This window comes from Mauremys mutica, chromosome 9 (genome assembly GCF_020497125.1).
Source record: "Mauremys mutica isolate MM-2020 ecotype Southern chromosome 9, ASM2049712v1, whole genome shotgun sequence".
Taxonomy (NCBI): domain Eukaryota; kingdom Metazoa; phylum Chordata; order Testudines; family Geoemydidae; genus Mauremys; species Mauremys mutica.
Genome location: NC_059080.1, coordinates 68066839 through 68211017, shown reverse-complemented (window position 1 = coordinate 68211017; position 144179 = coordinate 68066839). Strand labels below are relative to the sequence as shown.

The following is a 144179-nucleotide window of genomic DNA, read 5'->3' as shown; positions in this document are numbered from 1 at the left end:
GCGGCTTCAGCGGACCTCCCGCAGACGTGCCTGCGGAAGGTCCTCCAAAGCCGCGGGACCAGCGGACCCTCCGCAGGCAAGCCACCAGAGGCAGCCTGCCTGCCGCCCTCGCGGTGCCGGCAGAGCGCCCCCCACGCCTTGCCGCCCCAAGCACGCGCTTGGTGTGCTGGGGCCTGGAGCCGCCCTTGCCTGCAGTGTATGCAGCACTGGAACCTGCAAAAGCAGGCAAGGAGGCGATGGCAGTGTGGTGATGAGAGTGATGAAGACATGGACACAGACTTCTCTCAAAGCATGGGCCCTGGCAATTTGGACATCATGGTGGTAATGGGGGAGGTTCATACCGTGGAATACCGATTCTGGGCCCAGGACACAAGCACAGACTGGTGGGACTGTTGCAGGTCTGGGATGATTCCCAGTGATTCGCATGCATAAGGGCACTTTCATGGAACTTTGTGACTTGCTTTCCCCTGCCCTGAAGCGCAAGAATACCAAGATGAGAGCAGCCCTCACAGTTCACAAGCGAGTGGCAATATCCCTCTGGAAGCTTGCAACGCCAGACAGCTACCGGTCAGTCGGGCATCAATTTGGAGTGGGCAAATCTACTGTGGGGCTGCTGTGATCCAAGTAGCCAACATGATCACTGAGCTGCTGCTATCAAGGGTAGTGACTCTGGGAAATGTGCATAGTGGATGGCTTTGATGCAATGGGATTCTCTAACTGTGGTGGGGTGATAGAGGGAACGCATATCCCTATCTTTGGACCGGAGCACCAAGGCAGCCAGTACATAAACTGAAGGGGTACTTTTCAATGGTGCTGCAAGCACTGGTGGATCACAAGGGACATTTCACCAACATCACCGTGGGATGGCCGGGAAAGGTACATGATGCTCACATCTTAAGGAACTCTGCTCTGTGTGAACGGCTGCAGCAAGGGACTTACTTTCCAGACCAGAAAATAACCATTGGGGATGTTGAAATGCCTATAGTTATCCTTGGGGACCCAGCCTACCCCTAATGCCATGGCTCATGAAGCAGTACACAGACACCCTGGACAGTAGTCAGGAACTGTTCAACTATAGGCTGAGCAAGTGCAGAATGGTGGTAGAATGTGCCTTTGGACGTTTAAAAACACGCTGGTGCAGTTTACTGACTCAGTTAGACCTCAGCGAAACCAATGTTCCCATTGTTATTACTGCTTGCTGTGTGCTCCACAATATCTGTGAGAGTAAGTGGGAGATGTTTATGATGGATTGGGAGGTCGAGGCAAATTGCCTGGCTGCTGATTACGCGCAGCCAGACACCAGGATGGTTAGAAGAGCACAGCAGGGCATGCTGCGTATCAGAGAAGCTTTGAAAACCAGTTTCATGACTGGTCAGGCTACAGTGTGAAAGTTCTGTTTGTTTCTCCTTGATGAAAACCCACCCCCTTGGTTCACTCTACTTCCCTGTAAGCCAACCGCCCTCCCCTCCCCTCTTTGATCATCGCTTGCAGAGGCAATAAAGTCATTGTTGCTTCACATTCATGCATTCTTTATTACTTACACAAATGGGGGGATAACTGCCCAGGTAGCCCAGGAGGGGTGGGGGAGGAAAGAAACACCAGGTGAGGTGGTGGAGGAAGGGAGGATAAGGCCACACTGCACTTTAAAACTTATTGAATGCCAGCCTTTTGTTGCTTGGGCAGTCCTTTGGGGTGGAGTGGTTGGGTTTCTGGAGGCCCCCCCACCACGTTCTTGGGCGTCTGGGTGAGGAGGCTATGGAACTTGGGGAAGAGGGTGGTTCGTTACACAGGGGCTGCAGCGGCGGTCTGTGCTCATGCTGCCTTTCCTGCACCTCAACAATATGCCGGAGCATATCAGCTTGATCTTCTAGTAGCCTCAGCATTGCATCCTGCCTCTTCTCATCATGCTGACGCCACCTATCATCTTGATCCCGCCACATGTCCTCACGTTCATTTAGTGATTTCCTGCACTCTGACAGTGTCTGCCTCCAAGCATTCTGCTGGGCTCTTTCAGTGCGGGAGGATGGCATGAGCTCAGAGAACATTTCATCGCGAGTGCGTTTTTTTCACCTTCTAATCTTCACTAGCCTCTGGGATGGAGATGATATGGGGAGTGTTGAAACATATGCAGCTGCGGGAGGGAAAAAAGGGAGAGTAGTATTTAAAAAGACACATTTTAGAGAACAATGGGTAGACTCTTTCCCGGTGAACCAAGCTATTAACATTACATGGTTTCAAACAGCAGTGCCCTCATTTCCCATACCAAGCACCTGTTGGGTTGGCTATTTAAAATGGGTTAGCCATTTAAAAGGAGGGGCTGCAGTTTTTGGGTTAACGTGCAGCACAAACCCAACTAACCCCCCCCCCCCCCACCAGACACACACACTTATTCTCTGGGATGATCACTTCACCCCTCCCCCCACCGCGTGGCGCACAGTGGGGATGATCTCTGTTCAGCCACAGGCAAACAGCCCAGCAGGAACGGCCACCTCTGAATGTCCCCTTAATAAAATTCCCCTATTTCAACAAGGTGACTATGAATTATATCACTCTCCTGAGGATAACACAGAGAGATAAAGAACGGATGTTGCTTGAATGCCAGCAAAAATCAGGACCATACACTGCCAAGCTTTGTTATGCAATGATTCCAGACTACATGCTGGCATGGTAAAGTGTCCTACCATGGAGGATGGAATAAGGCTGCCCTGCCCAGAAACTTTTTGCAAAGGCTTTGGGAGTACATCCAGGAGATCATTGAGATGTCCATGGAGGATTTACGCTCCATCCCCATACGCATTAATAGACTTTTCCAGTAGCTGTACTGGCTGCGAATGCATCCCAAGTCTTCAGGGCAAATTAATAATTAAACACGCTTTCTTTTAAACCATGTACAATATTTACAAAGGTTCACTCACCAGAGATCCCTTCTTTGCCTTCCAGGTCTGGGAGCCCGCCTTGGGTGGGTTGGGAGGGTACTGAGTCCAGGGTGATAAACAGTTCCTGTCTGTGGGGAAAAACATTTTCTCTGCTTGCTTGCTCTGTGCCATCTTCAACGTCTTCCTCATCATCTTCTTCATCCCCAAAATCCGCATCCCTGTTGCATGAGAATCCATTGACGGAGTCCATACACGGAGGTGGGATAGTTGTAAGGGCACCCCCTAGAATGGCATGCAGCTCATCATAGAAGTGGCATGCCTGGGGCTCTGACCAAGAGTGGCCGTTTGCCTCTCTGGTTCTTTGGTAGGCGTCATGTGGCACTGCTGCAGGTCCCTGTTATAGCCTCTGTCCTTCATGACTTTGGAGATTTTTTCAAATATTGGGGCATTTCATCTATTGGAACGGAGCTCTGATAGTACGGATCCATCTCCCCAAACAGCAATAAGATCCAGTACCACCCGTTCGGTCAATGCTGGAGTTTTTTTTGCGGATTAAGGAATGGGAGGGGCCAGCAGATGTAAAGAGGGACTTGAAGAGAATTCAGCTGGAAAGCAGATATGTAAGGGATGGCTGTGTAGTACTGGGACTGTATGGTCACCTGTGCTGATGAGCTCTGCATGGTCACCTGTGCTGATCAGCTCACCACGTTGGCCAAACAAGAAATGAAATTCAAAAGTTCGCGGGGCTTTTCCTGTCTACCTGGCCAGTGCATCTGAGTTGAGAGTGCTGTCCAGAGTGGTCACAATGGAGCACTCTCGGATAGCTCCTGGAGGCCAATACCGTCGAATTGCATCCACAATACTGCAAATTCGACCCAGCAAGGTTGATTTCAGCGCTAATCCCCTTGTCGGGAAGGAGTACCAAAATTGATTTTAAGAGCCCTTTAAGTCGACAAAAATGGCTTTGTCGTGTGGACGGGTGCAGGGTTAAATCAATCTAACGCTGCTAAATTCGACCTAAACTTGTAGTGTAGACCAGGGCAATGAGTACAGATTAAGGAATGGGAGGGGCCAGCAGATGTAAAGAGGGACTTGAAGAGAATTCAGCTGGAAAGCAGATATGTAAGGGATGGCTGTGTAGTACTGGACCTTACTATTCCTTGATTTACTGTCTTCAATACTATTTTCCCCTATGTTTCCTGAAGATACATTTACTCTCCTCCCTCCCTCAACCCATTTCTAGGATCACTGGGGACAAAACTATGTCCATATTTTTCATTTGTGTGTAAAGTCATTTTGGAGTGTTGTGTTTTTATTTAGCAAATAATGATGTAAGTAAACATTAATTTTTATTTTACTAGTAGGTCTAGATATCTATTTAAAAGAAAAGAGGTAACTGCTAGACATTGAAGCCAAATTCACCATTGGCTCCAAATGGTGCAAACCCATTGACTACAATAAAAGTTGCACCCACTTTCATCAGCAATAAGCTTGCCTGATTGGCTTTAAAATAAATTGACACAGACGAGAACAGAGAGAAGTAAATAGGTTGTGGCTGGCTTAGATAACCTGTCACTAGCTACAAGGTGCACAAACAAATGGCCAAATTACACACTAGGTGAGGTGTGCACAACTAATGTTGACTTGTATGTGTGTGACTAGGGACAGAGTGTAAAGCTAACTTGGGATGAGGCCAGCTGGGATGAGAGAGAGAGAGAGAACAGATTATAATGCTGCAGAGTGAGAAGAGGAGGAAGGAATCCCATCGATAATGGAAAAGCAAGGGAACAGCTTGAGTAATGCAAAGGAGGCTTTAAAACAGAGTTTGATAAATTCATGAAAAGAATTATGTGAGGGGGTTACCTGTGATAGTGGGAGACTGGACTCCATGACCCAGGAGCTCCCTTCCACTCCTATATTCTTATGATCGTGCCCATGCAGCCAATGGTAGATATCATGGACTTCATGCACTGCTTCCATCCCATGGATTTGCCTGCACAGTGAATGAGATCCACATGACAAGAGGGAAAATTATACTAATTTGATATCTTATGGACATTAAAGTCAATTGCCTTTTATAAATTTTAAGGAACATTGTTAATGGACATCCCCTTGAAGATTTTGAAATATTAATTACGCTTCTGAGAATGACACATACTTGGTATCCACCAGTATTAGACTGATTTAATATGGATTTTGTTTTGTTTTTTTTGATAAATTGAAATCATAAGCATGAGTAATTAATTTTGTATTAACTATTGTTAGTTTTTAATCTTTATGTAGCACATAGAGTGTCAGATAGAACAGTGGATGAAATTCACCCCAGTGCAGAAAACCTTTACAAAATCTGTGCCCCACTTAAGTTTCCCTTAATGCATAAAAAAATAGGTTGAGTAGGACCTTCCTATGCAGATAGTGTTACTGAAGTCAATTGGACTATTCATATAGTAGCTCACTAATTGGCATATGTATGTGTGGCAGAATCTGATACTAAATAAACATAGTAGTAATTGTAATGGAAAATTATTAAAAAGATTACAAAGTATTTATAGATAGAACGTACTGTACTATGTGCCTCTGAGTGCTATTCTTCCAAAGTTAGAGAGATTAACTAAACACAGTTTATAAATCATTCAGATGCTGAGAAATATCAGATGGTCTGAAGGCATTTGGTCAGATTATTAATGATTAAGCCTGGTTGTTTGTCACTGCAAACAATGGCCAAAAAAATGCAAAAAAATCAAAATTTTAGTTGAAGAATAAAAAGGATAATGGCATGGTAACCTATACAGTTATGAACATTAAGTTGTTTTTGTGAGGAATTATGACAAAAATCAAGGCATAGATTTTCAAAGTGGGTTAGGCTGAATGGCAGCCGGGGGCCTAGTCTCCTTTGAAAGAGCCCCAACCCAAATAAATATCCTTCATTTTACAAAGAATATTGTTTAAACCATAGACTAACATGTAAATAATAATGTCAAGCCTTTTAAAAGCCCATACTCAGCTACACTGGACCACTATAGAGGCAAATTTGTGATGACAAAGAACATGTCACTTCTTATGGGGAAAACATTCTAAAAGTTATGGTTTTTGTCAAGGAAATTATGTCATGATAAACGTATATTCTCATTAATGTTGGATCAGCCTGAACAAGTTTGGATGCTCAGTTCAGTTAAGCACTCCAAAGTTTAGATGCTTCTCCAAATCTCTTGAACTGGTGATATTGATCTGAAAAATCTCACACCAACAGACAATCTTGTGAGATTTTCAACCTGCTTCAGGTTTGACTAGAAATACTTTAAGACTAAAAATACTTTCTTATGGTATTTTATTGCTTAGGCATTCACAATTCCAATCTCTAGTAAAATTTGGAACTGCAGTAGGTGCAAAAATGAAAAAAATAATGGAGGAAGGGGAAATGGTCAAACTTTTTTGAACCTTAAAAAGATTTTCTTCAAATCTGGTGAGTTGAGGAGATTGAGGCTATTGCCTATTCTTATGATTATGTAGCCATTCAAAAAGGATATAAGTTCTCAGTTTTCCTATTTAAAACTGTAACGGGAAACTTTAGAATCTCTCACTTTGTGGTCTACAACATATTTTTCATGTTCTGGATGTATTTAATCACCAGAGGAACCTGAAAGCCACAGTTGGCTGGAATATTACAAGTACAGGAAAATTCCTGCATAATAAGGCTATGCAAAGAAGTCCTGGAGCTTTTTTGGAAAAGTGCATAGAGGTTAAACAAGATGAAAATAATTAAAATCAGAATTACGAAAACATAGGAGCGGGAGCTCTCAGTATCCCAAATTGGTTTGGGACTTTAAACGTGATCCAAGCTCCATATAAAAGAGAAAAAAATACACTGCTGGCGTAAGAAGGTGCAGCTGCCTTGGTCACATTTACGTCAGCTGCAAATTCAGTCCAAGGCATATGATTGGCTCCAACATCCGTCATGACTTGTGGTGTGGCTTTTGTGAGAGCTTTGAGACTGGAGCACACTCACACACACAGCTGGAGAGAAACGTATAATTACAGAGATTTGCATGACAGGTATATGATTCTAGAGCACCCACAACATCCCCAAAGTCTTTGAGCCTGAGTGAGCATGGCAGATCAGGTCATCCCTCTCAGGAATTACACAGCACAGACATAAGCCAGTCTTCTGCAGCTGTGCCAGATACTGTGCTATAAACTCAGGCAAACATAGAAACTAGCAGTAGTATCCAAGAAAGTTGTTCTCTCTCTATGCAGCTGTTGACCTGCAGCATAGGACCAAAGAACTGTGTGATAGTTTCTATCCAACATTTCTTCAAATTATATCAAAAAGGCATTCCTCTGGAAATGAGTATAGGGCTTTCCATATTTCATTTCATTCTCCTTGGCATTGCAAAGGGTATTTCCTTTCTTCATCCTCTGCAAAGTAAGCTGACAAGAAGAACTTCTGTGTTAAAAAAATCTCGAAGCAATTATTTCCATGGTGTATGTCTCCCTCATTTGTCATATGGATGATAGGGCCTGATCCAAAGGCCACCGGAGACACTAAAAAGATTTCTGTTACCTTCCATGGGCTTTGGATCAGACCCACAGTCATTTGTTTTGCATTGAACAGCTTCTCTTTGTAAATTAATACATGTGAAACATGCTTTGATGCATACATGATGCAAGGCTGGAAGAAACCTCTAAGGTCCTGAACACCACCAACTAAGAGTTGCAGGTTCTCAACATGTTTCTGATTAAGTCCCACACAGTTCCTAGGCACGGTGGTGGAAAATGGGGGGGAGTGGTATGTATCATCCTTTCAGACTGACTACGAATGAAAACTGCTACAAGATATGGGCCTGATCCTGTAACGTGCTGACCATGCACTTCTCTTTTTTACTTGAAAGGAAGGGGGAGATGCTCAGTATCCCATGGGCACAGGCCCAAAGTATATCTTAGAAGAGCAAGAAACAGGAATATCAGAGCAATCTACTATCCTGATAAAATTCATTCTATTTAACATCAGAGAGAGCTGTGTTTCTCATTTCTTAAAGCATGATCCACCAGGGGCTCAAGGGGCCACCCTCCACAAGTTGTCCCACCTGTGATGCCCTGGCACCTCAATATTCACCACTGTCACGTAATTAGGATATGTTTTGTACAAAGTACGCCTTGTGAAGTATCATTCTAAAAGTCAAGATCTGCTAGACTTTAATATCTCATTGGATTGTGTGTGCTATCATCACCTGTGAAGTTATGAAGTTTGGCTATGTATGTGTTACTGAAACATATTTGTGAGGTTGAAAACACTCATAAGCAGCCTTTCAGGTACAACAGTAAAAAGGCCAAACAACATTAATGGCTTATTGAGGAATTGCACACAAGGACAAGGATTACTCCCGGAACTGTGTACAATAGAAACCTCTCAGAGATAGCATTGCACAATGGGAACTGTTTGACCTAGGTCACAGCAAAAGAGCTTTCCAACAGGTGGGAAGAAGACATAAAAAAGGGGGACAATGACATCATGATGGTACCTCACTCTCCCTACAACAATACACCTGGAAACACCTGAGGAATAAAGACTGAACAGGTGGGAAGTGATGGTCCCAGGCTAAGGGATTGCCTGTGTATGAAAACTGGGAAACCCAAGCTGCAAAACCAAGGCAGCTTGTGCCTTAAGAATCTGCCAGCCTGTTTATCACTCAGGGTGAGAATTTGCTAATTTATATCCTACCTATCTGGTGTTAAGCTCAGTTTGAAGTTTTGTTTATTTACTAAGGTAATCTGCTTTGATCTGTTTGCAGTCACTTATAATGACTTAACATTGATCCTTTTGTAGTTAATAAATTTATTTTGTACTTTAATCCAAACCAGTGTGCATTTGACTAAGATGTCTGGGGAAAATCTCAGCTGGTTACCACAAGTGTGTATGGTCCTCTTCACATTGAAGGCGAGGCGGACTGGATGTTAACCGCATATACTGGCCAGATTTACCAGGACAGGATGGTACTGCTCTGGGGTCCTAGGCTGGGAAGCTGAGGGAGCTCATGCTGGTGGGTCAGAGGGCTCAGTGGCACCCCAGTTCCAGGTGGCACCCTGGGGGGAACCTGTCACACCACCCCTTCCACAATATGGCAGCAAAATCACATGGGCACTAAGACCCAGAGGAGAATGAGTGAAGCCGCTCCTCTCTCACCTTTTCTTCTCCTGCTGCCAATGCACTACCCCTGCTCAATCTGCAATCTGGCCCTACACAGCTCTTCATCCTTCCCTTTTTCTCCCCACCCCCACTTACACAGCACATGCTCCATAGCATCTTCAAGCACCACTTACCCCACAGATGAACACTGTGCAGGTGGGGCAGGAGGGAGGAAGCCCTATTTCCACCACCTTCTTCATCAGCCCCCCATTTGGCACCTCTCTCTTCTCCTTCTTCCTGCCTCCTATTCAGCACATAGTAACTCCCACTTAGCACCCAAAGCCAGCTGTCGTTTCTTTCTATTACACAGAATCTGAGGTTAAAAATAAGAAACCATGAGTGGGTTTGGGGTGCTGGATGGGAAAAAGTTGAGAACTCCTGGAAGAGAGGGCTGGACCTCCTGAATACGAGTCCTTGTGACATCTACAGCTGATTAGTTAGTGCAGTGTAGTCCATACAATATCTGTTGACTGGATTCCTCAGTAGAAGCCTGTCTAGCTATAAAACTCCACACTAATTGGGAGTTTACATCTACGGAATACACTCAACTCCATCAGAACGGCATAATCAGAGCAGAAGAGTTTGCAGCCTGTTCCATTTTTGGGAAAAAGCACTACAAAGAGGCCATACTGCTAAATCATCTGGTATATGTCAGGGTCTGTTTCTGCAAGCTTCTCAAGACACGTGATTCATGTAAGAGTCTGTGCGGTTGTTTGACTCACACTTGCTCTTACATCAGATAACTGCATTTTCTCTGACCTACTTACGCTACTTACTGAAAGTGCTACTGATGGATAAAGGAACAAAAATTATATAAGAGAAAGAGGGAGGTTTGTGTGGGAATTTAACTGGAAGTAAAATGATCCTACGTACACATTGTACATCATAGAAAGATGAACCTCCGTATGTATGTAGATAAAGAATACACAGAGGACAGACAAAGATAGACTGGGCACTGGGGTATTAGCTTACTGTAGATCTAACTTACATTAGAGTTCTCCTGTAGTATATTTGAAGGTTAGTCTGCAAATAGATTCTTGACTAGTATTGTTCTTGCTTTCTGAGGTTTTTTACATTGTAATCAATGCTATCTTCATTAGGGCAGCAATGCATAATGAGAAGCCAGCTAATGAAGATCATTAAACTGATATTGCAAATTATAAAACTGGTTTATGAAGGAGATTCACTGCACAGATCTTTAATATATTCAAAACGATGCTTTTCTTTCTTAGACTCAGTACAACGAATACTATTAGAATAACTGCTGAATGCCAGAGTTCAATAGATCAAGTTAGAGTGATACAGGTAGACTGCCCTCTAGCTGCTGGACATTTAGCTGTCTGACTTATTGCAAAATACCATATCAAATGTAAAAGATGATCTGTAGCTTACGACTAAGATTCTTGAAGCTGTCTATGGGATTTGGCTGCTCCAGTCCATAATGGGAATTGAGCTGCCAAATCTCTGAAGCAGCTCAGCGCTGAAATTCTCAGTTCAGGGACATGGCCCAGTCAGCAAAAAAGATGGTGGGGACGAAGGGACTGGGTATAAGTGAAGAACATGCAGTAAGCTAAGAAAATGGAGGCACATAGAGAGCTGGCACATCCCAGGGCCCACAGAGCAGCCTCGGGGTCAGAAAATCCAGCAACAAACTCCAACAGGTCTGCGCTACAAGCCAAGAGTGGCTCTTCAAGCCTGCAAACAATTAACTGAATCCTCACTATAGTCTAGAAGGACAGTGGGTGAGTGCCACGAGATACAAAACCCATTCAGAATGCACGATTGTGGCGGAGGAAGTGGGGTGGCAACCATCTTGAGAGAGGCCAGACAAGCAGGGAGGAAGTGCAATGGTGGCCATGTGGAGAGGGGAGCGATAAGCAAGGAGGAAGCGACCCCACAGCATTCCAGGTTTAAAAAAACAAACAAACACAAACTAGATGCCTGGAAAAGGAAGAAAATCTTCCAATATAAAGATCTTTTCCCTCAAAAACAAAGACAGCACCCGGAAAAAGGGCAGCACCTTCTGCAGCAGACAACCTAGAGAGGCAGAAAGAGAATCACCAGTAACGAAGCATAGGGCTACACTACAAGCTAGGAGTGTGATTCCCAGCTTGTGTACACATACTCATGCTAGCTCTCTTCTGCCCTAGCATGCTAAAAGTAGTAGTGCAGCTACAGTAGCACAGGCAGTGGCAGCACAGGCTAGTCACCCCAGGTACGTATCCACTGGGTTTGTATTTGAGGCAGCTAGCCTGTGCTACCATGGCATCACTGCTACTTTAGCATAGTAGCTCAGATGAAAGCTAATACTAGTATGTTTACACAGGCTGGGAATCGCACTCCCAGCTTATAGTGCAGGTATAGCCTACGGCTGACCAAGAAGGCTTTTGATAAAGTAGAGAGACCTTCGCTAAAAACAGGGGTATCAGAGCTGGCTTTCGGAGGCAGCATGAAGACTTGGATAAATATATTATATAACTCTCCCTTCGTTAGGATAGAGGTTAAAGAATTTCAACTACAAAGAGTAAACAGACAAGGCTGTCTTTATCCCTCTTAGAATCATAGAAATCATAGAAAGGTTGGACTGGAAGGGATTGTGATAGATCATCTAGTCCAGTCCCCTGAAGTATTATCTAAACCATCCCTGACAGGTGATTGTCTAATGGTTCCTGCTCTTAAAAACCTCCAGTGATGGAGATTCCACAACCTCCCTAGGTAGTTTTTTCCTGTGCTTAAATACCCTTACAGTTAGGAAGTTTTTCTTAATGTCTAACCTAAATCACCCTTGCTGTAATTTAAGTCCATTACTTCTTGTTCTGTTCTCAGTGAGTAAGGAGAACAATTTATCACCCTTCTCTTTATAACAACCTTTTACGTGTTTGAAAACTGTTATGTCATCCCCGTCTTTTTTTCTCCAGACTAAACAAACCCAATTTTTTCAATCTTTCCTTGTAGGTCATGTTTCCTAGAACTTCAGTGATTTTTCTTGCTATCCTCTGGGCTATATCCAATCTGTCCACATCTTTCCAGAAGTGTGGTACCCAGAACTGGCTGCAGTACTCCAGTTGAGGTCTTATCAGCACTGAGTAGAGTGGAAGAACTACTTCTCTAGTGTCTAGCTTACAACATTCCTGCTAATATATCTCAGAATGATTTTTTTTTGCTACAGTATTATATTGTTAACTCATATTTCATTTGTGGTCCACTATTACCCCCAGATCCTTTTCTGAAATACTCCTTCCTAAGCAGCCATTTCCCATTTTGTATTTGTGCAATTGATTATACCGTCTTAAGTGTAGTATATGGGATTTGGCTGCTCCAGTCCCATAGCCAAAGTTCAAAGCATTTGTCCCTACTAAGTTTCATCCTATTTATTTCAGACCATTTCTCCAGATCATTTTAAATTCTAATCCTGTTCCCCACAGCACTTGCAGCCCTTCCCAGCTTGGTATTATCCACAAACTTTATAAGTATATTCTCTATGCCATTATCCAAATGATTTATGAATATATTGGACCCAAGACAGATCTCTGTGGGACTTCACTCGATATGCCTTGCAGCTTGATTGTAAACCATGGACAAGTACTCTCTGAATATGCTTTTCCAACCAGTTGTGCACTCACCTTATAGTAAATTCATCTAGACTATATTTCCCTAGTTTGTTTATTAGGTCATTTGAGACTATCAAAAGCCTTACTAAAGTTGAGATATATCACATCTACTGCCTCCCCCATCCACAAGACTTGTTACCCTGTCAAAGAAGGATATTAGGTTGGTTTGTCATGATTTGTTCTTCAAAAATCCATGTTGACTGTTGCTTATCACCTTATTTTCTTCTAGGTGCTTACAAACCAATTGATTGATTATTTGCTCCATTATCTCTCTGAGTACCAAAGTTAAACTGAGTGGTCTATAATTCTCTAGGTTGTCTTTATTCCCCTTTTATAGATAGTTACTACATTTACCCTTTTCCAGTCCTCTGGGATTTCTCCCGTCCTCCACGAGTTCTCAAAGATAATCACTAATGGATCCGAGATACTTCAGTCAGTTCAATTCCTGAAAGAACTTAGGATGTATTTCATCAGGCCCTGCTGACCTGAAGACATCCAGCTTGTCTAAGTAATTCTTAACTTGTTCCTTTCCTATTTTAGCCTCAGACCCTACTGAAGTTACACTGATGTTCACTATGTTAGTTGTCCAATTGCTAACTTTTCTGGTGAAAACTGAAACAAAAAAAGCATTTAATCCTTCTGCCATCTTCACATTTTCTGTTATTGTTTTTCTCCCCCCCATTGAGTAAGGGGCCTACCCTGTCATTGGTCTTCCTCTTGCTTCTAATGTATTTGTAAATAGTTTTCTTGTTACCTTTATGCCCCTAGATAGTTTAATTTAACCTTGTGCCTTGGCCTTTCTAATTTTGTCTCTATATGCTTGTGTTGGTTGTTTAGATTCATCCTTCGTAATTTGACCTAGTTTCCATTTTATGTAGGACTCTTCCTTGAGTTTCAGGTAATTGAAAATCTCCTAGGTAAGCCAAGGTGCTGTTTTACTAAACTTCCTATCTCCCCTATGCATTGGGATAGTTTGCTCTTGTGCCCTTAATAACATCTCTTTAAAAAAAATGCCAACTCTCCTGAATTCTTTTTTCACTTAGACTTACTTCCCACAGGATCTTAAAGTCTGTCTTCTTGAAGCACGTTTTTATTCTGCTGTTTTCCCTCCTATCATACCTTAGAATCGTGAGCCTTATCATTTTATGATAATTATCACCCAACCTGCTTTCCACCTTCAAATACTCAACCAGTTCTGCTTGTTTGTCAGTATTAAGTCTAGAATAGTCTTTCCCCTAGTTGCTTTCTCCTCCTCTGCATTAAAAAAATTGTCTCCAATGCATTCAAAGAACTTGTTGGGTAATCTGTGCCCTGCAATATTATTTTCCCCCAGCAGATATCTGGGTAACTGAAGTCCCCAATCACCACCAAGTCCTGTGCGTTGGATGATTTTGTTAGTTATTTTAAAAAACCTCATTCACCTTTTCTTCCTGATTAGGTGGTCTACAGTAAACCCCTACTGTGACATCACACTTGTTTTTTTTTAACCCCTTTTATCCTTACTCAGAGACTTTCACCAGGTCTGCCTCCTCCTTCTAGCTCCATCTCAATTCAACTATCTATCTATATCTTTGATATACAAAGCAACACCTCCTCCCCATTTCCTTGCCCGTATTCCCTGAACAAGCTGTACCCTTCTATACCAATATTCATAATATGATAATAGGAGATATACCAATCTCCTAGAACTGGAAGGGACTTTGAAAGGTTATTGAGTCCAGCCCCCTGCCTTCACTAGCAGGACCAAGTACTGATTTTTGCCCCAGATGCCTAAGTGGTCCCCTCAAGGATTGAACTCACAACCCTGGGTTTAGCAGGCCAATGCTCAAACCACTGAGCTATCCCTCCCCCCTGAATTCACATATTCCAGACATGTGAATTATCCCACCAAGTTTTGGCAATGCCAATTATGTCAGAATTGTGATTATTCACTAGTATATATAATATATCTTCCTCTTCATGTTGATTCCCCATACTTCTTGCATTAGTTTACAGACATACAACATGTTCATTAGATTTCCCCTGTATATTCCCTCTTATGTTTCCTTTGTCCCTGCTTTCATTGCCCATGTTGCACCCAGATTCCAGCCCTTCACCCTTCTCCATGTTACAAGGCCACCTTGTAACACCAACCATGCAGCCATGCACTCACCTCTAGATGAGTCTGTCTCCTTGCACCTACATCTCTCTGAAATCAGTGCCGCCAACATTCAGACTAGCTATAGCCACATGCCTGTCCCACACACAAATTATATCTGCCATGGGCAGGAATAATCTGAATGAGACATTGGGCAGAAGACCAGAAAATACATTTGTTAAAATGTGCTGACCACAGGCCAGATCCTCAGCGGGTGTAAATTGGTATCTTTACATCAAAGTGAATAGACCCACGTTGGTTTACAGCAGCTGAGGACTTTACCCAAACCTCTTGAAATAATGTGCTGTCCCAATCCTCACTTCCTAAATCTGGCTGTGCAGAACCTGGCGAAGGTGGGTGGGAAGAGAGGCATGTGCACATGAGCAAGAGAGAGTGTATGTGTGCACATGCTCAGCTGGTTTAATTATTAGTTGCAAATAATTTGTTGGCCTGTTTTGGCCCTTTTTTTTTTCAGTTCATGAATGATTCAAGAACAGGTTGGGATTTGTAATAATTTGTTCAGTAACTTTACTTGCTAGATGAAGCTTGTATGAAAATTGAGGAGGTGGCTTTCCCAATTGGCCAAAAGAGCTCTGTGGATGTGAATACACTCACATCTATTTAGGCACACTGACCTTCCTGATGCTTTTGTTGTGCATGAACTCTCACTCATCTGACCAGTACAGAACTGAAAAGGGAAGTGAATGGCAACAGCATGAAGCACCAAGTTTAATTCACTCTAACAGTGGTGAAAATGGGTGGGATTTCAAAGGGGCCCAAAGGAGTTAGGCATCCAATTCCCATTGACTTTCAATAGGTGCTGGGCACCTAATTTCCTTAGGCCCCTTTGAAAATCCCAGAATATACAGCATGCATTCAGCCTACATCAGCTAATAAAAACTATGCTCCCTCCATAACTTTCTACTAGTTGTACTGAAGTCTTATAGTTTATACACTTAAGTAGCTAGATAGAGCTGAACATTTGCGAATAGAGTACATCTCCATTGACCCGAATGACTAGGGGTTGATCCAAAAAGCTTTGGATAACCAGGTGTTTGCATAAAAAGAAGCATTTAACTAACCGGGCTACACATAGATTCAGATAACTAGAATTTTTGAATAAAGGGAATTTGGATAACTGGAATTATACTGTACATAGTATCTGTCAAAAATAAGATGAGCCTGAACCAATGCTGTTGATCTCAACTCCCCTGACCTTTGGGAAAGTTTTCCTCCTGAGGGAATTCTGTGCCAAAATATTAAAAATTATGTGCACAATATTGCAAAATTCTGCATCTTTTATTTGTCAAAATAACACAATATAATCACCCACTTTAAATTATTTTTGGTCATTTATTTCAAAATACCTAGCAGCAAGTATGTCTGTAACAACACAGACAACAACAAAAATTCAGGAAATATTTTTTGAGAAATAGATTCCTTACTAGGCATATAAATACAAAACTCTGAGTAATAATTTATTTAAACTACAAAATAGAACCATATTTTCCCCACACCTCAGAAGCAGGGCAAAGGCTTAGGGGAGTCAGGGGTAAGGGAGGAGCTGAGGAAAAGGGAAGTCATAGCTCAGAAGGATCCTGGGTGTGAATTTGGAGGGTTGTTGGGTATGGGTGAGAAAAGTATGGAGCAAGTTGTTTTTTTTTTGGCAGAGAGTGGGGGAAGGATTGTTAGGGAGCTTCCCCCATGCAGACCCTGGCTGATCCCTAACCTGACCTATTCAGTCAGGTACATCTGCCCCGTCCACATGTGTCCCTCCACCCCCACTCAGACACCCACTCCCCCATGGCCCTGCACCCCCTCCCCCCATCTCCATATATCTCTGTGGCCCCACTCAGCAACCCCCCATCTCTGTGACCCTGCACCTCCCTCCCCCAGTGGTCCTGTGCCTCCACTCCCATTCAACCCCTGCCCCCGTCTGTCCTCCCACACTAGCCTTTGTGTGTCCCTGTCTGACCCCCAAGCAGCCCCACGTTGTCTGTCGGCCCTGTCTCCTGACCTGGCCCGACAGGCACTGTAAAGAAGGCAGGTTCTTTCTAGTGAATGCTAATGGGAAGGGGGTAGGTTTGGAAGATAAAATTAAAAAAGAGCAAGTTAAAAATCACTTAGAAAAGTTAGATGCTGGTAATTCACCAGGGCCTGATGAAATGCATCCTAGAATACTCAAGGAGCTAATAGAGGAGGTATCTGAGCCTCTAGCTATTATCTTTGGAAAATCATGGGAGACAGGAGAGATTCCAGGAGACTGGAAAAGGGCAAATATAGTGCCCATCTATAAAAGGGGAAATAGAAACAACCCAGGAAACTACAGACCAGTTAGTTTAAATTCTGTGCCAGGGAAGATAATGGAGCAAGTAATTAAGGAAATCATCTGCAAACACTTGAAAGGTGGTAAGGTGATAGGGAATAGCCAGCATGGATTTGTAAACAACAAATCATGTCAGACCAATCTGATAGCTTTCTTTGATAGGATAACGAGCAGGAGAGGCACCAGGGTTTTTGCCGCCCTAGGGGGCAGCGCTCCTCCTCTGAGCATTCAGCGGCAGGGGTCCTTCCACTCCGCCTCTTCGGGGCACTTCGGTGGTGGGTCCCGGAGTGAGTGAAGGACCCACCATTGAATTTCCATGGAAGACATGGAGCAGAAGGACCCTCCGCCACCAAATTTCCATCGAGGGTGCCCCCCAAATCCGGCCGCCCTAGTCGAATGCCTAGAGTTGCCTAGTGGAAGCTCCGGCCCTGATAACGAGTCTTGTGGATAAGGGAGAAGCGGTGGATGTGATATACCTAGACTTTAGTAAGGCATTTGATATGGGCTCACATGATATTCTTATCAATAAACTAGGCAAATACAACTTAGATGGGGCTACTATAAGGTGGGTGCATAACTGGCTGGATAACCGTACTCAGAGAGTAGTTATTAATGGTTCCCAATCCTGCTGGAAAGGTATAACAAGTGGGGTTCCGTAGGGGTCTGTTTTGGGACCAGCTCTGTTAAATATCTTCATCAACAACTTAGATATTGGCATAGAAAGTATGCTTATTAAGTTTGCAGATGATACCAAACTGGGAGGGATTGCAACTGCTTTGGAGGATAGGGTCATAATTCAAAATGATCTGGACAAATTGGAGAAATGGTCTGAGGTATACAGGATGAAGTTTAATAAAGACAAATGCAAAGTGCTCCACTTAGGAAGGAACAATCAATTTCACACATACAGAATGGGAAGAGACAGTCTAGGAAGGAGTACAGCAGAAAGGGATCTAGGGGTTATAGTGGACCACAAGCTAAATAGAAGTAAACAGTGTGATGCTGTTGCAAAAAAAGCAAACATGATTCTGGGATGCATTAACAGGTGTATTGTGAGCAAGACACAAGAAGTCATTCTTCCACTCTACTCTGCACTGGTTAGGCCTTAACTGGAATATTGTGTCCAGTTCTGGGCACCGCATTTCAAGAAAGATGTGGAGAAATTGGAAAGAGTCCAGAGAAGAGCAACAAGAATGATTAAAGGTCTAGAGAGAACATGACCTACGAAGGAAGGCTGAAAGAATTGGGTTTGTTTAGTATGGAAAAGAGAAGATTGAGAGGGGACATGATAGCAGTTTTCAGGTATCTAAAAGGGTGTCGTAAGGAGGAGGGAGAAAACTTGTTCATCTTAGCCGCTAAGGATAGAACAAGAAGTAATGGGCTTAAACTGCAGCAAGGGAGGTTTAGGTTGGACTTTAGGAAAAAGTTCCTAACTGTCAGGGTGGTTAAACACTGGAATAAATTGCCTAGGGAGGTTGCGGAATCTCCATCTCTGGAGATATTTAACAGTAGGTTAGATAAATGTCTATCAGGGATGGTCTAGAGAGTATTTGGTCCTGCCATGAGGGCAGGGGACTGTACTCGATGACGTCTCGAGGTCCCTTCCAGCCCTACAATCAATGAACCTTCCCTAGCTGGCCCGGAGCTGCTGCTCGGTTTTATCACCACAGCCCCAACTGGTGGGCAAAAGGTGGAACTGCAGCAACTTTCTGGCAGAAGTTTTTTCTGCCCAAAAAATAAAAATGTGTGGCTCTTTAATTATATGTGCACGTCCAGTGGTGCAGAATTCATAGGGAGTAAAAGTTTGGATCTGAACTTTGTAGTTCAGGTCCAGTTTTGCAACAAAACCCATATTAATTAACATACAGTATATTCTTTGAAGTGCTTTCATCCAAAATTTTTCCATGGGAAAAAAAATAATGTTTGGTCAGTTTAATAATTTCTATTCACTGCTGCTGTCCTCACTCTCCCCCTAACTGCTATCCACTCTTTTTGATATCTGCTTTTTACCTTCTGCATTTCTCATAGCAGCATACATTATTAATCATTTTATCTTGATTCATTCACTTGGCTTGAACAACTTATATTTGAGGATTATTTTTAGGGCCTAGAGATTAAAGTGGAGGCATATGGCTTTTTTGCTGCTGTTCTTGGCAGCACTTCATGGCCTAGCAGGCTGGAATAGACTTTTTTCCCCCCTCCATGCAATGTGCATGGAGTTCTTCCACTGGCTGTAGTTGTGTTGCTGGCAGTGGGTGTATGTTCATGGTGAAAAAACTTTATCAGTCTTTCTGAGGAAACTGTGATGCTTTCTTTTCAGCTATACATCATCATACCCACCTTCTGAACTTGACTGTAATAGGCTGATAAGTGCAAGGGTATGCACAAATAACCTCAGCGTTATGAACACCAGAGTTATGAACTGACCAGTCAACCACACACCTCCTCTGGAGCCAGAAGTACACAATTGGGCAGCAGAGACCAAAAAAAAAAAATACCAACCCACAATGCAAATACAGTACAGTACTGTGTTAAATGTCAACTACTAAAAAATAAAGGGAATGTTTTAAAAAAGATGTGACAAGGTAAGGAAACTGTGTCCGTGCTCATTTCATTTAAATTAAGATGGTTAAAAGTAGCATGTTTCTTCTGCGCAGTAAAGTTTCAAAGCTGTATTAAGTCAATGTTCAGTTGTAAACTTTTGAAAGAACAACCAAAATGTTTTGTTCAGAGTTACGAACATTGCAGTTATGGACCATTTCCATTCCCGAGGTGTTCGTAACTCGGAGGTTCTACTGTACCATTATTACTTTGTATCACAGTAGTGCTTTGACACCCCAAATGAGATCAGAACCCTGTTGTGCTAGGTGGGCCCTGCCCCAAAGAGCTGACCATCTAAATAGACTAGACAGACAAAGGAAGTATTATCTGCATTTTACAGTGCGATCAAGTGACTTGTCCAATGTCCCACAGGGAGCCCGAGCAGAGCTGGAACCGGGGTGAAAGTAGAAATAGGGACTTACTGGTATGGGGCTGGGTTGGGGCCAGTTCTGACTCCCGGAAGGGGTGGGGATGGGGGGGGGGTCAGAGCCAGCCCCAGCCCGCCCTGTACCAGTAAGTGCCCTCCCCTTCCCTGCTGGGGTAGCAGCGGCAGTTGGGGGCTCTGGCAGCGGCAGCTGGGGGCTCTGGCAGCAGTTTAAAGGGCCCAGGGCTCAGCAGCTGCTATGGCCCCTGCCCTTTAAATAGCCGCCAAAGCCCGCTGGAGTCCTGGGGTAGCAGCAGCAGCTGGAGACTCTGGCAGCAATTTAAAGGGCCCGGGCTGTAGAGGCAGCAGGAGCCATGGGCTCTTTAAATAGCCCCTGGAGCCCCGCTGCTAGTCCAGGGCTCTGGGGGCTATTTAAAGGGCTCAGGACTCCCGTGCTTCTACTGCCCCGGCCTTTTAAATAGCCCCCGGAGCCCCGTGCTATTCCAGGGCTCCGGCAGCAGGGCTCTGGCGGCAATTTAAAGGGCCCAGGGCTCCAGCCACTGCTGGGAACCCCAAGCCCTTTAAATTGCTATCTGGCAAAGCTGGGCCGCCCCGGTACGGCGCACTGGCTCTTGCTGGTACGCTGTACCGGGGTGTACCAGCTTACTTTCACCTCTGGCTGGAACTGAACTCAGATCTCCTGAATCCCAGTGCAATGTCTTAAGTATAAAATCATCTTGCCTAATATTTAGTTTTTATAGCACATTTTGCATCTTCAAAGTGCTGAAGAAACTGACAAACCCTCCTGATGCCCTGTGAAATATGTAGGCAGCAGCCTCATTTTATAGCAGAGGAAACCAAGGCATTGAAGTGAAGTGACTTGCCCAAGGTCATAGATCAAATCCCTGAAAGAACAGGGATGATCACTCAGGACCTTCCTGACTCACAACCCTAAGCTCATTTCCTTTGATCATGTTGCTTCCCAGTAAAGACTGATCCCATGTTATTTCCATAACATGTGGTCATTTAAAAACTAACTATATATTATGGAGACATACTAGATCTTCTATAGTTAAAGCTGAGCTGAGCGTCCCACTTAAAGCAGGAATAAAAGCCCTTTTAAAAATCAACAGATGAGTGAATTTAAGCTGCAGATTTTACACAGAAGCTGCTCCCATCCTTGTTGAATTTTTATATATTCTCTGTTTGTAGATAGATAAAATTTTGCAGTTTTGCTAAAGGAAGCATTTGAAAATGCTTTTTTGGACGTTTGGGTCATGGCATCTCACCATTTTTTCAGATCCTTCTAGTTAAAGAACCGTAGTACGTAGAAACCACTGGCTGCATGCTCACACAGTACACTTATGCAGTGAAATGCTGGTGTGACTTATCTAAATGAAACATCGTCAACGCTATTCCCCTCATTCATCACAACATTAAGTAGCTCCCTGCCAAGAGCTACCAATGGAGTTCTACTCAGTCACCCACTTCTTGTTTCTGACCTGCTCTCCCCCACTCACCAGCAAGATTCAGTGCAGAACCCCAGTGAGCCCAGGTGGAGGACTTAGCAGAAAGGAGCAATGGCTGTCTTGAGGGCAGAGGGTAAATCAGCAGTAACAGGATCATAGAGTTGGAATGCCAAAATTCTGGGAACAGATAAGAACAGATATAAGGTAGGTCTGGTTGTCGGGAGGGCGATGTACAATCCTGCTCCTTAGCTCTGGGGAACATGCTTCCCACTCTTGTTCTGCCAAATAGCCTTTGGTTTGTCAGACAGGATTATCCCAGCTGATGAACTATATATCGCTCCCCAGAGAGGGATCTGAGATTCCTTTCAGTATCCAGCACTGAGATTGCTTATCATATTTGTTTCAAGAGCAAGTCTCTTTCTTTTGTCATAGTTGGAAGAAGCACATATGGGTGGACTTGTACATGAAGCTGTTTTATAAACCAAGCTATCAGCCCTACTGCTCCAAAAGTTTCTCCCTTCTGGTAACTTATTTTTAGCTCTTCAGCTGGCAAGTCCCAGTCTGAAAAGCCAAAGGAGATCAGGGAGATTGTGTCTGCTGGATGTGAGGGGAAGCACTTCCCCCAGACCCAGCAAAAAGAAACCAGCAGCTTAACATCAGCTCTGCTCATCTTTTCCCCTCCCTTTCCCTATCCAAAATCCCATCGTCTCCTGGGCAGTTCCTTCTTCCCCTTTGCGATGTAGTGCTCTCACCTCTCATAAGCGCCTCCTGCCGGCTGGGTGTGAGCCTGCACTCTTTCCTTTCTCAGCTTCTGGTGCCCCCTGTTGACCGTTGCCCTCATCAGGTGGATCTTTGGTGGCCCAGCCCTCCGGCCAAGTCACATGCAGTCAAATGTATGAAGGAACCCTGGGTAACAAAGTCCAACAATTGGTGCTCTCCAGGGTCTTCAGCGCCATCTCTGGGCCTGTTTAAATTCTAGTCCCTCTCTTGGGTTTTTCATACTAAGCCTTATCCCCTTCTTTGGCTTCGGCCACTTCCCCATTGGCCAGTGGGGAGATCCAGGCCCACCCACTACTCCAGGTCCCAATCCAGGGACCCTATAAAAAGCAGATGTGTATTGCTTCACTTTATAATTGCTGCTGCTGCATTCCCTGGACTCCTTCCCACTTGGTCCCATCACCTTCTTGGGTTCACTGTCTGTGCAGGGTCAATCCCAGGCCTCCTTGCCTGGAGAGTTTCTCAGTCTCTGTCCTGATTTCTCAGTGTCTTCTCTCAGGCCTCTGTCTGTAGAGCTTTACAGTCCTATCCCTGCTTGAGCAGGGTCTCTCCCGAGCCTCTTTACCTGTGGAGTTTCACAGCCTTACAGTCCTCCTTCACCCTTCTGGTCCCAGCCAGCAATTGACCTGCTCAGATCCTGTTGCTCCTTTTAACTTGGCCTGCTGATCTCTGATTGGCTGCTTTCCTGTAGCCTTTGTAGGCAGGTCTGGAGGACCTACCTTCACTGCTCCTTTTCCTGGGGCAAGGCTGGCAGGACTGCAAAGCCTCCAGCAGACAGGGGCGGTTCTAGGTATTCTGCCGCCCCAACCACTGCAGGCAGGCTGCCTTCGGCGGCTTGCCTGCTAGAGGTCCCCATCCCGCGGATTCGGAGGCACGCCGGCGGGAGGTCCACCGAAGCCGCAGGACCAGCGGACCCTCCGCAGGCATGCCGCCAAAGGCAACCTGCCTGCCGCCCTCCCGGCGACCGGCAGAGCGCCCCCCGTGGCTTGCAGCCCCAGGCATGCGTTTGGCGTGCTGGTGCCTGGAGCCACCCCTGCCAGCAGGGGGCCTCAAAGGGCCTGGTACACCTCCTCATGCCCTTTCAGACTTCTCTGTGCCTGGAAGAGGAAAGCTGAAGATCCAGAGCTGCCGCAGGATAGTCTTTTCCTGCCCTCTCCCCTACCTCCTGCTCCTGGAGCACTGTCTCAGTGTAGCACAGCAGGACACCAAAACTTGAATGCACTTCAGTGAGGTACACTTGAGTGTTCTGCCTCTAAGGAAGCCCAGGACCTTCGTCAGAAAGAGAAGATGCTTGAACAGCTAAGCTGGAGCCATCTACAATGTAGCTGTTCTCACCCAGCCCCATGCAACATTCAGATCTAGAGCAATTGGCATGAAAGTTTCCTCCCATGAGGGAGGCCACATTGAGAGAGAGACAAAGGATTCTAGCAAAGATGTAGAGTTTGCAGGAGAATCCCAAGAATATCAGTCTGTACAGGAAATTCTTGAAGAAGCCTCTTATTTTACTTCCTTTAGCTACTCCAGGAGCTGATCTAAGCTACTGAAGACAATGGGAGTGTCTTTCCACTGAACTCAGTAGGCTTTGGGATGGGAAGGACAGAGGAGACATTTGTGCCTTAGTCCAGTGAATCCCTCTGCTCTGTCTCTGAATACATTGAAACCTGAAGTCTATTGACTATGAAAAGTTTAGCTGGGCAAATAAAATTTGTTAAACTAAAATTGAAAGGTTTTAGGCCTTTTTTTTATTCCAACAATTTTCAAACTGACACTGACCTCAGGGAGTGGAATCATTATTTGAGAGTATTTTCTAAATCATTTGGACCAATCATTTTCCAGACTTTAGATGATCCCTGAACTATTCCCAATACATGATAGAATAAATTCTCTTTTCAATCTTCTCCTTTTCCAATTTTTTCTTATGAGAAATTATTGACCAAGGTGATGTACCGTCTACTGGTCATGTATTGTACATTGTGGTTACAAAGTTTCCTTCTCATCCATGCTTTCAATGCAGCATTCAAGTCACTACGAAAAATCACAGATGATGTTTCACACGTCAAAGCAGTAGAGCAAAGGAAAGAATGGCGACGGAAGACAGTGAGGCTACAAAAGAAGAGGAATATTTGCTTTGTCAGCACAGGTGTAATAACTCGTTGAATTTGTGTGCGCCAGTAAGTTTCCATATTTATTTTATTGCTCTGTGGCCTAAATAGGTCCTTCATATAGGCTATGTGATTACTGATATTGCAAGTACAGTATCAGTTTATTTTTAAAATGCTTGTTTGATGCCCCTATCATTCCACAGGAGGTATGACATCATTCCACATGCACAGCTGGCCTTGGGTAATTGTTAGATGTCTGCAATTCAAAGCAGGCTCATAAAAGCTCAGTGGCATTGATGTGGGCCTCTTGTTCCTATGGCTGACTCGAGAATACCCAAAGCCATATTTGATTGTCAGCTAAAGCGAGGCACCCATTTTCACGGTGGCCAGTGTAAACGATATAAAGACACACTGAACTCAAACTTGAAAGTGTGTGAGGTTGACTCCAGCATCTGGGACACAACATCAGAGCGAGATGGTTGCAGATTTGTCATGTTGCCATTAACTGCTTTGCAGCAAGGCACATTAACACCTTATGTGAAAACCATGAACCGTGCAAATCAAAGATACAACAGCCTGCAATGGTCTTGTCTATTCCACGTGTAACCGTATTTGCAGTTCTCGTATTGGTCTGACCTTGTATATATGTGTTTGTTTGATGAACCCTAGTACATCAACATTGACGTGAGACACCGTCATTATCACAGTATCAGTTCAGTGTTGATAATCTTTGACTATTAGAAAGCTGTTCTTACCACTCTGATCTCTTTTTTTTACATTTGTTTGTTTCAGTACACAACAGTGCTAGAGTTTATATTTCATTTTAACTATTTTGTCGATTTAAAGAAAAATGCACTTATTAATTGTAGGATAGTCCAGAAAATAAATCTATTTTCTGTTGTGCATATGCACAGGATCCCTTAGATTCACCAATTAGGCTTAAGAGTAGTTTTTCTGGACTCAGATAGAACGTATAGGAGGAGTCCCAAGTGTTGATTATAAAGCAGAAAAATCTGCAAAACAATTACATAGAATCAATATGCTGTGATATAATTGTATGTGTGACATAACCAGACTGATTTTCATCTGAGGGGTTTATAGCACATTAACGAGCATAGCAGGCTGTGGCCCTGAGCCAGCCTCTCCTAACTGATCCTTTAAAACACCCTCATAGGCTCTACTCAAACAGGCAACAAAGGCTGTCAAATAAACAAACCTCAAATTAAAACCTTCACACCAAAGTTCTTTCCACCATGGAGTCTCTGCTGGGATGCAGTTTCCAGTCTTCCTGCACAACTTGGGAGATAGCTCCAGAGGAAAGGTCCAAACTCAGTACTAGAAGAGGTCAGCAGGCAGGCAAACAGTCCTTCTCCTGCTAGGGACTTGCCAAGTACAAAGGAAATAGCACATGATATGCTGCCCTCCCCTTCCCAGAACTCGGTGGTGGCTGAGACCACTTCCTTTTCCAACCATGCAGGGTCCTAGAGCCCTGGCTCCAGCCCAAGCATCTGCACTGCAATTAAACAGTCCCTTAGCCCAAGCCAGCTGACACAGGCCAGCCGCGGGTTTTTAATTGCAATGCAGACATACCCTAAGATTCCACCCTCTGGCCTGCATTTCAACCAGTTATACACTGAATGTGTCTAATGCTTTCAAAACAGCTAATGAACTGTGTTAAGTCTGGATTCACATAAGCATAGGAAAGCTATGTTCACACTGCATCTGGGAAGGTGCTTGCCAGCTCTGGTAGACAGACACTAAAACAGCGGTGAAGCCGGGGCAACACAGGTGGGGGCTTGGCCTTAGCCACCTGAGTATGTACTTAAGGGGTTTTGGTGGGTTTGTACTCACATAGCTAGCCCAAGCTGCCACCAGTACTACCTCCAGCGACACAGTGATTTTTACCAGGTAATCGAGCAGAGCCAGCACAGCTCCCTGCCCGTGCTGGAAAGCACGACTCCAGCTGCTAAGTAGATGTACCCTAAGGATATGTCTACCGAGTTTTAAAGCTTGCAGCAGCAAGTCTCTAAACCCAGGTCTACAGATTTGGGCTTGTGCTACAGTGCTAAAAACAGCTGTGTCGACATTGCAGTTTGGGCTGGAGCTCAGGCTCTGAAGCCCATCCCCCAACCTGGGCTTCAGAGTCCCAGAGCCAGCTTGAGACCAAACAGCTACACAGCTATTTTTAGCACTGTCGCACAAGCCCGACTGTAGAGCTGGTTTCCGAGACTCACTGCTGCAGGTTTTTAATACAATGTAGACATAGCCTGAGATGCTTCACAGTTGCATAGCTGAACCCTGGTTTTGTTCGCAGTCTATTACTATGTAGTTCTAGTAATTGCATTTCCTCTCTCTATACACACACACATATATCTGCCTACCACAGGTTGTCAGAATTCCTTTATTTATCCTAATAAATCTGCAACTTTTTCCCATTTTGGGTTCATTATTTTAAGCCATTTGGGTTTTGCCCCTTACCTTTTGTTAGTGTAGATCACTGGAATGTGGACTTCCAGTTTTATGTGCTCAACTCATCCATTATTCTCGTATCCATTTTTCTAAACACGTTTGTCACTGCCTCCTGGCGGTTTCCTTAATATAACACCCATATGAAAATTAAGTTCCATAAGGTTACTTAATATTTTATTCTTTCTTAGTACCCTGAGTTAGATTAGCTTCTATAATATTTTACAGTCCTTCACTTCATTTATTGAATTTATCATACAAATAACATCCTGCAGAGAGTTTAGCTGCTGCAGTGCCTTAGGAAAAAATAATTAAAGTCAAATTATCGAGAATTAGTTTAAACCAGGGATAGGCAACCTATGGCACGTGTGCCAAAGGCGGCACGTGATCTGATTTTCAGTGGCACTCACACTGCCTGGGTCCTGGCCACTGGTCCAGTGGGGCTCTGCATTTTAATTTAATTTTAAATGAAGCTTCTTAAATATTTTAAAAACCTTATTTACTTTACATACAACAATAGTTTAGTTATATATTATAGACTTATAGAAAGAGACCTTCTAAAAACGTTAAAATGTATTACTGGCATGCAAAACCTTAAATCAGAGTGAATAAATGAAGACTCGGCACACCACTTCAGAAAGGTTGCCGACCCCTGGTTTAAACTAAAAAAGTTTCCAGCTTTAGAAATAACATCTTTGAAGGTTTTGAATACAAGTGTGTACCAGGAGGAGTCTGGTGTCCTCTCACACATGGATGGATGCAAAATAAATGGGCTGTCTGTTCAGCAGGAAGGGCTTAGCATCCAGCCAGCGATAATTCTGTCCCACCAGGTCCATGGAGACTAAAAACCTACTGTGAGAGTGGGTGCATTTCAATATGAAGAGTAATAGAACTACAGCTTTACAGCAAGATACTACTGTGATTAATGCAGAAATATAGGGCTAGTGGACTCACTCCCAAGTTTAAAAGTAGACAGATCACATGGTTGACACTCTGGCCCTCAGCCTGAACCTTTGCCATGTAATCAATATAAATGGGACAGTATCTGAGATTGACTCAAATCTTTGAAACTGATTTCAAGATTACTAGCATTCATTTACGACACTCCAGCCCTCCAACACAATGGGTACCATAACATGGTCTAAAAGAGGTAAAACTAATCATTGCAACCAAGGTTGGAATACAGGAAATAAAAAATATTTACATATCACATAAAAATTGCCAAGCACAGTGTTATAATACTAAATATTAGCATCACACAACACTACAAGCATTGTTATAGAAATAAGCTTGCGTGGTCTGAATGTAATAGACAATAAAAATGTAAGCGGGAAAGGAAAGAATTATTAGAGGGAGACAGGAATGATATACTCTGTCACACACTTGTGCAAAAAGGTTTCCAACAAAGGATAAAAATTCAGAGCATGTCCCCTTTGAAAATAGCAACAGTCTCAATGGTCTTAATTCATTAACATTTTTAAAAGTGGCAAGAACATAGTTTAAATGTGAACGGTTAGATAGGTCCTCAGCTGATGGACATGTATACTGTTCCATCAAGTCAATGGAGTGACCCTAATTTACACCCGCTATGGTTGTGGTCCAGAGTGATTTTCTGTTGGGGGGAAAAAACCAACACCCTGAAAAGGTGAAGAAAAGGAAGTGCAAGGCTTAATTTGTGAAACTCAATTTTACCTTTCTTTATTTTTGAAACTTAATGTCCAATTACAAATAAATAATTCATACAATATAAATCAGTTATGATATACACTTTTTCAGGCAGTTCATATTAACAACCAAACCAAGATGCCATTGAAAATGAGTTTGCATTAAATAACCAATTATAGTAATATACAACTGGTGATTCAATTACATTTTCAGACTGGTCTAAAGTGTACAAACTTAAAGAGAGACTTCTCCTCTTACTAGTATGGAAGACACAGATGTATACAATTTTCTTACAAGCTCAAACGAATGAATACACCACATTTATAAAAAAATGCTGCAACACAAAGTCTAAGTGGAGTTCTAATACAGAATAAAAGCTTGCGAATTTCAGCAGCATAAATATAAAAGTTTACTGCCATGGACGCTTATCCCCTGTGGCAGTTTCTGCCTAAATTTACAAACTTTGTAGGATGTTTTTAGTAGGGTTTCAATTCCATACATTTATCTTCATCCTATTTATAAAATTGACAGCATGTATCTATGTACTATATTTTTAGTTTCAATTGCACACAGCTTTTAACTTCAGCAAAATGTTTTACTGCTGAGAAGACACTGCTTCCCCTTGAGGTACAGTCAATTTTTCTGTAAACTGCAATAGTAACAGCATCAGTAAACTTGCCAGGTCTTTTCTGACCTCTAATTTTTAATTTCCTAACCACATCCAGAAAAGTTTAGTTTATTCCCTGTAAAGAACACTTGTGACATCTGGATTGAAGTGTCAGTCTAAAGTCTTGAAGCATTTCAAAAAATAACACCAGAAGATGTGTGCCAACTATTCATCTTCCAGTCCTGGTTCTTACTAGGTCATTTAGTCCTCTTTTATAATGCAACTCAAAATTCATTGCTATGTACACTTTCACATGAGGATAAGTAGCTAATGATCACTACTATCCCACTGATTCAGAATTTTAGGAATTTTAAATTGCCTCGTCAAGATGCTTCTTTTCCAGAGCCAAATTTTAGGGCCAGAATAGACTCTCAGCTCCAGTTCCCACCCCATATTCTTATTATGAGAATCTTGAAATGTGGAGACTAAATCCATTCCATCAAGTTGCTAGATATTTTTCACATAATTGGTGTCTGGTGTCACGTAGGCTGCTACCATTAGGGTTCCTGTGAACTGCCTCCCAATTGAATTGTTCCTCTGCTAAGCAGCTAGCATGGCCCATGATCACAAAATGAAAGGATGGTGGCAGCTCAAGCACCCAAGAGGTATCATTACTCGATGTACTACAATCACAAGGGACACGTGAATTTTAATTTCAGTTATGACATGGGCTCCTTTTGTGGCCCTGGTCATTTAACGTAACTTTTCTGCCTTAGAGCCTGCTCTTGAGAAGATCTGAGAACCCACAACAAGTGACTTCAACAGGAGTTGCAAATATTCAGAACCTCATAGGATCAGGCCATTTGTTCCCCCCATCTTCGAGACAGGATGATAATAATACTTACCAAAAAATGTTTTTTAGGCCCACCCAAAAATTCAAAGCCTTTTTGCTCTTTAAAATTGTTCTAGTGGTTTATTTTCACTTAGAGGAAACAAAAGCTTTATCTTTTACAAAACCAATCTGATCTCAACAAAAACTGGAACTATTTGTCTACATCAACTTAAAAGTACATCAGAAAAGAAAATTGGATTGAAAAACAGATGCAGAGTTAGATTACAGCCCAACCTTCTGGTGGAGCTGGAAGAAAAGTGAAGACTTATTTCCAAACTAATGTTAAAACATCTGTTCATTACGGTGATTTATCCAAAGTGCATTTAAGAACTTAACAGTATACTTTAAAATACTATTTCTTTCAGAATTCTTCTTCTGGATTAATCACATTTAGAATTTTATTAATATACTACAAAGTACAACCAGTGGTCTTGAGATGCTGGACATATTTTGTTAGACATATTTTGGATTACTTTTGTTTTTCTAGGATCACAAAAAAAAACATTTGCAATCTTGAGCAAAGTATATCATTTGCTTCAAATGCAGGCTCTATTTATGAACCTTATTGCTTCTTGCTGCCATTTGACAGAGTGCAAATCCATATTTTATTAAACATTTTTCTATACCTAACAGGATTATACTTTTCCTTTGAACTTGGCAGCTCATGTGCTCCCATTCTTCAATCAATCACTTTCCTACGTTTAGTCTTATCTGTATATATCTATCATGTGTTTATAACTTCCTTAACATTCAGATGATGTATAGCCTGGATTACAACAGCCTCATTACCTCATTTCTGATACAAATGCGATTTTGAACCCCTTTTAAATCTGACAATTCCATTTGACTAAATACACCAAACCTCATCAAAAGGTGCAGAGAGTTCTCCAGCACCAACAATAGTGCAAATCTATTGCAATCCAGTAAGAGCTATTAAAAATACAGCTCACTCTTCCGTTATTTAAGTGACTGAAACTAGGTATGATACATTCAGCTTTCACCAGCAAAGGGAACCTACTTGACTTTGGTCTCCTATACAACTGCACAGAGTGTCAATTTTCATATACTTCAGAATTAATTTTTTTCATCAGAGTTTGTGTGAAACCTTCTCCAAAAACTCCCAAGTTAAAGCTCTACCAATGCTAACTGCAGAAAAGGGTGGTTTTAAGTACTGCATGTCTTTTGTACAGCCAATGCTCTGTTATCAAACTATTGCATCAAGCAAGCATAAAGACCTGACTTTTTACATTGTAATTACATATACCATATGAGGAAAGACATTTCAGCAAATTAAAGCCCTTTTAATATCTGGTCCATCACAAAATTTACTGATGTATGCCTTTCCATGTTCTCATGGGACCCTGATCAGAATATTTTCTCTAAATTAATATATTAAAAAACTAATAATAAAATACATATCTGAAACCAATCTAGAGGCTCCCACTTTAGACCTAGCTAGTACCCAGAACTCTCAAAATGAAAGCTTCACAGGACTATTTATAATCAACTAACTCAAGAATTTGGTTGCAACAATTAAACAACCAAGCAGGCAAAATAAATATGACTCTTAACTGACAATACTTCAGACATTTGCCTTCAAAGAAAAAAAATATATAAACAAAAGAACGTGAAATTATTAATTTAGGGGGAGATTTTCAAAGGCACAAATGGGAGTTAGGTGCCCAATTCCAACTGGTACCTAACTGGACATTTAGGCCTTTAAGAAATTTCCCTCCAAAAGATTTGGGCTGCAGCTAGGTTTGAACATGACTATTATCAATGATTTACAAGCAACAAAACAGAAAACCTGAATTGTGCATGTAAGGCTGATGAGAAAAGAGATGATTTTTGTTGAAGTCCCAGCAAACTTTCTAAATTCATTTTACTTAACACTTAGAAGTTCTCACAAGTTTTAAACAATATAACTTCTGTACTGAATATAATGGCCTGAAGATATTTTAAACGTGAATTTCAATATTAGACAGATTATTCACAGGTGTAGTTTTTGGTGTGTTAAATAGCATCTTTTGCATTAATAAAGCCTCAAACAACATATTCTCCAGGGCTGTCTACTTATATACAGTGCTATGCCATGCTCACCTTTCTTTTTTAGATAAAAAATAAAATATTTAAGATCAACCATCAGGCACATATTTCAGGTGTATTTCACAAGTCAGAATGTCAGACTTTTTCTTTCTTAAATTTACAAAGAACAATTGCACAGCAACAAATAATCTGGTCTTCCGTCCAACAGTGATTTGAGTTATAAGCATTTTCAGATTACATAATTTCACGTCAATCACTTTTTATATTTAAATATTTATATAAAAAAGGCCCCCAGAATATCCATTTCTTACATAGCCAAGTTATCTGCCTATACATCCAAACTTTAAAAAGTTGCAAACAGAACATTATATAGGCTTTATAAATCATATTTAAAAACTTGAGGCTTCAAAATCACAGTTTCCCAAAAGAACTCAGGAAAATCCACATATTGACAGGGTAGCAGAGAATACTGGAAAGAAGGAGACAGACACAAGTTTGCTGCCTTAACATTTTACTAATCCTGACAGGTAAAGGTGTTGATGTTATCAGAAGTAACAGTTTAAACTGAAAATGAGGAATGGTGTTTTGTGTGTTGGTCTCAAGTACTGAGACATGAGATTCAAGTATTTCCTATTTGATCTGAGCTCACTGTAGCAAAGAAGCGCAGGAAAAGAATTATTTTGTTTTTCCATACATTCGATCAATGTCCACCTGGTAGTGTGATGTGAGCTCTCTGCGTTTTAATTTGAAGGCATCTGTCACCAGACCAGTCTCAGGAGTCCAAGGATCAGGGCTCAAATGAATTTTCAATGGTATTTCAAATTTCTCCAGATGAGCTGCAATAATAAAAAAATACAAGTATGAGAAAGATTTCAAACATAGATTGAGGGACTAAATCATGCTCTCACACAGAAAAGACAAGGCTAAGAGGATAAAAGTACTCCTCAAACTTTAGTTTGCAGCCACACAGAGAGATCTTTAAAGCATGTGGAGTCACAGGATCTCTGGACAATTATATTCCATCACCATGGAATATGCCCAATGTGCTTGGGCTTTTGTGCTGCTCACTGGCTTTGCAAATGCACGTACATACACATAGCAGAATGGCTCACTCAAGATCTATGCTGTCAGGCCTATTTTGTGACCCCGACACTTTGAATGTAGGAGGAGGCATGGAATTGAATTTATTTAGGCTCAAAAAAGTGCTACTTTCTGCTGTTTATTTCTGATGATATTTCTAGAAAGTTGCTGGGAGAACATGTTGAGTACAGTAGCTGATTCCCTTGCTACAATATACTCCCAAACCTGCACAGCCCCAATTATATGCTGTTTGTACAGTTGAACTTCAGTGAACTCACCGACAAGGGAAACTGAAGAAGAGGGAGAGAGGAAGAATGTAATTTACATTTTACTTTCCTTCTTTCATTGTTTTCCCACCCTTTTTGTTCTCTATGGAACACAATGGAGAGGAGTGTTTAACTATTACTCTTTAGCATGGAGGCTAAGGTTATGAAGTAATGTAAAAGTAAAGTCAATGGAACACTGCGCAAATGAAAACAAATATCAGTGTATTGCATACTGTATGCTCATTAGCTTACACAATATTTAACATGCTATATTATCTATTAAAGTTTTTGAGACAGGCAAGGAGAAAAATGGGGGTTACTTACCTGTAACTGGAAGTTCTTCAAGATTTGTAGTCCCATCTATATTCCATACATGGGTACACACACTCCCTGTGTCTGAGACCAGAGACTTCTAGCAAGTAGAGTCTGTTGGTCCACACGTGGGCAGTTTCTTGTCTTATGCTTCATATCAAGGGCATACATAGTAGTGCAGACGGACGCCTCTCCAATTAATCCTCTTACTGCGAATCCGAGAGTATCAAAAGCAGAGAAGGAGGGCAGGAAGTGGAATACAAATAGGGACCACACATCTTGAAGAACTTCCAGTTACGGGTAGAGTAACCGAGTGCTGGTCCGTATGTGTACCCCACATGTGGGTGACTGGTAAGCTGTATTAGAAGAGGAGGGTGGTGTAAGGATGCAGTCAATATAGATGTCTGTAACACTGCTGTCCCATCTGCTGCATCTGCAGAAGATGCCTGGACTAAGATGTAATCTTTGAGAAATATGGATGGAACGCCAGATTGCTGCCTTACAAATGTCCAATACAGGTACTTCTTGAAGACATGCTATGGATGTTGCCTGTGCTCTAGTAGAGCGGGTCCTCACCCTGTCTGCAGAAGGGAGATGTGCCAACTGATTACAAAGAGCAATACAGATATCAATTTAGAGAGTCCCTGAGCAGAAATGCTGGTCCCTGTGAATGCTTTGCTATAGTGACAAATAGTCTAGGAATTTTCCTCATTGGTTTCATTCTTTGCACACAGAACGCTAAAGCCCATCTGACATCAAGGGAATGAAATCTCCTTTCCTCATTAGAAGCACGAGTTTTAGTGAAGAATACAGCAAGTGAAGAGACTGCTTCACATGAAAAACTCAGAAATTATCTTAGGGGTGATTTTTGGGTGAAGGTGAAGGGAAACCTCCTTATGAAACGTAGTGCTCCCAGTTCACTCACCCTGCTGGCTGCTGTGATGGTGACAAGAAACATGACCTTCATGGAAAAAGGAGACATCAGGCATATGGCAATGGTTCAAAGGGTGGCCCAGTAAGTATCGACAGTACAAAAATAGGCACACACTTCTAGTTTTCTCCAGGGATGCTTCACCCCCGCCGCTCCACTCTGAGGCCCCACCCACACTCTGCTCTTTTCCCCAATGCCCTGCCCTCGCTCCACCTCTTCCTGCCCCCACTCCACCCCTCTCCAAGGCCCCTGACTGCCTGTCGCTCACTGCCCTCCCCCAAGCCCCTCCGTGAGCTGCCAAACAGCTGTTTGGCAGGGTCACTGAACAGCTGTTTGGCAGCATTCCCAACTAGCTCATCAGGAGCGTTGCCAAACAGCTGATTGGTGCTGAGCACCAGCTATTGTTTTTTCCGTGGGTCCTCCAGCCTCGCAGCACCCATAAAATCGGTGCCTATGGGATCAAATCTGAGGTCCTACTGCAATGTTGGCATTGCTACTGGAGGGAAGGTCCTAGTGAGACCCTTCAGAAATCTGACTATTGTCAGATGACTAAAAATGGATTAGCTCTCTATTGGAGAATAGAAGACATTGATTGCAGTGAGCTAATGAAAAGTCCTGACATCTTGAGGGTTAAGAAGGTAGTCTAAAATAGCAGGAATACCTGCTTTTTCTGAGGATAACTGGCCCTGTTGCATCCACATAGAGAAACACTTCCATTCTGCTAAATACCATTTTCTGGTGGAGTCTTTTCTGCTGTGATTGAGAATTGTCTGAATGGTCTTTGATCACAGCTATTAGAGGGGTGCTACTCACAGACTGAGGCCAAGGTACATAGGGTTCCCTCTGACCTGGATCAGACTTGTGTCTCATGGCCTTCTCTGTGAGGTCCTTCCTCAGTTGGAGCTCTCGTCTCTCACAGGTCCGAGAGGGAAGGAGCAGCAGATGCTGCACTTAGTGTAGATATCAGACTCCACAAGACAGTAAAGACAGTACTGGTGGCCATTGCTAACCAAGATGCAGGAAGGGGGCAGGAGATATAGTTCTTAAATCCTGGGAACTCTGGGAATAGTCATGGTTCCTAAGGTGGGGACAAACTAAACTACACTAACTAAACTATAAAATACTAAAAATGTTACAACTATATACAGTTATATATATATAGGTTATAAAAGATAGCTTCAGACACAGAAGATTCTGACTGAGGCCACATGTCCGTAAGAAGGAACTGGAAAAGCATCTGTCCTTACCACTCTTTATACAGTCATTATGGGGTGTAAGGGGAGCAACTGTGCAGGTGCAGACCAAGAGACATTACTTACTAGAAATATCCAGTCTCAGACACATGAAGCACATATGTACCCATGTGTGGAAATCACACAGAGACTAGCACTCTAAGAAGATTTATGTAGACTATGTCACCCACCCCTCTCACACACAAAAAGCATCCTCCAGTTAAAGTCAGGTTTTGCAGAAAACACACACACTTCATTATAGGCAGATTCTACTTTGGACGCAAATTACACATAATAAAACATCTTTTATAAATTGATATGCATATTTTGTTTCTACTGTTTTATATTTTAACAATACATTAAGCTCCACAAAGCAAATACAAATGACCTGACTGCTCACCTGAGCTAGCAGCTTCAGCTACTACCTTCAGTACCTCTTTTTCCATTTCAGCACTGGTACAGATCTCTTCCCAGGTTCCTTTAAATCCTTTCTTCCGAGCTAGCTCTGTAAGCTCCTTTTGATTTGGCACAACAAATGCAATGACATACGACTGGAAACTGAGAAGTATAAAATGTACTTTAGTATGAATTTTGTAGAGTTAACAATTACGTCATTTAAAAATAATATTAAAGTTTAAATTTTTTCTATTTAATATATATTGATTTTTAACTTTTGTTCATCTAGAATCTCACAGAATAAGTACATGGAATTGTACCTCTGCCCTTTTCTAAATAAGCAGAAGTTTGTATTACTGAATATGGTTACTTATGCCATAACAGACCCATGTAAGTAAGTATGATACTGGCAGAAAATACACAACTTAGGTATTAAATACATAGTAAACTAACTATAATGTCAAATCAGCCATTTGTAACTGTAATTTCCTTATTATGAGATCATTATGTAAATAGGCAATCCAAATTAATAAAAATAAGGCATATCGGGTTCAAATAATTCACTGAGGGGCAAATCTTAACCTGTCCTTTACAGATATGGAAAGTCCTCCTGCAAAGGAATCAGTGCAGTTCTGCTATACTAAGGTGAGGAGAAGCAGGGCTCAGCATTTGCAGGATGTGCACACCTCATGCCTAAGGAGGATACCAATTCTGGTAGGTCTCACCTGCACCTGTCACACTGGAGTACGTGGGAGTGAATCCCTCCCCGGATAGATGCACTACCCACTGTTCCCTGGGGAGGTAGAGTATAACAGCAAAGAGGTAACTGACAGGGGTATTTCTCGTTGATGCTCCAAGGACTGGTGGACCATTATAGCAGGTTTACAGACATAAATGCAGGCTGGTCTACAAGTGTCCTTGACACCAAGATCTTTTGGAACTCGGTATTATTTGAAATTAATGGGGAAATGACTGTTTGCCCCCAGGAGCACTATGGACATTAATGGTGTGGAGTTTTGTCTAGTTATTCTGGGAGACCAAACTTATCTCTTGGTGCCCTGGCTAATGACAGGCCGCTTGGACAGAAGGAAGGAACATTTTAATTATTGCCCAAGTAGTTGTACTATGGTAGTTGATTGTGCATTTGGTCATTTGACAGGCAGATGGCACGGTTTATGTAACAGATTGGAAGCAGCGGGGGAATAAAGGTCCATTATAATTGCTTGTTGTGTTTTACACAATATTTGTACGAGCAAGGGGGAAAGCCTTATAGGTGGATGGGAGACTAGAGGTGAGGAGATTTGCTCAGAGGTTCGAGCAACCAGCAAGGCATCCTACACAGAACACAAACACCAGGGGATTGCTGTTAGGGATGCCTACTGTTTGTATTATGAGTCACATACCTGAACACATTAGCCAGTGGCGTGTGTTCGGATGCAAACATTATGAGCGCTCGTGGGTGGTTGAAGTTGAATGGTCCCTATATGCTTTTGTAAAAGCTGATGAATTATTTCAGGTTTATTTAAAGGATTTTCTGTGTTTAATGCATTGATGACTCATAATGGATGTATTATGTATAAATAGTTTTATTATGAAAAAACAATAAAAACACCAAATACAAACCTTTTAATGGAACAAATGGGAAAAAATTGTATTTGGAACCCCATTTAACTAACCAATCTTCTTAAATAACCAACTGCATAAAACCCTTTAACAAGTGCAACAGTAAGAAATTTCAAATGCAACAATTTGGAGGAGGTATGCAGAAAGTTAAAGGCAAGTATACACCTTGCCCCTGGCTCTTCTCATCCACATAGGTTCTCAGGTTGAGTGCCTGGGCTCAAAATTCTCAGAGGCTTTGTAGGGCTCAAAAGAACTGGACTCCCAAGTGCAAGTGTCTCAGTCCCTCGAGGTTGGATTTGAGAGGTGAATGGGAACTGCTGGAAGCATTGCTGTGGGGATGCAGAGGTTAGGAGTTAGTGCTGTCCAGGGTCTGAAGAACATGACTGGGTCCCAAACTATGGGACTGCAGGGCCTGCTGGCCTAGCAGAAGCATGGTTTTTCCAAGATGATGTTCTGTCTCAGGATAGCATCCATGAGTTGCCTCTGAATCTCTCTGCCTTTTTCCATGCTCTCCTTCACCATGGTGATGCGGTCCTTGGCCACAGCCATCCTTTCACTGGTCACTGCGATGCTGTCCTTGCCCACTGCCACAATCTCTGGGGCAGCTGCACTTCTTTCTCCCTCCCTCATATACAGTCTCCAGCTCTCAGCCAGCCTGGTTTTCCTCTGTGTCTCTGCCATGAGTTCTGTAAACACCTTGTCTTGAGTCTTCTTTTTTCTCCCCTTCAGGTTGACCAGTCTGTCAGCAGTACACAGCTGGTCCTTGATGATCTGGCTATTGCAGGGGCTGTGGGAGGAAAGGGGGGGGGAACACTTGCTTATTGTTCATATCTCAGACAAATCATGATAGTTTTTTTTGCTATGTATATGTGACTTTACCTCCCTCAGACTCTTGCCATTCAGGGGGAACCTCAGAGATGGTAAGTGGTCTGCATGTACAGAGGAATCTGGTGCATTTGGATTTCAATCTACTGTATCTGCTTTCATGCTGCTAGGGGGGATGCGGTTGGAGCTATGATCCAGGTTTGGTTTTGCAGTTTTGTTTGTGCCCTGGAGGTGCTTCTATGGTATTGGAGGTGTAAAGGAGGGACTATGGAGGGCAAACTGGACAGTAATTCCCTCCACATCCCCTTTAAGATGTCCTCACTCTCTATTACATTATGCTGATGTGGCTGACTAGGAGGCAGAGAATGATCTTACTCAAAAAGGCAAAGGACAGTATCTTGCTGGTCAGTTATTCACCAGGATGGTCCCCGCAAAAGCACTGCAGGAGTGGAAGGTGCTGACAAGCTATACTGGGAGGCATGGGCATGTGGCTATTCCCTGTAATATGCAAAACAAAAAAATCAAGCTATTTCGCAATCTTAAGGTTTGCTATATCTCCCCTGCAGACATGGAGAAGGTGCAGAGAAGGACAGGGTCCTTCAATGATCATCAGTTACAATGTGTTTGACAGGACATTTGTACCTTAGAAGGGTGCAGTATTGTTTATGCCTTGACTGGGCAGGCAATGTGCACTTATACTTCACATAAACTACGAAAACTAACCAAATTTTTTTTATCAATCAGCTGTTAATTTTGCACAAATGAATGCTTTTGTTATTGAAATCTGCTATGGAAGGGGCTGCACCAGAGGAGAAAGAGGGACTGATTGCAATTGCACTATGCTGGCTGGATTTTGAAGCTGTAACAAACAGGATGGGGGAAGGGGGATGGGGTTTCTAGCTCATATCTGCCAACAATAATAATAAATAATAAATTATAAACATAGATACTTACGTGCTGAAGTTCCCTGTACGGGATATGACTCTTCAGGCCTGGCCTGGGTTTGTGTCTGGGATTCTGGCTCAGTCGATGCAGGGCACGAACAAGGGTCTGTTGTAGCAGGGCATGACTGGGGCTGGCTTTCCAGCAGGACATAGTCAGGCTCCGGAGTCACAGGCTCTCAGGGGGCAGCTCCCCTTTGGCATCCTCCTGCTCATCCGCTGATGGGTCTAGTCAGTCATCCTCAGTGCGGGGGGGGGAGTGCAGGCAACATTCTCAGAATAATGCCTGGAATGGGTTGTACTATAAATTGGGTAGAATCCTGTCTAGTTCATCAAAAATGGAGAGGTCATATGCCCCCTGCCAGACTGTCTCCTTTTATCTCTCATTTCAATGTTTCTCCTGAGCTTTTGGCTTCTTATCTGGCACTTAGCAGCGTCCTAGTCACAACCCCTCTCAGACATCTGCTTTGCAATGTCCACAGAAAGGTCCTTATGCCTGTGGCTAGCCACAAGAGTTTTCTGAACTGACACTTCTCCCCCAGTGGTGAGGAGATCCAGGGTCTCAACATGGCTCCAAACAGTTGTATGAAGCATGTTGTGGGGCTTCTCGTGTGCTAGCATGTTTGTATCACCAGAATAATGATACTCTGGAATATAGGAGCAACTGGCCAAAATCTGGCTCTGCTCCACCCTTTAAAGAGGGGAAGGATCATCCTGGAAACTCAACACCAGGGCAGGGAGGACACACGAGTAAATGAACAGGTCAGTAACGGTTGACCTGAAAAGCACTGTGGGATAGCCATTGGAAGCACACAATAAGGTGGACAGAAACTGCAAGCACACAAACAAAAGACCAAACTAATTCAATTAGGAGCAAACCTAATCTACTTGCAGGAAGATTCCAGAGTTCCCAGGAAATGTGGAGTTAAGAATGCAGTGACGAGTTGCATTCTGCATACACAGGAATTTTCAAACCAGATTAACTAGATTTGATCCAGTTTAAAAACCCAATGTAGTCAAGCCCTCAGTGAGTTGCAACAACTTTAGTAGTTGAAGAGAGGTTTTCCACTGCTGCCCCAATGTCTAATGGTGGATGGGTCAGGTGGGCTCTCCCTTCACTCTTGCAGAGATCCTCAATATATTCAGTTACTTGCAGCAGATATATGAAACCAGATTTGGCTACAAATGTATTAATTTGGTCATGCACAAATACTTGTATATCAATAAGAGATAGCTAACGCTTAATCTTTTCAAGTTTTAGATATGGTTATACCTGGAGGTGAGTGCAAAACTTCAAACACAAAAAAACCAAAACAAACCAACAAAAAAATAAGGTGCCCTTGAAAAACTTCTACCGTTAAAAAATTTGTGCTGGTTTATATTTCATATCAAATCTCTTTCAAATGGGCAAAAAACTTGCAAGTTGGCAAAAATGTTTTATGTGCAACTACTGTAGTTTAAATATTAGAAAACATTGACCCCAAAGTCTTGGAAACATCAGCTCTCTTACCTGCTTGCATATGCACAAATATTATCTACCAGTGGCAGATTCTTCAAAGCTGCTTCAACTTTGCCAAGAGAGACGTATTCTCCAGCCTGGAGTTTTACAAGATCTTTCTTACGATCTATGGATAAAGGGAAAAATTAAATAAATGTTATTTGCAAAATGAAAACACCAAGGGCTTGCTTATACCTATCGCTGAGATCTAAGCGTATAAGTGCAACAGACATGTTTCTGTGTATTTTAAATTGGATAAATTTATGGCCAAGTTCCAGTTTTTGGTACTGCACAGATTTACAAAAAGCAATCTGCCCAGATTATCAGATGTGTCCTTCTACCAACTGTGATCCATCTTTTAAACTGCACAAAAACCTTTCCCCAATGAAATATGTTTATGTTTACTATATGTTTTATTCCAACTGGAGCTTCTAGTTATATGGTATCCTTATCAGATATAACAATATCTATCAGCAGTGTAAGCAAATATAACTAGACCATAATTAGAATTAAGTGAAAAACACTGTTTGGCTGAAAGAGAAGGTTACTCATTCTGTGCAGTAACTGAGGTCTTTGAGATGGTTGTCCCTGGGGGTGCTCCACTTTAGGTGAATCTGTGCCCCTGCGCTTGTAATTGGAGATTTTTAGTAGCAGTGCCTGGTTGGGTCACACATGCACTGTCCCCGTCCCACACCACCTCTGGCAGTTACATAGTGCTGTGCGACCAGCCCCCTCCTTGGTTCCCTCTCTACCACAGATTCTCTAGCAGGAAAACTTCAAAGTAGAGGGAAGAGAGAAAGGGTAGTGGAGTCCTGGTACCTCAGAGGTGTATGGTCTCAGTGTGGTCGTTACCGATGGGGTCTGATAGGTTGGAGAGCATCTCTTTTTGACAAATTCCCGAGGAGAGGAGGTCGGAGCCTGTTTCTTTGTCACCTTTTTGGCAAAGTGGTCCTTCCTCTGACAGGGTAGCAGGGTTGGGGACTGGTGTCCGGGGGGAGGGGGGCGGGGAGGGGTCCATGATCCCTGAATGGATGCCAAGTGCAGAGACTTCTCCTCATGACACCGAGATTGAGGACCGGCAAGTGAGGAAACATTTAAAACCTGGGGAGCCGGGCATGTCCCTTAGAATAGGGTTTCTCCCGTGAGGAAGGGTAATTATACTATACTAAGGGGTATCCTAATAACTTAGGAATTTAAGTTTTAGTTAAGAGAATTTTTTTTAAGAATAAAAGGGGAAGAGATAGTAGTTAGTTTAGTTTACTACCCTAATTAACTAGTATTCTAAAGTAAAGCTAGGCTAAAGATAAATCTCAGAAGTGCTGCGAAATGCTCCGTCTCAAGCCGAGGGAGGTAAAGAAGGAACTGGGGCGGGGGGTCACATAGCACTATGTAACCGCCAGGAGCAGAACAGGACAGGGACAATGCATGTGCGATCCAACCAGGCACTGCTACTAAAAATTTCTGATTACAAGCACAGGGGTGTAGATTCACCTAAAGTGGAGCACCCACAGGGACACTCTTCAAAGAACTATATGTTTCAAGCTGCTTGGCTTCTATACATATGACCAGAAACATATGCAGGGAATGCACATTTTGTGGTATTTTATTATTTATTCTTGTAATTTATATTTTAACAGTTCATCTGTTGCTCAAGGCACAATAATTAGAGAGACATTTCTCGGGTCTGCCTGAGGTCTCATTAATACAGGACCCAAGTGGGGAGGACAGTAAAGTGCCCCCACAATCCTGTGTGTGGTAAGGGGTTGATTCAGTACAAGTGATTGGTACAAGTGAGAACAACTTGAAGGCTGTTCTATCTTGCACCAGCTGTAATGGCTTCCAACGGGCTGCTGGAGCAGATAGGAATTGCCAAGTACAATGGCACTTTGGCCAAACCCCCTTTCCCTGGTCATACCATAACATGCTCTCTGGGGCAGCCAAGTAAGCTAGTTTTTCAGCTATACTGTCCTGAAAGACCACTGCAAAGGGACCTAGGACTTGGCCCATACCGCAAAACAAATGAAGTCAACAGCAACAGTCCTCATTTTACTCTTAAACAAGTGCTCTGATTTTCAAGATTACTGAGCACCCAGATGCTCCCACTAACTTCGCTGGGTGTGCTTCACATTCATGAAAGTCATGCCACTATTTGGGTGCCTAAATATGCCCTTAGGAGCCTAACTTTAGGCACTTGTTTAAAAAACGTGTTGCCTGCATGTATTCCTCTTACATTGTCTGTAGAGGACTCCAATTAATACCAAGACAAAGAAACACACCATAGAATTACTGACAGCATAATACCAATACAACCTCCCCCACCCACACCCCTCATCAAAAAACAACAAAACACAAACAAAAATCTCTAAAACTTAATACAATAGTTTAAATAGCTCATATATCTTGATTTAGGAAAGTAGAGTCCTCTGTTGATGCACTCAATATCACTAAATGTAGCTAAATCTACATTAATATTCTAAAAGAGGGAGAACAGTTGTAGTTTAAAATATGAACTGGAGCTTAAGGTTGAGGGATAAACATATTCCTTGGATACATGGAACAGCATGAGCCCAAATGCCAAGTAGTCCAGCACTTGAGAATTGTAGGTAACAACAAAACTGTAAAGCAGTTCAAGTATGTTGTTTACCTGAACTGTGTCAATTGATATAAGTAAATTAATCAAATTCCTTCAGTAACTCACCAATTATTTTTAGACATCCATCTGCATGGAACTCCCCAATGTCTCCAGTATGGAGCCACCTCTGTCCATTCTCATCCACAGTGAAATCTTTTTTGGTTCGTTCTTCGTTTTTGTAGTAGCCCATGGTCACATTTTGGCCTCCAATAAGAATCTCACCTCTAGGATATGGTTTATCAGTATTATAATATCCACCTGAAAACAGAGACAATTATTTTCTAAACATGATGTTGATTTAAAAAACTGAAGTTAAACAAAAAAACCTACAAAACAGAAACCATTCCAAGCAAATCTATACAGTTTTCAATGGATTAATGTGTTTGGTTTTTTATTCAAATTAGGTTTTATAGAGCAGGTCATTAGTTTAGATTAGAATCATTACTTTTGGAGGTATCTTTTTTTACAATACATTTCTGAATAATTTAACGAGAGTATAAGTGTATCCAAACCACTTTTAGCATCTAGTTAGAGAGGTAGGTAGGCACTGTTCATTAATAGTGAAATTCCTGTGTGTGCAGAGGGCCAACTCAAGGCATATGTATCATCTCAGCCCCATTCAGGGGACTTAAGTTAGACATAAGCCTTACACTGGCCCAAAACAAAGAGTGAATTTCATTCAATGTTGTGAGAAAAAAGCTCAAGCAGCTCCACTATCCAAATCAGAAGAGACTGTGAAGGGAGGCAAAGGACTGAAAGAGGTACTTTAAACATCTAATTAGACCCATTAGATTGGGCATCTAACTTAATAGGCTTCCATTTCACTGGCCATTGCTTGCTTGCTTTCTCTTATTACATTAATGCTAGTAAACTGCACTATGCCTTTTGTGAAATTTTCTAACATCTAACGAGAAGAGAAAATATGCACTTGTAGTTTAGCTTGAACTGTAGTGAATCCAATACCCCTGGTTTGGCACATACAGAGTGTTGTCTCTCATTCCAGTGTGTTAACATTAAATAATTCTCGAGATACAAGGGTACATGCATGCACACACACAAACACACAAGATGTATGTTCATATATCATGTGACTAACAAAAAGAAAAATAGTATAGTAGATTATTATTATTTATATCATCCTATTGCCTAGGAGTTCCAGTCATGGACCAGCATCCCATTGTGCTAGGCACTGTACAAACACAAGCTGTAAATCAGAACTTTTTAAAAATATTGTGTGTGTGCTAATAACCAAATCTATAAATATTCATAAAACTTTACATCAGCTTAGGAGCTGATTTTTTTTAAATCAAACTTGTGTGCAACAAGGTAGAAAACAAACAAACATTCATCTACCAAACTATTATTGAAACACAGTAGGTTTCCTTTCATCCTGAAACAACAAAAATAGACTAATTCCATGGTTTTATTATACTAACCATCACCTATTTAAGCAAATATCAATAATTGTCTATTGTCTACATTGTCTATTGTCTATTTAAACACTCCATTTCCTCTTCAGTAAATAACACATGCACTGTACTTCTTGACGCAGATTTTTTCTCAATCCTGCTTGAGCAAACTCTGTAAGGGAGCTTGGTTGCAGCTCATTGATCCTGTGCCACCCAGGGAACAGCTTTAACTTACACAGTGGAGGATTGGACATAGTGCAGCCAAATAAATAAATACTGACATAAGGTTCTTACATGCATTTGAGTCTCATTACATAAGAATTTTCTTACCTTCTTTCCAGTTCATTAATTTGATTTCACAGCAAACCAAAGGTGCCCCTACTCTCCCTGTAGTGTAGTCCCAAACTAAAATTAAAAATAAATTAATTTTCAATTAAAAATGGGCAAGTAGTCATTAGAAATAAATTTTATTTATCAAAACTGAACAACACAGCTTTCAAAATGTGCAATTAACATACAAGCATACTGATTAGGACCTTGGTCCTGCAATGGGGGAGCAAGGTGAAAAGCTCAAATTAAGTCAATATGGCTCTGGGTAGTCACAGCAGTCCACCCTCATGAATCACATTACAGGACCAGGGCCTACACCTGTAAATGGATGCTTGTGTGCCTGCTGATTAAGTCAACAATAAATAATAAAATTTCACAATAATTTATCAATATTGAATTTATTTTCTGAACTACCTTTGAACAGACACGAGATCCCAAGATGGGAATCCCCACTGCCAAATGATGCTCTGTACCATGTAGTTCCCACTTGTGAACTTTGCTCCCCCTTGTTTGTTGATATACACCTCTAACCCGATAGAACGCTGTCCTCGGGAGCCAAAATATCTTACTGTGTTATAGGGGAAACCACGTTATATTGAACTTGCTTTGATCCGCTGGAGTGCTGCTTTACCACGTTAAATCCGAATTCATGTTATATCGGGTCGTGTTATATTGGGGTAGAGGTGTAGTAAAGTCTTGTCATATTATCCAACAGGACTTGAACATGCAAGGTCTGAATAAAACCTTTGTACAAGCTTGTGCACTGCACACAGCTCCAGAAGGTTTATGTGCAGCTGGGATTTTTGTTGGGTCCAGGTACCCTGTCCAACATATTTGCACGGATGGGAGGGGTCTGTAGTCAATCTTTCTGAGGGAAAGGAAAGCCCCATGTACAGTTTTCCTTTTTTCACACCAAGAGAGAGAACACAGAACTCTCGGGGTGTGAGGGGGGGAGAGCAAGATCAGTTTGTCTGGACTGTGTTTGTTTGGCACTGTCCATAATCAAGCCTGTAGACATCGAAGTCCAAGTCTCACGAAGAGTGTTATATACATACACAAGGCAGTTGGGACAGGTTCAAACTGTTGTCTGAGGGCTCAGTCAAAGCTGAGTGATGATGTCCTTTGTAGCTTGGAATCTGTCCTAGGGTAGGTATGCTTTGGCTCTGATTGAATCTAGGGTTGCTCCAATAAAGTCTATAGTTTGTGTGGAAGCTAAAATGTACTTTTTTATGTTTACCTGGAGTCCTGAGGAGTGTAGGAATCTGAGTAGGATCAAAGTTGTCATCCAGAATTTACATGGTGTTCCCATGAACAACCTGTTGACACTGCTCTGTGCTGGCCACCATTTTAAGGAGTTGATCACCTGCACTGGAACCCTCAGCTAATCTTTCATGAGTTCCAGGGAGTGGACGCATATTTTTTAAACGAAGCCTAGAATGCACGTGATATGTGATTGCATCCATGGAGTGATCCCTATGCACAATACTAGGAGGCCTAGCAGTTGAAGGTTCAGTGCAATAGCATGCCTTTTGAAGTTCCAAAACAACACAAGGAGGTTTTGAATTTTCTGGAACCTTTTAAAGATAGACACCTCGACAGCAAAAATATATCTATGTCCCTTCCCAAGTGAGTTATTTGGGGGAACAGAATCAAGCTTTTCTTGATATTGATAATAAAGCCATGCACCTGAAGGAGATTCAAGGTCAGGGATGTCTATGGGCTATTGTTGGGGATAAGAGCTCTGATTAATGTCATCCAAGAAGGAATATAGGTGGATTCCTTGTGACCTGAGTCTGAATATGATTACCACCACCATCACTGTAAAGACAAAGGGGGCTGCAGACAAAAAGAGTTCCAACACCTGGCTAAAAAACTGGCCCGGGGGTTTGAGGGACTTGGGGGGGGGGGAAGAAACAGGGGCTGGGCGGGAGATAACTGCTCTCCACTACCCCAAATCTGACCCAAAAACCCCTTAGGTATATGTGAAAGCAGAGCTGTAAAAATTGCTGTCCGCACACTGCAACATAGGCAGAGAACCTGGAAGCAAGCAGGGGCTGAAAGGGCATGACCAGATCATGTGGCTCCAACTCTGATCTGCCTGCGTAGCTTGCAGAGAGGGAAGAGTAGCCCTGATGTCAAGAATTGTGGGAGATGCTGGGTAGCAGAAAAGGCGGCTTTTATACTGATGTGTAGTACTGTCAATATTAGAAGTCTTTTTACATCTCGCCTGTTTGATGGTACCAGTGAGTTTTGAACTGATGCTCAGGGCAAGATACAACAGTACTGGCACAGAATCTCACCCAACTTAAAGGGTGCTGCAGAGGAAGTCATCTATTTGGAAGGTAAGCTTGAGTGAGATTTCTCACATTTCTTGTGAGAAAGTTCTCTCTCTTACCCTCCTCGGGTCTCTGCTTGGTAGGATAGTTCACTCTGCTCAGATTATCCTTGAATTCAGAGACCACCATGCTCAGAGGGACACTTCTTGGTGCTGCTGCCTGATGTACTGGGGGGAGAGGGGGGGAAGGGCAGCAGTGGTGGTGTGCGTGACAGGCCAGAATCAGACCGGGGCCTCATCACGTGAACCCTTTGTAACTTTTTAAGCCTGTACGCACGGACTTGACAAGTTTGTCTGGGAACGGTCCAGCAGATGTTGCACACAGAGGGAAAAGACCGTTACTCACCGTAGTAACTGTTGTTCTTCGAGATGTGTTGCTCCTATCCATTCCATGTAGGTGTGCGCGCCGTGCGTGCACGGCTCTTCGGAACATTTTTACCCTAGCAACTCCGGCGGGCCGGCTGGGCGCCCCCTGGAGTAGCGCCGCCATGGCGCTGGATATATACCCCAGCCGGCCCGTCCGCTCCTCAGTTCCTTTTTGCCGGCTACTCCGACAGTGGGGAAGGAGGGCGGGTCTGGAATGGATAGGAGCAACACATCTTGAAGAACAACAGTTACTACGGTGAGTAACCGTCTTTTCTTCTTCTTCGAGTGATTGCTCCTATGCATTCCATGTAGGTGATTCCCAAGCCTTACCTAGGCAGTGGGGTCGGAGCGAGACGTGGCAGAGTGTAAGACTGCGGAGCCGAAGGCTGCATCGTCTCTGGATTGCTGCACCAACGCGTAGTGGGAAGCGAAGGTGTGTACAGAAGACCAGGTGGCTGCTCTACAGATGTCCTGGATGGGAACATGGGTCAGGTGAGGCGGCATGGTGGCACGCGAGCAAGCTCGTAGCATGTCCGGATACATGCCGTCACCCAGGAGGAAATCCGCTGCGAGGAGACCGGCTCGCCTTTCATGCGATCAGCAACCGCGACAAATAGCTGTGGCGAACGCCGGAAGGGCTTCGTCCGCTCGATATAAAAAGCGAGGGCTCTGCGGACGTCGAGGGTGTGAAGCTGTTGCTCACGAGGTGAGGCGTGCGGCTTCGGAAAGAAGACCGGAAGGAAGATCTCTTGATTGAGGTGAAAGGCCGACACCACCTTAGGGAGGAAGGCCGGGTGTGGTCGAAGCTGCACCTTGTCTCCGTGGAAGACGGTGTATGGTGGACTAACCGTTAGGGCACGGAGCTCAGAAACTCGTCTTGCTGATGTAATCGCGACGAGGAAGGCCGTCTTCCAGGAGAGAAAGATTAGAGAGCACGTGGCCAGGGGCTCAAAGGGCGGTCCCATAAGCTTGGCCAGAACGAGGTTTAAATCCCAGGTCGGGGTAGGACGCCGTATCGGCGGGTACAAGCGGTCCAGGCCTTTAAGGAAGCGGGAAACCATCTGGTTGGAGAAGATGGACCGACCTCCCATGGATGGACGAAAGGCGGACACGGCTGCCAGGTGCACCTTCAAGGAGGAGACCGCGAATCCTTGTTCTTTAAGGTACCAGAGGTAGTCCAGGATTGTAGGGATAGGGACTAGGAAGGGATTAAGGCCGCGCTGATCGCACCAGAGCGCAAAACGCTTCCATTTCGCGAGGTAGGTGGAGCGAGTGGAAGGCTTCCTGCTTTCAAGTAGGACTTGCTGTACTGCCGCCGAACAGTCCCTCTCCATGCAGGTCAACCATGCAGGTACCAAGATGTAAGATGGAGGGACTGTAGGTTCGGGTGGCGGAGTCTGCTGAAGTCCTGCGTGATGAGGTCCGGCCATAACGGAAGGGGAATGGGATCCCAAACGGAGAGCTCGAGCAGTGCTGCCTCGGCCAGGCCGGAGCGACGAGTATTAGGTGGGCCCTGTCCCTCCGAAGCTTGAGTAGCACCCGGTGTATGAGCGGGAACGGAGGGAAGGCGTAGAGGAGGTGACCCGTCCAGGAGCAGAGGAATGCGTCTGACAGGGAGCCTGGAGAGCGACCCTGGTACGAACAAAACAGGTGGCACTTCCTGTTCTCCTTGGAGGCAAACAGGTCTATCCGGGGAAAAACCCCCACCTCCGGAAAATTGTGTGCACCACATTTGGGCGAAGAGACCACTCGTGGGAGAGGAACGACCTGCTGAGATGGTCGGCCAGCGTGTTCTGCACTCCTGGAAGAAAGGACGCTTCCAGGCAAATCGAGTGGGTCACGCAGAAGTCCCACAGGGGCATCGCTTCCTTGCAGAGCAGGGAGGAGCGGGCTCCACCCTGCCTGTTCACATAGAACATCGCCGTCGTGTTGTCCGTGAACACCGCCACGCAGCGGCCTTGCAGACAGGCGCGGAAGGTGAGACACGCCAAGCGGATCGCTCGCAGCTCCCGGACGTTGATGTGGAGGGAGAGCTCTTGGGGCGACCAGAGACCCTGGGTGTGAAGGTTGCCCAGGTGAGCCCCCCATCCCAACGCCGAGGCATCCATGGTCAGGGTGACGGATGGGCGAGGAGGGCGGAACGGGACTCCTGCACACACGACCTCTGGGTCCAGCCACCAGCTGAGCGAATCAAGGGTTGATTTCGAGACTGTGACCACCATGTCTATGGGGTCGCGATGCGGGCAGTACACCAACGCTAGCCAAGATTGAAATGGGCGAAGGCGCAGCCTGGCGTGCGTGGTCACGAATGTGCAGGATGCCATGTGGCCCAGGAGGCGTAGGCAGGACCAAACCGTTGTCGTGGGAAAGGTGTGTAGGTCCCGGATGATGGAGACCATTGTCTGGTGCCGAGGTCGAGGGAGGCAGGCCCTGGCCAAACTGGAGTCGAGGACCGCTCCGATGAACTCCACTCGTTGTGATGGAGTTAAAGTGGACTTCTCGGCATTGATGAGAAGGCCCGGGAACCGAAACAGGGATAGTATTTTGGTCATTTGATCCACTACCAGTTGTTGGGATGTCCTGCGAACTAGCCAGTCGTCGAGATACGGGTATACGTGTATGCGACGACGGCAAAGGGCTGCGGCAACCACTGCCATGCACTTGGTAAAGACCCTCGGCGAGGTGGACAGGCCGAAGGGTAGCACCGCAAACTGGTAGTGTGCGCTGTTGACCACGAAGCGCAGGTAGCGTCGAGGGGGAGGGTAAATCGCGATATGGAAGTACGCGTCCTTCATATCGAGGGCGGCAAACCAGTCTCCCGGATCCAGGGAGGGAATGATGGTCCCCAGGGTGACCATGTGAAACTTGAGCTTGAGCAGGTACCTGTTGAGCTCCCGGAGGTCTAGTATAGGTCGGAGACCTCCTTTCGCCTTGGGGATGAGAAAATATCGGGAATAAAATCCCCTGCCCCGCATGTCGTGCGGCACCTCCTCTATGGCACCCAAGCTCAACAGAGTCTCGAACTCTTGTAGGAGGAATTACTCGTGAGAGGGGTCCCTAAAGAGGGATGGGGAAGGTGGGTGGGAAGGAGGGGGCGAAACAAACTGAAGGCGGTAACCATACTGGATAGTACGAAGTACCCAGTTGTCCGATGTTATTTGGGACCACGCCGGGAGGAAGTGGGAAAGGCGGTTGCAAAATAAAAGGGGTTGGATCCTGGAAAGAGTCTGATGGGCCGTCCTCGGGCGTCCCATCAAAAGGCCTGCTTGGGCCCTTGAGGGGCCTTGGAAGGCGCCTGGGCCTGGTTGCGCCTGTTGCCCGGTCTACGGCGGTTCAGGCTACCTCGCCGACTGTTATACGGCCACGACCTGGCCTGAGTAAAGGGCCGATAGGGCTGGTGCTGGAATGACCTCCGCTGGGTAGCCGGCGTGTGCATACCCAAGGTGCGAATGGCGATTCGACCATCTTTGAGGGTCTGAATCCTGGAGTCCGTTTTCTCCGAGAAGAGACCCTGCGTGTCGAATGGGAGGTCTTGTAGGGTGTACTGCATCTCAGGCGGCAAGGTGGAGGACTGCAGCCAGGAGATGCGCCTCATGGTCACACCTGAGGCCAGGGTCCTGGCTCCTGAGTCCGCCGAGTCCAGAGTGGCCTGGATGGAGGACCGCGAGGCTTTCCTGCCTTCTTCCAGGAAGGCCGAGAACTCCTGACGTGAGGCTGTTGGGATCAGCTCCGAAAATTTCGCCAGGGACACCAAGATGTCAAAGGTGTAACGAGCGAGAAGAGCCATCTGGTTGGCAATCCGGAGCTGGAGGCCACCTGCCGAATAGACCTTCCGGCCCAACAGGTCCATGCGCCGTGCGTCTTTGGATTTTGGCGCCGGAGCGGGCTGCCCATGTCTCTCCCGGTCATTTACGGACTGTACCACAAGGGAGTCCGCAGTCGGGTGCGTGTAGAGGTACTCGTATCCGGTGGGCGGGACCGAGTACTTGCGCTCCACGCCGCGCGCGGTGGGAGGGACGGACGCCGGTGACTGCCAGATGGTAGTGGCATTCCGCTGAATGGTGCGGATGAAGGGCAGGGCCTCCCGCAGCGGGGCCTCAGCTCCAATGACATTGGTCACCGGGTCGTCATCCTCTGGGACCTCCGCCACAGGGAGGTTGATAGCCTTCGCCACCCGGCGAAGAAGGTCTTGGTGGGCCCGCAAGTCAATAGGAGGGGGGTCTGCCGTAGAAGCCCCCGCCACTGCCTCATCCGGCGAGGACGATGAGGACAGACCCTGGCCACCGCTTCTGGAGGTGGTTCTTCGAGGGGGTGTGAAGCCGCCTCGGACCCCGGATGTTCTGCGGGACCAGGTGGCGACGGGGCCTCACCCGGTGGTGATGGGGGAGGCCTGCTCACCGTGGCTTCTGGCACCCTATGTTCGGCGCCTGCGTGCCGCGGGGGGAAGGGAAGCCCTTGAGGCTCATGGTAGGCCCAGGGGACCCAAAAACCCCACTGCTGCGGTCCGTGGTCCTGGCCATGGGAGTCGGTCCGGAGATCTCTCTCGCTGCCCGCCTGAGAGGCGACTGAGGGCTGACGAGAAGGCCAAGGCGGGGCAGAGGCGCTAATAGACTGCGCCGTGGATGCCGGCAGTATGTCCCTGGACTTTGCCAAAGATCGGTGCTGGTCGTCGCGGTGCTGGGATGGAGAGCGGGACCATCGACTGTCTCGGTGCCGGGAGCTCGACCGCGATCTCGACTGACGGTGTCGGGAGCGACTTCGGGAGTCGCGGTGCCGGGAACGGTACTGGGATCTGGACCTCCTCCGGTACCGACGGTCGGGTGACCGGGACCGGGAGCGTCTCCGGGAGTGCGACCGGTACCGCGATGTTGAGCGGTACCGGGACTGCGACCGGTGCTGAGACGGGGAGCGGTACTGCGATGGTGAACGGTGCCGGGACCTGGATCGGCGTGGTGGTGACCGTCTGCGGGACCGGGACCGGGACCGTCGTCTATCGCGTCCGTCAGGGGGAGGCGGCCGCATCATCGCCGGCTTGCCCGCTGACTGAACGGCCCGCACCGGCGGTGCCGGGGGCCGGAGGCTCGGTGCCTCTGTGAGCTCGATGAGCTCTCTCGCCGTCGAGAAGGTCTCGGGCGTCGACGGGAGATGTAGCTCGACCGCGGTTGGCACCGGGGAGCAGGGCGATACCGGACTCAACGGCTCTTGCGGCGCCGGAGTCGACGGTACCGTGCACGGTTTGTGCACCGCCGCAGCCGGTACCGGAGGTGCCGGTGGTGGCTGGGCAAGCGGTCCCGGAGCATGCGGCTTAGAGGCCGTCTGCGCCGTCTTCCGTTTCCTCACGGGAGAGAGGGAACAGTGCCGGGACGCCGGTGCCGGCTGCGGAGCTCGAGCAGTCTCGGTACCGGAGCGGCTCGGGGCCGCTGGTGCGCTGCGCGCCGAGGACGACTTCGGTGCCGCTGGGGTTGGCGCGGGAGGTTGAAGTGTCGCTTCCATAAGGAGCCGCTTCAGGCGAGAGTCCTGCTCCTTTCTAATTCGCGGCTTAAACGCTGTGCAGATGGGACACTTATCTAGCCGATGGGTCTCCCCGAGGCAGCGCAGGCAGGAGTTGTGCGGGTCCCCGACCGGCATGTGCCGCTGGCAAGCCGCACAGGGCTTAAACCCCGGTGCCTTGGGCATGAGCCCGCACCGGTTGTGGAAGAAGAGGGGTAAACCCCCCTAATTCCCTTACTATTACTATATCTAACTAAACTAGTCAACTAATCTAACAACTTAACTAACTTAACCAACTATGTACTCGTAGAAAACAGAAACGCTAGGGCTGTGGAGGTAAAGGAGCACTCCACTGTTCCAACTGGCCGTCACGGGCGGTAAGAAGGAACTGAGGAGCGGACGGGCCAGCTGGGGTATATATCCAGCGCCATGGCGGCGCCACTCCAGGGGGCACCCAGCCAGCCCGCCGGAGTTGCTAGGGTAAAAATGTTCCGAAGAGCCGTGCACGCGCGGCACGCACACCTACATGGAATGCATAGGAGCAATCACTCGAAGAAGAATATGAGCTTCTCCGAGGCAACAACACAAGTCATGGGTGTCACTAGCTGGGAAAGCCCACAGACAAGACATACAGATCTTGGATTTTGAATCCTGGCATCCTGGACATACTAGGCAACCGTAGAGGGGGTTTCCAGTGGGGTAGAGAGGCAAAGCCCTAAAGACTACTAAACTACTGCCACTAACTCAAAACCATCTAAAAACATGTTTTAAAGCTATGTACAACTAACTAAAAATTCTGAAGAATGCTAACTAACACTTCAGATACTGAAGAGGTTCAGTCTCAGAACACAGGCAGTAGAAAGGAACTGGCAAGATGGTCGATCTATGCCACCTCTTCTCCCTCCAGTTTGGAGTATAAGGAGGATAGAGGCACATGAGTGGACAAATGGATACTGCTAGCAAGAATCTTCCAGTCTCAGGCACGCGTCGCACATGTGCACATCAAGTAGAGTACACATAGGGACCATCACTCAAAGAACAATTTACTGCAGGGGCCTCAGTATATGGGTAACTGGGTAAAATGTAATGGTCTATGATATACAGGTCAGACTAGAGGATATGCTGGTCCCTTCTGGCCTTAAATTTTATGAAACGCTTTATTGGAATGACCAGCACAACTCAAAAACAACTTTGCCACTCATGAGTAATGTAGACATTCCAATAGTATGCCAATGAAGTCTTTACACCACATCATTGTGTGTTCCCTGTTTATTAAGTACACGCATACTATACATAAAGCAGCATAACCTATTAAATAAGCCTTTCACACAACTGTAGCATGAATGTCAGTTCATTCATAGTAACAAATTTTAAAAGTTTTAGCTTTTTTGAAAAAACTAGACTTCGTAGTGCACACTTTCTATATTCTTCATGAATATATGTTAAGGCTTTTTTAACCAGCACTCACTGTAACTCAAGGTATTTCAAGAATCCCGTTGTCAAGTACAGTATATACTGATGGTTCAACTGAGTTATCTACTGTATGTAATATATATTTTTAAGTTTTAGCTAGATCTGTTTCTTTCCTATCCAAGTCAATACTATTGGCTTGATTCAAATCTCAGAAACACTGGATGATTTACTGCAGATCTTGAAAAAAATGTGACTGCATATTCACAGCAATGTGCATTCACATATTTGACTTATATATTTAACTTAATTACTATATGTTCTCGATCCAAAAGTAGAAAATCAAATTCTGGAGCCTGTGCACACCCAAGAAAGACTCCAGGCCATTGGTGAGTGCATTATTCCCATCATAACGCTGGCCTCCCTATTCTGCAGGCTTCTTGGAACAAATTCAGTTCAGCTAGTATACACAAACAATTCCAAAATTCAGTTCAGACCATTTCACCTTTATCTGCTACAATAAGAACATCAATTTATATATTCCTATGTTTTAGCACAAAATCCCCAGATTATGCCTTCTAAAATTAAATTACTCTCAGTATTTACTCACTTGCCAGTTTGTGGACATAAACCCAAATGAATACTCTGCTGAAGATTATACAAACACAGATCACTGCATCCATTTGGACATGCCAACACTAACCTTCAGTGATTGTTCCAGCCCCAGCTGACTCAGTTAGTCCATATCCCTGTCCCACAGGGCAACAGAAACAGATGTTCATAAATCTCTGAGTTGCAGCAGAAAGTGGAGCTCCTCCACATAGTAGGGTGCGAATTTTACCACCTAGCAGCATTCGTACTTTCCGGAAAATAAGGCTAAAAATGCAAAGTTAAGAAAAGAGGATGTTTTTGTTGCTAAAAAATAGAAGATCAAGGGAATTATCTTGTTTTGCATGGGCATCAAAAACTTCCACTAACTTCAGAGATTTTTAGATGTGTAGGAAATGCAGGATTAGATCCACAAACAGTACACTTAAAATTTAAAGTTTTTCAAAACAATGTTTACGGAGAAAATTTTCAGGTTTTACTTTGATTTATCCTGCAGAGTAAAATGCAAAAGTCTTTTGAATATTCTTTACTGAGACAGCAAAGTTCTAATGTCTATTTTCCCACATTATTGAAAAGGAAAACAAACTGCAGAAATCTGTTTAACTATACTGTATCTTTTAGTCTCATCAAGGTCTGAAATCATTTAAATCCTACAAGTGACTTGAGCTTGGAGATAAGTTGTATGATTTAAGCACTCTTGCAGAGTTAAATCTGAATTATCCATGTGTCTTGTGTATGTAAAAGGCTCAGAAAACATTAGCAGTAGTCTGTAAATACTCGTATGTTCATTTTAATTGAGGTTTACAAGAGATTTGAATTAGCTTGGATGTGACTCTACCTTTTTGTCTGCATTTGTGAGTGACTACCTTTCCCCCCCGCATCTTTATGGCCCTGATTCTATCAGAACTTATCACAGAAATGTAGGGCTGGAAGGGACCTCAACAAGTCATTAAGTCCAGCCCCCTGCACTGTGGCAGGACCAAGTAAACTCAGACCATGCCTGACAGGTGTTTTTCAGTATGTTTTTTAAAACATCCAATCATGGGGATTCCACAACCTCCCTTGGAAGCCTATTTCAGAGCTTAACTACCCTTAGAGTTGGAAAGTTTTTCCTAATTTCTAACCCAGTGTTTCCCAGACTTGGAACGCCACTCGTGTAGGGAAAGCCCCTTGTCGGCCGGGCCAGTTTGTTTACCTGCCGCGTCCGCAGGTCCGGCCAATCGCGGCTCCCACTGGCCACGGTTCGCTGCTCCAGGCCAATGGGAGCTGCTGGAAGTGGTGGCCAGTATGCCCCTCGGTCTGCGCTGCTTCCAGCAGCTCCCATTGGCCTGGAGCAGCGAACCGCGGCCAGTGGGAGCCACGATCAGCCGAACCTACGGACAGGGCAGGTAAACAAACTGGCCTGGCCCGCCAGGGGCTTTCCCTTCACAAGCGGTGTCCCAAATTTGGGAAACACTGATCTAACCTATGTCTCCCTTGTTGCAGGCTAAACTCATTGTCCTACCTTCAGTGGACAGAGAGAACAATTGATCACAGTCCTCTTTACAACAGCTCTTAACATAACTGAAAACTGTTATCAGGTCGCCTCTCAGTCTTCTTTTCTCAAGACTAAACATGCCCAATTTTTTAAACCTTTTCCCGTATGTGAAGTTTTCTAAACCTTTTACTGTTTTTGTTGATTTCCGCTGGACTCTCCAATTTAACCACCTCTTTCCTAAAGAGTAGTGCCCAGAACTGGACATAGTACTTCAGCTAAGGCCTTTCTTACATCATTCCTATTACTACATCCCAGAATGATAACAGCCTTTTTTGCATCTGCATCACATTGTTGACTCATATTCAATTTGTGAACCACTATAACCCCCTGATCCTTTTCAGAAGTACTATGACCTAGCCAATTATTCCCCGTTTTGTAGTTGCACATTTGATTTTTCTTTCCTAAGTGAAATACTTTGCATTAAGGCCATTTTGAATTCTAATGATGTCCTCCAAGTGCTAGCAACCCCTTCCAGCTTGGTGTCATCTGAACATTTTATAAACATACTCTCCACTCCATTATCTAAGTCATTAATGAAATTATTGAACAGTACTGAATCCAGGACTGACTTCTGCAAGACCCCATTAAATATGTCCCCCCCAGGTTGACGATGAACCATTTATTACTACTCTTTGAGTGTGGTCTTTCAACCAGTTCTGTACCTACTTTATAGTCATTTAGACCACATTTCCCTACTGTGCTTTTGAGAATGTCATGTGGGATTGTGTCAGAAGCCTTATTAAAACAAATCACAATATATCACATCTACTGCTTCCTCAATATTCACTAGGACAGAAGCCTGTCAAAGTAGGAAATTGGGTAGGTCTGGTATGATTTGTTCTTGACAAATCCATAATGGCTATTAGGTGCTTACAAGCTGATTGTTTAATAATTGGTTCCAGTATCTTTCTAGGTATCGAAATTAGTCTGCCTGCTCTATAATTCCTCGAATCCTTTCTGTTCCTCTTTTTAAAGACAGGTACTATATTTGCTCTTCTCCACCCTTCTGAGACCTCCCCCATTCTTCAGGAGTTCTCAAAAATAATTGCTAACAGTTCAAAGATTGCTTCAGCTAGTTCCTTAGGTACCCTAGAATGAATTTCATCAAGTCCTACCAACTTGAACACATCTAACTTACCTAAATGTTCTTTAACCTGTTCTTTCCTTTTTCTGACTTGCATTCCTTCCCCCTTGTTGTTAACAATAATGTTGGGTATCTGGTCACCATTAACGTTTTTAGTGGAAAACTGAAGCAAAATAGGCATTGTACACCTTCGCTTTCTTGATGTCATCAGTTATTGGCTCTCTTTCCCCACTAAATAGAGGACCTATACTTTCCTTCATCTTTCTCTTGTTCCTAATGTTTTTAAAGAACTTCTTCTTACTGCCTTTTATGTTCCTTGCAAGGTGTAACTCATTTTATGCCTTAGCCTTTCTGATTTTGTTCCTATATGCTTTTGCTATTCTTTTGTGTTTCCTTGGGAGTTTGTATATGTTTCTACTTTTTGGAGGATTTCTTTTTGCTTTTCAGGTTATTAAAGAGCTCCTCATGGAGCCATATGGGCCTCTTACTGTTCTTTGTATATTTCCTATCTTTTGGGATAGTTTGCAGTTATGCTTTTAATACTGTCTCGTTGAGAAACTGCCACCCTCAACTCTTTTTTCCCTTAGATCTTCTTCCCATGACTTTACGTAAAGCTGACAGACCCCGGTTGTCTGTGGGCGGGATTGAACCAGGGACTTCTGGAGCTTAGTGCATGAGTCTCTACCACATGGGCTAAAAGCCAACTGGCTGTTGGCTAAGGCTGTAGAGCAGACTCGATTTCTCTCTCTCTAGGTGGTCTCGGTGCCACTAGATAGGACAGAACACCACACCCAGGTGTGTGGGTTACACTTACAGACCAGTTTTATGATAAGGTTCACATTATGTTAAAAATGAAATATGATAAATCTTGCTAGTTTACAGAAATAGATTTTTCCCTCCAGGTATGTATAAAACCCCTGATTAAAAGCTAACAGGAGCAACACAATACCTTGAATAGGAAAATATATCTAAGCTTGCAAATTACTGAAAGAAAAATAATTAACTTAACACGTATATTATATTTATATTAATAAATGCTGAAGTAATCCCATCTGAACTACTGACTCATTGTGTGACTTTAGGCAAGTCAATGGACTTACTTGTGCCCCAATCAAACAGTAAGCTTTAAAACTAAACAAAAGTATGACTTCACTGAAGACCAGATATTGCACGTATAGCAACATTTTGATAAGCGTTTAAAAAGATCCCAATAAAAATAGAATTGAAAATCTACCTGTCACAAAGTGGCGTAGTATAGCCTTTTGAAATCTGTTCCATTTTGTAATTGTAGGCCAATATAAACAGATTCCTTTGGAAACTGGTCATTTCATTCACTTTATTCATGACATTTTTGTAGATCCGATCCATGATTTCCTAGTTACATTAAAGGATTAAATACAGATAAGCAAGTTAATAGCAATACTAAATTTAGTGCACTAAAAGTTACACATGAGACATAGAAATGCTAGTACATTTCAAGGCAAAAATCCTAGCATATTGCTCCCACTTCTACAGGATACCTGTAATTGGGACAGAATCTCTAGGATGGACCAAGGTGAAAAACTAGCAGTAAAATGAACTCCCAGTCTGAGGAGGTGCATGTGCAATCCTAATTTACCTGCTGCCTGCAGCATAAGTGCTACATAGCTGGGGGTCTAGACATCTCCTAACCAGCATCTTATGCAGCACTGGCTATGGTGTGCAAGCTGGCATGTTTGTTAACTCTCAGTGTTCTTAAATGCTATGGAGTTTACTTCTTCTGTTTATCTAAGGATGTGGACCCCCCAGATCCCTTTCCTATCCCTGCAGCATTAGCAAAGCCTACAGAAGGACACTGTCCTCAATTTATAGTTAAATGGTAAAACATGGATGAGCTAACAAAAATAATTATAAAATCTTAATGTACAAAGTACTGTATTACTCAAATATTTTGAGATATTTGATGGCTTGCGCTAAACACTATCTGAATTTAGAAATATAAAACGGTAACCTAATTACTGCTAAATACCACCTTTCAAATGTTTCGTAAGTAATATACCTCAAGGTGCAAAGCATACCCACTACATTCTTTGCCCACAAAAGGCCTAACTAGCTTGTACATTTTTTCCCTTTAAACCAACAAATGAATGAACGTTTATGCCAAAGCCAATTTTCCACATGACGCTGGCAGACTCATTGCTCTATAAGGAACATTTCTTATTAGGAGACAATAGTATAGCACACTGATGACAAATAGAATAAAATGTCTTCTACAGATCATATTTAGCTAATTTTACTTAAATCATATTTATACTACCTACTATTAGTAACAGTGTGATAAAAGTTGAATGCCAAGATGTGTAATTTCTGCAGCTGGTTTCACATTTTCAAATAGTGTTAGTCATCCAGTATGTAAGAATGTTCACACCACCATGTAAATATTTATATAATTTTTTTAATACACAGTATATTATGTAAACGATCAATGCTAATGGTCTTCTGATCCTTGTATTTTACAGTAACTATCAAGATATTATTCCTCTTTGTCATGAATGATGAAATATCTTTAAAAGAAAGCATTAAACTTACTGGTACTGATGCCATTAGCGTAGGTCTAAGCATAGTAATATCTCCTTTGCTTCCTTTCTTTATTTTAGAGGACTAAATAGGGAGGAAAATAAAGTTAAATGGAGGATTTGTGCAAGGTTTTAATATGTAAACAGACAGGTGACAGTTTATTTAATTAGAAAATCAGTGATGTCAGTTTATAGATCCTTCACCTTAAAAATTGCTTAGAAACTACTCTAATGTATTGATATGTAACAAAAAATATACCCATTTATATTTTGGTATACAATGATTTTCTTACTGCTTTCCTATTAAAAATTTTTTAAAACAGCTATTAAGATATCCATCAAAAGTTGATCTTTTATTGTTATGGTATGATGTATACAAAACTTATGTACCTGATCAGCTAACGTCTGGGGTGATGAGTAGCCAATACGGCATCCATGAGACAGACAAACAAGTTCAGCGCTTAATTCCAGAACATGAGCAAGAGGCAAATATCCAATATAAATGTCTTTTTCCCTGAAAAGTTTTAAAAAGATACATTCATATTGTACTATTTAGTGTCTTCAGGACAATCATTTAAAGCCAAACTGTATTTACAGCCTCCAAAGAACCAGAAAAGGTTAAAGAATGTGTGCGCGCCTGAGAACCAACCTCAGTATTCTTGACTATATATGTGTGGTTTCAAAAGTTGTGAAATGTTCACTTTAATTTTAGGGGCACTGAGGAAAGAATGTTATTTACTTATCAGGGAACAAAAGATTCAAAAAGTGATCACTTACAATTAAGACTACAAAGACTTCTCCAGAGGGAAGAGTCTATGCTATACCAACTAGAGGTACAACTTGGAATTTACAGCTAGAGGGGAAAAGAGGAGAAGGGGGTTTTACCCTGCCTTTGTGCTCTCCTGATTCTGGGGTGCTCAGGGCTTCAAAAATCCTGAAACATAATTTAGATAGCTCTAAGGGACTAACTTACATCGGCTTCCACAGACTGCCCTTTGAGCCGTAATGCTTCCCAGAATCTCTGCAGCACTCCATGCTACAACTCTGACCCTTATATGCCTCTCCTGCCCTGGCTTGCTATTTAGATTTTTGCTAGTCATTTGGACGTTTTTAAAACATAAATAAATAAATAAAAATAAGTCACTCTATTCAGAATATTCCCAGTAAATGCTTAAACTTACATTTCAGTGAGATGTCATTCTCTTAACTTAAAGCTAAGATCTACCACATAGTAAATGGACAAATAATCAACAGCACTTTGAAAAACTTGGAGAAAATAGTTGTATGCATGCTTGCGGTCAACAACTTCGCTGCTGATACAACGAAACTCTCCACATTAAGGGGAAAGATCATTCATGTGGGACCTAGAACTTACTTGGGGGTCAGTCCAAGACTGTGGAATGAACTCCCAATGGAACTAAAGACCACCACAAACCTCACCACTTTCTATTCCAAGCGCAAGGCCCATTTCTTTGACCTTGCCATCCCTAACACAAGTATGTGGAAAAAAACAACATGACAGATGTTAGTCAGAATAATAATGCACTACTGGAAAATGCTCAAGATACTATGGTAGTAATGAGTGCAGTATAACACTTATATAGAATAAACTAGTTACACAATAATTAATCTATGATTGCATGCAATTACAAGCCATTTTTAAACGAAAATTTCTATTGGTACATACCCCAAACGAGGAATTCTTTCAGCCATCCCAGTTATACCAGCAATAAGATTGCAATGAGAAATCATGACTCCTTTTGGAAGTCCTGTAGATCCACTTGTGTACATAATTACTGCAATATCTGAGGGTACAGGCCTGGCCTGCTGTTTGCTTACTGTAATTTTTATTAAAAAAAATTATGCACAATGTATAGAAAGCATATAAAATTTAATATCTTAAATACTGAAACATATTATAGTGATTATTCTGATAAGGAACTAGACATTACTACTTCTGTGACAATTTACATTCAGTGGGACAAACTGTGGCCAATCCTAGACACCTTCACAGGGAGAAAGAAAATTTAAAGTGCCCCCTAACTTCTCTGCATCATCTATGAATACTGTGTAGCTACACTAGGGTAAAAATCAGACTTTGCGAGTTTACTACATCTCAACTACACACCTGGATGGAAGTGGGAAGAAAGCATGGGGAATGAACAAAGTTTTTGTTCCCACCCTCAATGTGCTGGACAGCACAGCTGCACTGGCCTGGAGGAGATGTCTGCTGCATCAGATATAGGGAAGGCTATATCCCCACCAGAGCAGAGTGAGGAACCAGGAGTGTGACTGAATCAGTTTGCTTCTGTGTGCTCCTGGGGCATAGCAACACACTGCCCCATAGACAGGGCTCAGGAAAGCCACAATTGAGACAATGTCAGTTCTCAAAACCATGTTCTGTTCACCTACTATAACTTCTATGAAGATGGTGTAATTCATTTGAAATAAGTAATCCACACTGAACTGTAGGAATTTAGGCCCTAATCCTGCAATTTCTTTCCTGTAATTAACTTTTTGCTTGAGTAGTCTGTTGACTTCAATGCATTAAGTTAAACACATGCATAAGTGTTTGTAGAATTAGGACCCCTATTTGTATATAAAATTATATTTGCTATATTTGTAAGTTTACTAGTATTGGGCAGACTAATTCACCTTTTGTTTATTCTTTTGCCCTTGCATACTGTCCGGAGTTCTGTTTTATAGGCAGAGCTGGTAACAGTAAGTCACTTTCCATTATAAGACCCTGTTTTCAGTTGCTAATAACTTTACCAAATGTTCCATGCCAGGTGTCTAATGGAGGTTGACTATATTTTTAATGTTTATGAAAAAACGGTCCAGCTGTTTCTAAGAATGAGATGATGGAAAATACACTGTTTTGCGCATGTTAAAAAAAAAGTCTTACAACCATTTTGTAGAGCAGCTCAGTGCCTATATATATTGGAGCAGGAATCTGAAATATGGTCTCCCTGGTGTCAGAGGCATATCTTTTTCTGCCACCATGAAAAAACTTGTGCCATTTCTAAGCTACTGTTAGAATCTGGCAACTAACATCTCAGAAGATCCCATCTATGCAGAACAGGGCTATTCCTGTAACTGCTCATCCTGGCAGCCAGGGCCACTGTGGTGTTAGGCATAGGGACAAAGCAGGGATACATGCTCTCAATGCTCTTACTGCTGGCATACAAGCAAAAGAGGAAACTGCCTGACTGGAATGAAGAGTGGTTAGGAGCAGGTGTGACAGAAACATCTGTTGGGTGAGCAAAGGGAGAACAGGGGGTTGGATAAGTGTGGGAGTCCCGGGGGGCCTGTCAGGGGTTGGGGGCATGGATAGGGATCGGGCCAGTGAGGGGACGGGGAACTGGAGGGTTGAATATGGGGTAGGATCCCGGGGGGCGGTTAGGGGTGGGGTTTTTAGGAGGGAACGGCTAGGGGACAAGGAGCGAGGGGGGGTTGGATGGGTCAGGAGTTCTGAGGGGGGCAGTCAGGGGGCGGGAAGTGGGAGGGGGCATATAAGGGGTGGGGGCCAGGCTGTTTGGGGAGGCACAGCCTTCCCTACCCAGCCCTCCATACAGTTTTGCAACCCCAATGTGGCCCTCAGGCCAAAAAGTTTGCCCACTTCTGTTCTAAAATACAGTAAAAATAATTTAAACAAAGTTGTAATAGCTCCAGATTTAAAATAGATTTTACATGTTACTTCTAGTGTGTATTTATGCCCAAATTTAGTAATATACCAAAGTGTAAATAAAATAGACTATATTTACACTGTATGGTCTCAAAATACCTTGAATGCTACAAATTAATGCATGATTCTTCATCAATGTTGGAAAAATGACCATACTACAAAGTATTGTTCAATTTATATGAAATTTAAGGACAGGGAAAAACAGCTTTAATGCAAGTCTTTCCACCCTGCTTTTTTGAAATACCCAATATGTCAAGAGAAAAAGCCATGTGGTCAAAAATAAATAAATAAATAAATAAAATGTGAAAATTTGTATATTTCTGTGTTTTTCAAATTAAAACTTTTCAATAACAAGTTGCATCAAAAAGCAATTTGTTAGATATATAATTTATACATAAATGATTTAACAAGATTTTCAGCAATAAAGGGCTATAATCTTCCTCTCCTGGAAGTTGGACTATAGTTTCTCCAACCGAAATATTTTAAAAGTACATACCATTATTTGCCTTGGTCCCCATTGCTTGCACAGAAGCCATAGTGTGAACAATGATACCCTTGGGGAATTCTGACCATGTTGTTGGTTTGCCATCCACAGTAATAATATGCCGCAATAGTGGAACCTGAGAAACAATTTCCTGTGGAAATGGATACATATGTTTCATTTTGCACAGAAAGCTAGTGCAAAAGTTTGTGCCAGGAAAGAAACAAAATATTTTTACTACACGTTAAAATATTATTGATGTAAACGACTAAATTGTAATAAAGTCAGTCTTTGGGTAAAAACTGCAGCTTCCCCCTGTCAGATTTCTGGGAAATCAGGGTTAATCTAAGCTTTTCTTTAAACATAAAATTAAGGCCAAAATTTTCACAACTGTCCACTAATTTTGGGTGCCTTCATTTTTGTGTGCTCTTGTTGAAACTAGGAGTCTGATTTTCAGATGTGCTGGCCACCTGCCACTCCCACCGAATACTGATGAAAAGGATCACTCTGTAAATTCATATGCAACACTGAGCTCAGAATGGATGACTCAGTTTGTTTTCTCTGTTATTTCTTGTAATGCAGTGTTTCCCAAACTTGGGACGCTGCTTGTTTAGGGAAAGCCCCTGGCTTACGTTCCTCGGCCCACGCCACTTCCAGCAGCAACCATTGACCTGAAGCAGCGAACAGCGGCCAGTGGGAGCTGCGATCGGCTGGACCTGCGGACGCGGCAGGTAAACAAACCAGCCCAGCCCACCAGGGGCTTTCCCTACACAAGCGGCGTCCCAAGTTTGGGAAACACTGTTGTAATGCAATGTTTAGTATGGTATTTAAAATATGCCCTGCAGCAAATAGAAGTCTAGCAAAATGAATAGTCAAATAGTATTTATTACTAAAAGAAAAATCTAAGTTTTAAGTGCAACTAAGAATACTGACCACAATTCTAAGGATCCAAGACAAAATGTAAAATGCTGGTCAAAGAAAAGTCTAACACACATGCACACAAACACTCCATTCATTCTGGTTTTTATTTGTTCAGTACAAAGTCTTGTAACTATCCAAAAGGAAATTTAAAAATACAGTTTAGGGATTCCTGACTCTAAATGGAACACCACAATTTTTGGCTTTTAAAAAAAAAATGTGTTACGCCAGCTCAGGGGTCTAATGGCTGCACAATGTGCTGCTAAGTGTGCAATGCAAATTAGAAGTCCCTTCTTCATATCTTCTGAGTCAGTAAGGTCTTGGAACACTCTGAATATTCTGCATTCAGCTTCTGGAGAAAAATGTAATTTAAAGACCAATCCAATAGTCCTAATGACTAACAAACTCTTAGGTATATATTAAGAACCAGTCTTAATAATACAATCAAGGGTTAGATTCATTTCTGAGTGGGAGGAATTAACTATTTCACAAATAGCTTTCATTAAGCCTCTGAAAAATGCTTTCTTTTTAATTTTATCCAAACCTCTTTGTGGAAATAGTTACAAAAATACAGTAGTTAGTTATACTACTTTAGAATTTATAAAAAGGTAGTTACATTTCTGCATATACGCATTAGCCAGTTTTTGGATCTTAAATTATTTAAGATTTCAAACTGAATCCATGAATTAATGACAAAGCACTCTGACTTTTGTTTAAGTAAAATTGATTCCATGCTGAGTGTGGCCATTTTTAAGCTGGGGAAAATTTTCTCATCAAATTTACTTATTTTTCCAGCTACCATGCTAAATTTAACATATTCATATTTGTAATTAAAAAGGATGCTATTAGACTTGAGCGGTTTAACCTTTAAGCTACTTTAATAAAAATGCTTAAGCTGATCTCCCATTTCTAAAAATGACACTGACTCAAACACAAGGGCCGCCACGTTGCACAATCCATTGTCTGCTGGGAAAACAATAATGAACTAGGAGTGCTGAATTTTGTCACATTTATTATTGCATTTGTACTTTATACATTATTCTGCTCTGCCATTTGCTTCAGTTCTGATCACTCAGGATACTAAAAGTACATAACCATGATCCTAGAATGCTCTACAGAACACAAGTAGGTCTAACCTTACCTGCCCTGTTTTCTGCTGAAGGTGACAGACTCAAGACTAACTCTTTTACTTTCTTTGGCATTGTTTTCACAAGCCAAATGTGAGCATTTTTCTGCACCGATCCACTCTTTTGTATTGAGGTATTTTAGCTACCGAGCTCAGTAAGGTTAAATAAGATATTAAAAATGTCTGTACCTTATCTACATAATAGCATCCTCAATTTGTAGGACCAGTATAGCTGCACCAGTGCAAGTAAAATTATTATTAATATTCCCAGTGTAGTGGCACTACCCCATCCAAATTCTTCTGAAACCATCAACTTAGCATCTGAATGCCTCAACACTAGTAAGAGTGTTAAATCACTGGGGTAACACTTTCTTAAGTCTTGTTAGGTTACTTTAGATGTTAGTAGATGGATAAATTAACATGCTTTCTTGCTTACTTATATAACTTATGAGTCTGATTCTGCACTGCTTTGCAAAAGGGTAATGGGCTTATAAAGTATGTGTAAACCCCTAACAAATCAGACTGGTAGCTTTTTACACCTCAACCCTGCAACATACAGTAGGTGGGCAGATTCCTGCTATCTGTAAGAGGAGGTTACTCACCCTGTGCAGTAACTGATGTTCTTTGAGATGAGTGTCCCGGTGGGTGCTCCACTCCAGGTGTTGGTGCGTCCCTGTGCCATCTCTCGGAGATTTTTACAGCAGTATTCGTACCAGTTGTGCTCGCGCAGAGCCTGTCCCCCCACTCTCAGTGTACCTTAATAGAACGCGTGCGTGACCGGTCTCCTCAGTTCCTTCTCTACAATGGAGGCTACCGCAACTCCGAAGTAGAGGGAAGGAGGGTGGGTAGTGGAGCACCCACAGGGACACTCATCTCGAAGAACGTAAGTTACTGCACAGGTGAGTAACCTCCTCTTCAAGAGAGAGATGTCCCTGTGGGTGCTCCACTCCAGGTGACTTAAAAGCAGTGTATCTCAAGGAGGTAGGGACTTCAGATTTGGTAGGAATGCAGTAGATAATACAGATCTGCCTAATCGTGTATCAGAGAGAGGGCCTTGAGCAAGGGCATAATGCTTAACAAATGTGTGTTCAGAACTTTGCATAGAAAAGCCACGGAGGTAGCCACAGATCTAGTGGAGTGACTTCTGATGCCGGCTGGAGGCGTAACTTTCTTTATCTGATAGCACAGTCGGATACACTCAGAAATCCAGTTTGAAAGTCTCTGGGTAGAAATAGGTGTCCCTTTGGAGTGCTTTGCAATGGAGACAAAGTCTAGAAGAGTTTCTAAAGGGCTTGGTTTTAGCCAAATAGAAGGACAAAGCCCTGCGTACATCTAACGTATGCATGGTGGATTCAAGAGAGTTTGCATGTGGTTTAGGAAAGAAGGTTGGTAAGTGTATCGGCTCATTGATGTGGAATGATGAATGCACCTTTGGAAGAAATTTGGGGTGTAGTTTGAGGGTAATCTTGTCCTTAAAAATTAGTGTGTATGGTGGGTCCTCCATGAGAGCTGCTATTTCTCCTGCACATCTGGTGGAGGTGATTACCACTAAAGAATGATGTTTTCATGGAGAGGTGTAAGAGGGAGCAAGCGGCTAGGGGCTCGAATGGTTGTTGACGTAAGTAGGATAATACTAAGTGAAGGTCCCACGGAGGGGTAGGAGATTTAACGTCCAGGTATAGGGACTGGAGCCCTTTGAGAAAACGCTTGGTGATTGGATGAGCAAAAACAGGGGTATGGTCGATCTTGTCATGAAAAGTTGTAATAGCAGCTAAGTGGACTTTGATGGAGCTGAAAGAAAGACCAGATTGCTTAAGGTCTAATAGGTAGTCAAGTATGGGTGGAAGAGGTGCAGAAGTAGGAGGAAGTTGTTTAGTTGAGCACCATTGTGTGAATCGCTTCCACTTTCAGAGATAAGTGATGTGAGTAGATTGTTCTGCTATGTAGGAACACTCTGAACCTGCTCAGAGCATGCTAGTTTGTTCTGGGAGAACCATGTAGGACTCAAGCTTTGAGGTGGAGCATGGACAGGCTGGGGTGAAGAAATCGGCTGTGTTGCTGTGATACAAGGGTCGGAGTGAAGGGTAACGAAATCGGTGGGCGAAGTGACATTCTGGTGAGGAACAGAAACCACAGTTGTCTGGGCCACGACGGGGCAATCAGAATTACCGTGGCATGATCTGTTCGTATCTTTCTCAGAGCTCTGTGAAGAACCGGTATTGGGAGAAAAGCATACATTAAGTGTTGAGCCCATGAGAACGCATCTCCTAGGGAATGTTTGCCCAATCCCATTCTGGAGCAAAATTTGGGACATTTCTTGTTCTTTGTAGTCGCGAAGAGGTTCAGGGTTGGATAGCCCCAAACACGGAATATATTGCGTATGATCATGCCATTTAGCTCCCATTCGTGATCCCACGGGAAACGTCTGCTTAGTTTGTCTGCAGTGGTATTCAGGGCCCCAGGAAGATAGGCAGCTGATATCCAGTTGTTGTTCAAAAGGCACCAATTCCAGAGCTTCATGGCTTCTGTGCAAACTGAGTGAGATCGAGCCCCTCCCTGCCTGTTGACAACACACATGATGTTGTCTGTCATTATCCAAACATGTTGGTTCTGAATAAACGGGAGGAAGTGATGGCAGGCATTGTGTATGGCTCACAGTTCTAGGACGTTTATGTGTAGAGAGGCTTCGGTGGAAGACCATAGACCTTGGGGGGTGTGATGGGACATGTGCGATCCCCATCCTGTGAGGGATGTATCAGTAGTCATTATGAGTGATGGGGAGTCCTGGAGAAAAGGGACTCCTGAGCAGAGGTTGGAGGGAATGGTCCACCATAGGAGGGAGTCTTTGACTCTGAAGGATATGGATAGAGGCTTGTTTAGAGCATGTATGTTTGGTCTGTAAACTGTGGCCAACCAAGCTTGGAAGCACCTCATGTATAGGCCTGCATTTTTACCAAGAAAGTACACAAGGTCATGTGGCCTAATAGTTGCAGGCAGTCTCATGCAGTGACTTGGGGACTGTTGTCAAGTTTTGTAACCAAGAGTTTTATGGTGTTGAAATGGTCGAGCAGGAGAGACGCTATTCCTGTTTGGGAATCGAGGTGCGCTCCTATGAACTCCAGTTGTTGGGTAGGAGATAAGGTGGATTTGTTTTTATTTGCAGGCCAAGGGAAAGGAAGCAAGCGACGGTAAGCTGCGTGGATCGAAGAGCTTTGTTGAACGTTGAGGGCTTGAGGAGACAATCATCGAGGTAAGGAAATATTATAATCCTACTTCTTGAGGTGGGCAGTAACCACAGCTAGGAGTTTGGAGAAAACTCGGGGGGCAGTAGATAGGCCAAAGGGCAACACTCTGTATTGAAAATGTGTCAAACCGAGGGCTGGGTGAATAGTCACATGAAAATAAGCGCCTTATAGGTCAAGGGCTGAAAACCAATCGCCCTGCTCCAGCACTGGGATTATGGTGGTGAGGGTAACCATTTTGAACTTTTGCTTTTTGATAAATTTGTTTAGCTGCCTGCGGTTAAGGATTGGTCAGCATCCCCCGGTTTTCTTTTCTGTTAAGAAGTAATGGGAATATGAAATACAACTTTGAGGGCCTATTGTAATTATGCAAAGTGTGGGCCATTAATGGTGGTTTGGAATCTAGATGGCTCTCATCAACCTGGACAATTGACTGTAGATGGCTCTGTTTTACTTGTGAGTCTTCCTGTATACGTGTGCGCCTGCAAATGGGTAATGAAGTCTTACAGTGACATGTGATCATGTCACCTGAACTGGAATCCATCTTTAACCAGGTGCTTTTCCATTGAGAAGGGGGGGGGGACCCAGAGGGACAAAGGATTCCTGCTTTATGCAAAAGATATATAAGTGGATGGACCAGAGAAAAGGGGGCAGCCATCATGAGAAATCCTCTAGGTACCACCTGAGTTGGAACAAAGGCTGTACCAGAGGAAAGAATTGTGTCCAGTCTGTGAAAGAAACTTATTGAAACATCTCTGAGGATGAGATTCTGTATTCAGCTTTACTACTGTATTAGGCTTAGATGTGCATGTTTTATTTTATTTTACTTGGTAATTCACTTTGTTCTGTCTGTCACTACTTGGAATCACTTAAAGCCTACTTTCTGTATTTAATAAAATCACTTTTTATTTATTAATTAACCCAGAGTATGTATTAATACCGGGGGGTAGGGGGTGAGAACAGCTGTGCATATCTCTTTATCAGTGTTATAGAGGGTGAACAATTTATGAGTTTACTCTGTATAAGCTTTATACAGGGTAAAACGGATTTATTTGGGGTTTGGACCCCATTGGGAGTTGGGCATCTGAGTGTTAAAGACAGGAACACTTCTTGTAAGTTGCTTTCAGTTAAGTCTGCAGCTTCGGGGCATGTGGTTCAGATCCTGAGTCTGTGTTGGAGCGGACTGGCGTGTCTGGCTCAACAAAACAGGGTGCTGGAGTCTCAGGCTGGCAAGGAAAGCAGGGGAAGAAGTAGTCTTGGCACATCAGTTGGCAGTTCCCAAGGGGGTTTCTGTGACCCAACCTGTCACAGGGAGACTGGGCATAGGCAGTGTCCAAAAATAGGGGCAGGTGGTGTAAGCACTCATGTGGGAATATTGTTTTCTATACCCTCGACCAAGCCTTGAAATTTGCTTATTGGTCGTAGGGGGTTGAGACACTGCTGAGGAGTTGCGACGGTGGTGTTGGTATCTGGATCTCTGGTGCTGCTGCTGTTGCTGCTGCTCGTGAGACCTATGGAATTGCTGGGTGTATGTGGGGTAGCGTGGTCGCTGGTAAGGCTAGTATCTATATTGTCGCCTTCTGGTCATAGGGGTTTGAATTTCTAGAGACCGGAGAGTGCCCTGGAGTCCTTCATGGAATGGAGTACATCATTTGTGGTGGAGGTGAATAGTTTGTCACTGTCAAAGGGGAGATCCTCAATGGTATTCTGGACCTCTCGGGGAAAGGAAGAGGACAAGAGCCATGACCCTCAGCGCATCACAACTGCTGTGGCAGTGGACCGTGCCGCAGTATTGGCCACATCAAGGGCAGCTTGAAGAGCAGTGCAGGAGAAGATTTGTCCCTCAGGAACTGCGGCTGTAAATTGTTGTTTCTTTTATTCTGGAATGTGATCAATAAAATCCATGAATTTACTGTAATTTTGTGGTCGTACTTTGCTAGAACGGCTGTATAATTAGAAATGCGAAACTGCAAAGTGGGAGAAGCGTATACCTTACATCCAAGCAGATCTAATCGCTTACTGTCCCTGTCAGAAGGGGTGGAGCAGGGAAACTGGTGTTTGATTACCTGCATCTACTACCAGCGAGTTTGGCACTGGGTGAGTAAAAAGGAATTCCGAGCCCGTGGAAGGAATAAAGTACTTTCGGTCCGGTCTCTTACAGGTAGGCAGGCTTGCAGCCAGGGTTTGCCAAATGGCCTTGGCAGGTTCTAAAAGGGCTGTGTTGATAAGTAATGCAATTCTAGAAGGAGAAGAAGGCTGCAGGATGTCAGTTAGCTCATGCTGCTGTTCAGAAACTTCCTCCAGGTTAATTCGTAGCTCATTGGTAACTCTTTTTTAAACAGGTCTTGAAATTTTGAGAAGTCATCCAAAGACGTCGGAGGAGGAAGAGGATGCAGTGCTTCATCAGGCAGAACAACTAGTTCTACTGGGTTAGAGGCAGGCCGTGTTTGCTCTTGCGGTTGTGACAGGGCTGCCTAGTGTCTGGAGTCAGTGGCAGGGTCGTCAGCTGCTGGTACTTAGGTCTCACGCCTAGCTACATTGGTATAATAAGTGTGGTGCCGAGTATAAGGAGCCCATGGAGCCCAATATTGCCACTGTGGTGGGAAGGGCATGGGTGGTGCCATCCAGGGATTCACGCTCAATGGGGCAGGACCCTCAGAGTAGGACAAGGCAGCTTTTCTATGACCTCTCTTGACTGGGGTCTGTGGACAGGAAATCTGATAAGGTGAAAATTCACCCTGCAGCCCAGGTTCCTCATCACTGGAGGAAAACTGGGCAGATCTTGCCTGAGGGTCCGGAGAGAAGTCGGTGTTAAGTAGGGGTGACTGCAAGATAGGTTACACCAGGAGGTCCCTTGAGTGTGTGACCTGCGGTGCCGCAGTGCCTCTGTGAGGGGAGGGCTGACCGAGAGGAATTTGTTGTGAGGAGGGATTCTTCTGCATGGGTGTCCTGAGTGTTCTGTTACTGCTGGCTAGCTCAAAGGCTGAGGGTGCCAGGAGAGGGAGAGGAGCCTGCGGTGGGTCAGGCAGGCTAGTATGCATCGGCACTGCTTCCATTGCGGTGCCAAATGGTACCTTGTGAGAGGCAGGCAACTGAAAGCCTGAAGCCTTGGCACCGGAGGTTAGCACTACCACCGCAGTCGCAGGCAGGTTTTGCGTGGCGCCGGAGGAGCCCAGCATGAAAAAGGTACTCAGCCAGGGGAGCCGGGGGAGGGAACAAGTACCCAGAGAAGGCTTGTCCCTGCAAATACCCTTTGCTGGTGAGAGACTGATTTTTTTTTTGAAGTTTTCTTTTGTCTCTTTGAAGCAGGAGGGCTGCGGTGTACAGTAGAGTCAGAGCCCAGGTCTGAGGCTGGTCCGAGAGATTTTTTGCAGCAGGAGCAGTTTTAGCCGCAGCTCCCTGTCTTTGCGTGCCCTGATTTCAACTTGCTGCAGTGGGCACATTTTTGGGGGATGTGAGACTCCCCCAAACATTTAATACATTTAGAGTGGCTATCTGAAAGAGGGATGGCATCATTACAGTTAAAGCAGCGCTTAAAACCTGGAGAGCCAGGCATGTCAGAAGCGGCAGCGCTGACAGGAAAAAAAAAAGTTTTTTGTTTTTTGCTTAGAAGAGACAGGAAAAGGGTACCTAACTATTACAGGTAAGCTAAACTAAGAGGGAAAAAAGTTGAACAAGGGAGAGAAGAAATTTTCTAATGAGTCTGCTGAGCTCCATCTCAGGCTAGGGACGATAGAGAAGGAACTGAGGAGACCGGTCACGCACGCGTACTATTAAGGTACAGTCAGAGCTGGGGGGCAGACTCTGCGAGTGCGCAACTGGTACGAGTACTGCTGTAAAAATCTCTGAGCAAAGGCGCAGCGACGCACGAACCCCTGGAGTGGAGAACCCAAAGGGACATCTCTCAAAGAAGAAGCAGCCCTTCTAGTTTCAATGGGGTTGTGTATGGGCTCACCATTCCACCAAGGCATTGTATATTAAAAAGATTAAAGCCTTACTTGGTAATGGTACAGATAACTGCACAAGAGTCACGGAGTGTAAAATCACGCCCTACATTTTGTTTTAGAAAATGTTTGATGTTTCTGTTCTCTTATATTGTGAAAAAAGAAACAAATCTGTAATATGTTAAATACATGCATTACGAAAGGCAAATAAATCAATAAATTGGGCCATATACATCAGCCTTTAGTCTCCAAAAGCACCAGATCACATACACTACAACAGATTTATTCAAAAAGAAAAGGCATATTCCTTACCTTCAATTTTGTTTGCATCAGTTCTTTACTAGTAATGATGGTTGTCACCTCACTTTCATTTAGTCCATGTACTATTGCTGGGCCTCCTAACGTAGCATACAGCGTAACAACTGTGGGGAAAAATAAACTTAATGAATCCTTATTATAAATATTCAAGATATTTCAAAGGTCTTCAAAGAGTAAAAAAAAGGGGCCTCAGATTAACCGACTCTGGCAAGGGAATCAGAACCCATGTTGCGAGCTAAGGTAACGGCCAAGAAGATATGTAGTCTTACGGCAAAGTATGTTATATGCATTTAAAAGAAGTGAATGCAAGTTTTAGTTTGCTTATGAGAGAAATCGAGAACAAATGTTGCTTACATGAGTATTTGTAATTAAACAAGCAATAACTGAATATTCCAAAAATCATACCAGCCTGTGTAACCCTCTCTTGACTTGCTCCTCAATCTTCCTGGCTTTTATCATTCTAAATTCAGGCATCTGTTCTTAATTTGTAAAATTTTACACTGTACTTCATCTTCCTCCACAGAAGAAGACTAAGTTTAAATGATCAATTTCTTGTTCCAAAAAATCATACATTCCATTACTAGACTTTTTGAACTGGTGACTGATCAGAAGCTATTTGTAAGCTGTAATTAATACAAGGTTGAACTTTTCTTAGTTTAAAAATGGGTTCAGAATTTCCCTTCAAACTATTTTGACAAACAGCACTTATAATTTCTGTCAAATACACAGATTTTCTCTGTGTATGGCTAGTATAGGTGAAAAAAAATTGCACCTGTGAGGCTCTGAATGTAGGTTTTGAACCCCATGCACCAGGTAATAAAACTTATGCATACTTGACCAGTTTTATGACACTGACACCAACGCTCATTTTTCAATTTAACTTTAAAGGTGCATATTGATTGTCTATGAGTTACAAAATCCTGATTCTCCTGTATACAATTTTACACAGATGGATAGAAGAATTTTGGGAATTTTTTTGCATTCCTCTGAAGCAACAGGAATTCTCTCCTACCAGAGAGCACTGCCATATTACATACACAAGGAGTCTGATTCTGTATGATAAATTCTACTTATCTAGTCAGGTATACATCAAGTCAGTCAGTCTCTCTCTCTGTATATACACACCTCTACCTCGATATAACGCTGGCTGCAGGAGCCAAAAAAATCTTACCGCCTTATAATGAACTTGCTTTGATCCACCAGAGTACACAGCCCCCTCCCCCCCGGAGCACTGCTTTACCGAGTTATATCCGAATTTGTGTTATATTGGGTCAAGTTATATCGAGGTAGAGGTGTATATATATATATATATATATATATATATATATATATATATATAAAGCTCTATCACATGATGTACTTCTAATGATTCCCATTACTACTATCCATGTACATGATCTATAGCTAAACATCTGAAAACAATTAAATGGAAACAATCCTGATTTACAGTCTTTAAACCCACACTTTGTGTGAGTTTGCCCCAAATCAGTTCCAGCTGTAATGCAGAAATAGGAGTTTGAGTGGGAGGATCAGCACTGGTTACAATTATACAAATAGTATAGTAAATTCATATACTGATATTATTACTATTAAGCAAGACTCTACACTGATTTTTAATTATATGCAACATTCAGTTAAATTATAATATGCATAACTGTAGTCTTCAGAGGTATTAGTAGTTAAAGGTAAAAGTTTCTCATTCGCCAAATGCCAAATTCAAGTATTATTTTATTTAAATTAACTCACTGCAGATTTGTGTCTTTCAAATAGGGCTCACTGAACAGAGTATAAAAATTTGCATAAACATCATTGCTTTTACTTATAAGTTACATAAGTAAATAAATGTTTAATCTTGAAAGTCTAATTCAGTTATCTGCTAATGAAGTGGAAAAATATATATATTTTTATTTCCTGATTTGCATGTTGTAGAATATATAGTATGTGACACTTTATAAAGTAATTATTTGATATGTTTGTTCTTCGAAACCGCAACTACAACTTTCCCCTAAATTTCCTAACCTTCCTCTTTATGAAAAAAATAGGATCAGTTATCTTTTTTATTTTTGCTGTGTTTAGTAGATTACATTAAAATCAACAGATCTGAATGACTACTGCTGATCTTTTCAAACATCGATTCCAATTCTGCAATCAGATCTGCATATGCAGACACTTGTGCTTCCGTGGTAGACCCAATGAAGTCAAAAGGAGTCTCTGGTTTCATCTGTGGAGATCCAACAGCACGATCAGAGAAGAATTGTTTTTTCATATGGTAGGAAGAACGCTAATAAAAGAATGCACGGAACTCCAATCCTGGAGGAGGAAGGAGGGAAGGGAAGATGGGTATTTTTGAATGTGTTTGAGCAAAACAATATACTAATTTTTGTCCTTGTGTAGTGGGGCAACTACTCCACTCTGGCATGGATGGGGTTCAAGCAAGCCAGAGAGGCTGCACAGAGCCTACGCCAACCCTGGAAGGGCTTATTAGAAGCCAATCAAGTAGAGGCTTGAAAGCCAATCAGGGCCAGGCTGGGCCCTATAAGAAAGCTGCAGGGCAGAGAGGAGCACAGTCTCTCTCTGGAGGGCCAAGGGATAAGAACTGGCTCTTAGAGAAGCACCTAAAACAGAGCATTGCTGGGCAGAGTCAGCAGAGGCAGGGAGAGCTCTAGACTGATGACTGCCAGACTGGGCCCTGACACAAAGGGGCAGAGAAGATGCTGGGGCTACAGGGAAGTGGCCCAGGGAAGTGGGCAGTAGAGGAGAGTTGGAGAAGGACAGTAAGTTGCTGTCACTAGAGGGTCCCTAGGTCGGGGGGCCAGAGTAGCTCATGATTAGGAAACCTCAGAAATTACTTCATACTTACAATCTGGGTGGGAAGAGAACAGAAGAGGAGAAAGGGCAGAAAGAACCAGTCAGAGAGAAAAAGGAAAAAAAGCTACAGTATAATTCTAAAAGCAAAGCTAACTTTACTTTTCCAAAATGGAATACCAACTGAGGAGTGAACAGAGTTTAGTGCAGTTCACCTCTTGAACAAGTTGCAAGATCACTAATTCTTTTCACCTTTGGCACAATCATTCACTTATTTACAATGACAAGTTCAAGCAGAGAAGGTTTGCGCCATTATCAGAATCAGATATTTTTAAGTATCAGAGGGGTAGCCGTTGTCAGTCTGGATCCGTAAAAAGCAACAAAGAGTCTTGTGGCACCTTAGACTAACAGATGTATTGGGGCATAAGCTTTTGTGGGTGAATACCCACTTTGTCAGACGCAAGCTTATGCTCCAATACATCTGTTAGTCTATAAGGTGCCACAGGACTCAGATATTTTTAAATTTCACTTGGGCTTTTATCTGGATTTAGTTTGCTGAAAAACCCATTACAATTTAATTATATTATTATATTATTGCACTAGCTTTATTTTACTAAAGTTAGTTCCCAATACCACCAAAGAAAAAGTCTCAGCCTATCAGTGGCTATGTAATTCTTGGAACTACTAACTCACTATGGTATACTAAGAAAAATGCAAAAACAGCCAGTTTCTTTTAATCAAAAAAGTAAATCGTTGACCTTTATTTTTTTCTTGTTAAAAAAGTCTATCATAGTTTAGAACTGTTGCAGGGCAAATGCACATGCACATTGTTTTCTTTAATTTGGTGGGAGAAAAGTACAGAAGAGTGCCTCTAGTTCCCACGAGCTCTCTCCACTTAGTCCAGTGACCCCTGTTATACAAACAACTTAGCAAAAATTAAGTTTCCCCAAGCCAGCTAGCGTACTGAAACTCCACAGTACTTGGAGAGAAAAGTATAATCTCTTGAATAATAATTTATATAATTATTCACCTACAAAGCAAACAAGTGAAAAACAAATTAGTTATGTGAGAGAGCTGACTAGGCTAAGAGGTTTATATAGTTTACAAGATGCTGCACTGACGTCATGGAGAAAAAGAAAAAGTGAGCTATGACAGCTGCTAGCCACTGTCACCAACACTGATCTGCAAAGTCATCACTGCTCAGCAAAGAAAGGTACCTAACACTTTCTGAGGCACTCCTGAGACTGCATTACATATACAATATTAAGTCTGACATTTAACTTCTATTTGTATATTTGCTTTTGGTATTGTCAGAAAACAAAAATAAACTTCCAAGCACTAAATTTCTCAGCTAATGATATAAGGTGAAATCCTCACCCCATTAAGGTCAACGGGAATTTTTTTCATTGATTTCCATGAGGCCAAGATTTCACACATATTAAAATTAGACTCATTCACTCCCTACTATGTGTCAAACAGATTTAAAAAAAAAGTATATTTTTCACTAAGAAGACTTCTGTGAGGGAGTCAAATCCATCCTAAAAGAAAAACCCAGAGACACCCAACCTCAGATTATCAATGTAATAGGAGGCTATTAGGGAAAATGCAGTACATGACCTTATGTTTTTGTGGTATTACTTAACAGTGACTCAGGTCTTTCAGTTGTTCCCAGTGGTTGGATAAGAGGTTTTGTGCATGAATAGATTTTGAAAGAGGGAAAAAGTTCAATGCAACTGCTACATTACCAATTTAAACTAGTTGTGTAAATCACTCTCTCACACACACACAACTTCTTTGAAACTTTAAACAATTTACAGGTCTTGAAATAAAAGATAAGTATAAAAAATCGAATACGTAGGATTTTTCTAATTATCAAATCATCTTAATTTTGTGCAATTCATTAAATATATAAAATACACCAAAATATAGGAGTAAATCCATAAAAACAATGTATTCATCACCAGACTGTCAGTGAGTATAAAGCTTGTGTTCATTAGCATATTTTGTTCATACTGTATCATAAAAGATATTACATTTTACATTCCAAGTGCATGGCACAGTACTGAAAGAATAAGTCTCCCTTTCCATATCTGCAAATTGGGAAAATACTAATGCTTGTATGTATAATTTAGCAGCGGCACAATAAGTGAATCATTTCCCATATTGCTAAAGTTAGTTAAAATATAATTCATTCTGTTTTAAGTGACTACGTGAACAATGCATGATAATATCATCTGCCAACAAAAAAGTCAGCCAAGTTCACACAAGATCACATACTGCTTAGACACTAAATAATATGTCAGACAGTGAGCTGAAGCACGTCTCAATGAGAGAATTTAAAACATTAAGCCAAATAAAATAATTCCACACACCACTCTACACTAGGGATCAGCAACCTTTGGCATGTGGCATGCCAGGGTAAGCACCCTGCCCGGCCGGGCTGGTTTGTTTACCTGCCATGTCCGCGGGTTCGGCCATTCGCGGCTCCCACTGACCGCAGATCGCCGCTCCAGGCCAATGGGGGCTGCGGGAAGCGGCGGCCAGCACATCCCTCAGCCCGTGCTGCTTCCCGCAGCCCCCATTGGCCTGGAGTGGCGAACCGCGGCCAGTGGGAGCCACGATCAGCTGAATCTGCGGATGCAGCAAGTAAACAAACCGGCCCGGCCCACCAGGGTGCTTATCCTGGTGGGCCACATGCCAAAAGGTTGCCGATCCCTGCGCTACACCATCCACACTGGGACATTTCACTACGTTACAATTTTTTTAAGACTTTTTAAAATTTGTAAATCTATTTCATTTGCAAGGATAAAATAAATGAACTGTGCATGTGTATCTTATTCCGTTGGTTGTTCATTCAGAAAATAATGGATTCAACAGAAGTGGAGGGAGGATGGATCTGCATAGGTAACATAATCAGAGGTCTCCAGTTAGAGGTGAGTAACCCTACTCATTGGAGAATTGCCAGTGCAGATCCCTATCCTTGGAGGATTATCTAACAATAGGCATATTTATTGTTATCTAACAATAGGGATATTTAAAGATTACAGGATTGCTTCCCTAGACAGTGTAGACTCAAACCTTAAAGGCAAAAGAATACTGCATAAAAATATCAGATAAGTCAATTGAGTTGCCCAATTTTAGCTAATATTGTTATAATTTGTATTATAATAGTGCCTAGAGATCTTAACTGAGATCAGGGCCCCATTGTGTTAGGCACTGTACAAATATTTAGGGATGAAGGGACTGTGTCTCAAAGAGATTACAATCCAAACATTAAAGACTGGGGATGGGATGGCACAAAGAGGGGTAAGCAACTTATCCAGGGTCACAAAGCAGTTCAATGGTCGCACCAACAAATCATGTTTCCCAAGTTACAGTCCAATGCAGTGACCTATCCACTGGACCATGCTGTTTCTCCTCCTGTACACCCAGGATGAAAATTCTCTACCATTTCAAAAGAATTGGGCTTGGCTGAGGCCTTTTGACTCTCCACTAATAGCTGCTGCATCTCCAATAAACAACTGCTTTCTATTTCTACGGAGGTAACATGTTCCAATCTTCTGGATGCAAGATTTGACCCCATTTCCAAGACCAAGATATTGGAAAGGTTAAGATGATATGGAGCGTTCTGTTTTCATAAGACAACAAGTCTGTGAACTATATTTGCTATTTCATCTGTGGAGCTGTGAAAAAGTCACATGGATTCTTTCTTGCTTTTATCTTCCTGATAACACGGAGGAGTAGAAGCATAAGAGGGATGACACAGGAAATTCTGACACAAGAATCTAGAGAATTGAAGAGAGTGTTGTGTCTAGTGGAAAAATAAATCTATTTGGGGGGTTTCCCCTGTTTCTGAAATACGGACTTGATTATAGCATCTTTCAGAGACCCCAGTCTCTGATGAGCATAGTACTTGTGACTCAGGTGATCTGCTAGGATGCTTTCTTTGCCTAGCAGATGGAGAGATGTGTATGGCCCTGCACTGCCCTTTATTCCAATAAATTGAGTCTGGCCTCTTCCTGCTAAATGAACAGTTGGACTCAGGTGAGCCACCAGCCAAATCTGGATGTATCTGTTACATGTATAGCTCAGGTAGGAAGAGAAAATGGTGCTCCCTGACAAGAGCTGTCCAGAAAAGTCCATCATGGCAGGGAATCTACAATACCTTGCTGTGTGTTCAGTAGAGCCTGAATTTCATCCTGCTGGGGCCAGCAAAACATACTTAACCACCAACACAGATTTCACAATGAAAAAAGTGCGTTCTTGAGCTCTTACAACGTCTAATCTCTTCTGGATGAGGTCTCCCGAATGAAAGATTCTGAGTCCAGAATTACACCTTCACTCAAGAGGCTCACCTTGTAACAACTGTTGCAGTGAAACAGGCAACAGAACAGGAAGACCAACATTATGGAGGAATATTGTGAAAAGGCAAAAAGGAGACGTAGGTGCTCAGTTTATAATAGTGTCTTAGAAAGTCTCCTCCTGCATGTCAAATAAAACGGTGTACTTACAATTGCCCTTACAAAATGCATGCATCCTAACAAATGTTACCACACTCCTTCAAACGAAGCTAACCACTATTAGCAGGACACCATAAGTAACTAACAAACAGACATCCTTAAAGAATTTAGAAAACAAAAATTTAAATACAGTGCCATAAAGCCTACATTACCACTATATTAAATGTGAAATGTAAGCAATGAGGCTGCAGTGACTCATGACAGCTCCTGACATTGCCTTGACTCTGAAATGGCTGGTCTCTGGTGTAGAGTTTTGGTGCCAATACAGACCTTCTGCAAATGCTATAGTATAGTGTGTACAGATCTCCAAACAGAATCAACGTTTTTACTATTTCTTCTTATTTAGTTTCTCCTTTGTTTTCACTTAGATAGATCTTTCGAATTCTACTTTTACTGGAGTGTGTGAAAAATTCATCTCAAGAAATGGCTGGACCAATATGATCACTTGAGGCAGAGCAGCCATTTCTTCGGTGGATTGAGGAAAAGTGGTGGATGGAAATGAAAGAGAACAGTGGGAATATAAATGCAGCAGGAGAAGAAAAGACGAAGAAACGGGAGAATTAAGACAGATAAATGAGGTTTAGGAGACCTACATGGCCAACCAAAATGGGTTCCTGAACAAACATTATTAGTCCTAACCAGAACAATGTAGCTAATTAAAGTGCATGTGATTTAAATCTAGTTAACTTTACTTACACCAGGAAACTTAATTTGACAGGTCAATTCATGACAGTGAAGTGCTGGATAAGAGATAAGGTTGAAAGAAAATTGGGTAATCTCAGATACAGTGATATATAGTTTTGGTCTGATATAATAAAATGAACATAAATCCTAATTCAAATCAAATTTATAACAATGAAAAAGTCAGTTTATAATGCAAAACGCAGCAAGTGTCCAATCTGAAATCTACATCTGACTCACTTAATTCAATTAATTCTTACAGGGTTTTTTAATTTATTTACTTTATTGTGAAGGAACTACAGCAACCTGCATTGACTCAACAGCAAAAAAAATTGAAGATTGTTTCTCCTCATTGCTCATCTCTCACAGAGAAGCAGGGCACAAACTGGTCTGAGGAAGATATACTTATTTAACTTTTATATATTTACTGAGACTTGACTACAATTGTGGATCCAGGCTTGATAGAACACACACAAGTTTCTGCATCTAGAGGTTTGTAACGTAACACGCCAGAACAGAATTGGACAGACTTAGTTTAGCATCATAGCTATATTTCATTTGAGATTAAAATATTTTGTTTTATAGAATATATACAAATAATAAACCTCTAATACATAAAGTGACCTCAAAATCAATTTGAATTTTCAGGTTGTGTCACGAAACCAAAAGGTATTAAAAATATAGGGTCAATGAAGAAAAGTACTTACGTTGGTAATTGCACATAAAGCAGGTCTGTGCAACAATCATCCACTCTGCTCTAGTCTCACAGAAGATGGCAATGTTAGTCTTCGGTTGCTGCCCCAATATTGCTAAGCCATTTCCAAAATTAGTAGCTTTAACGTAGACTTCATCATATGAGAGCCAAGTGTATTTTCCAAGGATGACCTAATAAAGCAATATAAATTTATATAAGTGTAATTTAGAAAAGGGTAGGCCCCTGGGCTTCAGTGAAGATCCTTATTATGCCTTAACCCATGTGAAAATATGAACGATGTAAGCCTAAAAATATAATTATCAAAGTCTGCCAAAGGATAACATTCTTGAATTAAAACAAATTATAGCATTGTGGAAGTTCCACGTTTTGTCCCTCAAAGTCCAAGTTAAATGGTTTGGTAAAGGGAAACTATGTGATTGTTGAGGGCATAGAAATTGGCTGTAGGGTGGATGTGGCATACTGTGGACCACAACCCCACGTACAAGAAGCACAAGATAGATGTAGTTCAAAATGCTAGGACATCCTCTCCTACTCTACTGTCCCTCCCAAAACATTTCCCCACTACCACCCCAGAGAACTGGCACACAATTCGGTTCCACAATTCACAAGGATTGTGACATCTCCTAATAGGTATCACAGTTTTTGTTTCTGCTTCCCCACTTAGGAAGTACGGTATGTCTACCGCATTTGGGGTCTTCTGAGGCCATGCTTAACACCACAGTAATTAACCCTTACGTATTTAAGATTTTAAAAAGTTTATTCCATGTTAAGAAAAGGATAAAAGCTTAGTAGTAAAAAATGTTTTCAAATATTCTTTTTGCTTTACTGGTTTCCTACCAATTCACCCACCTGCCAACCCACCCTTCCCAGCACCTCAGCAGCCTATCTTCAGGGCTTCTGGGAAATCTAGGCTCCCCAGTTCCACAGCATCCATTTGGCTAAGAAGCCTGGGCTCCCCAGCCTTGGCCTAGAAAACCCGGGTTACTGCAGAGCCACAGAGCCTAGGAGCTCAGAAAGCTGACTGAAATGGACGTGATGGTTGTCAGTTTCAGGACTATCCACCATTAAATAGCAGCTGTGAAACTGACCTAACTCTAGTTAACTTCACTTAGAAGCTGCTTTTCGACAAAGCTGTGAGCAATAGTAGAGGCAGGTACTGGGGTTATTCATAAAGAAAGAACAACCTCAACAAAAATTGGGCAGCCAAGGAGTCAGGAGCCTGGTAGCTCTGGCTCCCAAACTCCCAGCAGATCACCTGACTGGTTGCCACAAAGCCAGGAAGCCCAGGAGTCTATAAATCTTATTCCATTTTGGAAACACTAAACTATTCCGTCTGTCTCTGTGTTTTTTAAACAAAATATTGTGCATTTAGCTGATCTGTAAAAAAATTCAAATTTTTGGATTTTCATTCTGTTTTGGGATGAAAAAATTTCCAAAAGACTCAGCATTCTTTGCAGACCTGGAAATCAGTTTCATTGCCAGACCTAGGTATAAAGTCGCCTGGAGCAATGAGCAGCAGGACCCACTTAGGATCATCACCACTAAATTTTTCTCTCATCCTATTATACTAAAGGCACCAAGCAGGGGCCTACTGCCATGTAATATTTATCGCTATCTCCCTGTGTGATTTACACCATCCACTCGAACTTAACATTACCTGCCAATATAATTTGCAGAAATACAAGCGAAGGTCAAAACAACAAATTACTAGCTGACTGGAAAGGGATCCTTTAAATAAGCAATGGAATTTCAACTTTAGCCCTTCAACACACACGTTTGTTTACATGTTATATTTAAAAGTTTAAACTAATTTAGTGTACAACATCTGAACAAGGGGAGTCCTGCTTCAGCAGATCTTATGATGCAGACTAAATCAGTGCTTTCCTCCACCAGAGGTTAGCAATGATACAGGTGTGTTTGGGGAGTTGGGATGAGCTTTTATTAACAAAGGAAATTTTACCTCTATTAGCTATCTCAGGAAGCTGTGAAGATGCAGCAGCATACACCCCAGCACACGTTGTACAAGCCCACCTGGAACACTGGGTAACAGCACATGCTGTTGTGGCTTCACAAATTGTACCTCAGCTAGTTAGATCAAAGCTAGCTTGGGTACATATACATGAACTGAAACCACACACTTGATTGCCATGTAGATATATCCTTAATCTCCCCGCACATACACATATGCTGAGCTCATTTTCCTTATCCCAAACCCCACGGTCCCCTGCATCCTTGTTTGTTCCTCTTTCCATGACATGCCAATGTCCTACCACCATCTATATGCTGCTTCCTCCTGCCTTCCCAAGCACACATTTTTTGAGGATGTGAACCAAAGCCTCATCTCCCCCGTCCAGGCTTCCAAACAGTGTGGCAGAACACAGCTGGGGGGTGTGTGTGTGACAGGAAGGGGGAGCAAGGAGAATTAGATTCTCGGCAGCACAGACGCCGCTTGCTCCAGGATGGGAAAGGTGATCCCAGTGGTTCCTACCTGCTCCTTGACCCGATCCTGGATGCTGCAGCAGCCCCTCCAGATCCCACTCTCATCTCCATGTATTTATGTAGGAGCAGAGCCCACAAAATATTTCCACTGCCTTTCCGGTTCTGTCACCCCTGCCTCCAAGTACCCTAATTCCAAATCCCTTTCCCTTCCAATCACCTGACCTCATGTTCACACTCCTACCTAAACTGCCACACTTCAGCAGCTGAAGTTAGAAGATCAATTTATATTATAAAAGAGGTTGTTCTTTAACCACTTGGAGACAACTCTTTATATCTTTTCTAGCACCATGACCCTCCTATTCCCCACCCCTCACCCCCCCACACACATAGATATACACACCAGTTAACACTACTCAGATTACTAAGGCCATTTTTCCTCCTCAAGGCATACAAAAATATTGTATATATATTTGCCTATCAAATCAGTATTTTGGAATTTTAAAAAATATTTTTAGAATTTCCCTTGCACTGCTTCAGTATTTTTTTTAAATGGTGTAGGGTAGAATGATACTTTCTTCCTCATCATTCACTTTGATGGTTCAGAAAAAAAAATAAGACACATTGGAAATCCGTATTTCAGAACCTTTGTAAGGTAATGCCAATAATGGATTTTTAAAATTATGATGGGTTAGTTTGCATTTTAATTTAGTCATTGTTAAGAAAAGGGTTTCTGATTTTTAAAATAAATTTACAACAACTTTGGTTCTTAATCCACAGAGAGTACAACAACAACAAAGTGTGAATGTTTACAGAGGTTCTTTCCAGTGTGCAGCACTTAGTGCCAAACTTAATAATCAGTTTACTATATAAAGATCCCAATCCTTCAAACACTTACGTATATGCTTAACTTTACACACTTCAGCAGTCCCTATAGGAACTACTCATATATGTAAAGTTAAATATGCACACAGGTTATGTTAGGCTCTAAGAGGTCAAAAGTAATAGAAAAATCTCTCTTATCAGACATTTATATCCAAACATTGTCAGAAATACTATGTACTGAGGCAGTGCTTAAAAGGTCGCCTGAAGAAGCAGTCAACCTTAAGAGTGGAAAACAAAAAATAAATACTGCCCTCTAGTGCATCTAATTTTTTCATTTATCTAAACAGCAAATTAATTGCTAAAATTATACTGATTATGAAAGTTAATATACGTTAGTACTTTTAGTTAAACAGAAAAAATGTCATATACAAATAACATTTGGAAATGTTTTATGACATTAGAGAATAATCATTTAGTGGTTCTTGGACAAATCTCTTTCACACATTTGTCCATTCAGTGTTGTTGTAGCCAGGCTGGTCCCAGGATATTAGAGAGACAAAGTGGGTGAGGTAATATCTTTTATTGGACTAACTTCTGTTGGTGAGAGAGACAAGCTTTCAAGCTACAGAGAGCTATTCTTCAGGTCTGGAAAAGGTACCAACAGAAGCTGGTCCAATAAAAGTTATTACCTCACCCACCTTGCCTCTCTACATATTTGTCCAGACATTTAATATATTAGGAGTGGGATTTTTTTAAAAGTGCTCAGTCTTGGACCAACTCCACTCTCACTAAAGTCAACTGGGCTAAGCCAAGTCTGAGCACTTTTGAAAATATCACCCTACAAACATTAGAATCTTATTTTTTTCCAACATGATCATTTTGTTTTAAAATATACAAATAAATAATAAAAAACCCAGGTAAACAAAACCAACTCTTGCTTCCCCACATTCATTGCTATAAAACCAAATGCAGTTTTTTATATATACACTCTCAGATAGAAGCACCATGCATATATCCAAAACATAGGAATTGCCATACTGGATCAGATCTATAATCCATCTCATTCTCATCCAATGCCTTGTTTCTGACAATGGTCAGTATCAGATGCTTCAGAGGAAAGGTGCAAGAAACCCCACAATAGGCACATGCAGGCTAATCTTCCCTCCATGTTTGATCTCTAACTATTAGGAAAAGACCTGTTTAAACCCTGAAGAATGAGGTTTAATCTCTTCCAAAATTTATGTTAGCATTAACTATTACAACTTTAGATATTTTTGTTATTCATACAAATCTCCAATCTTTCTTTGAATCATGCTAAGGTTTGGGCCTCAATAACATCATGTGGCAGTGAGTTCTACAGTCCCACATTGTATGAAAATTGTATTTCCTTTTACTAGTAGTTTTTAATTTCCCATTTTTTAATTTCAGTGCATGTCCCCGTTTGTGTTATGAGATGGGGAGAACAGAAGCTCCTGAGCTACCTTTTCTATATTATTCATTATTTTATATACTTCTACCATGTCACCTCTCTTTAGTCTTCCAATTCCAATCTTTTTACTCTTTTTTATTAGAGTTTTTCCATTACGCTAATCAGTCTCGTCGCCTTTTTATGAACAGCCAAACAGTTTCTAATTCTGGAATAGCCTTTTTGAGACGCGGTGACCAATACCACATGCAATATTTTAGATAAGGCAACCACCACTGATTATAATGGTCATAGTGGATTCTCCATCACTGGCAATCTTTAAATCAAGATTGGACTTTTTTTCTAAAAGGTAGGCTCTAGGAATTATTTTGGGGAAGTTTGATGGCCAGTTTTATACAGGTGGTCAGAATAAATGATCACAATGATTCCTTCTGGCCTTGGAATCTATGAATGGTAACATGTAAATTGCTTTCATGACTGCTGCTGCACAATGGGCTAAGGTCTTAGTTGAACCCTCCAAAATAACACCCAGACTCCTTTCCTGAGTTGATACAGTTAATTTAGCACCTTGTAAGATGTATGAGTTGTTTCATTTTTTTCCCCCTCCAATGTGTGTCTTTCTTTGCATGTTGAACTTTATTTGCCATTGTGTTGCCCAGTCATCTAGCCTGGTTAGATTCTTCTGCAGTTCCTCATGTCCCTCTCTGAACTTGTCTAATAAGAACATAACATAAGAACATAAGAAAGGCCGTACCGGGTCAGACCAAAGGTCCATCTAGCCCAGTATCTGTCTACCGACAGTGGCCAATGCCAGGTGTCTCAGAGGGAGTGAACCTAACAGGCAATGAACAAGTGATCTCTCTCCTGCCATCCATCTCCATCCTCTGACGAACAGAGGCTAGGGACACCATTCTTACCAATCCTGGCTAATAGCCATTTATGGACTTAGCCACCATGAATTTATCCAGTCCCCTTTTAAACATTGTTATAGTCCTAGCCTTCACAACCTCCTCAGGTAAGGAGTTCCACAAGTTCACTGTGCGCTGCATGAAGAAGAACTTCCTTTTATTTGTTTTAAACCTGCTGCCTATTAATTTCATTTGGTGACCCCTAGTTCTTGTATTATGGGAATAAGTAAATAACTTCTCCTTATCCACTTTCTCAACATCACTCATGATTTTATATACCTCTATCATATCCCCCCTTAGTCTTCTCTTTTCCAAGCTGAAGAGTCCTAGCCTCTAATCTTTCCTCATATGGGACCCTCTCTAAACCCCTAATCATTTTAGTTGCCCTTTTCTGAACCTTTTCTAGTGCTAGAATATCTTTTTTGAGGTGAGGAGACCACATCTGTACACAGTATTCGAGATGTGGGCGTACCATGGATTTATATAAGGGCAATAATATATTCTCAGTCTTATTTTCTATCCCCTTTTTAATGATTCCTAACATCCTGTTTGCTTTTTTGACCGCCTCTGCATACTGCGTGGACATCTTCAGAGAACTATCCATGATGACTCCAAGATCTTTTTCCTGACTCGTTGTAGCTAAATTAGCCCCCATTATGTTGTATGTATAGTTAGGGTTATTTTTTCCAACGTATGTATAGTTGGGGTTATTTTTTCCAACGTGCATTACTTTACATTTATCCACATTAAATTTCATTTGCCATTTTGTTGCCCAATCACTTAGTTTTGTGAGATCTTTTTGAAGTTCTTCACAATCTGCTTTGGTCTTAACTATCTTGAGTAGTTTAGTATCATCTGCAAACTTTGCCACCTCACTGTTTACCCCTTTCTCCAGATCATTTATGAATAAATTGAATAGGATTGGTCCGAGGACTGACCCTTGGGGAACACCACTAGTTACCCCTCTCCATTCTGAGAATTTACCATTAATTCCTACCCTTTGTTCCCTGTCCTTTAACCAGTTCTCAATCCATGAAAGGACCTTCCCTTTTATCCCATGACAGCTTAATTTACATAAGAGCCTTTGGTGAGGGACCTTGTCAAAGGCTTTCTGGAAATCTAAGTACACTATGTCCACCGGATCCCCCTTGTCCACATGTTTGTTGACCCCTTCAAAGAACTCTAATAGATTAGTAAGACACGATTTCCCTTTACAGAAACCATGTTGACTATTGCTCAAGAGTTTATGTTTTTCTATGTGTCTGACAATTTTATTCTTTACTATTGTTTCAACTAATTTGCCCAGTACCGACGTTAGACTTACCGGTCTGTAATTGCCGGGATCACCCCTAGTGCCCTTTTTAAATATTGGCGTTACATTAGCTAACTTCCAGTCATTGGGTACCGAAGTCGATTTAAAGGACAGGTTATAAACCTTAGTTAATAGTTCCGCAACTTCACATCTGAGTTCTTTCAGAACTCTTGGGTGAATGCCATCTGGTCCCGGTGACTTGTTAATGTTGAGTTTATCAATTAATTCCAAAACCTCCTCTAGTGACACTTCAATCTGTGAGAGTTTCTCAGATTTGTCACCTACAAAAGCCAGCTCAGGTTTGGGAATCTCCCTAACATCCTCAGCCATGAAGACTGAAGCAAAGAATCCATTTACTTTCTCTGCAATGACTTTATCGTCTTTAAGCGCTCCTTTTGTATTTTGATCATCAAGGGGCCCCACTGGTTGTTTAACAGGCTTCCTGCTTCTGATGTACTTAAAAAACATTTTGTTATTACCTTTAGAGTTTTTGGCTAGCCGTTCTTCAAACTCCTTTTTGGCTTTTCTTATTACACTCTTGCACTTAAGTTGGCAGTGTTTGTGCTCCTTTCTATTTGCCTCACTAGGATTTGACTTCCACTTTTTAAAGGAAGTCTTTATCTCTCACTGCTTCTTTTACACGATTGTTAAGCCACGGTGGCTCTTTTTTAGTTCTTTTACTGTTTTTCTTAATTTGGGGTATACATTGAAGTTGGGCCTCTATTATGGTGTCTTTAAAAAGGGCCCATGCAACTTGCAGGGATTTCAGTTTAGTCACTGTACCTTTTAACTTTTGTCTAACTAACCCCCTCATTTTTGTATAGTTCCCCCTTTTGAAATTAAATGCCACAGTGTTGGGCAGTTGAGGTGTTCTTCCCACCACAGGGATGTTGAATGCTATTGTATTATGGTCACTATTTCCAAGCGGTCCTGCTATAGTTACCTCTTGGACCAGCTCCTGTGCTCCACTCAGGATTAAATCTAGAGTTGCCTCTCCTCTCGTGGGTTCCCGTACCAGCTGCTCCATGAAGCAGTCATTTAAAGTATCGAGAAATTTTATCTCTGCATTTCGTCCTGAAGTGACTAAATAACTCGTCCTAAATAACTTTGTGTCATCTTCAAATACTGCTATCCCACTACTCGTCTCCCTTCCCAAATCATTAACATATTAAACTCTTGGCCTAGTACAGAACTTTGAAGCACTCCACTAACCTATTGCCATGATGAAAACTGATGATTTACTTATACTCTTCGCTGTCTATCTCCTAGCCAAATTTTTGATCCATGACAATACTTTGCCTTTTACTCATGACAACTTAGCTTCTTTAGTAACCTCTTGTGCAGGACTTTGTCAAAGGCCTTTTGAAAATCTAAATAAATTATGTCAACCAGGTCTCCTTAATCCACTAAGGGTACGTCTTCACTACCCACCAGATTGGCGGGTAGCAATCGATTTCTCGGAGTTCGATATATCACATCTCATCTAGACGCGATATATCGAACCCCGAACGCGCTCCCGTCGACTCTGGAACTCCACCGGAGCGAGTGGCGGTAGCGGAGTCGACGGGGGAGCCGCGGATGTCGATCCCGCGCCGTGAGGACGGGTAAGTAATTCGAGCTAAGGTACTTCGACTTCAGCTACGCTATTCACCTAGCTGAAGTTGCGTACCTTAGATCGACCCCCCACCTCCTAGTGTAGACCAGGCCTAAGTAATTGACATGTTCAGAGATATTAGAAAATATATAAACACAAAACATGTTTTCAGTTGTTCATTAGTAATACTAAGCTCTTGTATAGCCCTTTTCATCTGCAGATCTCAAAGCATTTTTAAAGATGGGGAAATTGAGGCACAAAGGTGAATTAAGAGATTTTCACAAACTTGAAAATCACCTAACCACTATAAAAAGGGCCGCATCATATTTATACTAATATTAAAACACAAATGTATACATATAAAACCCATATGCTTATTTCCTCTTAACTTTAAATACACAAGGGCCAGATCCTCAGATGGTGTAAACAGTCATAGTGCCATTATGTATCTGGCTCACAGTTTTGAGAAGGACTGAATTCTACTGACAAAACACATGAACAGACAGTGGTACAATAAAGTTACAAAAAAACTCTGCCAAAACACTTGAGTGTGGCTTTTGAAAGCTAGAGCAAAACTGCAACTTCATGGCAATTCTCAAAAAGAGACTTCAAGCCTTTTAATAAAAATGGCCCTGATCTTGCAAATGGCTCTACACAAATAGAGTCCCTTCATCTGTGCAGAGTTCCACTAAGGCCAACAGGTCTGCCTGTAAAAAGTCTGTTGCAGGGCTGGCACCTAGATGTACAGAGGTTGAAAGATGCAAGCAAGAACCCTGTTATGAACAATAAGTTAATTTGCATTTCTCTGATTTTAAAAGGTTGGACACTGCTTTCAAATTGTTTATAAAAAAATTCCTTCCATCTTCACAAGCATTTATTGCCAGTGTTAAAACAATTTCATCTGAAGCCAGTTCTTTCTTCAAAAAGCGCATGCGCGCACACACACTACCAACATACGAAAAAACTTGAATTACTTGTTAAAATAAAAACCTATACCTGTGAAACCCCAAACTAAAGGCTAGTGTGGTTACACCTGTAACTGATGGCAAAATCTGGGCTGCAATGGCTTTATTGATTATGCATGAAAAGGAAAGAACTTAGTTTGACTTTCAGAATCCACGTTGTTTGCAGGACTAGAAACTGAAAAAACACTGTTCTCTTATAAGCTAGGCAAATTTCATATGGAAGCCAGTGACCCACAAACATGGAGCACCTCTAGGATTTGTCTACATTCTCTTTCGAGATTATGAGATCATTTCAAACCCAAGTCACCCCTAGAGAGTGCCTAGAGCACAAATTGCAGGTCTGCTAGCCAGGACCACTGACAGGTAGTATTTCCCATAACTATATATATATGGTGACCTATTTGTTCTTTTGTGTGAAGTGAATTTTTCAAAAAAAAAAAAAACTGCTCAGAATTTGCCAAGCTCTATTCTCACTGAAGTCAAGGGGATTTTTACCATTAACTTTAATGGCAGCAGAGCCTGACCAACATTGGGTGGGTTTGAAGATTCCCACCGTTACATTTTTATTCCAAATCTTGCAATAAATTCTCTTTTATATGTTTTTCTTTAATTTAGAGAGACTAAAACAGTAGGCAAATAATAGAGGATTTAGTCTATTACTATTGCTTTTGAAGCATGTGACTCAATATTAGATCAACCAGATGGACTGGCCTCACAAACTTAGAACATGATCCTGTATCTACGGTATGTCTAATCCTGGAAGGTCCCTGAGATAATGGGCCTTAAAATCACAACATTTTTACGTCTATAAAAGCTATGTTCATCTTCTTAATATTTTTGATTTTCTGAAGACAGACTCCTGGTAACTAAGGGAGCCTGTGTCTGGAGGTGGATGAAAGCAAATGTACCCCAATATAATTTTAAAATTCTCTAATACATTTGTAAGACAGTATTTCTGTGGCATAAATAGATTAAATGGGTGTTGTGAGGTATAAAAGTTTGTCGGCACTTGTTTTAGATGATCTGCGTAGTTCCCTTTACCACTGATGAGCAGTGAGGCCATTCGATATTGATAAAACCTTCATATTTTTACATGCCATCACATATTATCCCATGTCTTTTCTGCACTAATAGAACATTTAAGATCTATGGAAAATAAATTCATGGGGTGAAATCCTTGCTCCATTAAAATCAACATGAGTTTTGTGATTAAATTCAATGAGGCCAGAATTTTATGCCTGGTTTATAATCTCATAAATATGTGGTCCAATTTACAGTTTAGAACTAACCTTCACATTTTGTTCTACTTTAAATTTGTCAATTTATTTTTTTCAAACACAAAAGCATACAAGATGAAGAAAACCAATCCTAAATGTCCTCTTCACAACCTAAATTCACTGAATCTTTCCAATTAAATTAGGCTTCCAGCTAAATTTTCAACTATTTTCAAGATTATCACTTCCTGGCTTTTTGAAAAAGTCATTCCGGGAGAAGGGAAAAAGCTTGCCAGTTCCCTTGTTGATGTTTAAAAGGTATTTTCATCAGGAAAGAAAAACACCTGTCCCACTACAGAAGGAACTGGAAAACTGAATACAGATCCAGTACTGCCAAATGCAAAAAAAAGAAAAAGAGAGAAAAATTATATTTTTTCTAACTGCATTCATTTATAGTAGTCTTGGGAATTGTTCTCAGCTACAGAATATACAAATCTTTCAAACAAATGTGATTTTCTGTTTAGTATCCCTTTAAACTTAGTTTAATAATCAGTATTTGCATGTGCTATCAGGGACATCAGTCCACTTCACAATAAACAGCAAATTAATGTAAGGCTTGATTTTCAGAGATGCTGAGCATTTGCAGTTCCCAGTGACTTCAAATGGAACTGTGGCTACTCAGTGCTTCTGAAAATCAGAAGCATAACTTTTTACTTTTTAAAGAGGATCTAACTCAACTTACTGACATTTGCACAAGTGAAATGCCTCTTCAGGGAGAGAGCATGGTCCAGTAGACAGGGCTCTTGACTGGCTTTCAGGAGGCCTAGATCTGCCACTGACTTATTGAGTGACCCCAAAGCAAGTCATTTCTCACCAGTTTGTACTCAGCTTCCCAACTGGCAATAATAATTACTACCCTCTGTAAATAATTTAAGATTGATGAGTACACCATATAAATAAAAGTTACAAATTATTATGTAAATGTTCAAAAGCTTACTCTGAACAGTGACAAGCTGTCTTTACAAAGAGAACTAGATAATATAGAATGATTTTAAATAGGAAAACTAGCAAAAAGACCACTGAGAGTTAGTAGTTATTCAACTAAAGTAGTAATATGTTCTAGGGCAGGGATTCTCAAACTACGGGTCAGGACCCCTCAGAGGGTCGCAAGGTTATTACATGAGGATGGGGGGGGGCGCAAGTTGTCAGCCTCCACCCCAAACTCCGCTTTGCCTCCAACATTTATAATGGTGTTAAATATATTTAATTGTATTTTTCATCTATAAGAGGAGTCGCACTCAGAGGCTTGGTATGTGAACAGGGTCACAAGTACAAAAGTTTGAGAACCACTGTTCTAGGGGATAGGCTTTATGACTTTAGATCAATTAGTTGAAAAATAAGACTTCTATAAAGACATTACATCTAGATTTATTGTAGTATGTCTGGCAGATGCATGTTAGTCTTCAAACAATTTTCAGAATCTGTTCTTTACAGCAGAGTTGCAGAGAATTACAGTAGATTCTATGGGAAGTTTTACTATTGACTTCAGAGACAATAATTAGGCCAAAGTCCCATTTCAAAAAATGTACGAGCCAATTCCTGCTGTCCTTCCTGATGAAACTCATTGTCAAAACTCTCACTGATTTAAACAGGAGTCTTACCAGACAAATGTGCAAAAGTACCTTGTAAAATTTTTACAGTCTGATTTGTTTGCTAAACATTTTATATCACGTTTTAAAGAAAAGACAGCATTTCTTAACATAAAATGAAAATGCTAAGAAATTCTAAAAACAAAGAATCTTATGCATCAGTGCCACCCCATGGACCAAAGCAGCACAGCATCAAGTATGGAAATCTTATCATAAAGAACTGTTGTCTCAAGTTTAGTTAAAATTTCCTGATTGAAAATTTAGAGAGAAGAACAAATAAGTAGGTCAATTTCTACACATTTTCCAGCTTTCCGCTACTTCCAGACACTTACTTGCATAACGGAATAGTCTAAAGCTTCCTAATGCTTAAACTTTATGGCATTAATTATGCTTAGAAAACAAACCCAGAAAGACTACTTGTGGCCAAAATGTTAATCTGTACTCACAAGCAGGCCCAGTTTGTATGAAACATTAACTTGCTCTTGTGCTTACTTTACAGCCCGACAAAGTTGGGAACTGTGCATCAAGATAGATTATATGTACACACTCCTTATGAAAGCAAATGTTTCTGTACAGTATTTCCCTTTTACCAGGACATTATCTCCAGAGCTGGGGAAAAGGTTCCCCATCAGTTAGAGCTCCTCTGTAAGACAATTTAAAACCAAACTAATATATACTAACAATTGTTTGCATCAGGGGTCGGCAACTTTTCAGAAGTGGTGTGCAGAGTCTTCATTTATTCACTCAAATTTAAGGTTTTGCGTGCCAGTAATACATTTTTATGTTTTTAGGTCTCTTTCTATAAGTCTATAATATATAACTAAACTATTGTGGTATATAAAGTAAACAAGGTTTTTAAAATGTTTAAGAAGCTTCATTTAAAATTAAATTAAAATGCAGAGCCCCCCAGACTGGTGGCCAGGACCCGGGCAGTGAGAGTGCCACTGAAAATCAACTCACGTGCCGCCTTTGGCATGCGTGCCATAGGTTGCCTACCCCTGGTTTCTATATACGCATAGGTATACACACATTACTATGGGTATTTTAATGTTTCATGTTTTTATAAATAAAACACCACATGTGCATGGTTAATTTTGGTGACGATAATCTCTTTTGGTGGGGAACCTGCTTTACTTTGAATGTTAACAGGAATTTTTTTAATCTTTTTATTGGGATGATAGCAGCGCTTTCTACCCTTCCTGGAAGTCCTAAAGAGCACAATACTGCCGTCTACTGGTTCTTGATCAGCACACACTTGACTGAGGATACCACATCTGCCATGAACTGCATTGAAGCATGCAGATTTCATGTACATATGTGCAAGTCCTGATAATACCATCTCAAAATCATGCTATTATAGAGTTGAAATAATGTGAAATAATGGAGGAAATATTGACTTATCCCCTAAAGCAGTGGCATGCTTCCTAGGAGCTCACAAAAAGCAAGAGTCAATCATCATTAATGGAGGCCTGAATTTACAAAACTACAGAAAAGGCTACTGTACTGAAATAATCCCTTTATAGTATTTGAGTTGTTCAAAATGTACTATTGGAAAGATTTACATTTTTTTTTTAAATCTGTAGTTCACCTTTAAGGTGACTACACCAAAAACCAAACAAACTAGACCTTGCAATTATGATCTGTGATGCCAGATTGGAAGTCCTTGTGCAAACAAAACTCCCATTAAAATCCTGCATGTCTGGTGCATAACTGGACCCTTCATTTACAATTTAGTTTATTAGAAAGGCACATACTAGTTCATTTTTTCATCTGATATGTCTATGAAAGTTTAGAGAAACATGAGTAAGGTTTTTCACTGACTAAAAATATCACAATACAAAACTTAAACCGATTTCCTCCTCCATCTCTATATTTTTAACAAGCAGTACATTCCTCAAAAAATCAGAGAACAATCTTGCACAATAATTTCACCATCATTTTTTCCTGTTTCACTGGAACCATAAATTTGCATTCTTTAGATCCTCAAAGAGATTTTTAGATTTGTCTTAAACAGGGATTAATGAAAGAGGGAATTATAACCTTTGCCATCACTACTTAATCTCAGAAAGAAACCTAGTTTTTCAGTCTGTCTCACTCTAGTTAGAACTGTTGCAATGGAGAGTAGTCTTTACTGGTTAAAAAAAAATAAGTTAAAGGCAGACACCAAAATTACTTACCTTTTTAAAAACTTTTCCAGAGGGCTGGATTTCATCTTCCTCTTTTAGGACTTCACGTGTTCCTAAGAGTTTTTTGTCCTTAAATTTAGTTTTAGCATACTTGAAAACTTTGTCAAGTGTGTCACATCCAGGATATAAAACCGAAGCTAAGCAATGCAAACTGTTAACAGACCTGTATGGACTACCAGGTTTGTTTTTCACAGGTTTAGCTTTAATTTGTTTTGATTTTGCTACAGTCTGTCTTGAGCCAGATAGTATGTACCATGGAATGTATGTTATAAATGAGTATACCAATATTATCAAGTGTATTAACTGCAGAAGAACAGGATTGATAGTATGCTTTAGCTTCATTTTGTCTACTTGTGAAGGCTGTAGATCACACGGGAGTTTGACAAATTTGTTGATTACATGTAGATCAGGGAAGATCTGAAAGAGAAAGAAAATGTCTGTTTGCAGTGCTATTAAAAAGTATGTATTTCCCATTTTTTGATTAAGAGTTATCAAAGTAGTAGGTCAATTTATGCATTTAAGAGTTTAGGGTAAAATCCTAGTTCCTTTGTACAAAGATCAAGCATCATACAAGGGACCAGCATAGGAGAGGGGATAATAATTCTTCTCTTCCAATCTATGACTTGCAGTGTTTATTTTGATTACTCTGGCAATTATGCAGAAATCTAGGGACACCCAAAATTTACAATGACCTACTAAACAATCTTATTTTTCAATATAATATCTTGATTTAATCAAATTTCCAGGTCCAATTTTCAAAGACATGCTACCCTACACATGAGAATATCATAAGATTCTGTGCATAGATGTTAACCTGCAATCTTCAACTCCTTCACCTTTGAACTATCAACCTACTTAAGAGCCTGTGAAAAAAATAGTAACACCCACTGCTCCTCACACAGTCATCAGTAAAGCCATCAAGTTAGTATGTTGGCCAAGTCCCTATACAACCTTACACATTACCTTGAATTGGGCCATTGCAGAGCTTTATTCCAGGGTACACAGGAAACTATGCAATTCCGCTGTATAGCACAGTTCATGCACTGGAACTATATTGCTTCCTCTACATGAGAGCATTACATGGCCTAAAGGATTTCATCCTTGCTACTTGTATGCAAAGAGTGCATTTTTACTATAAACATAACCATCCGTAATGACATTTAATGACATGGAAGCATGACAGAGGAATTAAGATTCTAACCATATCACTATGGATAAAGAATTAAATACTGCCCTTGTTGAAGTCAATGGTGCCTAAATTTCAATCAATAAAATCCCCATGGTGCCTAAATCTTTGCAAAGGGTACACATACAAGTTCCAAGAGCGTGTGACACTTGTACACCTAGCTCATGCCAGAACTCCAGCATGATCTTCAAAGTAGGCGTTGCCCTGGCTATCTCTACAGTGGGGCCCAACTTGGTAGGAGTTTTTGGAAGCCACCTACTGGATCAGGCCTCTCAAAAAATAGTTGTGTCTTTATTACGTTTAGCCCAGTTGTTAAAGCATTCACCCAGGATGTGGAAGACCAGGGCTCAAATCCCCCCCTCCTCCCTGATGTGGAGCAGGGGCTTCAGCTTAGGTACCCAACATCACAGGTCAACACCCTACCCCTTGGATCATTCTCACTATCTGGTCCAAGGGCTATTTTATTATTCATACAAAGTAGAACAGCTTCAAACAGGAGACAAAGAGAGAGACACCCCATAGTACTCACCTGCAATGTAGGATATCCAGATAAAAGTCCCTGCCCCACATCAGGCAGAAAGAACACATATCCTGAGTGAGTGCCCCAACTTCTGGGCTAAAGGTCATAGGGAGGCCAACACCTCTTCAGTTTTTTGCAAGAAAAGGTTTAGGAACCTAACTCCAGGAGAAGGTTCAGAGCTGTGAATCCCAAGTGGAAATAGACACCTATAGGCTTGTCCACATGGTTTTTTAGTCCACACCAGAGGGATGTAAATATTAGTCCACACTAGTATGTCACACACTAACTAGCCCATATTCAACCTGCTGATGTGCACTAAAAGTTCACTAGTGCATGTTAATATAGTCCTATTTCAAACAATATTATGTTAACACACCAAAGAACTTTTAGTGCTCAGCAGTACAGTCCAGCCAAGTCAGTTAGTGTGTGACATGCTAGCATGGAATAAATTTATACCCCTGTGGTGCAGACTAAAGTCCTGTATAGACAAGCACTCAGTCCCTTTGAGGGACAGGGCTCAGAACCCACTCCTCTCCTTGGCATTTCCTATTGGCTAGTTTAGACAGCTGACTGTTCAGCTTGCTGTTTTTTGTACACCGCCTTCTTGAGCACCTAACTCTATCCCTGTATTGTACAGAAAGCATGGGCACCTAACATAGGACTGTGGATTCCACTATGTGGCAGGGTGCCTAAACATCAGGCATTGCAACACTGAACCTAAATCCCCTGTGCGAAGCTAGCCCTAAGATTTCTGCAGTATTGTTTTGGAGGGCTGATTAATCATGCAGAAACAAAAAAAAATAAGTGTGCATATATAGAGATTTATTGATTTATTTTACATAGATAAGATAATTCTCTCTAAATAATGTTTATAACTCAAACTCCAAAGGTGGCAAGGGTGCCACAGAAGAGGTAGTCCAAGTTAGGACATGTCAGCTTTCTTTGCTAGTTGATCATTATGCTCATTTATGTTTTGAAAACCTAATGAAAAACTTTATTCTTCTAGCACAAGTTATCCATTATCTTATGGAATTAACAAGATTAAATTATGCAGGAGTAGATTCCTTCACTAGCAAAGGGGAGGAACTTGTATGTTGATGCCGCCGAGAAAAGACAGTTACCTTTTCCGTAACTGCTGTACTTCAAGATGTGTTGCTCAAGTCCAATCCATATTAGGTATGTGCGCTCGCCACATGCACCGGTGCGAGACGTTTTTCCCTCAGCAGTATCCATAGGAGACTAGCTCTGTCGCCACCTGACGTGGTGCCCACATGGCGCAGTATAAGGGGCACCGCTGGCTCCCCTCACTCTCAGTTCCTTCTTGCCAGAAACACCGACAGTGGGGAAGGACGGCGTGTCATGGAATGGACACGAGCAACACATATTGAAGAACACTGTTACGGAAAAGGTAACAGTCTTTTATTCGAGTGCTTGCTCATGTCCATTCCATATTAGGTGACACCAAAACACTGTCCCTAGAGGGATGTGTAGATTGCAATATAGCTCTGCCGAACCCAGCATCGTCCCTGGCCTGCTGAGTGATGGCATAACGCACAGTAAATGTGTGGAGAGAGGACCACGTTGCAGATCTATAGATGTCCTGGACAGGGATGTGCACCAGGAAGGCCGCCGAAGATGCCTGAGCTCTCGTCAAGTGGGCTCTGACAATTGGCAGCTGCAGAACCCCCAACAGGTCATAACAGGTCCTTATGCATGAGGTGATCCAATTGGAAATCCTCTGCAAGGACACCAGATGACCCTTCATCATATCAGCTGTAGTGATGAAGAGTTGAGTCGATTTACGGAAAGGCTTAGTACATTCTAAGTAAAAAATCCAAGGCTGGATGTCCAGAGTGCGAAGATGACTCTCTTCAGTGCTCTTGTGCAGTTTGGGACAGAACACCAAGAGGAAGATGTCCTGGTTCATATGGAAGGTGGAGACCACCTTTGGCAGGAAGGCCAGGTGGGGCCGCAACTGAATCTTATCTTTGTAGAAGACCGTATACGGTGGTTATGAGATCCAGGCTTTAATTTCTGAGACCCGTCTCACCAATGTCACTGCCACCAGGAACGTGACCTTCCATGACAGATGGGAAAGGGAGCAGGACCCCAGCAGTTCAAAGTGCGGGCCAGTGAGCCTAGAAAGGACCAAGTTAAGATCCCACCCAGGGAAGGGAGCCCACACCTGCGGGAAGAGACTCTCCAGCCCTCTCAAGAATCTGACCATCATGTCATGGGAGAACAGAGTCTGTCCTTGGATCGGTGGGTGAAAAGCGGAGATGGCCGCAAGATGCACTCTAATGGAAGAATGTCCCAGGCCTTGGTTCCTCAAATGGAGCAGGTAGTTCAGGACAGCCTATATGAAGGAACAAGAGGGAGAGAGCTGCCCCGTTCGGACGCCCAGCGGGAATACGTCATCCACTTGGCCAGGTAAGCAGTCTAATTGAGGGCTCCCTACTTTCCAGGAGGACCTGTTGGACTCCTTCTGAACAGGTCTGCTCCTCCGGGTTTAGCCATGCAGCATCTATGCCAAGAGGTGGAAGAACTGAGGTTGGGGTGTAAGAGCTGATGGTGGTCCTGCGACAGCAGGTCCAGTCGGTTGAGCAGGGTCCAGAGAGGGGCCGCTGACAGGATTATGAGCATGCCCAACCAATGCTTGCAATGCCATGCCAGGGTGATCATGAAAACCTGCTCCTGATCTCTCTTGATCTTTGCCAGTGTCCTGCTGATGAGTGGAATCGGAAGGAACACATACATCAGGCTCCCTGACCACCACAGGAGGAAGGCATCGGAGAGGGAGTCCTTGCTCAGACCCTGTTGAGAACAAAACCGGTGGCATTTCCTGTTCTATCTGGTAGCAAACAGGTCCACTTGGGGAGTTCCCCACCTTTGAAAGATCATGCAGGCTACTTCTGTATGGCGTTACCACTCATGGTGAGAGGAGAAGTTCCTGCTGAACTGGTCTGCCAGCGTATTAAGTAATCATCAAGTGATCCATCCCCTGTTGCTCATTCCCAGCTTCTGGCAAACAAAGGCTAGGGACACCATTCCTGCCCATTCTGGCTAATAGCCATTGATGGACAGTGATTCTTGAGCAGATGGTGATATTTATAGGTAAAGCAAACATTTATTTATGTTTTTTTCCACTGGAAAAATATCTGAACTGTTATCTCCCACACAGGGACCACTCATGTGGGTATATTATTGAGCCAGCTCCCCTTCTTGCCAGGTTAATGGCAATTAAGAAGGCCTTACAGAACACAATCCAATCTCAGAACTGATGGACTGTCAGCTAGAGGAGATAAGGGCCTATTCCTTCCTGATAATTTATTCACAATGTGATGGTCTAACTGTTCATTTGAATCAAAACCGGTTTGTGGGATACCAAGACTCTGAAAGACGCTCAGTGCACAGAGCACTGTCCCCATCTTCAAACAAGCATGTAAGAACATTTTTCAGGAGACTCCAAATGCTTGTAGGTTCTTTATTAATGATAATGGTGTGGGAGAAGGAAAGAATCCAGCTTCACTGTGAAGAAGCCAAGTTGAGTTTCTAGGGGTAGCAATTACAAAAAAACAAACATCTTTTTATGTGTAGACTCAGCAATTCTTATGTGAATATGATTCTTATCTCAATGGAGCCAACCACAGTGGCATACAGTGTTGTTTTTGCAGAGAAATCACTTTCCCTCCTCTCTACAAAAAATACTCTTATATTGACATTTTTAAAAATGAATAAAATATCATTTTCATTAAGATACAAATGTTTGTAGATTAATTTGTTCTATATAACAGACTAATTTTTTAATATGAACTACATGCTAGTGACCCTTTAACATGAGATATTCCAGAAATTCAAAGTAGGAAAATGTAACTAAATAATGAGCAGTTGCTGAATATGAAGGCCAAATGCAAGTCACACTGTCCCATTTTGTGTAGGACTGGTTCCAAACATTTGGCTTTGGAGTAACAAGAAGCCATATTGGTCCTGGAGTGGTAGAACTGTTTCTGGAATCAGATCCTGTATTAAGTATGAGATGCAAGATAGCTCAGTAGCATCAGTTAAAATCTTTGAGGAAAAGATGCTACTAATCAATGGAAGAACACTGCAGAAAAGTTAAAGAGATAAGTCTGTTTATGTGCACATGCACACACAATAATTAAACAGTTGTACATGATACTTTTTGTTGGAGCAGTACTGAAGTGTGAGAGAGGGAGAAAACAAGAAATTCTCTCTGTTCTCTCCTTCAGTCCTCCAAGTCAATGCAAGTAAGGCATATTTATTCTGGATCTTGGGGAAATGGGACTGGCAGTTTCCAGCGCTGATCCTTCCTTCTTAGACTATAATCTGTGATTTGACCTGGTGATGTACTTACCATGCTAATACTATTCTACCCTTTACTTTCAAAAGTAAACTTTTGTGACGTGGGAAAGGAAGAAATCCTTACAAAAATGTGTTTACTAACTGATCTGCTTATCTTGGGTCTAGTGATCATGAGCTAATTCAGTTCAAACTAAATGGAAGGATAAATAAAAATAGATCTGTGACTAGGGTTTTTTATTTCAAAAGGGCTAACTAAAAAATTACGGAAATTAGTTAGGGAAGTGGATCAGACTGAAGAACTTGTGGATCTAAAGGCGGCAGAGGCCTGGATTTACTTCAAGTCAAAGTTGCAGAAACTATCAGAAGCCTGCATCCCAAAAAAGGGGGCAAAACTCATAGGCAGGAGTTGTAGACTAAGCATCTCAGAGACGTGATTAAGAAAAAGCAGAAAGCCTACAAGGAGTGGAAGATGGGAGGGATCAGCAAGGAAAGCTACCTTATTGAAGTTAGAACACATAGGGATAAAGTGAGAAAGGCTAAAAGCCATGTAGAGTTGGACCTTGCAAAGAGAATTAAAACCAATAGTAAAAGTTTCTATAGCCATATAGATAAGAAGAAAACAAAGAAAGAAGTAGGACTGCTAAACACTGAGGATGGAGTTGAGGTTAAGGATAATTTAGGCATGGCCCAATAACTAAACAAACAAAGGCTAATGAGCTTAGGAATAATGGTAGGATGACAAATGGGAATGAGGATATGGAGGCTGATATTACCACATCCGAGGTAGAAGCCAAACTCAAACAGCTTAATGGGACTAAATCGGGGAGCCCAGATAATCTTCATCCAAGAATATTAAAGGAACTGGCATATGAAATTGCAAGCCCATTAGCAAGAATCTATAAACTCGGGGGTTGTACCGTATGACTAGAGAATTGCTAACCCAGTTCCTATTTTTAAGAAAGCAAAAAAAAAAAGTGATCCGGGTAATTACAGGCCTGTTAGTTTGACATCTGTAGTATGCAAGGTCTTTGGAAAAATTTTGTAGGAGAAAGTAGTTAAGGACATTAAGGTCAACAGTAATTGGGACAAAACACAACATGGTTTTACAAAAGGTAGATTGTGACAAAACCAACCTGTTCTCCTTCTTTGAGAAGGCAAACTGGGGACGCACCACTTGGAAGTAACAGAGGAGGAGAAGATATCCGAGTATTGGTTGATCACAAGATGACTATAAGCCACCAATGTGATATGGCTGTGAAAAAAGCTAATGCAATCTTGAGATGCATCAGGTGAGGTATTTCCAGTAGAGAGAAGGAGGTGTTAGTACCATTATACGAGCCACTGGTGACACCTCATCTGGAATACTGTGTTCAGTTCTGGTCTCCCATGTTTAAGAAGGATGAATTCAAACTGGAACAGGTACAGAAAAGGGCTACTAGGATGATCCGAGGAATGGAAAACCTGTCTTATGAAAAGACATTCAAAGAGTTTGGCTTGTTTAGCGTAACCAAAAGAAGGCTGAGGGGAGATATGATTGCTCTCTATAAATATATCAGAGAGATAAATACCAGGGAGGGAGAGGAATTATTTAAGATCAGTACAAATGTGGACAGAAGAACAAATGGCTATAAACTGGCAAGTTTAGACTTGAAATTAGACGAACGTTTCTAACCATCAGAGGAGTGAAGTTCTGGAATAGCCTTCAAAGGGGAGCAGTGGAGGCAAAAGACATATCTGGCTTCAAGACTAAGCTTGATGCATTTATGGAAGGGATGGTATGATGGGATAGCCTAATTTTGGCAATTAATTGATCTTAGTGGTAAATATGCCCAATTGCCTGTGATGGGACACTAGATAGAGTGGGATCTGATTTACTACAGAGAATTCTTTCCTGGTTGTCTGGCTGGTGAGTCTTGCCCACATGCTCAGGGTTTAGCTGATCACCATATTTGGGGTCGGAAAGGAATTTTCCTCCAGGACAGATTGGCAGAGGCCCTGGGGGGGGGGGTTCACCTTCCTCTGTAGCATGGGGCACAGGTCACTTGCTGGAGGAGTCTCTGCACCTTGAAGTCTTTAAACCACAAGTTGAGGACTTCAATAGCTCAGACATAGGTCAGGGTTTGTTACAGGAGTGAGTGGGTAAGAATCTGTGGCCTGAGTTGTGCAGGAGGTCAGACTAGAAGATCATAATGGTCCCTTCTGACCTTAAAGTCTGAGAGTCTATTAATCTTGTGACAACAATTACAGCAGAATAAATGCACACAGTGTCAAAAAAAAGAAACCTTATGCAACTTTTCATCATGGCAGGTAAAGATGTGAAAGCCACTGCTGGATGCTTCCGTCTCAGCTTATCCCACAGGAGCGGTCACAGGCAAGTGTGGTGAAATCTACAGAAGAAAAATCCCAATTAAATAAGGAAATTATAAAAGTATAATATACTTTAACTGTTGTACTTTCACCCAAATCACTTCTGTAGCTTAAGATTTGTAATTTTCCAAGCAACGATATACATGTTACATAACAATAGCAATTGAGAAATCAGATTTTTTTCAAAATTTAGCAAGAAAATTTACTAGAAGTTGTACCTTGGTAAAAACAAAAGTATTAAAAATACCATATTATTGTCTTGTTTGACTCAATATGCTAATTGCCAGATGTGATAACACAATGGCAATACAAAATGAAATGTACAATTGCTCTGTGTGTAATAAGAGACCAAGAAAATCCTAGATTACAATCAATTCTACACAGAGGCTTGAAGAATCATGAAGACAGTCATGCTTTTCTCAAGAATCTGAGTGAATTTGAAATTTAAAAAAAAAAAAAAAAAAGTAAAGTCACATGGACTGCTGTCTCCAAACCAAGGACTACTTTTCTCTGCTTAACAAGTTACAAGTGTCATTGAACTTATTTTTTTAAATAGTTTATTCTATTTTTACTATAACTCAGATTCTTCCCAGTTCTAATGTTTCTCTACTCTAACATGTTTTGGTGAGTCTATTGGGGGATGACAATGCCACAGGGACAAGATGATTCAGCTGAGTTGCAAATTATAGGCAATAAACTCTTGGTGTTAGTTTGCATGGTGCCTATTACAATGGGGTCCTGATGCTTCATGCAGGTCCTTAGGTGGAATCACCACAGAAATAATGATGAATGTTGGTTGTTTTTAAACATAACCTTGGGGCGGGGGGTGTGTGTGGAAATCAAGGATGAATGGTAACAAAAGAGCTGAGCACTGACTAAGAAAATTGTGAAGGAATTCTGAATTCATTTGGAGTGAATAATACACTTCTATGGGATAATAAGTTTCATTCAACTGTTTTAAAGAACTAGAACAATGAAATCCCAGTAGTTATTTGCTACTTTTTGGTGACAAAAAAGATTCAAAGTAGTGAGAGCCTTAGACAGTAAAATTTGTATCCTCTCCTCTTCAGTACTTCATCCTGAGCACTTTTAAAGAAAATCCTGTGGTGGACTCCTTTTGCTGGTACAACTTAGAACAGTTCCCCAAACAAAATAAACAATACCAGCAAAAGGAGTTTTGCCAGTATAAGTATCTACGTTGCAGTTTTTGTGAGCATAGCTATGTTGGGGAAGAGATGGGAATCTCACCCATAACTGACATAGCTCTGCCAGCAAAACTTTTTAAGTGTAGACCAGGCCCAAGAAACATGGAGATTTTTCACCATTGTCCTGCATCTAGTGTAGTTGTTCAGACAGGACATAGTGAGAGAGAGAAACACTACCAGGCTGACTTGGAAGCATTTTACACCCACTTTACCCTGGGGTAAAATGGATACAGAACAATGATGAAGTAGGTGTAATTACTGAAGACATTGCCTACACACACACACACACACACACACACATTATATCAACAGTTAGAAATTCTGCAATTTCACATTGATAAACTAAAATCAAAAGGAGTTCTCCCCTCTTCCTTTTAAGCAGGATAAACCTTTTTAAATGCATTTTTAAAAAGAAAAAGAAAAAAGAAAACAAATATTTGAAGGAACATGTTTTCAAAATCAGGATATCAAGTACATTTCACAGGTGTGCATGTAAAAAAAGGTATACTTCTAATATGATTTAAATACAAATATAAAGTATTCACTTCATCCATGCTATGTTACTTTACTCTTCAAGAAACCTGCCAAACAAAATCTGAGTTCATAAAATGTGAAAGTAATGTAATAAAAATACTCATAGTTCATGGTCACCTACAGAGTCATGAGAGTCAAGAGATTTGGAATATTAACCATATGCATGCAGATTACTGCCTCACTGGCTTCTTGACAATCAAAATTAGCTTTTTTATATTCCCCCTCAAATCTTTCATTTCACCCCATCTTTTAGAATTATCTATATCATTGCATTTCAGTCTATGGACACTAAGGAAATATTTCCAGCTACTGCTGAGGAAGAGTTTGTAACATAATATATGCATAATTACTGTTTCAGTAAACAAAGTTTTTATTTATTATCCCTCGAGGTAAATATTGATCCTTGCTTTAAACTTTAAATTTGTAATTAATTTAGTCAGCAAATGTAGACATTTTCCCTGTTTGTGAATCATCTGTAACAGTGTTTACAGATTAGTTCATTATCCATATCTGTGGAAATAATTATTTTGTACAAAAGAATTTCAGCTTATGGGTGGCTTACTGTTTGCTGAAAGTACTCAATGTTCTAGATGTATCACTGGTTACCTAACTCACATAGTTTTGTTTCTATATCCTTATTAGATGACCTAACACAAACCCACAGAAAGATTTCAAGATGGCCACACAAGTACAATTTTGGTCCCAATATACATTTGCATGAATATTCATAATGCTTTCAAATTCAGTGAACCTTGTGAATAAAAATTAACTTGCTTTTTATGAACGTTCACAGAAAACAAAGAAAAGGGGTTGAGAATATAGGTTTTATTTGAAAGAGCATCTGAATACTTTGATTTATTCACCTAGATCTATTCTTAAATAATTAACCAAGGTACTCAAGTCAACATAACACTTGTAATACACAAATTTAAATGCAAAAAAGTTTGTCTCTACTAGTTTTCACTTTCATTTTCACTGCCCCTTTTTAAAGTAGTAACCTATTGCAGCATTTCATTCTACTATTTTTCAGCCAAAATCCCCCATTCTAGCTGCTAGCCAAAACATTTCTTAGTTGATTTCCAGCAACTATTACCAAGAGGTGACGCAGCAATAGACAAGATATACTATTTAAGTCATGATTTATATTAGAAACACCATATTTAATTCATGATTACTTTGATACTTCACTCAAACCTGTTTCATTAAGCCTGATTACTAAATTCACATATTAAGAGTAACCACATTAAGAAGTTTCAGCACCATATTTTAATACTTGGAAACTATTATTCTAAGTGGACAGACACTTGAAATTTTTTTTGACATTTTGAGATGATTGCAGTCACCTGTCAGCAGCTTAAGGTTGGTTTTTTTTGTTTTTTGTTTTTGTTTTGTTTTTGGGGGGGAGGGGGAGAACTGCATTGGGTATACTGTTCCAGTGTTTTAAGGTATAACCACCATAACATTTGCTAATGCAATTCTTAACCAACCAACCAATTTCAACCAACATTTGTTAGTCTAATTCCTGGTTTTAAATTCCTCTTTTTGGATTTAAAATATATTCTTGCTTAGCTCACAGTTTATTGTCTTTATGGTAAAAATCTCATATGCTCTCTATTTTCCAGTCTGTACATACAAGAGTGACTATCAGGCTACATTTTAGCAGGGCAATTGCTCTAAATACAATGAGGTAAAAAAAGGGCCTCTAGTATGATGGATGTCCTATGGAAAGAATCTTTTCTTCAAAATAACCAGGTCTGGACTGATGCCCAGTTTTGAAATATGAACTAGAACGTTTTAAAATATTTTCTTATTTAAAAAAAACCTAGCAAAGTCAAAACATTTCACTGAGACACACAGCAAAATCTTCTCCCCAGGAAATGGAAGAAAGTATTTAGTCACTGTCCTTAAATGATGGCCGGGGCACAGGGTCCGTTTTCCTGAATTCTGCCGCAAGCACAGCCTTAGAGAAGTGAAAGGCAATTGAAGGCAAGGAGCAGAGCAGACCTCAAAATTAGAAGCCGGCAGCGGGCGTCAAACCACGCTTCTCTCCACCGCTAGAGGGGGCAACGGAACCCCGGCCCCCCTTTTCCCACCGTTCCCCGACTCCCCAACGATCTTTTACCCTGCAATCGCTTAAAAGGTCTGTGCGCCTCAGCCACTGACCTTACCTGCGGCCCTCTCCCGAGGAGCCCACTCGCGTTCCCGCACACACCCCGCGAAGTCTGGCCGGCAGCGCCTACAACTGCCATTCATGTAATGGAGATCGGGGTTAAAAGCGGCTCTAAACCGGGCAGCGTCTCCGTAGCAACGGAAAATCTGCTTTGTGACGCGTTCACACGCGCCCGCTTTCCTCCTGTCCCTGGCCCCCACCCCACCTATGACCCAGACAAAGGCAGTTGGTCTTTCTTACACGTTGCTGCAAGTTGCGCTGGTGCTAAGATCTATCCAATTCTCTTCCGACCCATCACGTTCCCCAGGCGTCCTAGCGCCCCCCCCTTCTCGCCCCCCTCAATCGTTTCCGTGTAATTTCTAGAATGCTGTCAACTCCCAGATCCTTTATGTACGGGAACCCCGATTTCTCTCTCTCTCTCCTCCTCATGGCTTGTGCTCTGCGCAGTGCCTCCATTAACAAATTACAACTAGAGACAGTGATTTCAGAACCCGATGAGGGTAATAAATGCCTCACTGAAACAGAAAAAACTCTTGAGCCTCAATAAAACATTAAACACCGCTTTAAAATGAATTCCCCAATTGAGTGCGTTTGGGACAAATCTGCTGTTGTTTACAGTCCTGATGCTTCTATCAGTGTTGCAACATACCCTAAGCTATCATCAAGCTTAGGAAGACTGCCAAAGTCACTTCCAATCAGCAATAAATGCTTTAAACAATTCTGTCTGATCATACATAGGTTATTAAGATTTATTAAAACCCTTCAGTAAGGAGAGTTCGCTCTGAAGGGCAGGAAAGCCTTAGAAAGTGATCTGCAGTCAAGAAGCTACCTGGCTTTCACAATCCCTGCCAACTCGATAACCTGGCCCTCACAATTGAAATATTTCTCTGCATCCTCCTCCACCCCTACTTTCTCATTGTAAGATCTGAACTAAATACATGGTTAGAAGACTTTCCACCCCTCTCCAGCACCATGTGCATGTGTGTGAAATTATTAGTTTACATTGGAAAAGGTACATACAAATGACAAAGTTACTACGCACTTCAAACTTCGTTTTCCTAAAGACATTAAAACAAGTCTTGCACAGATATTCTGCTAGTTGAGGACATTTACAGAACAATTATATTTACTCATTTTTAAGCAAGATTAATGTCTGTACCTGCATGTGTATTTCAGCAATCAATTATAATTTTCTTAATATTACAATTTTTTAAAAACCACTAAAAAGTACTTATCTCATGATCCCTACTTTCATGATTCAGACCAATCAACTGCTGCAGGTGCCAATGAAGCCATATCTAACTCCAGTACGTGTCATACAGAGAGAGGCAATGAAAGAGTGGGACTGGTAGAATCATGATAGGAATACCAAAAACTAGCACCAAACAATTGTCAAAAAAAAATATAAATAAATCTGAGTATTAAGTTTTTATCAGAGCTTTTAATATATTTCTGCATGAAAGTAAAGTGCAGATCCTCTAACCAAGGAAATAGAACAATTTGTTCAGCAACAAAACAGCCATTCAATCAACATTTCTAAGCTTCAAGGCTTCATTCTCTGTTTTTTACGAATGAATTGATTACAAGAAAATAAAGTGGTTTTACATGACCAGAAAACCCAGCCTGGCAGTTTGACTTTTACTCACACTCCAGTGATTAAGCTGGTTTTGGAACCTTCATGTATGCCAGCTGCACCAAAAAAATTCTCACTATTGTGTAAGCTCTTGTGTAGAAAGGGCATAGACATTTTTTACTATCAGAAGAATTACTAGACACAATAATATAAACAAATGCACCCATAGGAACATATGAACTCCCATACTGGATCAGATCCCAAGTCCATCCAGTCATTTGTGTCTAACAGTCATCTATTCCATATGATTCAGTGAATAATACCTAGCTCTTATATAGCATTTTTCTTCAATAGATCTCAAGTGCTTCACAATTTTTAATGGGTTTAATCCTCATAACACCCAGTAAGATATGTAAGTATTATTAATCCTATACACAGATGGGGGACTGATGCGTTGGGAAGCTAAGTAATTTGACCAAGGCCACAATGGAAGTTTGAAGCAAAGCAGGGAACTGAACTAAGATCACCTAACTGGTAGGCTAATGGTCTAACCACTGAACTATCTTTCCTCTGATATAAGAACCATGCAGCAGGTAATTGTGGGATAACATGGTCTCTATATAGGCTCTTATCCTAATTTCTAATCACTAGAGACTGGCTTAAGCCCTGAAACATAAAGTGTAATATTCCTTCCAAAATGTTACCAAGTATCCAAAGTTATATTATCAATATATGTGCCCAATCTCTTATTAAATATTCCTTAGTTTTTGGCCTCAACTTCCTGTAGCAATGAGTTCAATGTGCTAATGACTCGTGAAAAAATATTTCCTTTTACCAGATCTAAATTTGCTATCTTTAAATTTAATTAAATGGCCCCTGGGTGTTGTGTTATGAGACAGGGAGAACAGAAGCCCAGGATCTACTTTCTCTATATTATTGTATTTACTTTTATCATGTTCCACTCTGGGTGATCTCCTTGAAGGGGAAGGGATAGCTCAGTGTTTGAGCATTGGCCTGCTAAACCGAGGATTGTGATTTCAATCCTTGAGGGGGCCACTTAGGGATCTGGGGGAAAAAATAGGTCCTGCTAGTGAAGGCAAGGGGCTGGACTTGATGACCTTTCAAGGTCCCTTCCAGTTCCAGGAGATTGGTATATCTCCAATTATTACCTTTAACTTACGCCATAAAAAACAAGTGAGAGATTTCCTGTGTGTACAAACAACACCATTCGATCAATTTGTTCAGCTGAACCTGTGTTGACCTTCAAGTGTAGACAAGGACAAATCCATGGTCAGCTCAAATTTCATTAAACTGACTGCTGACAAAAAAACCTACTGAAATAGTGCTATTTCAAAGCATCAACAAGGGCTTAGAACAGTCTGCAAGAAGAAAGATCTTGTGGTTATGGTACTGGACTGGAACTCCAAAAAACTAGATTCAATTCCAGCTCTTGCACATTCTGCACATGCGTAACCCTGGGCAAGTCACTAAGGTCCAGGATTTTTAAAGGTATTTAGGTGTTGCTCCACTCAGCATTGCAAGGTTTAAGTGACTAAGACTGCTAAATTGCACTTCCAAAAGTGACAAAAGGGCCTGATCCTTTAGGGAGTCCTATTGACCTCAATGGGTTTTGAATGAGGCTTTATCTAAAATAAAGCTAATATTTCTCTACTTCAGAAGGGGTATTTTGAGGATAAGTGTATTAGTATTTGTAAGGTATTCAGATATTACAATGGATGGGGCTATATAAGTAGAGAGAAAGCCATCTAGTAGGGCCTGGTCTACTCTACGTGTTTAAACCGAATTTAGCAGCGTTAAACCAAATTAACCCTGCACCCATCCACACAATGAAGCCCTTTATATTGACATAAAGGGCTCTTTAAACTGATTTCTGTACTCCTCCCCGACGAGGGGAATAGTGCTGAAATCGGTATTGCCATGTCGGATTAGGGTTAGTGTGGCCGCAATTCAACGGTATTGGCCTCCGGGCGGTATCCCACAGTGCACCATTGTAACCGCTCTGGAAAGCAATCTGAACTTGGATGCACTGGCCAGGTAGAAAGGAAAAGCCCCGCGAACTTTTGAATTTCATTTCCTGTTTGCTCAGCGTGGAGCTCTGATCAGCACGGGTGGCAATGCAGTCCCAAATACAAAAAGAGCTCTAGCATGAACCGTACGGAAGATACTGGATCTGATCGCTGTATGAGGAGACAAATCTGTTCTATCTGAGCTCCGTTACAGAAGACGAAATGACAAAGAATTTGAAAAAATCTCCAGGCTATGATAGACAAGAGTCCACAGCAGACTCAGCCCAGAGCTGCATGACAAGCGTAACGGAAAGCCAAAGAATCAAATGGACGCTCATGGAGGGAGGGGGTACTGAGGACTCCAGCTATCCCACAGTCCCCACAGTCTCCGAAAAGCATTTGCATTCTTGGCTGAGCTCCCAATGCCTGAAGGGTCAAAAACATTTTCCCGGGTGTTTCAGGGTGTATGTATTCAATTTACACCCTTCCCTCCCCACGAAAGAAAAGGGAAAAAAATCGTTTCTCGCCTTTTTTCAATGTCACCCTATGTCTACTGCATGCTGCTGGTAGACAGGGTGCTGCAGCGCTGAACACCAGCTTAGTGTGGCCGCGTCCACTCGACTTTATACAATCTGTTTTAAAAAAACGGTTTCTGAAAAATCGGAATAAACCTGTAGTGTAGACATACCCCTAAGCAAGGAGTTAACTTGCTGGAAAACAAGGTAGACCTCCAAATTGTGTCAAAAGGCTTTTCAACATCTGACATATGATGCAACATTTTAGGGCAAGGTGCAAGTTTTATTTCTGAATTTTTTGGATAATTAATAGGATGAGTTAAGCCAGCCAACAAACTTAAGAGTAAGCAGCTTGCTTCTATTTTTACTCTGCATTGCTTTCCTCCATCCTGGAGTGGTCTTTTGGTTTTCATCTACTAATGTTTTTGTTTCCCTGTGCATTTCCTGCTTGACCATTTCTCCTACTTGTGCCCCCTCCTCTTTCTGTTGGGTCAGCTTCTTTTTTCTCCCGTCTGCTCCTCCCTCCAATTACCTCTTACCCTCTGACTGCGAAATGAAGCACTGCTTCCCCCTCTAGTTACAGTACCACAACAGCTTTACTTCCCAAACACTGACAGCAGAAAGCAGACTCTTAACCTTTGTAATCAAATGCTGTTGATCTGCCACTACATTTTATAGCTGCCTGGGCAGAGATGAGGCAAAGAGCCTGAGGCTATGGCTACACTTAGCGCTGCACAGCGCTGCCGCGGGAGCACTCCCGCGGCAGTGCTTTGAAGCGCGAGTGTGGTCGGAGCGCCAGCGCTAGGAGAGAGCTCTCCCAGCACTGTCCGTACTCCACCTCCCTATGGGGATTAACGTACAGCGCTGGGAGCCATGCTCCCAGCGCTGGGGCTCTGATCACACTGGCGCTTTGCAGCGCTGGAGGGGGTGTTTTTTCACACCCTGCTGCAGCGCTGCAAATCTGCAAGTGTAGCCAAGACCTAAATCTCTGGCAAAGGCCTCAGTTCCAATTGTATTCATACTATAATTACCAGCAGCGTGTCAGGACTGGTAGTAGCAGTGCTTTAAGCACTTCTTTCTCCAAAGAAATTTTTATAGCATGTTTGTAAGAAATACATGAACCCAGCTATACCATTATTGCAATACTGGTATTTTTCTTAGTGCAATTGCACTTTGCACCCATCTACATTGCAAAAAACTTCCCCAGTATAGGCAGGACTCCAGAGACAAAAAGATTTCAGATAGCACATCAATGAAATAAATGGAAGCAATTCACATTTCTTACAGGCAAATACTGCTCCTTCCTTTAGGGCAGTGCAGCCCCTTGTACCGTGTCAGTGAAGTTCAACTGTACAGAATAGGAAACAGAGAAGGATTTGGGCAACCCATGCATAGGAATCATATCCTCTGAGCACTGCACAGCCCAGCTCCATGGAGTAAACCTCCATATTGCAGTGTAGCAGAAAATGTGGATATATAAATCTACTATCTGGGGGAGGGGGGTGGATAAAGGAAACCTGAAGAGCTATTGGAGAATAGCTCCCCTTGTAAATACTCTTATTCTGCACTAAGAGTGTCTGTGTTTAGCTTACTCCACTCTGGAAGCAAGGCTGATAAAAACAGATGATTTTAAAAGGGGGGGGGGCAGGGGATTTTTTAAATTTAAATTAAACAGTTTTGTTTGTTTTTAAATCTATTTAAAATTACATTTAAAATTGACAATCTACGTTAAGGTCTAAACTTATTTAAATTATTTAAATTAATATGTTAAGCAGTACATGTTTGCTGCCAAAGTTTTAAAGAAAATCAAACCGCTGAACTGGTGGATGTCACTGACCCAGAGTTTGCTGAAGTGCTAATGTAACCTACACACCTCCTGGGTGTGGTGTTCTGTTCCATCTAATGGCACCAAGACCACTTAGAGAGAAAGAGAGAAATAAAATGAGTCTGCTCTATAGGCAGTTGGCTTTTAGCTCATGTGGTAGAAGCTCATGCACTTATCTCCAGAAGTCCCCGGTTCAATCCTGCCCGCCAACGACCAGGGTCTGTTGGCGTTACAAGTGGGTCTTGTCTGGGATTTCAACTGGGAAGTCTCTGAAGCTCAGGATGCGCTTTCTCAGCTAGGGGGAGTATGTAACCCCTACACATTCTGGGTCTGGTGTACTGTCCGACCTAGTGGCACTGAGACCACTTAGAGAGAGAGCAATTAATGAGTGTGCTCTACAGCCTTAGCTAACAGCCAGTTGGCTTTTAGTTCATGGTAGAGGCTCATGCACTAAGCTCCAGAGGTCCCAGGTTCAATCCCGCCCACCGACTGGGGTCTCTTGGCATTACACTAAATCAGCTTTTGACAATAGTAACGTGTTCTCCAGGTACAGAGAGAATATAATTTTCTTCATTTCAGTTTATTCAACTAGCTCAGTTCAATGATTGGTTCATTGAAATTTAAGAAATTGGTTCAATTGGGAGCAGAAAAAGCAGGAGCGCTTGTTTTCTTCTGCCACTAGTGAGAGACAACATGATGTACAGTACTAGTTCTAAATCCTTGAAGGATATAGTGACCAGAAGCAACCATCTCAATTCACTAGCAACAAATCATACTTCTTTTGTTTAATAGAGCAGTTAGTTTTAAATGCAAAACATGTTTTGGTAAACTTTTTATAAGTTGTTTTTTTTTCCCTATGCATCCAGCACATTTAGTTAATTTAAAAAAATAAAATAAAAGCCCGGTTTTGTACATTCTTAATTGATTTGAATTTCCACCCAGAGTTTCATGAAAACAATAAGCAAAAAAATTAATCTAGTAAATATAATAAAAAATGTAGACGTTAAGAATCTAAATAAATCCAAGTTAAGCTATATAACTGCTTAAATAAATGGAGAGAGATGTAGCGTATCCTCCTGGTTACCAAAAAGAAACAACAAATTTAGTGTAAAGGCTACATTTAGTTGTAAATGTAGCCTTTACAATGTTTTAATGGTTACCAACCAACAAGAATCAATCTTTCTTCAGGAAAATAGCTAAAAAGGAAACCAGATTGCTGGCACTTAAAATTAAAAAGGTCGTAGAGCAGTTTTTAAACTAAGGGCTGGGGGAAGGCTGACAGGTGCAGAAGAGCACGTGGTTCAGACAGAAGCATCCGTAAAGGGAGGATCTATTAGTGGAGATTCTCTATGCCCCAGTAAGGAGGAGAGGATGGGAAATGATAAAGTACAGGTAGAATCTGATCTGAAACAGTCAAATGAAAGAGAGTCCCATTCGATTACATCATGTAATGGCAGACAGCTAAAAAGGGACAAGTTTTTAAAGGGCTTATATACCAATGCTAGATGTCTAAATAATAAGATGGGTGAACTAGAGTGTCTCATATTAAATGAGGATATTGATATAAAAGGCACCACAGAAATTTGATGGAATGAGGATAATCAATGGGATACAGTAATACCAGAGAACAAAATATATCGGAAGGACAGAAAAGGTCATGCTGGTGGGGGAGTGACACTATATGTGAAGGGGAAACATAGAATCAAATGAAGTAAAAATCTTAAATGAACCAAACTGTACCACAGAATCTCTATGGATAGTAATTCCATGCTCTAATACCGTATTGTCCCGAGTATAGGCCACACTTTTTTCCCCTAATGTGAGTGTTTAAACTAGGGGTGCGGCCTACAATCGGGACAATAGCCGCGGCGGGAGCCCAGAGCCCTTTAAATCCCAGCCGTGGCAGGGAATCAGAGGGCTCTGGGCTGCCGGCAGCCGCAGGGAGCCCAGAGCCCTTTAAATCCCAGCCGCGGCCGGGAATCAGAGGGCTCTGGGCTGCCCCAGCCGCGTCCCCGCCTCCCCCGCCGCCCGGCCCCGGCCCCACGCACCAGCCTCTGCCGGCCCTGGCCTCGCGCCGCCTGGCTCCAGCCCCGGCCACGTCCCCGCCGCCCGGCTCCGGCCCTGGCCACGTCCCCGCCCCCACCGGCCCCAGCCCCGCGTACCTGCCTCCGCCGGCCGCGTCCCCGCCTCCCGGCCCCACGCACCCGCCTCCGCCGGCCCTGGCCTCGCGCCGCCCAGCTACAGCCCCGGCCACATCCCCGCCGCCTCCGCCGCCAGCCCCAGCCCCGCGTACCTGCCTCCGCCAGCCATGTCCCCGCCTCCCCCGCCGCCCGGCTCCAGCCCTGGCCACGTCCCCGCCTCCCCCGCCGCCCGGCCCCAGCCCCGTGTACCCGCCTCCGCCGGACCCGGCCTCAGGGCCGCCCAGAGGGGGGGGCAAGGGGGCAATTTGCCCCCGGGCCCAGCAGGGGCCCCCACGAGAGTTTTTCGGGGCCCCCAGAGCGGGGTCCTTCACTCGCTCCGGGGGGCCCGGAAAACTCTTGCGGGGCCGGGCACAGGAGCTTCTTCTGCTCCTGGTCTTCGCCTGCGGGGGGGGGGGGGGTCCTTCCACTCCGGGGCGGAAGGACGCCACAGTGGCGAGTTACCGCCCAAGCGGGACCCGCTGCCGAAGTGCAGCCCGGTCTTCAGCGGTAATTCGGCGGTGGGGGGCCCTTCCGTTCCAGGACCTGCCGCCGAAGTGCCCCGAAGACCGGGCTGCACTTCAGCGGCGGGTCCCGCTTCAGCGGTAATTCGGCGGCGGGGGCGCCCCGCGACGGGTCTTCGGGACACTTCGGCAGCAGGTCCCGGAACGGAAGGGCACCCCCCCCGCCAAAGACCCCGGGCCCCCGGAATTCTCTGGGCAGCCCTGCCTGGCCTCGCGCTGCCCGGCTCCGGCCCCGGCCGCGTCCCCTGCCGCCCGGCTCCGGCTCCGGCCCCTGGCGCCCGGCTCCGGCCCCAGCCCCGGCCCCCGGCGCCCGGCTCCGGCCCCAGCCCCGGCCCCCGGCGCCCGGCTCCGGCCCCAGCCCCGGCCCCCGCCGCCCGGCCCCGGCCCCGCGTCCCCCGCCGCCCGGCCCCAGCCCTGCGTCGCCCGGCCCCATCCCCGCGTCCCCCGCCGCCCGGCTCCAGCCCTGGCCCCGGCCCCGCATCCCTTCCCGGCCGCCCTACTCTGGCCGGCCAGCTACCTGGCTCTGGCCGTCCGGCTCCCGCCACATCCTCCAGCTCCGGGCTCCGGCCGCGTGACTCCTGCCCCAGCCCAGCATCCCGGGGCTCCTGGCTCCAGCCGCGGCCGGACTGTAGTGCCGCCAGCCACATCCAGGCAGCGCAGTAAGGGGGCAGGGAGGGGGTGTTGGAGAGAGGGCAGGGGGGTTCCGGGTGGGGGGTGGATAGGGGTTGGGGGGGTCAGAGGGCAGGGAACAGGGGATTGAATAGGGGCAAGGGTCCTGGTGGGGCAGTTAGAAAGGATCAGGGGATGGATGGGGCGGTGGGAGGCAGTCAGGGGCAAGGGTTCCAGGGGCTGTCAGGGGACAGAAAGAAGGGGTGGTTGGATGGGGCAGGGGTCCCTGGGGTGGGGGGAGGTGTTAAGGAACGCGGGGGGTTGGATGCGGCAGGAGTTCGGGGAGGGGGGGCATGATCCCTAACCCTAAGAACATTTGCTAATGTTGTTGATTGTTGTGCAGGGGAGAGGGTGAAAACTGTTCCCATCAGTCTCCTTGTTGTCCATTCCTTTTCCCTTCTTTATTTACAGTATAACTACAAAATAGTTTTCAATATTTCTGAGTATATAACATATGCCGTCAAAAACAGGACTACCAAAAGTGTTAAAAGTGTTAAAAATACTGGTACATGTCTTCCTATTCATTAAATAAAATACTGTTTTACTGTTCTACTAATGTGTATATTTTCTTTAAGTTAAAAAAAGTTAAAAATTTAATTTTTTTAAAATAGCACCAAACTTTAAGGGTGCGGCTTATAATCAGGAGCGTCCTATACTCAGAACAATACGGTACTTATTGGCTATAACTGCTGGTGGTGGGAGAAAGAAAGAATGAGAAACGTCCAACTATTTTTAAAAGATAATATAAATGGAATACAATGTTTTTCACTAACAAGATAACAGGAAGGTGAGGTTTCTAGCAGAATGAAGGAACCCAGTTTTTCTATAAAGTAAAAATATTCACCTTAGAACAAAGTGTCTGTTAACGTAACATTAAGAGTAAAACATTAAAGTCAGGAAACAAAATGTAAGGTTCTTAACGATGCATTACTTTGGCTGTGTTAACACTTCGTATTTATTTTATGAGATATAGTTAACGTTTAAAAAAGTATAATGAAATCCAACATCTGGAAACTGAAGTAGACAAATTCAGATTAGAAATATGGCACACATGTTTAACAGTGAGAATAATTAACCACTGATGTTGTGAACACTCTGTCCCTTGACATCTTTAAGTCAAGACTGGAAATCTTTTTAAAAGATATGCTATTGTTCAAACAGAAGTTATGGGCCAGATGCAAACATTGGGTATGGTTCTTTGGCCTGCAATAAGCAGGAGATTAGATCAGCATAATGGCCCCATCTGGACTTAAAAACAAAAATCTATGAATCTATTAAGCTAGAATTTTAAATATATATATATTAAACAAAATATATAAATATAAATATAAAATTAAACAATATTACATGTGGCACATATATATATATTTATAAGGCTTTCATAAGAAAGAAAACCCCAATCTAACTTCATTCAGGACCAATATGTAAGGTTATAAATAAAATATCTACTTCAAGTCTGTCCATACCCCTCAGTATTGTTGGATCCACAATAGCTATAGATGAAAAACAAAAAAAGGTCTCTTCTACTCCTCACTAGAATACTGCTCCATCCTGTCACAGTCTGATCTGACCATGGTGATCTATAATGAAAGTTGGCTGTGAATTTTTTGACAAACCATTTTGTCAAAAAATGCAGATTCACTAAAACCAAAACTTTTCACAAGAACTGATCAGTTTTGAAAAAACTTCAGTCAATAAGTTTTCTTAGGTCCAGGATCGAATTTCTGGTCAAAACAAGAGCCACGCAACCCCCACCCTGGCCTCCAGAATAGCCAATAGCCCAGTGGTTAGAGCACTACATGGATATGGGAAACCTAGATTCAAATCCCTCTGAATCAGTCAGAGCAAGGACTTGACCCTGGGTCTCCCACATCCCACTTGATTGCCCTAATCACTATTGGGCTGTTATTCCATAGAAGGGAAATGGGGTGGGGAAGCCTCTTTGTGGTTTTTCATAAAAAAATGTCAAAAAGTGAAACTTTCATCCCAATTCAGAACAGGAAAATTTTGAAATGTCACACATTTTTGCATGATGGAAAACCATTTCCCACCCAGCTCTGTTTGTTACCTCAACTTGACTACTGCATCCCTAGGTATGTTGTGTTTAAATCACTCAACTTAAAAAGGCTCTAGCTGATACCAAAGAAAGCAGCCACCTGCTTAGCAAGGAATCTGAAATCATATCAGACTAATACTCCACTTCCTGTCATTTAATGGTTCCTTGTTGAACAGCACATATTCAGTGTTCCAGCTCTGCTCTTAAAAGTCTTCCACAATAAGGACCCAAGCTTTAACAGACAACCTCAATTTCCATGAACATGATTGCCTTCAGCAGTTACACTTACTAGAACAGGGGTTCTGAAACTGGGGGTCAGGACCCTTCAGGAGGTCACGAGTTTATTACATGGGGGGGCCCAGCTGTCAGCCTCCACCCCAAACCCCACTTTGCTGTCAGCATTTATAATGGTGTTAAATATATAAACAAGTGCTTTTAATTTATTAGGTGGGGGTCGCACTCAGACACTTGCTATGTGGAAGAGGTCATCAGTAAAATAGTTTGAGAACCACTGTACTAGAACAATGAAACATTAACTCACAAGAGTGAAACTAGTAAGGGCTGAAGACAGAACTTTCAAGGTAGCGGGCCCACAAACATGGAACTCACTTCCAGAACACAGACTGATCACAAGATATCACTGCCTTCAAAACAAAGCTTCTCTCTGCAATACACATATACCCCAATCCAATTTTCCAAATATTTTCTCCCTCAGAATAGCAAGCGAGGCAGTGTGGTCTAATAGATAGAGCACTGATCCAGGAGTCAAGAGAAATGGGTCCTATATCCAGCTCTGATGCTAACCTGTTGTGTTTTCTTGAGCAAGTCACTTGGCTGCTCCTCATCTATTTCCCCTTCTGAAGATAATGCATTGCTCCTTTAAGGGACAGGATGGAGCCTACAGCTAAGTAGAGCCTGGGGTGTAATCAAGGAGGCCCTGCCCCAACCTAGGGCTGGGTTACATAAACAGGAAGAGAGAAGGAAAGGACATGCAAGCTGCAGTGTATTCTCTCCGTCTCTAGACAAGCCTAATCAGACTCAGAGTATGTCTACACAGGGATTAACGACCAACAGCACAGCTGCAGCTGGCCTAGGTCAGCTGACTTGGGCTCATGAGATTTGGGCTGTGGGGCTAAAAATTGCTGTATAGACCATTTGGGCTCAGGTTGGAGCCTGTGCTCTGGGACCCTCAATTCTCGGAGGACCGGTCAAGGATTTTTTATCCCTGTGTAGAAATACCCTTGAGGTATGTCTACACTATAAACTCAACTGGACCTATGTTAGGTCAACGTACTAAGTGGTTCATGTCCACACTGCCCTTTTTCTGTCAGTGTTGCACGTCCTCACCAGGAGCACTTCCATCGATTTAAGAGGGGCAGTGTGCAGTGTTGAGAGCCAGGACTTTCAGCTCTGCGCGCAGCTCCCCACCGGAAGTCTGACTTGCCCCACACACACACTTTGGCTCCCCGCTGGGAACGGGGCAGCCAACCAGACTCTGGAATAGAGCTCCCAGCCAGGTACAGCTGTGCTCCCAGGAGGGGAGCAGGGAGCCAAGAGCCCGGGGGGAGGGGGGGGCAGCCAGGCTCCTGGCAGGGAGATCTGCACCCAGAGCCTAGTCAGCTGCTATGCTCCCAGCGGGGAGCAGCGAACTGAGAGCCCGGGTGGCAGCCCAACTGGGAGCAGGGAGCCTGAGCCGGGAGCCTGCGTGTCAGCACAGCTTGAAGTGGAGACCAGGCAGCAGCCTGGGAGGGAGCCAGCTTTTTTGTCAATTTCACGGCTCCAGTTTGATAAGAATGACCGCCAATAGATGTAAGTAATGCAGTGTCTACCCTGCATTGCCTTAACTACACAGGCATAAGCCCCATACCTCTTGTGGAGGGGAAATTATTATTTCAGTGTAGTACGGCACTTACATTGGCAGGAGCAAGGCTGTAGTGTGTACACTGACATAATTAGGTCAATATAAAACAGCTTACCATATGCTGACCAAATACTGTAGTACAGACCAGGCCTCAGAGACTTGGTGTTACAGATGTTAAGTTTGGGTCCTGATGTGGAGACCTTATGAACCATCTACTGTAATTCCTCCTGTCCTGAAGCCTTATTAAAAAAGGAATATGCTATTTTGTTAATGTGTATTGACTTCTCCTTGCCCAGGCTATTAAATTGAACATATTGCTGCCAATCATGGGAAATTAAAATGGTGCACACCTGTCAGAGTGGATAAAAATCGTATTTTTATTTAAATCAGATTATTTTGATAAAATGCTTTTTGAGGAGAAAACCTAAGATAGTTTTAATTAAGATACATTATAGCTCAAAGATATCTCATCATGGAATAGGGATTATAAATTCTAATTCTATAGTATGAGACAATATATTCATGTAATGCTTAAGAAAAGTTTTGTAGAAGAGTCCCAATAGTTCATGGATTAGGGACCCAATTTTATGGGGCTCCAGGGGCTTCTGTATAGATTATTTAGGTTAATCTTTCTATCTACCCAATGGGACTCAGTGCTCAGTCTAGAAGATACCATCAGAGATGCTTAGTTTTGCAGTTCTCGGACTGTGGATTTGTGTCTCCAGAGACAGCGTGCTTGTTAACAGCAAAAATGTTTTAACATAAATAAATAAATGTGAGAAATAACAGACCTCAACCCTATTGTCCCTCTTCAAATTTGTGTGCACAGAGTCAATCCCTTACTTCTCTCTAGAAGTGCAAAGTTTCAAAAAGTTCAATGAACAGAAAATTGTTGGGGGTAGAATAGATCTTGACAAGGAGAAGAAGTCTGGACAAAAATGTGAGAAGGGAGGGACAGGCAGTAAAAACAAAAGTGAAACTGTTTGAGCAGCATATTCCAGAAGTCTTGAGGTCTTTCTGAGCATAGCCTTCATTGATTTGAGATCTACCATACCATTCTCTCACTAGAAGGGGAAAGCTATAATGGCAGCAGGCCGTAAAAGAGACCCAGTTTGGGAATATTTTAATGAAGTTCCTCTACCTGTGGGTAAGACAGGCATGTGTGCAAAGAGTGCAACAAAGAAATGCAAGGCCTGGTTGCCCGAATGAAACATCATGAGAAGTGTTCCTTCTCAGGAGGAAACTGCGTTGAAGATGATGAAAGAAACATGTCTGAACGTGCAGGATCTTCAGGTTAGTAAACTTTTTTTATTTCATACTTCTTTCTTAAGGACTGCCTGACTTCCTTATGGACTATTCTTGAATTCTCAAGTTTGAGAGAAAAAAAAATAGTTGTTACTATCATTTTAGATGCAGTTGTGATAAAAAATAAATAGCTGAAATAGGCAGATCTTCCTTTTACAATTTCACCTTTAAAGTAGTACTGAGTGTCAGTGAATGCAATGAGTAATACTAAATGAGCAGTATGGTAATAATAATTAAATACCGTATATACTCGTTCATAAGCCGAATATTTTTGGTAAAAATGTGATGCATCAAAGAGCGGAGGTCGGCTTATAAACAGGACTCCACCAAAATCTGACAATTTTAAACTCTATGGAATCATTTAATTGAATATCTAATACACTGTCATTTTGTTTACCTGGAGCGTCTGCAGGCATGGAGCCCCTCAGCTCCCAGTGTCTGCAGTTTGCACTGGGAGCTGAGAGGCTCCATGCCTGCAGACACTCCAGGTAAACAAAACGTCCAGGCCCGCTAGCGGTTTACTCTAATGGGCCAGGAGCCAAAGTCTGCCAACCCCTGAAATATAGGGTCGGCTTATGAAAAGGTCATACAGTTTTTGCTATTTTTACCTAACCATCTTGGGGGATCGGCTTATAAACGAACGGGCTAATGAATGAGTATATATGGTAACTCCATTGACTTATTTTGGTTTAGGAGAATCCATCCTCAACATACAGGATTCTGAAGACTATCAACCTTCAAGATCACCATCATTTTCTATAGTTTCAGAGTTATCTGCCAACGATAACGTTTCTGCCACATCACCTATACCACATAGCCACAGTATATCACCTGTAGCAAAAAGAAAAAAAAAATCTCCATCATCCAGAAACAACCATAGATAAGTTTGTGATAAGAACCAGCAGATTACAAAAAGAGGTAATTGATGAAAAAACTGCCCGGGTTGTTTATGCAACAAACTCTCCTTTCCATATGACTGAGAACCCACACTTCATTAACATGGTTCAGTCAATAAGACCAGGATACAGTCCACCCAATAGAGCAGATGTCTCAAGCAAATTGCTGGATAAAGTGTATGAAAGAGAAATTGAGCAGGGGTAGGCAACCTATGGCATAGGTGCCTAAGGCAGCACACAAGCGGATTTACAGTGGTACTCACACTGCCCAGGTCCTGGTCACTGGTCCAGGGGGCTCTGCATTTTATTTAATTTTAAATGAAGCTTCTTAAACATTTTAAAAGCCTTATTTACTTTACATACAACAATAGTTTAGTTATATATTATAGACTTGTAGAAAGAGACCTTCTAAGAACGTTAAAATGTATTACTGGCACGCGAAACCTTAAATTAGAGTGAATGAATGAAGACTCGGCACACCACTCTGAAAGGTTGCCAACCCCTGCTCTAGAGGGTAAAATTGTTAACCTGAGTCTTAATGGGTGGAGCAATGTCCACAATGATCCTATAGTATGTGCATGTATACAAAAGAAGAAGGGAATGTCTTCCTTACAGAAACAATTTATACATCAGGAAATGCACACACAGCAGAATACTTACAAGTAGCAGTAAAAGCTATAACAAACTGAAAAAAAAATCAAATGTCTAGTATGCAGCTTGGTCACAGACGATGCTGCAAATGTATCCAAGATGAAAAGATGTTATTTAGAAGAGAGTCCCAAGCTAATAACATATGAGTGCAGTGCTCATTCCAGAAATAAAAGCTAATGTTGAAATTGCAAAATACTTCTGTAACAACCACTTCACAGCAGCTGCTCCAAAAAAAGTGGCAGGAACCAAGCTAACTCTTCCACAAGACACGCAATGGAACTCAGTAGTGGACTGTTTTGAACACTATATCAAGAACTAGCCTAATATGATAACAATTCATGAACAAAATCGTAAAAAAACAGATGATACTGTCACAGCCAAAGTTCTCAACATTGGGCTTAAGAGAAATGTTGAACAAATGTCGAGTACCCTGAAGCCTATTTCTGTAGCCTTGAACAAAATGCAGGGAAATAGCTGTTTGATTGCTGACACTGTTGAAATTTGGAAGGAACTGAGTGAGATCTTAAAAAGAGAACTATGCAATGACAGAGTTAAATTACAAGCATTAAAAAAAAAATGAATGAGACAAGCACTATTGGCAGCTCATTTTCTTGCAAATATTCTCAATACTCAGTACCAGGGTTAAACCTTAACTGCTGAAGAAGAGTTGGCTATGACATGGACAGCCAGCAACCATCCCTCCATAATGCCAACTATAATAAACTTCAGAGCTAAGAGTGAACCATTCAAGAAATACATGTTTTCTAATGATGTTTTAAAGAAAGTCACACCAGTGAACTGGTGGAAGTCACTTAAGCACTTGGATTCAGAGACTGTTGAAGTGATAATCTCACTTTTAACAGAAGTAGCTTCTTCTGGCAGTGTGGAAAGAATATTTTCTTCCTTTGGACTAATTCATTCCAAATTGAGAAATCGTTTGGGACCTGAAAAAGCAGGAAATCTTGTTTTTCTTTTCCAGATTATGAACAAACAAGAAAATGAAGGTGAAGACAACTGAGTTAGCTGCAGAAGCCAATATTTTAAGTTTCTCATATTGACCTGGTTGATTTAAGTCGAATTAATTTTTGTTTTGTTTTTTTAAATATTTCATTTAACTATTTTAGTTAAAAACAATTTTAACAAAAACAAACCTGATTTTAAAAAACTTGAATGTTTAACTCAATTCAAAAATTCATATGCTTGTTTTGTTAAAATACGTTTGCTGTTGAAGAAAAAAAAATCAGGAATACTAACATTGTTGTTTTAGTTAAATAAAACAATTTAAATGTCTGTCTGGTGATGTTCTCCTCCTAATACAGCATGGCAAGAAAATCCTCCAAATATTAATGATTAACCTGTTGAATTGGAGATATTTATGAAGTAATTGGGAGGTGAACTATCTGCTTCAATTACCATTGGTAAATGAAATAACCAATCATTCATTTTCTGATATAGCTGAAAAACTAACCTGAAAAGTTTTCAAAATAAATCATTTATAAATGCATAGTGTGTACTCTCTAAAAATGAAACCTACATCTATCTCTGAGTTGTGGAGAATATGTATTAATGTTATAATAACCAACAAGAATGCACTTTTATGTAGAAATCCATGATTAAATTGAGTCTTCTTGGCTAGTGACTTAAATTGTGATTTAAATCCATTTGATTTAAATCAAATCCACCCTGACACCTGCAGCACCACACCAAGGACTGCCCACACCTTTACCCCTCCATACTTGTTGTCTACTATGTCTATTTAGATGGTAAGCTCTTTGGGACAGGGACTGTCTTACCTTTTTTTTTGGTAGTGCTTAGCCCAACAATGCACTGATCTCAGTAGTGGTCTCTAGACACTACTGCAATACAACTACACAAAAACATGGTTAAATTCAAGTGAAACAAGCAGCAATTAACTACAATCATTTTCTAGACCCTGTTTGAAGTTGTATAAATTGTGAATTCAGAATTCATCAATTCATTGTGATGGCCTCCTGTGCCTCTTCATGCAAAGGAGTCAGTTTGTCCCACAACAAGATATTTTACTGAACTATTACAGCTTGGTAATTAACTATATTCATATGGAGGAAAGCTGAGGAGCATGACTTCATCCCCTACATATCTTGCACTTTGTCTCTTCCTTCTATGAGACTAAGCAAGGGAAATCAGCCTAACTTGACCTACTATGGGCTGCAGATTCAGTACAAAAACCAGGAACAGGATCTGTATAAAAGTACTTTAATCCTTTTTTTAGAGCATTGGGTAGAAATGGTCAGCACTTTTGGTAGGTGGACTGAAGGCTAGTTTCAAAATATATTTGTTGAGAGAGTGGCTTTCCCTTTCTCAATTGCTTGAACTGGACGATCTTGAAAAGTCAGTGAGATTTTTCAAATCCCAACAATTTCAGGTTCAAAGTTGCCAAGTCTCTCTAAGAGACCTTGTATTTTTCAAGGAATTTGGTATGTATGCATCTTTGAAGGAGGCACTGACTTGCACAGTTGTGGTTTTGCTTGCTTTTAACCAACCAACCAGGACGGATGCAGATCCATGTCACAGGTTGTGGCTCTAGACATTTTTCAGAGCTCTTGAGCTTCAGCATGTGTGATGGAGCCAAATACAGCCAGAAGTAATAGGGTGAATAGCACAGTCTAGTAATGGAGTCATTAAGATTAAGCTCAAGTTGGCATTCTATGGCTCTCTGCGAAGCTAAAAGAGATCCACACACAAAAGCACAGATCCTAAGTATTACCCCTCTAAGTCAGAGCAAGCACTCATACACTGATCCATTAAGTACACCTCTACCCCACTATAACATGACCCGATATAACACGGGTTCACATATAGCACGGTAGCAGCAGGGCTCGCTGGCGATTTAAAGGGCCTGGGGCTCTAGCTGCTGCAGGGAGCCCCGGGCCCTTTAAATCACCACTGGAGCCCTGCCACCGCTACCCTGGGGCTACGGCAGCGGGGCTCTGCCAGTGATTTAAAGGGCCTGGGGCTCCCCGCAGCAGGAGCCCCAGGCTCTTTAAATCACCTCTGCAGCCCTGCCACCCCTACCCTGATATAACAGTGTCTCACCTATAACGCGGTAGGAATTTTTGGCTCACCACAACCGCGTTATATCAGGGTAGAGGTGTATATAGTACCTTCACATAAGGGGCAAGACTTGAGGCCCTGGAACTTAACTTCAATCATTCCTACAGACAAAATCATAGCAGAACAATCAAGGCTCAGTGAAGTTACCAAAAAAGTAACCATCTGGGCCAAGCATCTAAATTGCACTAATTGCCCTAAAATGAACTGGAAAACAAAAGAGCAGTTTACTACCCACCCACCCCCTCCCAAGAAGAGGGACCTATGGAGTAGCAACAGACAATAGTGAGTACTTGCTTACATCACCAGCAGCAATAAGAAGGAATTACGTGGCAGTTGGTGCTGTGGGTCTTTCTAAACCCCCAGGTACTGGATGTGAGGATAAATGCAAGGTGTGCATGCAGCTCCAGTGGAAACCACCATCCAAAAAGTTTTAAACCGATGTTTAGATTATCAGCTACCATACTGTTTTAGGGGTCTATGCACCATGGCCAGAACACACATTCTAGAACCTAACACTCTTTAATGAGGATGTAACACTGCCAATTAAAAAAAACTAATTGAGGGGAAAGCCTATATTAAACTAAAACAGATCTATAGTTTCCGCAGCTACCATGCCCATCAAGTTAAAGAAGATGTCAGAGCATGCAGAAACTCAAACTTTGTCACAACTTTCAGATTTTTGTAGTGTTGTTTGCAACTGCAGAGACTGATTTTAAGGCCCCAGTCCTATACTAATAACTGTGTGAGTGAACCACATGCCCATGCAAAGCCCCTTTTGACTCTCACCGAAGCCTCTCAGTGCATGATCGAAGAGTGAAAAAAAGTTCAAACCAATAAATCAAATCGTTAAAAGCAAACCAAATGTTCCCTGTTTTTTAAGTCTGGAAGTGTAGCACCACCTTTATGGAATTATCTGAAATCGTATTTTAGCTATTTCAATCTGGTATATTCCCCATCATCTATACATTTTTCAACTTTATAAAAGAGCTACCTCACAGAATTTAATTAGTGTTGATTTAAGTAACAGATGACCACTAGAAATACAGTAATATGTAATTTTAAAATGCTGATGAAAAATCATTTTAGTACATTTTATGGATGTCACATAGTTGTACTTGTACATAGAAAGGCACAACAAGACTGGAGAATATCTACAAATTTCCTTTCCCTTACCTAAAGGTAAAGAACTAGCAAAATTGAAAATTTTACACATCTAATTTACTTAAACTTTTTGTTTTCTATATTTTTTCAATTTGGACAATGTAAATAGACTATCTGGTTTCTCTTTTTAGACACTGCCAAGTGAGTTTCACTTCCTTGTTCTCATGCACTAGTACAATGCTGTAATGTTTACATTAGCCACTGGTTGAGAATATTTATTTGTTAAAAAGTTACACTGGAATGCGAAATAATATAGTTAGGTGTTTTGGGTTTGTTTTGTTTTTATCATTGTTGTTTTAAATACACAATCTAAATGCTGGACCAAATTTGGCCTGTCTCTTTCAAGTCCCTGAATCTCTCTTCTCCAGTCAATTGCTCTCCTTCTCCTACCCCGCAAAAACAGAAAAAACAAGATGTACCATCAGACAGGGCATAATCAGGACAGAAGAAAACCTTCTGCTTCATGTCCATCTTTTTATGTGTTATTAACACCAAACACTTTCCTTGAAATAAGCTACATTATATTTACCACTCCCACTGTGTAGGGAGACACAGCACCAGTACAATCACCCCTGAAATCCTCTCAGCCTAGACAAAATAAAGTCTATTCACCTCAAATACAGGTTTCAAAAGAACAACTAGAGCACCACAATAGACATGATTGAGCATCCCCATCCCTTCTCACTACTTCTACTTCAAGGCTTCTGTGTGTAATAAGAAGTTTTAAAAAAAATTCTCAGGGACTATCTACACTTACGGTGCAGCTGCGCTGCTGTAGCACTTCGAGAAGACACTACCTACACTGAGGGTATGTCTACACTACCCGCTGGATCGGCAGGTAGTGATTGGTTTATCGGGGATCGATATATCGCGTCTCATCCAGACGCGATATATCGATCCCCGAACGCGTTCCTGTCGACTCCGGAACTCCACCAGAACGAGCGGCAGTAGCAGAGTCGACAGGGGGAGCCGCAGCTGTCGATCCCGCGCCGTGAGGACGGGAGGTAAGTCGAAATAACATACTTCAACTTCAGCTATGCTATTCATGTAGCTGAAGTTGCGTATCTTATATTGACCCTGTCCCCTAGTGTAGACCAGGCCTGAAGAGGAGAGCTCATAAGTACTCCACCTCCCTGAGAAGCAATAGCTATCTCAACAGGAGAAGCCCTCCCACTAACATAGTGCTGCCTACACTGGGGGTTAGGTCAGTATAACTGCGTTGCTCAGGGGGTGCGGATTTCCACATCCCTGAGTGAAGCACATATACCTACAGAAACTGGTAGTGTAGACCAGTGGTTCTCAACCACAGGTACGTATACCCCTGGGGGGTACACAGAGGTCTTCCAGGAGGTACATCAACTCATCTAGATATTTGCCTAGTTTTACAACAGGCTACATAAAAAGCACTAGTGAAATCAGTACAAACTAAAATTTCATACAGACAAGGGCTTGTTTATACTGCTCTATATACTATATATCAAAATAAGTACAATATTTATATTCTAATTGATTTATTATATGGTAAAAATGAGAAAGTAAGCAATTTTTCAATACCAGTGTAGGTAGGTAGTTTTCTGTTTGTGGTGAAACTCAGAAGTTTCACTGCAAAAAGTGTAGACGCTCCCTCGGTTTTTTCAAGTGTAGACATGCCCTTGGTTTTCACCAGTGGCTCTCAACCTTTCCCGACTACTGTATCCATTTCAGGAGTCTGATTTGTCACCTCACTTAAAAACCAGTTGCTTACAAAATCAGACCAAAAAAAGTGAGAACACAAACCAGTGCTTTTCTTTTACTGATTCCTTATCACCGGTGAAACTGCCAGCAGAAAAACTCTGCAAGTGCAGACACAGTCTAAGTCTCACTCATGCAACACCATTTCAGCGCCACTGGTCTTGACCATGTTGGGAGCCCTCATGTAGCTGGGATTGAGACTTACTCTGAGGCTAAGGGTATTTCTACACTACAGCACTGCACCTGTGCCACTGTAGCAGAGATACTTCCTACATCAACAGAAGGAGTATTTTTGTCCATGTCCACCTCTCTAAAAGGCAGTAACTAGGTCAACAGAAGAATTCCCCTGTAGACCTAGCTGTATCTACAGCAGTGGTTAGGTCAATTTAACTATGTTGCACAGAGCACAAGGTTTTTCACAGCACTGAGAGCTGCAGCTGTCAATCCAATTTTTAGGTGTAAACAAGGCCTAAGTTATTGTCCCTTTAAAGAGTCACACATGTCATTAGACTAATTCCATGTGGGAAGCAGTATCTGTAGCTTCATTTCCTGAGACTGTAATTTTGCATTGGAGGATCAGGGAAGGAAACTGGAACTTACAGCAAGCAGCTCCTAAGGCAAAAGGAAGCCATTCATAAGGGATAACTCAGTGGTTTGAGCATTGGTCTGCTAAACTCAGGGTTGTAGTTCCATCCTTGAGGGGACCACTTAGAGATCTGGGGCAAAAAAAAAAATCAGTACTTGGTCCTGCTAGTGAAGGCAGGGGGCTGGACTCAATGACCTTTTGAGGTCCCTTCCAGTTCTAGGAGATACGTATATCTCCAATTATTATTATTTATTATTATGATCCCAGCTCCCTAACTCAATCCCAAATTCCAATTTACTTGCCCTTCACTGAAGCTGTAGCCCAATTTTAACAACATCCCACATTCAACCATCCTCAATGTCCCCATCCAGCCATTTCCCTTTCCTGCCATCAACCCCACACCTTACCCACCACATGGGCCACACACACTTCTCCTCCCAGCCCATCCTCACTCCCCTCCCCCTCGAGCCCTCCCACACCCACCAACCCTTTCCTACCCCCACCAACCTCATTCCCCACTTCCTTGAGCCCCAGCTAACCTAAACCCTCAACCAGCCCCCGATCCACCCTCCTCACCTGCACCAACCTCACTCAACTCCCCACCCCACTGACCTCTCACATCCACCAAACACACCCCTGCAGCCCCCTCCACACCCACCATCCTCATTCCCCTCTCCCTTGAGCTCTCCCACACCTGACAATCTCAGCCCCACTAACCCCCAACCACACACACACGCACACCCCAAACCTAACTCTCCAGCTCCTGGAGCCCCACCCCCACCTCCACACAGCATTGTCGCCACCACAAGGCCCCTCCCCCCAAGTCACACCCCCCCCACACCCAGCATTGTCACCCCCCACAACTCACCCCTGCCCCCCCCGCCTGGAGCCCCCACGCACACACCCAGCATCGTCGCCCCCCCAACTCACCTGTCTCCCCCCAACCTGGAGCCCCCCACACACACATACACACATACCCAGCATCGTTGCCCCTCCAAAACAAGTCCCCTCCCACCAACTCACCCCTGTCTCCCCCCCCCCCACTTCCTGGAGCCCCCACGCACACACCCACACCCAGCATCGTCGCCCCCCCCCCCGCACAAGTCTCCTCCCACCAACTCATCCCTGTCTCTCGCCCCCAGCGCAAATGCACCCAAGCAAAACAGCAGCTCCCGGCCGCTCTCACCACGCCTTGCCGAATCCGGTGTCCAGGCCGCGACGCAGGGGTCCAGCCTAGGGTCTGTGCCCACAATGCCAGCCGGCTGCCTTCGCTACCCACCCGTGTACCGGCACCGCGGAGCCAGTCCAGGCCCCGCTTAGCTCCCCCGCACCGCACGCACCTCGCACAAGCCAACGCAGTTGCGGTGCACCCTCATTCCACATTCATGAGCGGCGCTCACTGATTGGCCGGAGCGGGGTGGCGCGCGAGGGGCCGGCTCTGCAACGTTGTAAACGGCTGCCACGCAGAGGAGGGGAGCGCGCGAGCGGCACAGGGGTTACTACAGGGCATTCGCTGCCGGGGTCAGGCGCTGTAGCGCGCAGGGCAGCTGGGACAGGGAGCCCTTGGGCAGCGCTCCAGACTCGGGGGTGGGCTGGGATGGGGAAATAGGATGTAGGGGGACTGAGAGTGCGAGTAACTGATTTTCACTGACAACGTGCTACAAGTAACAGTCGCCATTTAAATGCACTAAAGTCCATGGAGTAATTTATTATACAAATACTGTTAACTGTGTCATGTATTAGGCAAATATATTACTGCACAGTGTGTAAATAATTATGTAAACAACTATTGCCTTGCAGTCAGCCCCCCCTCATTTAATGCTGCAATATAAACATTATTTATTTATTTCCAGATATAAAAAAAATATTAAATTGATGTTTTAAAAAAAAGTGAACGATACAGAGTTAAAGCCTAGAAGTTTCTGGTTATCAGGGAATAACATACAGAGGATCAAGAGGTGCAAAAATTGGTTTAAAATTAGATGGTGTAAGGAATACATAATCTGCAATATTCCCAATTGGGGGTAAAAGGTTAACGGGTCAAAGTACAGACACTGAGATATGAGGGTATGTTGTTCATATAATGGCTATGTTCAGGTGTGGAGTATAATGAGTGGATACGATGATGAGGCTGGATTGACCCTCATTTAGTGAGATTTAACGTTCAGTGAGTTTATAGTTCCAGTTCATATGGTCCAACGGATAACGTCTCTTGTTCCCTTTCTTGTAGTCGATGCAGGATGTTGCTCCAGCTCATGCCTCCTGGTATTGTTGATGGCCAGTGATGTGTTCAGTGTAGATGTCTCTGGACCATCGGATGGTGTCTGAGACCATGAGGCGCCGCATGAGTCTTGCATAGCGTCAACCAATACCGCAGATCCGCAGCACATGCTCATTGCAGGAGTCCGAGGTGCCCAGGGCTCCAATGATCAGAGTGTCCATCTGCACTTCGTAGCCCTTCGTTCTCAGGGAGTCAGCCAGGGTAGCATAATTTTCCAGTTTACATACTAGTATAATCCCAAATCAGTTTGTAAACCCATATGCTAACTGCTGTAACCTCCAAGATATACAAACAGTTAATACAAACAGTTAAACTGTGTCATTTTAGCTAATTTAAGGAAGGAGCAACATTTTAAATTAGGGAGATTCATTTTGTGTTTACAGATGCTGTGCTATTTGAAAATAAGTATCAATGCAACAAGGTTGCAATCAGAAGAACACAAAATGAAGCAGAATGCTTTTTTTAACTTCTACGGCATGCATACACTATAATATGAACATCTTATTTCAAAATACTTATTTAAAAGCGGTAAGTGTGGAGTGGTAGAGAGAGAATCACTTCACCTTAGGACAGTCTTTCTCCATTTTTTTTTCGTTGCTCCTATTAATTTTTAGCCGGGCACAGTCCACACCAAACAACTGAAATGATCCTGGTACCCTGATCTAGTATTCCTGTCTTCTCAGAGTACAAGGACTCTTTAATCTTGGATGATCTGAGGGGAATGTTCCTGTTCACTCCTGTGACTTATAGGCACCAGAAAGACTCATAACTTGGCTTGGTCTGCCTGCTTCATGGTTTCCTTCTTGTGACATATGTGATTTGTGGAGGTGTCTTTGTAATTACATGAATCTCCTTCAGAAAAGGAGGAAAATACTGCAAGATGGAAATAGTATACGGGAGATTTGTGAGCTATAAGCAGCATGAAGGATCACAGGCCAATACAGGTGAGAGCAGCAATAGAGGTAATATCACAATATTAGATTAAAAATTCAAGAGTTCTGTTCTCATGGGGATAAGAAAAAGGAACAATAAAAAGCTGTGTGCCTGGAAATGGAAGAACCAGTCACCCACTTGTTCAAAGGAAGGAAAAAAATTTAATCACTTCAGAAGGAGGGAGTTGAAGTGACATTCCGCTAAGGGATTCACTTGTTTCAACAAACACATGCCAAATTAAAGACAATAGATAAGATGTGAATACAAAGGGGAGAATTCAGAGTTGTGATGAACTCTCTGGTTTGAACTCCTGGTCTTTTAAATTTCACTTCAATAAGGCAAAGGACAGTTCCAGGATGAATCAACAATAGCTATTTTATGTAAACAAGACAAGACTTCACAGGGTTCAGACTGCACTCAGCAAGGGAGAGTGTCTCCTGCATTATTATAGTTGGTGTGTGGATGACAGAATGAATCCCAGTTTTCTTGTGCTTACCTATGAGTGTTCTGTAAGCAATGACATAACATAAGAATAGCCACGCTGGGTCAGACCAATGGTCCACCTAGCCTAGGATCCTGTCTTCCAACTAGTGTTGCCAACCCTCCCGGTTTTGCCGTGAGTCTCCCAGAATTGGGCTTTATCTCCCAGAGGCTACTGAAACCAAACTGGGAGATTTTAGGCCGCTAAAAGTCCAGCAGCACAGCAGTGCTAAGGCAGGCTCCCTGTCTGCCCTGGCTCAGCGCTGCTTCCAGAAGCAGCCAACACATCCCTGAAGCCCCTGGGGAGGTGGGGGGCAGCGGGTCTCTGTGCACTGCCCCTGCCCCAAGTGTGACTCTGCAGCTCCCATTGGCTGGGAACTGCGGCCAATGGGAGCTGCGGGGGTGGTGCTTGTAGGCAGGGCAGTGCACGGAGCCCCCTGTCCCTCCCCAGGGGCTGCAGGGAAGTGCCGGCTGCTTCCAGGAGTGGCATGGGGCCAGGGCAGGCACAGAGCCTGCCTTAGTCCCACTGTGCCACCGACCAGGAGCCAACTGAGGTAAGTGCTGACCAGCCAGAGCCTTCACCCCCTCCCACACCACAACCTCTTGCTCCAACCCTAAGCCCCCTCTCAGAGCCAAAGGGCAGGGCAAGGGTGTTTGGGTTCGTGTGATTAGACAGTTGGCAAGCCTACTTCTGCCAGGTGCTTCAGAGGGAATGAACAGAACAAGTACTTATTGTGTGATCCCTCCTCTGTCGTTCAGTCCCAGCTTCTGGCAGTCAGAGACTCAGGACGCCCACAGCATGGGGTTGCATCCCTGACCATCTTGGCTAATTGATGCCATTGATGGTCCTATCCACCATGAATTTATCAAATTATTTTTCAACCCTGTTATAGTTTTGGCCTTCATAACATCCCCTGGCAATGAGTTCCACAGGTTGAGTAGGCATTATGTAAAGATGCACTACGCTGAGTGAGAGACTCTGTTCCAAAAACTCATAGGACTCCTAACTTGGAATTAGAAATGGCCCTGACCCAACCCCCTGGATTTTAAAACTATTTCTTTAGGAAAGAGAGGGTGAATTTTTTACTCCAAAGCTGGATCTCATTTTAAAGTTTGTTCCTTGTCCCCATCTTTATAAAAGGCTGAACTAACATGCTGGATCTAAACTTGCCTGAACTTTGAAATCCAAATGCAAACTTTGTGTCATAGACCCATCTCCATTCTAAATGGAAACTCCCCAGGACAATGCATTTATTAATTTTTCCCCACACAATATGGCAATATCAGGATTTCTAAAGATTACCTCTCCAGAAAAGCAAGTCTGAGAAACTTTAGCAATTTAGGACCTGATTTCCAGATATGCTGAGTACTCAAAGCTCTCATTGGCTTTATTTGGACCCCATTCAACAGAATTTTGTGTGCATGCACAGACTGTACTAAGCAATCTCTGCTTTCCGTAGAATTGAAGGGAGTGAGATAGCAAAACTAGCCAATGTTCCGCTCTACACAGCTGCAATACTTTGATCAATTTGCACCCCTAACACAGAGTCCAGAGACTCAGAATAGATACTATAGTTGGGTATAGATTGCTTTCGGAACAGTGATCAGAGAATCCAACCCAGACCGAATCTTCTTGTGTGCAGGACCTCATGCCTGGCAGGCATCCATTATGAAGCAGCCTTTACATCCCACAAAGGCTGTCCAGCACATTGAGACTGAAAACTTAGTAAGATTCAAAAAGGAACTACACATCAATAATGCCTAGACTTAGTTAATGTTCAATTTTAGGATACTCATACTTCAGGGTTTAAACCAATCTCTAACTAACAGGTATTAAAAGGACACCTAATGTAGGGGTTAGATTATCTCAGATCTGCCTAATTTGAGGTTTCTTGCACTGTCCTGTGAAGCATTTGATGTTGGCCACTGTTGGAGACAGATTACTGAACAAGATGGACTACAGTCAATGCATTCTGGCAGTTGCTATGTTCCTAACTCAGTCCAACATCTGATCAGAAAGATTACCTGGTACCAACTGGGCATGCACACAAAATTTCAGACATCTGTATTAAAAACAATCTGCAGTGTGTTTGAAATGGATTTCTATAGGAACTTAAATTAACTCCCTCTGCAGCTCAGGAACTTCTTTGGAAGTTCATGATACTTTTATGGAGAATGGGCAAAGTTCTGCAGCCAAAAAAGCACTAGATCTCTTTGGGTACATCTTCACAGTGATTAAAAAAAACAAAACAGCGGTTGGCCTGGATCAGCTGCCTCAGCCTCTGGGGCTCAGGCTGCAGGGCTAAAAATCACTGTGTAGACATTCAGGCCCGAGCCCGAACGTCTACACAGCAATTTTTGAGCTCCACAGCCCAAGCCCTGGGAGGCTGAGAGAGCTGACCCGCTCTAGCTACAGCCATGCTGTAGGCCTTTTATCTCTGTGTCGACATACCCTGTGTTGTTTTAAGGCAATTATTCTTATGGCTAAAATGCACTACCTGCTTATTTTAACAATCCCATGACTGAGCAGCCTAAAAAGTTGATACATGAAATCTGGAAGAGACCTTTGTTCAGTTCCTTGGGTTATACAAAGTAATCAGCTCAAAAAAGGGAAAATGTTAACTGTGATTTCACTCTCCACATGACTTTTTATGTAAGAGTTTTATACTGTTGTCCATTACTGTAGTGTCTGAACACCTTCCATGTAGCAAAATCCCTAGTGGACTTCATGGAGTCTGCCACTTCTCATTGTATGGGGTTAGAACTTTGCTTGGAGTAGCTTCTCTTTTCTTTAGTGAGGAGGACGGTAGAATAAAAAGCATGTTCAAAATGTGAGTGTCACTTGTGGTGGCACCACTTCCTCTAAAAAAGAAAGGCTTTGCAGTGTTTCCTAAAGATGTTCAGACTCTGAGCTGACCTGATCTCCTCTGGAAGATATTGATTGCTTTGCAAATTAGGACCAAGGCCTTACATGGGCATCACACGCTGATTGGAAGCCAGTGGAAGGACTTGAGCACAGGCCTGATGTGTTCAGGGGGACTTGAGTTAAGCGGAAGGTGAACAGCCACTTTCTGTACCAACTGGAGCCAGTGCATCATCTTCACAGTCACCTTCAAATACAATGCAGCCTGGAGATGAGAAATGCATGACCAGGTCCTCATCTAGGATGAAGGATTCAAACCGATGTGTCAGCCTGTCGGTCCACTGCTTGATTACACAGAGTTTAAGGATTGGTGAGGTAAATGGGGAGTTTTTAGGTTTCTCAGGACAAAGGCAGTTGGGCTTCCCTTTGCTAAACATCAGAAATGTTCCTAACTTGGAAAGCATCCTGCAGATTGTGCAGATCTGCCCAGAGAATCAGAGACGGTAACCAGCTTCCCCTCTCTCTGCTGCACCAAGTGGCAACTGAGCTCTGGGCCTTAGAATGGAAGTGTTCCTTTTATACCATATCTGTTATCAGACCCTAATGATTAGTCAGCTTGTTACTTTGCTGTCTGAGGGATTACATAAAAAAGTGTGAAGACTTATAATGGATTCATACAAACTATATCTTTTTATGTACAGCTGATACTATCAGTCCGTTTAGATTAAATATGGACTATATGGACCATGAAATCTTGGATTAAAATTATATTGAAAGATGCTGCTATAGACTTCTGGAATTTTTTTTTCACATTCATAGGAAGTGTATCAGCTGTTAATACTACCACAAGAGGCAAACTTATTTTCTGTGTACAGCTAGATGAAATAGTTACTTAGAATATTTGTGATTCATTTCCCTGGCATCAATGATTTCAAGTACCAGGAGGTGGGAGTTTCTCTATATAAATGAGAACAAAATTGGGATTATATTGTATCATGAAAAGATTACTATATATACTGATACCTAAATTATTGTTCCTTTGTGATGTCAATTTTTCATTTTCATCATTGGAAAATATTAATATAAGGGGGAAAATACCTGGTATCTTGGTCAGAACTAAAAGTTTCTGTTAAGTTTTAAATGTGTTGAATAACCTTGGACATTTTCACCGTATGATATAATGGTTCCATGATGAATATTCATAAGGAAACCAAAATAAAAAACTGGGGATTTGTTATATTTGTAGTAAACAGAATTACTAATTTTTAAAATAATTGATAATCCGTATTTATACTTAAAAATCTCAGATGTACAAGAGATATGTACTACTACTTTGGGGAAACTCTGAAACTTACCTTTCTTCACAAACTTAGCAAGAAAACAATGAGAGATGATCAGAGCTGGATGACAAACTAAGTATTAGCACGATATTATTATAAACCAAAGATGAACATGATCTTGCAAATGAAGGGAGTGACTGCAGCTCTTATATTATTCTTGAGTATTCAGGCAATCAAGGGATATTTGTGAAAATGTTCATAAATCCCAAAAGTTGCACAGATTTTAGCACAAATATTCATCTATTGGAAAATTTGTATCAGAAGAGCATTTTTCACTATTCTTATTTCCTGTTATAAAAAGTTTCAGTCATCCAGTCAAGGAGCAAAATCAATGCCTTGTGACTTGGGTGACCAACCACAGAACATGAATAATGAATAGCTAATAGCTCGTGAATATTTTTAGATTGAAAATTATCCTGAGTACTTACAAACAACAAATACATTTAAAGAAAGTCAGGATCAGTAAGCAAACAACTCACTCTCCAGAAATAGGGACAATATAACAAATATTATTTGTTACAAATAATTTGGCCAGCTCTACATTAATACACTGTACACACAAAAAGCAAAACAGGAGCCGCGTTATGAAACCAGGAGCCACATTATGAAACAGACTCTGTGAATGGGAGAATACACGTGGGAAGCTCTCAACTAATTCATTATGAGCAGAGTCTGCTATATCTTGATATAGAGAGAGTTCTACAATTAGAACTAAATAGAAATCCAAACATCATGGATGCTCATATATGAGCCCTTAAGTAAAAATCCAATGAGGGACACAGTTGAACAAAATTAAGTACTTTAAGAAAGTAAATAATAACTAAAATTGCAATTGGCAGAAGGCATGTAGAGCGTGGTGATGATATCATTTGAAATAACAGACAACTAAGAATGGGTTGGGCTGGGTAAGGCTAAGCTTCAAGCCTGGATAGGATTTTTAATACCCCTTAAAACTTCTGAAGGGAAAATGACTGCTATTAGCAACCTTACTATATGACTCACTGGATAACTGGACAATACAAATGATGGAGCATTGCTCATATAATGTCTCATAGCACCACGACAAAAAAAGCTTAAAAAAATGTAACCACATACTAAATAAACATTTTAAAAGCAGAGGTGTTAGATTTATTGAGATTCAAAAGCAACAGCTTTCTCAAATGTATACACATACATACACAATCAGACTCCTATGAGGTTTTCATTTAAACAATCACCCTATTATAAAATCCCATTCTTATTCAAGGGGTCCATTTCCAATAATGTTCTAATAATTTGGCATTTTAAATTTTGCATGTCCTTTTGCAAATTTTAGGGGGCAAAGCTAATACTGAGTGTGTGGTATAAATCAATTGGGCTGAAAGAGAATGAAGAATTATGGCAGCAGGGACAAGCTGAATTCCTGAACTTGTTCATTTCCAGGAATGTTGTTATTTGAGGGGGGAGAGAGGTTGTTTAAGTATAGAATTTTTTATAAAGGAAGTAATACAGTTTGTTAGCTGGTCACGAGTGAAATATAAATTAAACTACTTTGCTTGCTTGTTTGTTGGGAAAGAAGTTTTTTGTCTGCAAATAAACAAATGAATGAGTGAATCTCCAAGTATGATTTAGAGAAAATGAAACATTCTGGCAATATGCCCAAACCAATTTAGTATTTACTATAATATTTAGTAATACTTTCCACATATTCTAACATAGAACTCAGGCTAATCACACCCCTTGACTTTTGACAGAGGAAGACATCATGAGATTTGTGATAAGGTAATCAATGGCTAAGTGCAGAATTTAACAATCACTTGGCACCAAAAAGGAACAGTTCAGTTTTGATAATGTTTAAATACTTAAAAGTTCTTTAGGTTCCTTAAATTCATCTCATAGTCTCTAATACCACAGATATATTACCAGACTAATGCAAATAAATCAGAATGCCATCTGTATAACAATAGTATGATAACCCAAAGAGATTGAAATATCTACCCAAGGGAAGTATATATATTCTAAATAGGTTGGGGCCTACAATAAAAACCTGAAAAGCACAACATGGAATGTTGCCATATTATCAGAAATTTTGTCACCAAAGGAAATAGGATGTGGCATTAAAAATAGGATGTAAAACTGTTCTGAACATTTTGCATGAAAGCCTCAAATAGTTACCAAACCAATCCAACTTTATAGTTTGGTCGATACTATCAAAAGCAAAAGAAGAATCAAAGGCATCAAACATGAACATTGACCAGTGTCTGCACAGAGAAGGCAATAGTGACAGTCTCTCGACAAAGATGTTTCTGTTGTATGCCCACCCTGAAAATCTGACTAAAATTTGTCAGATAGAAGATGCCTTTGTGTGATGGGGTTAGGGATGAAGTCCTGAATGAATGGAGTGTGTTATCGTCTGTCTGACATAGTGCCAACTGGCCTGCTTTAGAGAAGGAAAGTGTCCCATTGATGGGATTGAGGGTAAGTGGTCCTGAGTTCATCACGTGCCAGAGAATTCTAGTTAGGTCTATTAGATAGCTATTGATTTGCCATTTATATATTGGAGAATGAGGCAGAGTTGAAGACATAGCTTCCCCCAGAACACACCTAAACCCACCTATTCCTAGAGAAAAGGTACAAAGCACCGCTTTCCATGATACAGAAAAGAAAGGGGTCACCTGATTAAATTAATAGGCAGCACATTTAATACAAACAAGACGTACTTCTTCGCACAATGCACAATTAACCTCTGGAACTCAGTGCCATGGGGTGTTGTGTTGGCCAGAATTACAACTGGGTTCAAAAAAGAAGTAGATAAGTTCATGGAGGATAGGTCCGTCAATGGTTATTCGCCAAGATGTTCAAGAATGCAACCCCATGCTGAGAGTGACACTAAACCTCTGACTGCCAGAAGCTGATAGGGGAAGACAAGTTCATCTCTCCAAAATTGTCCTGTTCTGTACACTCCCCCTGAAGCTCTGGTACTGGCCACTGGCGGACATAGGATATTAGACTAGATGGACCATTGGTCTGACCCATTATGGCAGTTTTATGTTCTTATGTTCCTGGGCAACCTTGTTCTTTGCTGGACTTTTGACCAGATAAAAATGGCACAGTATGGTAATAGTATTATATACAGAGATGGGGACATAATTGTGTTTGTTATGTACAAAAAAGTTGGTTATAACTAACCAAGAAAACCTTTCCCGCCACAGTAGGGTGAAAGCTGATTGAGCTTTCAATGTTTTGCTATGGGTTTTTATTTACCTAACTACTCTGAGGTATTTTCCTAAAATAAAAATAGTTTATATGACTTAAATCTGGAATCAAACAATCCTTACCAAGACTTTCCAAAATAGAAGCCTAAAGTTGATCTCCTAAATAAATAGGTTGTTTTTCAACAGTGTAAATCACCGT

General features: G+C 42.3%; 1 protein-coding gene across 5 annotated transcripts; it reads right to left on the bottom strand.

The window, feature by feature from the left end:
* Positions 1–28581: 28581 nt before the first annotated feature.
* ACSL3 (acyl-CoA synthetase long chain family member 3) lies at positions 28582–134207 on the bottom strand. Of its 5 annotated transcripts, XM_045030530.1 has the most exons (16): positions 110238–110373; positions 106246–106350; positions 97926–98351; positions 83412–83589; positions 74693–74802; positions 65166–65304; positions 62672–62822; positions 61375–61498; positions 60998–61069; positions 59664–59803; positions 55903–56075; positions 45599–45673; positions 43926–44117; positions 41240–41354; positions 36345–36502; positions 28582–32959 (listed from the first exon to the last, which is right to left on the bottom strand). In XM_045030530.1, the coding sequence occupies exons 3-16, from the start codon at positions 98274–98276 to the stop codon at positions 32799–32801; spliced, it is 2139 nt and encodes a 712-aa protein (XP_044886465.1). In that variant the 5' UTR covers positions 98277–98351; positions 106246–106350; positions 110238–110373; the 3' UTR covers positions 28582–32798. The 5 variants fall into 5 exon arrangements, with proteins under 5 accessions (XP_044886465.1, XP_044886463.1, XP_044886464.1 ...); XM_045030528.1 differs by lacking the exons at positions 28582–32959; positions 36345–36502; positions 110238–110373 and adding exons at positions 38121–38750; positions 134076–134207; XM_045030529.1 differs by lacking the exons at positions 28582–32959; positions 36345–36502; positions 110238–110373 and adding exons at positions 38121–38750; positions 134169–134190.
* Positions 134208–144179: the final 9972 nt, after the last annotated feature.

Coding starts and splice junctions, on each gene's coding strand:
- ACSL3 (XM_045030528.1), bottom strand. CDS start 98,276: ATGAAGCTAAAGCATACTATCAATCCTGTTCTTCTGCAGTTAATACAC. Junction 61,499..62,671: donor GAAAGAATTCCTCGTTTGGG/GTATGTACCAAT, acceptor AAAACTTTTCAG/GGAAAAAGACATTTATATTG. Junction 56,076..59,663: donor ACTACGCCACTTTGTGACAG/GTAGATTTTCAA, acceptor TTGCATTTTTAG/CCTTATTTTCCGGAAAGTAC.